Source organism: Vanacampus margaritifer, chromosome 2, assembly GCF_051991255.1.
Source record: "Vanacampus margaritifer isolate UIUO_Vmar chromosome 2, RoL_Vmar_1.0, whole genome shotgun sequence".
Classification (NCBI taxonomy): Eukaryota; Metazoa; Chordata; class Actinopteri; order Syngnathiformes; family Syngnathidae; genus Vanacampus; species Vanacampus margaritifer.
In genome coordinates, this window is record NC_135433.1 from 30670971 (window position 1) to 30815149 (window position 144179).

The window sequence follows — 144179 nt, forward strand, 5'->3', positions numbered from 1 at the left end:
AAGCCCCTTTGATTTTGAACAACATGATACACAGTATAGTCAAGTCAAGTTCCTATATTGCCTATTTTCCTTTACTGGAACTCTTCCTGTCATAATTTTCAAAAGTCCAGTACTCTTACACCGTTGAACAGACTCTGCTTAAAGTACTGATTCATGAAACACAAGTAAAGACTGAAAAGTACAAAAGTAAAAGCTAATTTGTACTGTCAATTATTTACAATTGGCTCCAGCACGGCAGCGACCCGATATACAAAATGGATGGATGGATGCATTTTGATAACTTGGTTCAAGGAAAATAAAAACTTAACTGCACACAAAATAGTTTCTTTCCTTTCTGAATTTGCGTACGTCTGTATTTACTCCTTTTATATATCTCATCATCCATTGGTGAAATATACCAACTATACAATAACAAAGTATCTGTAGTGACATTATTTACATGTTCTGCAGTCATACCTTTACTCCTTCCTCCAGTTGTCGTTTCAGATCTTCAAGTTGCTGGTTATAAGAATTATTTCCTCTTGTCAGCTGAGAAATTAGAGCGTCTTTCTCCTCTAGCTGTCTGGAAAACTCATCTAGAAAGGTTTTATGCATTTCTTAATTCTGTATCCAACATTTTTTTTTTATATCTCTTCCTTATATACAGTAGTTTTACTGACCGTTCTCAGCCTGAAGCTTTGCTTTCTGAGTGCTGAAGTCATTCAGGGATCGTTGATGTTCATAACACTTATTCCTGTATTTATTCATTTGATCCTCCAAAGTTCTGTTGGCCTTCTCCAAGCAAACCTATAAGAAGACCTTATCTTCAGATTCTGGCTAACAGTCAGCAGCCAAAATGACTTACCTTTGACTTCTCAATATGTTCCATATTGGATACAACATCATCCAGTTCCAGCCTGAGCTCGCTCTTCTCCTTCTCCAGTTTCTGCTTGACTCTCTGCAGATTGTCAATCTGCTCTCCCAGGTCAGCTACACTGTCAGCTTGTTTCTTTCTCAGTGTGGCTGCAGTGGCTTCATGAAGCAGAGTGGTCTTCGTAGTTTCTGGAACTCGGCCTCCCTCTTCTTCATCTCAATCTGGGCAGATGTTGCTCCACCAGCCTTTCACTGATCTCTTCCAGCTCCCTTGCCAGGTCTGCTCTCTGCTTCTCCACCTTGGCTCGGGAAGCTCGCTCTGCCTCAAGCTCTTCCTCCAGCTCCTCAATACGAGCCTGTTGGTTAAATTAGTTAGATATTTTAGATTAAATTTCAATACTTATTTGTTGTATCTAGCTGTGCAGTTTTTACCTGTAGCTCTTTCAGCTTCTTCTGTAGCTGTATTATTACTGCTTGCTGATCTTAAAATTTCCCATTCATCTGACTAATTTCAAAGTCTTTCCTGAAACACAAAGAAGGATTATTAAGGCTCCTAATGAGTGACATTAATCAGCCTCATGAGTGTCTACTTTTTCAAACGGTCATCCAGCTGTTGTTTATCATTTTCCAGGTCCATAAGAGTTTCTTGGGTCAACTTTAAGTCTCCCTCTAGCTTTCTCTTTGCTCTCTCAAGGTCTATTCGAACCTTCTTCTCTTGTTCAAGAGACCCTTCCAGCTAAAAACAACAAAATTAAAAAACTGTTTATTTGCAGCATAATAAAGGCATATCACAAAATTTGAAAGAAACACATACATCATCCACTTGCTGCTCTAGTTTTGACTTGGCCTTGGTCAGATTGTTGACTTTGTCTTCTTTACTCTGAAGGTCATCCAGTGCTGATGATCTTATTGTAAAGCTTTCTTCTCCTTGGTTAGCTTGGCGATGATTTCCTCCAAAGCTGCCATTTCTTCAACCAGGTTCTTTACCTGCATGGGAGAAATCAGAAATCTGTATTCAAACTTGACATGATTTGTGTACTTCTGGTTTGGATTGAATTTCAACTCTAAACTATAACACCTATGCACAAGGGAAAAAAAGTCTCCCCCGCTGTAATATGGAGCAGTATAAGGATCATGCTTCTCACACAAGAAAACAAACAAGAGGAAACTAAAACAAATAGCACGTACCTTGTTCTCAGTGGCAATGCTTCTCTTTCTCCACCTTGGCCAGAGTCAATGTCATCAATGTCCTTCTTCAGTTCAGAACACTCTTTCTCTAACTTCCTCTTCTTTGCTGTTTATTCAGCATTCAATTCTTCCTCATCTTCCAGACGTTCAGTTAACTCTTAAGATTTTATTTTTAATCGGCCCCTCACATCTTTCCTCAGCATCACAAAGATTATCTTGTTCCTGCCGAATGGTATTAGTTATTAACAACAACCTTTAGGAATGGACCGGTAATTATGTTATGTTTGCTGTACTGACTGCTTGAACTTGAAGCTGCAGGTCATTCTTCTCTTGGAGAAGAGAAACCATTTTCTCCTCCAATTCTTTTCGCCGTGCTTCTGACTTTGCATAAGCTTCTTTCAACTTCAGGAATTCTTCCTTCATGTTGGCCATTTCATTTTCTGCTTCAGCAGATCTCAAAAGAGGTTTGATCTTGAAGAACAGCTTCATCCAAGGCCAATTTTTGACTCCCATGAATGAACGGATATTCCACTGGATCACTAATAGTGCATCTCTGACATTTTTTTTTTCAAGCAGACATACCAGCTGTGTTAATACTATTAAAACACTGTAATAGTTCATAATGCATTATTACAAATGTAAATGTATATTGTGCCAATGTGAAATAGAAAATACCTGCGCTCCACCATCTTCTGATACCCAATACGAGACAAAAGACCACGAGATCTAGCTTGAATGGCAGTGATGATTTTGGAGACGTTAATCTCTCATTTCCTCAAGCAGACCCAACAGTCCAGCTTTAAAGAACACCTGTCAATGTCAGAATGCACATTAATTTCCTCCTGATATATAGGACTAATGTTTAATGATCCTTAAGAACCAGAAGAACAAAAAGTAGCACCTTAGTATGCCCAAACTTGTATTGGTTGTGATCAATATCAAGGAGCTTCTCGGCTCCCTTTCTGCTGTCAATGAACTGTCCCTCAGAGATGGCAGTAGGATTCAAAATGCGATACCTTTGAGATCAAATTAGACCCATTTTTAGTTATAAGTATTCATAACCAAAGTAAATTTTGTTTTTACATGTGTAAAGACTGTAACCCTTAGAGACCTTGCAATTGGCTTTTTTTGTGTGAAAATTAGACCACTTTACTGCAAACATATAACAATATAACTATTAAGGGGGGAAATGCTCATGAAATGTATTCCACTAGATATCCCCTGTTGTAAAATATAATATACTGTCTTGGTAGCATTAAGTTAAGTTGCTCAACAGAGATGTTGGGTTCCAGTGATGAAGTCCTCTGCTTAACCTAAACCTTACAATTTTTGTTAAAAAATTATGTATAACAGATTTCTGTCCATTTTAGATACCACTTATGCTTTTTTTTTTTTTTTCTTTTTCTGGGGAGAGCTCAGTATTGATCATTTGACATGTCATCATCATTATAAGATACCACTCATCCTGATTATAGGGTAGCAGGTGAGGTGGGGGCCTATCCCAGCTGACTTTGGGCGAGATGCGGGGTACACTTTGGACTGGTCGCGAGCGAATTGCAGGCAACCAGACAAATAAGCATTCACGCTCACATTCACACCTAAGAATAATTTGTTTTCAAAATGTGAGAAGAAACTGGAAACTGTACCCAGAATAAAACCACAGAAGCTGAGAAAGACCATGCAAACTCCACATGGCAAGACTATAGCCCAGATATGAAGCCCCCCAACCTCAGAAATGTGAAGGGGATGTTCTATCTGATTAGCCACCGCACTGTAGCAAACAATAAAACATTTGCATTTTGGCTCCGTTCTCAAAGCATAGTTTGTGTAGTGGTGTGATAAGGCTAAAATATGACAGAACTGAACCGCCATAGCACCTGATATTGTTTCATTCATTTGTGGTTGTAGTTGTTAGTTTCCTTCACTTATGCATACATCAGAATTATTGGTATGAAATGCAACACTGGCTGCTTTGGACTATAAAATGTGAATCCATGGTTTTTCAATGGTTTATGATTACATATAATATACTCCATATAGTATATAATACCTCTGTTTGAAATCCCCATAGAGGATCCTGTTCGGGAAGCCCTTCCTGCAGATTCTGATGCCTTCCAGCACACCATTACAGTGCAGCTGGTGCATCACCAGAGGGTTCTCCATGGCCCCAGGAGTCTTGGTCTCATTGGGGATGATGCAGCGTACAAAATGGGGGTGAGTAGATCTCAAGTTGGTCGTCAGCTTGTTCAGATTCTCCTATTAATGTGGATGAATCCATTATGAGTTACAGCAACAAGTAGTTTTCATGTAGAATGATGATTAAGAAGTAATCTGAAACATACCCTGTGAAGGGCAGAAACGGTCTGAAAAGATGAACCTTTTCTCTTCTTCTCCTTCTTGCCTTCAGTAGCTTCAGTCATAGCTTCCCAGGGCAAATTATGACACTATAAAAGAATCTTACAGTTTGGTAAATTCACAAAGCAAATCTAGTCACTGGTACCTGAATCTGCTCCAGCATTATTTACAAAGAGTATTGACAATAGTTTAAGATTAGACTTCTGGTAAAGTCCAACAACAGTCTCATTTAAAGGATCCTTGTTCTTCACCAACCAGTTGTTGATATTGTAATCAACAGTTCCGGCATAGTGCATCAGGGCAAAATGGGCTTCTGGTTTCCCTTTGACGATTCTGGGCTTCTGAAAGTTGCTGGATTTTCCTAGATGGTTGTCGTAGAGCTTAGCTTTAAAGGTGGTATCGCTGGCTTTGGGGAACATGCACTCCTCTTCAAGGATGGACATGATGCCCATGGGCTAGGGAGGAAGAAAGATTAGAAGTAATAAAACTTTCTTTGGGAAAGCGTTTTACAAAATGTTGTTATAATAACCAGTCTCACCTTTTAATCAGGTCAATACAGGCTTGCAAGTCCATACCAAAATCTATGAAGGTCCATTCAATGCCTTCCTTCTTGCTCCAGCACAAACATGTGATGGTTGAAAAACTGTTGCAGTTTTTCATTGGTGAAGTTGATACACAGCTGCTCAAAGGTGTTGAACTATAATAGAAAGTGGATAATCAGTTGTTCGTTTGAAAGTCTGCCCTTGTACACTCCCCTCCAAAATTACGAGTATTAAAACATTATAGGCTTTATGTTTGCTGCAGACTGAAAACATTCAGGATTTACATCAAAAGATGAATGAGACCATCAATATCTAGGCCTACTCTATATTCCCCTTCATTCAGATCTGATGTGCAACACCCTGCCAAAATAACAAACAGGTTAATCTGGAGCAGGAAATTTCAAAGTTTTAGACTGGCCAAATCAGTCTCCAGACCTAAACCCTAAAGAGCAAGCTTTTTATCTAATAAAGAGGAGACCAAGGCAAACAACATCCAAAATAGGCAGTGTTAAAAACCTGGAAACCTATCACAAAAAATAGTTGTCTCAGGCTTGATGTAGTTATAGCAAACAAAGTGCTGTAAATGAAAAGTTGGGTATGATCTAGATGTAAATACATGGGAATTAAAGTTTAAGCAAACGGAAACTGGCCTCACAGGGAACTGGCCTCAATTCATATTCTTGGAGTGTATGTACATATGGCCAGATTTGAAGCGCAAAAGTCCTTTTTGCTAGTAAGATAAAAAATAATAGAGCTCACATCAACGATCTCAAATCCAGCAATATCCAAAACACAGATGAAGTATTGGCGACGCTGCTTGGTCTCCAACGACTGGTTGATTCTGACAACCATCCACAGAAACATCTTCTCGTAAACAACCTTTGATAGAGCTCCGATAGCATAGTACACCTTTAAGACAGCAACAATAAACACAAATTGGCCACAATATTTTGATAACCAAAACAACAACTTGAATTTCTTCATTTCTCACCTGAGCAACATTTTGTCCCTTGGTGACCCACTCATTTCCCACTTTAACTCTTGGATGACAGAGACCTTTGATGAGGTCAGCAGAGTTCAGGCCCATCAGATAAACTGCTTTGTCAGACGAACATCAAATTCAGTCAAACGACCTACTTGTGCCAAATTACGTTAACGTGACACAGGATTGTCCTGACCTTCGGTGCCATCAGCCTCTGCCTGTTCCTCACGCTGCTTCTGCTTAAACTTCATGTTACCGTAGTGCATGATGGCACCTGTCAGCTTGTACACAGAGTTATTTTCCTCTTGTGTGAAGCCCAGCACATCAAATGCACTCTGTCAAACAGAAATACTGCATAACTATTTTATTGATAGCTGGCTATACGATGTGAGGTCGTACACAAGTAATAACATCATTGAAATTTAAAAAGAAAAGAGAAAAAGAAGAAGCCTGACATCTGTTGCCATCAGTTCATCTGCATCATCAATGGAGGCCACTTGTGTTTCCCCCTGAGAGATGAAGGCGTAGTCATAAGGATTGTTTGTGATCAACAGCATCTCTGAATGACAAGGAGTGTGAGACAAGGGCATAAGGATAAGACAGTTGGAAGGCAGACTGCATTGAAGCAAAACAAACACAGCAGTTGGCCTTTTAGTGTTCATTGCTCACACAAAACTGACCCAGAATTTATGGCTTCTTGTTGGACAGAATCTGGTAAAAGATGTGGTAATCGCGCTCAGCTTTAAGCTGGAAGGTGACTCTGGATTTTTCCAGAAGATCTGACAAGTTGAATAGGAGATCATTATTAAGAGGTAACATCATGTGTTTAACTTAGCAGGTTCTTTCTTCTTACATGTTTCAATATCAGCAGATGGTACCAAAGTGAATTTGGATGAATTTACCCTGATGGATGGAGTTGTTACACATGAAGACATATTCATGTCTGATAGCATATTGCTATATATTGTTACCACAACAAAAATGCAAAAAGTAACAACTTACAAATCTGGAGGAGTTGTCATTCCTAATGGTTTTGGCCTTTCCAAAAGCCTCCAGAGCAGGGTTAGCTTGAATGATTTGATCCTCCAAGGTCCCCTGTTGTAAAGGAATATTGGCTATGCTGAAAAAAAGGCACTTTCTGTCTATCAACAGTGGATCTAAAAATCTACACACACCTGCTCAAAATGAAATGTAATTAAAGTGTACACACCCTCTTTCTAACGGGGGATGTGGCCAAATAAATTCCTATTGATCTATTTGTCGATCCATCATACAGTATACTGTAGTACCTATAATGGGCTTCCCTTGACTAACGTATTCATCGTCTTATGTGATATTTTAATAGTAACATGTTAATATGTCTAGTTAGTAAATTCTGGCTGGGGAGCAACCATCTCACACCTTTGTCATCTCATCATTTGTGTACCTTCTCTTTGGCATTGGGATCTTTTTCCTAGTGCCTCCAGCTGCAATGCTGGCAAAATACTGGATGACTCGCTTTGTGTTCACTGTCTTTCCTGCACCAGATTCTCCGCTGGAATCACAAAGTTAGTTGTCAGTATAGCATACATAGCTTAAAAACTGAACATCCACATTATTGGGAACACATGCACAATCATATGAGATGAAATACCATGCTCAGTTTCGACTGACTTGATTTTCAACATGTAATGTTCTTGATAGAAGATAAGTAAAAAAATATATATAAAAATGTGTTCCATTGTTCTGCCCCTGTCATGTATGTACAGTATATAAAGTAATCAAAATACTATGGGGTAGATGCCATGGACTTCCGACTTCCGGGTTTCACACATCAGCGTCGTTTTGGCCGCGTTACAACCGTGTGCTCCTGCCCATCGTCTCAACTCTCTGAAATGCTTCGGACAACTGAGACAGACACACTAGTGCACTACACACTGGCACCCGTCGACGGGAACGCGCAACCGAGGGGCACAAAGGCGTAAGCGCAAGAACTGGGACGCGGCCCGCACGTCACAAACAGGAAACGGAAACAGAGCTGATTTGCGAAAACCAGAAAGTCGGCATATACCCCATTAGAGACAGTAGTGTTGATTTCCCCCTGAGTTTTTCCTCTTGTTCTTCGATCAGGGGATGTTGTTAATATTTGTCAACTGTGGGTATGTGAAGAAGCCCTTTGAGACTCTTGTGTGATTAAGGGCTATAGAAATAAGCCTGACTTGACTTGAGTTCTACACTAGTGCTGTAACGATTACAGCAATATTGTGACATTGCGATATTATAATTGCCACAATATCGTTGTTGTCATGTCACGATATTAAAAGCAGCACATCTGTTAAAAACGTGAGGTTCTATTCCATTTGTGCTGTTCTAGCACCCTCTGGTGTTTCGTTTATTAGTGCAGTTTAATTTTTATTAGGAATGTTTTGGTCAGTGCGGCAGGTATCACTCCTCCAAAGCAATCATAGCAGCAAATATTTTTTCAACATCTCCATCAAAAAACAACAACATGACTTTTGGCCCGCTTCAGCTGAACACAACGTTGATACTTTGCGCCACTGAGCCAGTAGGAGCACATGACAATGACATTACCAAGCCTATTTTTCAGTCACTGCTGTAATGTACAAAAACACAATATTTTCCACCACTCATACAAGTTTGTGTCACCAACCTCCCCACAATATTGTGATAATTATTGTGAGGTTCATATTTTTCATTTAACCAGGTTAGTCCCAATGAGATTTAAAAAACTCTTTGTCAAGAGAGATCTGGCCAAGACAGGCAGCAGCAAAAGAACACAAAGTTACAGACATACAGTACAGAGTGGGACAAGTTTAAAAAATAAAAAATAAAGTACAACATTTTAGAGTGATCAATAAAATTGTTCCAACAGCCAAGCTAAAAACATCGACACTGTATGGAAGCTGTTATCGCGATATTTATCGTATCATGGTGTTTATATATGGTTGCATACCAATTCTACAACATGCAAACTATTGTACAACTACACATGAATGCATCTCTGTGTCAATCAAAACTGTGAATTTTAAGTGTAGAAGTTTTGGTATAGCTTCTTCACTGGGTCAAAATCACAGAAATAATGTTGAGGTGAACACCTGCTGATACATCCTGTAGTTCTATGAAGTTCAATACTTACGTGATCAAAATTGACTGATTTTCACGATCTGCAAAACAGGGTTGGATTTTTTTTTTTTGTTATTGTTCAAATTTGGCCTACCTCCATGTTATTGCCTGAAGATTTATAGGCAGTTTGTACCTAGCGGCATGTACTGGTAAGCGTTGTCCGAGATGGAGAAAATGTGAGGAGGAGCTTCACTCCTCTTCGTTTCCCTGTAGGCAATCACCACCTCTTGGTTGTAGACTGGCAGCCACTTGTAAGGGTTGACAGTCACACAGAACAGCCCAGAGTAGGTCTGGCAATAATGAATAAATTAATTACATAAACAAAATGTAAATAAACTCTTTGACTGCCTTCATTTTGGAATACATACAGTATATCGCTGTCCTCATAACTTCTAACACTTAACGTTGCCATTGACAAGGTGTACTTGTTTATATGCTGCAGTTTTACTTACGTAGATCATCCATGCTGCGTAACGCTCTTTGAGATTAAACAGCACGGCGGGCTCGTGGAGGAAGGTCAACATTGCCATGTCCTCAATCTTGTCAAATTTGGGAGGATTTTGTTGCAGAACCTGAGAGTCTTTCACAGTCACCGTCTATTGAACATGAATGCAGATGACGTCAAAGGTGTCTCAGACGAAGACTTGAGTATGAAAACAAAGTCCTTCAGCTAAAAAAACAGCAAATTTCACATGTGAGATAAATCCAAATACTAAATGATATCAGATCATTATTTTGTAATGAGGCACAAGGCAGAAAAAGTGTAGCATGGATGAAATGCTGAAAATTGAGCAGACTTACAAGATCCAGGTGAGGAGGAAGCAGCTGTGCAACCTGCAGTGATCAAATTTATGAACCCTGATAACCCAGCCCTAATAGGCCACCACCCGAACTTGCAAACACACACGCGCGCGCGCGCGCCTCCCCATCACTTTCATCACTTGTGACATGGCTGTGTACAGCTTTCAACATGTTTGGCTGCCCACCCTGCCTGTTTGTCTGGACCCCTCACGCCCAAATAATTTGACTTTTTGGAAACGGCGCCAGGAACTTTCTCCTGCATAACTCATGTGAGTCATCCAAAGCACACACTCGCCACTATCTTTGTTTTGACCACGTTTGTCTGTCAACCGTTCTGAGAAATCATTTTTCCAAGTGAGGCTGAGAGAGAATGGAAATGCCGATGAAGATGTCTATCAAAACATACGCCACTGCACACACATGCACCCCCCCATATAAACATATATACACACACATGACACCCCTCCATCGCGGAAGTGTTCTAACCCCCAACAAGCCCCCGCAATAATAGAAATAATGAATACAAATTTTAAATAACTAAAAATAGCAATTTTGTGTGAGCCATCTGGAAATGCTTTTCCAGATACTTTGGCTTAAATTCAGGCCACTGAAGAACATTTTATTCCTTTTGTCTTCAGAGTCTTGAGTTTTTTCACATGAAAGAAAACTTTCCGAGTTTCCACTTGTACCCTTCATAACGCGTCAACCCTCTTAACACGGCTTTGTCAAAAATTTGGGTCAAAATTTGTCTTTTTGGGTCAACTTTCTGGGTTAGTTTGGACCCATCAGAGCCTATTATTTCGTAGAAAACAACCCTAAAAAAATTACTTATCCACTACTTGGGTCGGTTGGTCTAATTTTTTTACCCAGAAGTTCGGGGTGTATAGTTCCTAACTGTTGGGACCACAATGTAATAGGCAACATGTGAGTGAAGTGTAGGTGCTCCCCATTAAGCCATGTCATTAAAATGTAGCATTAACTGTTTACTCTTAAGACTGCTGGGCCAAAAATAACCCAATTTTGGTCAAAAGTTGGACCAACCCGCTATTTGAGTCAATTTGACCCAATTTTCTGCGTTAGTTTTATTTTTTTTACTTGTGAGACCTTTTTTTTTGTGTCCAAAACAACCTAAATTGTGTTGCTTTGATACAAAACACCCCCAAATCAAATTGACCTAAGAAGTAGGTAGGTTCAATTTTTGACCAATATTGGGTTGTTATTTTTTTTACCCATCACACCCAATATTTTTTGTAAAACAACTAAAAAAAATGGCTGCTTTGATACAAAACAACCTGAAGTTGGGTCGAATTTACCAAAGTATCAGAAGTTCCAATTTTTGACCACAATAGTTAGTCTTAAGGATGAGTTTTAAGGGTGCCTCAGTATGGTGTAGTGATGCTCTGTGTGGATAAACTACTGTACACCATTAAAAAAAAACAAAAAAAACATGCGACACATTTCTTAATTAATTAATTACTGAGGTTTAATTTTACTTTGTTTTTCACAGAATCTGAATTACAAAGACATTATTTTTATTATTATTATTGGTTAATGAGGTTGGCCCAAATCCGAAATGGGAACACGCCCTTTTATTGTACGCTCAGAGCAGGCATCCTTTCTTGTTACTGTTCACATTGGTCATCTGCTGACAGTTCTTCTGTCATCAAGCGTGAGGCCCCTCACACTGATGAAACAAATATAACACATGGACATACTTGAAAGGAATGAATCCTGAATGATACATGTTTTAATTCGTGCCGCTGTCGAATGTCAAACATATACTCAGCTGTTCAAGAACAGCTGAAAGGCAAAGTCAACCTCATTCGTGCAGCTACGCTACTCAAGTCATCTCAAGACAAAACACAGGTACTAAAATATAAATAGAATAAAACTCTGTGTTGATATGCTTTGTGAACACATTCCAAAAATATGTATGTTAGAAGAACTGAAAACTTTGAATTGTCCATAGTGTGAATGTGTGGAGGCTTGTTCGTCTACGTGTGTCCTGTGATTGGTTGGCGACCAGTCCAGGATGTAATCCACCTAAATCAAGTGGGGTGGGTTCCATCTCTCCCCCTTGACCCTAATGAGGACAAGCCCTGTGGAAAATCGGTATCTGAAGTGGTTTCTTAGAACATGGAGGAGAGTGATTTTTATCTGATTCGATTTTTTTTTTTGTACACCTACCGCAACCAGCCACGTGGGGGCACTCAAAGATCTTCTTGGAAAGAAGGAAACAGGAGCAGGTTTACAAATTGATTATTTATTTACAAGTCATCACGCTAAACGAAACGTGGAAACAAAAAAAACTTCCTTTTTTTAGCAAGATTTGGTTTTATTTGTGTGTGTGTATTTTTTTTTTGTTTTATTGAATATTTTTTTCTGACATAAAAAAATATATATTCAAATTTGTTTTATTTTATATAATTTTTTATTTTACCTCAGAACTCCAAGAGACTTGTTGCAGACTTGCTAATGGTGGACACTTTCCCACATGCAATACGCTTCTGTAGAAACTTAACTGTTGTAGCTTGTATGGAATTGTATTCACTTGGAAAAGAAAAAAAAATCATGGGTTTTAGTTATTTTCTTTCTTGGAGGGAGGGGAGCTTTGTTTTATATGTAATGTTTTTTAATGGTCTGTTTTTCAGATTTGTATTTCTGTTTTATTGATTTTTTTTCTGTTATGAAATTCTGAAAACATTTAGAAAATATTCAAAAAAACTGGAGGAAAAATTACAACAACAAAAACGGAAAAAAACAGACATAAAATATTCAGAAAAACAGGGGGGCGGGGGTGTAATTTAAAAAACAGAAGTAATTTTTCTTTTCGTTTTGTTTTTTTTACCTCTGAACTCCAAGTGACTCAGTAATGTTGCAGACTCGGTAATGCTGGACACTTTCCCGGATGCAATAAGCTATCGTAGAAACTTAACTCTTAGCTTACTAAAATCATGCAATGGATTGAGATGTTCGGATATTTACATGCTCCATAAGACGATATACCTATCTTACATTAGACTAATAGTATACAGTAAACAAAAAGCATAAACCATTACCAATACTGTATGTGTTACTAATTACGGTACATGCCTTACCTGAGGCAGTAAGTCATATAGTTGAAGGTACGTTTAAGGTATGCGAGAAAGTGTCCGCCATTAGTGAGTCTACAACAAGTCACTTGGAGTTCAGAGGTAAAAATAAAATTGAAAAAAATACTCCAAGAAACAAGCTGGTGTTGTTTTTCGGACTATTTTTCTGAGCAGTATTTCCTCCTGATTTTCTGAGTAGTTTTCTCAGTTTTTCTAAATATTGTTTTAATGACAGTAAAAATATTGCGAAAAATAAAAATTTAAAAACTTACACAAAAAATAAAGCTGCCCCCAAAAATAACAAGTGAATGCAATACGCTTCCGTAGCCTACTTGTTCCTCAATATACATTGCGTTATTTATTTATTTTTAGCCTTTTATTTGAATGTAGGTAAATTTAACAACAGTTTGGCAGTAGAACAGGACATTTCACTTCATTGTAGCTATGGGGAAATTTGTTTTGAAATGTGAAGCCGAGTAAGTGATGTGTTAATTCACACTTTCGATGTTCCACTGTACAAATGTTGACTTTAAAGGAGGGCTCGGTCCAAACAAAACAGAACGTCTTTCAGCATATTATTGTTCTTTTTATTTTTTGGTGTCGAGCAGTTATTAAATTATTTGTACAGCACATGTGATTGATATTTATAAACCTTTGATATCTTTCCTGACCACACTGTTGCATGACATACAGACACTCATCATGTGTATTTGAGAGCGTTCACTTATAAATGGCATTTACACCTGATAGCAACGGGGCAGATTTGATGTCAGTCCTCCAGTAGTTGAGCCAAACCATGCACAAAACCGGCATGGGCAGTGCAAAACAACAGCTGACTGACAGAACTGGCAACTATCCTCATCTTGTTACGCACACGTTTGTCTTTGTATCATCGTGGGGACATCTCATTGACATGATGCATTTCATATACTGTATATATATATATATATATATATATAAATGTAAACTACCTTATGGAACATATTTAGCAGGACAAGGCAGAGCCCATTTTGATTCAGTGGACAGCTGTCTGTTTTGTCAGCCAATGCTTTGGGTGGATTGGAGGTGAGATGAGAGTGATGACGGTTACTGTGACCGCACCACCGCCCACACAAGATCCTTAATGGATCTGAAGTGTGAGACATGTGCCTGAGAGTCCATATTTAAATAATGAATAAACAAAGGATTACGGCTCACAGTATAAATGAGGGAGAAAGTCTAACCTGGCAGTCGTCAGTGCTAGTTGTGTTTTGCACCTTGTAAGAAACAAATCCATAAAGGTGGTCGGCCTATAAAGGCCATACTATAAAATCTTTGCTATTGTTGAAATGTTAACATAATAAAGTTTTGATAAATGTTCTTTCTAGGCCCCAATTACATTTCTTTTTAGCAATGCTAGAAAAATAAAATGTCAATACTAAGACGATTGAATAACAGGTACACACAGAAGAATACCCAAATAAGTAATTCAATGAATAGGATTCTTTATTAACACGTATATGAACACAAAACGTCAAGTATAAAGTAAAACTCACCAATACCATGACATTAGTATTACGTTATCATACTGATACTTGGAGCCATGTAAGTGGCCATGCAGGCAGTGGATTGTCTGACAGGTGATAGAACAGATATCACCGGAGGGGGGGTAGCAGGCAAGTTATAAAAATAATCGAATAAGCAATCATTGCCAAGTAAAAAAATAAATAAATAAAAAAGAAGAAGAAAGATAAACTCACCCAAAATTAACATCAGGATGGACGTTGGATGCTAAAATAAAACAATGGGATATTTTTACAAGAATTCACTCACTCTGAAAACATGTTTTTAGACCACAGGTGCACTCGTTCCATAAAATTAAAATTGGGTCACTTAGTGTTTGAGAAAGAATTAAGCCAAAAATGCACAGGAACGTTGCACCCCAATTTGATGTGGTCTGAGTTCGACACTGGGGTGGTCTGAGTATGGCATGAATAACTCACAAGGGGGCACCACTGACCACATCCAAGCCTTTAGGAACTCACTGACGTGGACTCATCTCCTCCTTACTAGGAAATCTGTAATTAAATGGTCTGTGCTTTCCCCAGATGTCAATCTGATAGAGCACCATGTGAACTACGGACAAGTTCAAATCTTTAGTTAAACTAACATTCACTTTTTTGAAAACTAAGCCTCAGAACTGTGAGGTAGGCATGCTAACCAGTAGTCTGGGCATCTTCAAATGGCAGACCACAGTCTGGACCAAGTCAACGTCTCGTGCCATTAAATAACTATTATGTGCACCATTGCGCTGTATTTTTATTTATTTTCACAAACAGGCAGCTGTTATGGACAACCCTAACCCCAGAGGCCATATTCAGCATTACAGCAGTTTTTGTGCTGTGATAACGTGACCATAACTAACTAGTCAATCAAACCGTTTGTTTACTGGCTTCAATTATATGTTGATTTTCACCATTTGCGGGCGGAGCCTGTCCCAATCTCCTGCAAATAGCTGGGGACAACTGTACTCTCCAAGGATTTTTTTTTTACGCACAATACATTCATTTAAGAGAGAGAGAGAAGAGCAATGGATAAGAAAAAACTATTGTACAGTGTAAACAAGTACTGATTCCAGTGTTTAGAGTAAATGTGTTTTTTCCAAACTAACAAACCTAACATCCATCAAAAATCATGGCCAAAGATGCACATCACAAAATGAACCGGCAGCCATTTCTTTCTGTAGGCGTAAAACGCAGGATGGAAAAGGCTTAACATAATCTCTGTAATCTTGTCAGCAAAAATTAAACGATTTTGAAATATTTCCTGTTTTGTCTGCTTCTTTCAAATGTATACAGTGTGCTGCAACCTGGTGGCCGAAAATGGAAATGCATTCATGTAAGGTTAAGTGAAACAAAAAAAAATGTTTGTAGTTATGGATGTGAGTATGAATGATTGTTTGTATGTACTGTACCTTGCAATTGGCTGGTGACCAAAGTCAGCTGGATTCGACCCCAGCACACTTATGACCCTATTAAGACCGAGTGGTACAAAAAAATGATGGATGGGTCGGCTACGCAAATCAAAACGTTTTGAGGTCGGGAACTTTGACCTGAGAAGTCCCTTGCAACTGGACCCATCTGAATTTTAATTGAAGCTCCCTGCTCGAGTCCAAGTTTCTGCCACATAGTCTTCAACTTAATTTACAAAGATACATCAACTACAACAAGAAACAGATCAACTTCAAGATTTATACGGTTTTCATGAGTAAATGCTGAGTTCTGGCTGTGATCCCTGTAAATGTATTATTTATACAGTTGAGCAAAAATACCTTTCTTAAAATGTTATGTTGTGTTATAACAGCCGTCACATTTTACCCACCCACCTACACACAAGGAGAAGCAGATGGAGTGTCGCAGCTGTTGATCTTTAGCCTGGATTCAGTGTAAAGGTTAGTGCTATTATTACACACACACAAACACGTGCACACACTTCATTTTAATATACATAATTGGTATGCCATTTAATTCATGGCTTCTTATGCTTGTAGGTCAGGTGAGATAAAACCTACACACAATCACGTTACTTTCGGCCTTTCTGTGATTTTCAAACAACATGACGGATCCTGTTGGGCATTATTGTATACAGCATTGATGTGTTGTGGTTGGGGATCTTAAACAATGAACTGTCATCAGGTTGCAGTTTGCTGCAGTCTCTGCGGAGGGATTTGAGTCAGCCATTACACAGCAACTGACTGGTGAGAAATTGATGTACAAAGTCAAAGAAGACGGACGGCAGCTCACGTTTCTCCTGCAGTCGAAACTGCTCACAGACCCTCTCTCCGCAACTTAAGAATTTCACGGCTGGATTTAACAGCATGCTGTGCACATATTTGGAGCCTGAAATGCCACAAAGCAGTTGGCTGGTTCGACTTGCACAGAGGCAGCTAACGGATTGACGGCAGCTTCGGATCTGCGTTTGTTTGCTGTCAATGCAGCAAGGAAGCATCTCGCAGTCCTTCACCAGATTGTAGGTTACCTATTTTTACTATGTAAATGTTTTGTGTCTTACATCAAGGGAGTTCTAGCCTGGATTCAAATCTCGCGTGACTTGGCACATGCAGAACAGGACTGCGAAGGACATTATCCAGGACAGCAGCAGGCACTTTTCTGTGTCCCAGTGAGGGGTTTAGCTGTAGGTATAGCAATGATCCTCAACACGGTACTGGTGGTCCTAACGGACCTGGTCGCCCACCTGCTGGGAAACACTTTGTTCCGCCGTCACTTCCACCTTGCGCTGTCCGCCACGGTGATGTTTGGCCCAGTGCTGAGTCTTTGGGTGTCGCAGCACAGCGTCTTTGCCAAGAGAAGCCACTTCCTTTACAGGTAGGGCTACGTCTCGTCTGCCTTAATGTGAGAATGAATGCTGTGACTTTACAGCATGTCTAGCCGAAGTGCCCAAAGATATTCTTGTACCAGCTTCATGTACCGAGTTCATGAGAGATTTGAACCCCAAATCTTAGAACAGTGAAGCAGACATACCAACCTGTAGTCCACCGTCCAAACGAGTTTATCTTGGTTACTGATTGGTTCCTTGTGTTGCTCTTCCAGGATGTTTTTGCGATCTGGGTGGGGATGGACGTGCATCTTCGTCGGCTCCTTTGTTTTCCTTCTGTCCTTCTCCACCCGTCGTTCCCTCTCACTGTCGTTCCGTCATCTCTCCCGCCTTGGATTGGCCGGTGGACTGTGGTTCGTCTTCTGCAAACTTCTCGGCATTCTGGAAAATGCTACAGGAAACTGCTACGAGGCCCTAACGGGCAGCCCGGAGATCGGCGACAGTCAGCCTCTCTTGGTGTTGCGAGAAGGCGAGAGAAAGGCAGAATGCCTCAAAGCTGGGATGCTATGGAGAGGATACGAGGTTTCCGAGGACGTCTTCCTCTTGTGTCTCTGCTGTCTACTCCTCGCTGAAGAAACAGCAGTTTTTGGCCCTTACCTGAGCCTAGGTGGATTTTCTGATGCTCCACTTAGGATCCTCTTCCTGTTCTGTGTCCTCCTGCTCAGTCTCTGGCTCTTCCTGCTCCTCTGTCTCCTGGCCTACTTCCCCCAGTTCCCCACTCAGCTGCTAGGAGGGGCTCTTGGTTGTTTGAGTTGGAGAGGTTTGTATCAAGGGTGGTACTGTCAGGGTCCCTGTTGGTACTGCCCCGGAAGACCAGGACTTGGACTGCTCAAAAACCAACATTGATGTGGAACACAGAGATCTGAGTCGTTCCACATGGGCGCTTGGGTGATAGAGGAATGTGGGTTCCATTCTAGAGTTAACACCCTACTCCCAGTTGCTTCTGGTTCTACAAATTATCATTGTGTCATTAAACTTTCATGAACCATTGTGGGTGAAAGAGGGCGTGAAAGGATTAAGTTTAATGAATTTAGTCAAGCCTGTTTACCGCACTGTTAAAACCAATCAAGACTTTAATGCCCAATTGACCTTTTGCAAAAGCCCCGTCCCCATCAGTTGACATCCTTCTAGGCACTTACAATGTAATGAACATACCGGAGCATGTCAGTGAGTGTTTTTGGTGCAATACAAGCGCAATATCTTCCAGATCGAGGCAAGTTTGTTTATGACCTTATAATTTGACACTATTGCCAGTCATATATGCATTACAGAAACATAATAATAATGCATCGGATTTATATAGCGCTTTCCTAGACACTCAAAGACGCTTTACAAATGAATGGATACATTATTCATGCACTTAAAACATTCACAATGCGGTGGCGGTAAGCTACTTAAGTAGCCACTGGCTGACGGAAGCGTGGCTGCCAGTGAGCACCTACGGCCCCTCCGACCACCACCAAACACCTTCCATACACCAGTGTGTGTAGCACTGGAGGCAATGTGTGTGAAGGACACAACGACACATGACTCGGGGAATGCAGGGATCGAACAGCCGACCTTCTGGTTACTGAATAACCATCTCTACACCCTGAGCCACAGACGCCACTGTTGGTGCATTGCTGTCAGTTCTGTACTGATACGATGCATAAATAATAGAGTAATTGAAAAAAAAAAAAATTCGGCTGTAGCTAGTGTTGACATTTAACTTTTTCAATTTATATTTTTACTGTTTTTGAATTTAGTTATAGGTATATAGATGTGATATAACCATGTGTAGTTAAATGAATAACAATGTGATAATGATTTTGTGAACTTCATTTGAACCTCTTACTCCTCACCATCTCTTGAGATAAGAACGTTTATGTTTTAAAAGTTGTGAGAGTCTCTTGTTATTAGTCATTTGGTCGTAAAAACTGAAGGTCCCAAGGTCAAAGCCTGTCCACATCATTTCTACGAAGCTGGTGGGGAGCTGAGATGACCATGTCAGTATCTTGTGCCTGCTTATTTTCAACACTATCTCTCTGTCAAATGTAAGAGGCGGAGAGAACCTTTTCTACTAGTATAAAGACACCTGGGGGTTTCCATATTTTCTACACACACTGGGAGCTTATCATTACTTTTCGAATGTAAGCTTTCTTCCTGTCTCTTAAGAGCTCTTAATAAATCCTTGCAAGGAAAACTTCTTCATGAGATCTCAATTCTGATTTATTTGAACACGCAAAAGATTACACTTAATAAAGTAATCAAATAAAGCCTTCACTAGCGACAGCTAAAATATGTATTAAAGGGGGAAGTCAGCCCCCCCCCCCCCCCCCAAAAAAAAATTAATTCTTGTCCATATGTTCTATGCAGCCCCACTTGTTTTATATACGGTCTTGTGGTTAATATTACGTTAGTGGAATAGGAGTTAAGCAGCTAAATTCATCAGTTTTTATCAATATCCAACAAACCATTCACAGCTCAGCTTCAGAAAACAGCTGTGATTGGTCATTGCCCGAGCCCTGAGCAACTGTGATGTCATCTTCAGTTGAGAGGAAGTGGCAAAATGGCCGCCCCCCGAGATGGATAAAAATGGCTGCATTTTGCTTCATAACTCATATGCCACAAACGTAATTTTAATCAGAATGTCATGTTTAGACTAGTGAGGTCACATACAACACAAAGAAATGTTTAAGGTTGACTTCCCCTTTAAGTATTAAAATGAACATTTCAGGCTGCTGGTCCACCATTCAGGAGTTAGAAATAAATTACTTTGGTAGTGACCGTCATCATTTGTAATGTCACAAGAGATGCATAAACTCATGAATTATAATGAACTCTACAAATGTGAATGTTTTTTTGTTTTTGTTTAGTTTTGAACCATGTCACCCCTCAATTGTATGAGTGAGCAATACAATTAATTAGTAGCAATCTGACAATCATAAACCTGGAACAAATTCATTAGTTATGGACACTGAAGTACTGCAACGACATTGACTTTGGAAGCACCAGTAATAATAATCTACTTAAAGGCAATCACTTGTACAGTATTTTCATATTGTGCAGGTGAAAGAAATAAAGTGCCTATTTTGAGTTAATAACCTCTGTAAAGTAGTTTTGAGGGAGACAAAGGTTGTTGGATGTCAAATGTTTGAAATAAATCACATTTTGTACACTTCGCATCAATAGTGGATGTGACCTTATTTGCTGCGACAGCATTTTGCCTTGCAAATCCATACATGGTTCGCAACAAAAAGTTTTTTTTTTTGTGTGTGTGCTTCAGATCCTACAACTAAAAACAATTGATGTATGTTCTGCATCAATAACAAATCAACAAACGTTTCGCTATACAATATAGCAAAACGTCCTTTGAGGTCTCGTCACTATGAAGGGAATTTAAATTGGATTATGGGAGTCATCATTAGAGGCATCTGTTGTACTATTGTAAAGGGTCCTGATAATTGCTATCATGTTCTGTACATTTTAAACATCTGGTATATATCTTGAGAGAAGGCAAGAATTTTGAAACCTTTCGTGGAAATGAGAAGAAGAAAAAAAAAAAACAACCTCTAGCTAATATTTATCAGCATCATTTGACACATCTAATTTTGTGCCAGTTCCATGCTAAAAAACACACCAAACAAAGGTGCTAATTTGACAAGGGTAATAATACTTGGGCCGTAAAATGTACATCAACCCTACTGATCTACATTTTAAATGACCAGAACTAGAAACCCTTTAAAAGCGTTTTAATTGATCAAATAGTTTCAGAAAAGATAAATACGTATAAAATACTTATCCAATGCTGCTGTATTGACACAACAACCCTACTGAGTTACTTTAAAATCACAACCATCCATAGACCATCACCTCGTTTTGATCCTTACCTCATTAAGGGTTACCACAAAGTTCCTCCACACACACACACACACACACACACACACACACACACAAAAACTGAATCAGGAATAATCCAATGTACATACAAACAATATAAGTACGATCTGGAGTGAACATCCAAGGATCAATGGGATCAGTTTATATTTTCTATTTTCTGAGGTGACCATTAACCCGAATTCAATACAACTGCAATTGTACTTGGGCATTAGGTGTGCACTGCAACAATGGACGTTGAACATCACACAAGGTGACCTTAATGCTTGGTTCCCAAGCTACCAACACACACTGTGGCATAAGGGATCATGTCACTCCTTATGGTGAATCTTACCAACATGGTAAACAATAAAATCAAAGTATACTTGTACAATTAGGTGATGACATGTACAGTTGTATGTAGGGTTAGGATTTGACAAATACAGAGATCCTGAACACCAAATGAGGAGAAATTGCCGGTGAGGTTTGCGGAGGGAAACGAGGATGAACTGAATTGATCAAGACAGTAACGGTATATCAGAATCAAAGGAGTCCAGTGGTTCCCAGTGACAGTCCATCAAGGCATTAAAGACCTCCTCGCTGCGCTGCATAAAATCGGTATTCCACTGGTCCACATCACATTCTTGGAATGGCACTGGAAAACACCCAGAAAACAAGAAGCACCGTAGCAGAGCGTTAAGGACCGAAACGCAATTTTCAGTGAATACGAAATGTTACCCTAACAAGTAACACAATTGACAATGTCTAACAACCACTTATCTCATGTTAGCATTTCCTGTGAAGCAGCACAGTAAAAAAGATGAAACACATGCACAATTGTATTCATAAAAACAGTAATACATAAAGGGAGTAAAGATCAAAATCCAGATTGTTGGCTTCACATATGCATCTTCGGGAAATGCAGAGAATTGTGAAATGTAGTCAATCTGTATATGACAAATGTGGTTGAATAACATTTTTGCTAATGTTTGGTTGTTGTGTGCTTTTAGATTGTGTGTCTTGAGTTATCCTGTTTCAAGGCTCATGATCTGCCTTGAGTCCAAGCGTTCGGACTCTCTGGAATACCTCGATAATCTTGAGATTTTATTGTACCCTGAACAGATTCAAGAAACCCTGTGCCAGGTGCAGCAAGCAAGCCCAAGAACATAACCGAGCCTCCGACATGTTTCACAGAAGGGACAGCTTTCTTTTCTTGGCAGGCTTCATTTTTGCATCTGTGAACAGAGAGCTAATGTCCCCTTTTAAACTTTTCCCAGTAACATCATTTTGTCTAGGCTTGTTTCATGAGTTTGTTCTTAAATAATTCTTCGCAATTTAAAAACATCTGATTTTCATTAAAAGTTGATTAATTTTTACTTTTGTCAGATTTAAGTAATTTCCATGACCACTGTTGGATTTTCTCTTATTAACAGAAAGGTACCAACAATTTTGTCTATGTGTGTATTCGGTTGATTCTGCACCTAACGGATAACAATAAGCGAATTCCTTAGCTTTGAAGATTTTGTTAATACATTTTAGATCAAATGTTAATGTACCACATGACAATATTTGGTTGTAATCAAGTAATTTCAGTGAAAGGCTTTACGACAAAACCAATACCCATGATTCTGTCACTCTATTGATGTTAATTTTATAGATGAGTAATGTACGAACAGATTCATTTGAGGTCCCCTCATGTCTAATGTTTTTGCTTTCTTTAATTTTCCAAAAGCAAAAATGCATTAAAAGGGTTCCCTAAAGAAATTAGAATTGGAACTACAACTTACTCAACCCATATCACCAAAAGCTAAAGAAATACATTTCTTTCTATGACGAATGACTTTTGTGTTTTGTGACATTTTAAAACAAAAACCTTAGAGCATTCTGTTTTTGATTGCACGTTTACTGTACCAAAATGACTTTGGATAGCATTTCAACAACAGATATGCAAAAATGACAACCAAGCATCCAAACTGGAATACAACGACATTAAATGTGGGACAATAATACAAATCAGGACACGTGTGTAAATGTGTAACATGTAAAAGGACACAACAGCGGTGTTTCGCGGTTCACCTGCAAGAGCAAACTATTACATCGCACAGTAAAAGTGAGAAACGAAAGTTTGTTACCTTCTGCATTATCCTCACCGTCTCCAGCTTCTTCTTGACTCTGCCGAGGACCAATCAACATTCAGAATATGATGATGTTAAGTTATGAACATCATTAATGATGCAAAAGTCAAAGAGCAATGACGTTACTTGTAAGGTAGCTTCCACCCAATTTGACCAACTGGCTAAAAACATGCGATAATTAGGACATTCATTTAACAGTTTATAAAACAATTTGAACTTTTGTGCTGCTGGGAAATGAAAGAAGAAACTAAATTAACCGTGTAGACTGAATAATCAGTTATTGGAATTTTACTCTACCCAATTACCAGAATAGTTACCGGCCTAAAAAAAAAATCCATATCAGTCTGATACATACAGCTGAGTTGTATTTAACTTTTAGGGACAATTCATTTTCATTTATTTTTTTATAACATTTCTTTATGTACAACATGTTCAATTTGAATCATAAGTACATTTATTTCCCTATAATTCTACTTTTGATGAATACTGGGGCTGACCATGTTACTGTATTTTAATGTTGGTCATAATGATGGTAATTAGAGAATCATATTATTCATGTGACATGTGTTCACAAATCAGATCTTGACACAGAGCAGAAAGTGGAGGATAACTCATAAAGCATTATAAAGACAAATGCTACTGAATACTGTAGTTTTCTTTTCATAGCTAGAAACTCAAATACAGTAGTCATATTAGTGGTAGTAGTTGTCAGGTGGGTCCCACCCATGGGGGACGTCCTGCTGCCAATAAGCGAAGTGCGCATAACGTTTGTGCATGTGTGAAAATCAAAATAAAATTAAATAATGCCACCAAACAAAGCCGTCATTTGAATGGTGGCGAATGGAGTGCTGAAAGTGTTTGCGTAACTCCACACCTTAAAGCTTGCAAGCACGGTTTAAAACGGCTTTCAGCCTTAAGTGACAAAACAGGTGCACTTGGTGTCATTTTTAACTGTCCGAGTTTAAAGGGCAAACAAAAAAAAAACACCATTGCAAAGCTCAAGAAGACGGAAGTGTACGCTTGTAAACCTCCGTTCACTCTTCCCAATTTCCAGACAGAAAAAAAAAAAAGATCCAAACGGACGTAAAAGAGGCTAAAATGGAAAATTTCGTGAACACATTTATTTTGTCAAAATCCTGAAACTGAGGGAGCAGACGGAAGCAGCTCGAAGCTTGCTAGTGGACGTACGTGTAACCAAACTAATGGAGTGACGGTCAATTAAAAACCTGCTTCTAGCCCCCAATTGTCCCCTTCAGTGAAGAAAGATCCTATCTGTCTCTTGATCGCGTCCCGGTTTTGTGTCCTCGATACAACTCCGGGTCAAGTGCACACATTCAGCAATATCGGCTGGCTTGCAAAGGTGGCCAAAGTTTCAAGCCATGGACTTCCTCCAGCCACCCGTCACTTGTCTTCAAGGGGTCCGAAATTACTTTGTCTCCAACGATTAACAGTGACCTAGTCATTTTTCACAGCGTCTCTTTCTTCCTCTTTTGTCATTAAGACTGGTAGTTTTTGGATCGATGCAACATATGCAAGGGCAGCCAGTTCGTCTTTCCGTTTCTGTCTTGTTGCCGAACGCAGCCCTCGTAACAGCCAATCCACGGCGACTCCAAAAACGCTTCATTAAATCATCAACTTTCATGCGGTTGAAATCGTTAAGTCTCCATTGCTTTCCATTACTCTTGACTACTGTTTGGTAGCCGGGTAACGCCCCCCTACCCACAATGCACTGCGCAGTCCGAGATGTGCACTTCGCTTATAGGGTTGCAGGCTGTGTTATTTTTTACATTATTATTATATTATTATTTTATAATATATGCTGCGAATCGCTCGAAAAAGGATGGCGGGCTGCAAATGGCCCCTGGGCCATAGTTTGAACACTAATAGTTTATAGAAATATTAAAATAACTTAACATCAGTACCACTACCAGCTCAAACAATACTTAAGATCCTCAAGTAAACACAGCCTTAAAAAAAAAATTGTCATTCTTAAGTTTTGACGTCCTTAATGTAAACAAACACTATACAAATCCATTGAGGTCTTTTCATTTCAGCAGCAGCGTCAGTGAATCTCACATACCTGTACATCCCCTGTCACATCAGAAAACGGGGGCGGAAACCCAGTGGGAGGTGGAGGCATCATATGGCTGGGTGGTGGGTATCCATAGGGGCCATAGTTGTAGTTGTAGCCACTGTTATATCCGCTATTGTAGCCACTGTTGTAGCCGCCATTGTTGTAGCTACTGTATTGATCGTAGCTACCCCATTGAGAGTAGTAACCTTGACCCCCACCATTGGGGTTGCCAAAATAACTAGATGGTGGTTGGCTGTAGTTGGTCGGGTAATTCTGATTTGGGGCCAGCCAGGTGCTTGTCTTCTGACTACAGAACAAATGAAGACAAATTAATGAAATGTTAATTATAAGGAGACAAGTAAAAATGTTTCAAGGTGTATTATTTAAAAGTTTGACATTTTGCCATATGCCGCGATAGTTGACTTTTTGGTCCATCATGTTGATCTAATGTGAATGAGGGTCACATGCTGAGCCTAGTGGTTAGCACGTCTGCCTCATAGGGTTAGAATCTTGGCTCTTCCTGTGCCAAGTTTGCATGTTCTTCATATGCTTGTGTGGGTCTTTGTCCGGGTACTCTGGCGACCTCCAACATACCAAAAACATTCATGTTCGGTTCGTTGAATACTAAATTGTCCACGAGTGTGAATAGTTGGAACTTGTTTGCCCACAAATTTAGCTGTGATAGGTTCCAGCTCACCCGTGACCCTAATGGGAGGAAGTGCTTGAGAAAATTAATGGATAGGTAATATTCCAAACAAAACACCAGCCTCGATGAGGCGTGTTGAGAAGAACGTAAAACGCAAATGAAGATACTGCACAAAAAGTGAACGTGAACTCAAAATAAAAGCAGTAAGACTTGCGCAGCTCAACCAGATGTGTCGTCACTTCTAAAGGGTTAACTGCCGCGTGTTTGATGTTTTTTTGTTTTCCAGATGTGTGAATCTGTCTGATTATTTTTGCCATTCTTGCAGCCATTTACATTCACGTCTGCCATTTTATAGAGACATACTGAACTCCCATGAGGGAAATTTAATATACACTAACAGTACTGTATTTTTTATTGTATGCTACATACATAGCTGCTCCATTTCTATTCTGCTGTTATATTCAACTTTGTGGTTAGTAGGGTGGCAACAAATTGGGACTTTTGTGACGGGTTATAAATCCATCCAACCATTTTCTTAACCGCTAATTCCTCACAAGAGTCGCGAGGGTGCTGGAGCCTATCCCAGCCGGCTTCGGGCAGTAGGCGGGTACACCCTGAACTGGTTGCCAGCCAATCGCAGGGCACACAGAGATGAACAACCATCCACACTCACAATCACACCCAGGGACAATTTAGAGTGTCAAATAATGTCATTCCAAAAAGCAAAAATACTCCCAGCTTTAGCTCTTTCGATGTCATATGATGATGATGATATAAGTATCTTACGTCTTTGCCACAGCCAGACTGAGTCGGAGTGCCTTTGCCCCGAGCACAATGCCTTGGCATTCCTCAATTGCCTTCTTCTGCTCATTTTCATCGCCAAACTTGACGAAGCCGTAACCTCTGCAAGCAAACAGCAGTCAGAACTCGTCTCCATGGCTTGCTATATTTCAAACTTTTTATTGAAAAGCAACATATATTGAGAAAGGTATATAGATGGGTAAAATTGTGGTAGAACTGAAACTTGTGGTTTTACTTTTAACATGAAGTAGCATCACTTCAATTGTTTGTTGCTCTTGCTTAGCCTATATGGGGAAAACAATAGTTTTAGCATAAGACGTCAAGAAAACATTTTCTTCAGGCTTCTAGCGAAAATGGATGTAGCAAGTGATCAAGGTCCCTTGTGTTGTTATCCAGAAGCTACTAGACAACAGGAACAAACATACATTTGTAAATTACTGTGTACACTTTGCTTATAATACTGGTCGATTACATTAAAAACGTATACCAGTGATTCTCACAGTGTGTTGTTACACGCAATGGCCCTGTCCAACTGAGTGTGATTTATGACTGGCAGGGGGAGCCAATCAAATGAATTTCTAAATGTTAAATGAGTTATAATTTTATAGAATGAAATTACTGTTGAGATGTTAGAGGTGTGACGGAAGAAAAAATAACAGCATAAAGTCACTTCTTTAGCTTGTAATGTTTGTTTACACAATAAAAACCAAACAACTTTTCTCTGGATTTTGGGCAAAGCGGACGAACTTCTTAAATCTTACCCATGTTCTCCTGCTGATCACTAAAGAACGGAAAAGGGTAGAATCAAACTTTTGTCTGGTGAAAGAAGAGAGTCTATTGGCTGACAACTTTGACCCTCCTAGCTTGCTAGCTTCTAGTCACTGTAGCCACACAGCTCAAAGGGAGCGTGTCGTATTGACCTATTCATGGTCATAATGTAACGAGTACCGGTAATAATGATGCAATGAGTAGCGGAGCACAATGGCTGATATACTGAATAATTGGAAAGCTGAGATAATTCTCTTATTGAAAAAGCCAAATCACTGAAATACACTTTGCTATGCCGAGTCACAAATTAGAATTTATTTGGAGCAGGAAAGCTTAAGAGTTCAATCTGCAGTGTGTGGTTATTTGGCCAAGTGCTGAGCAATCAATGAATGAAATATTTGCATCTAGAATGGCATTTAATGCCAAAACAAAGAAGTTATGCAGACATCAGCAGATTTTCTTTTACACTAAATAAAAAGCACTTCTTTTTCAATTGCACATGAGTAAAATGTGGTTAAATTATATAATTGTCCCATCTTTAACACATTTTAATCATGTGCAACCGAAGTATACTCAACAAAAATATAAACAATACTCTTGTTTTTGCTGCCATCTTTTATGAGATGAACTCAAAGATTTAAAACTTCTTCCACACACACAATATCACCTTTTCTCTCAAATATTGTTCACAAACCAGTCTAAATCTGTGATAGTGAGCACTTCTCCTTTGCCGAGATAATCCATCTCACCTCACAGGTGTGCCATATCAAGACGTTGATTAGACACCATGATTGGTGCACAGGTGTGCCTTAGACTGCTCACAATAAAAGGCCACTCTGAAAGGTTCAGTTTCAGAGTCTGTGTCTGTTGTACTGACTGGTTTTCTGAGTCCCCCAAATGATGACATGTCTTTCTTTACAACATTAAATGTAGTTTTGTAAGGAATGAAACATATGCTTTTTTTCCCTTTTTTTTATGAACACCTCGGCCTACTAAACTACTGCATTTTGATATTGGTCATCATGTTGGTACTTGGACTGTTAAATTGTTTCGGGGTGGTACTTGGTGTAAAACGTATGAGAAGCACTGGTATACACCATATCCAAATACAAATTTCATCCAAATAGATTTTCTATTGGGTCCTGCTGTGAGCTGATGTACCTTGAGTAGCCATATTGGTCGGTGACTACTTTGGCTCCCTTGCAGGAGGGAAAGCTCTTAAAGACTTGCTGGAGCTGTTCGTCATTCACCTCTGAGGCCAAGTCACCAACAAACACTGAGAACTCTGGCCTAGTACAAGAAGAAGAAGAAGAAGAGAGAATCAAGTATTCTGATTTGTTATGTATTCACACATAGAGTATACTTTTAGTGACGAAAATGGCAAGGGCAATGCTTTTTTTTATTTTATTACAAGTTTGCTCTATATTATTTATTTGGTTGTTACCATAACTAAGAGATTCATTGTTCAAAAATCATTTCCAGTTTAATACATTTTGTGGAAACTTTATTTGGACGTACACGCCATTGTTATTACGCAACGCATTCAGTACTTAGTGATATAAAATGGCAGCTGGCTCTCTGCCAAGCAATGTGAAACGTGAATAAAGAAAGCAATGTAAGCCTCCGTAACGTTCCTAAAGGGACGATCAAAACTCTTCAATGCGTTTGTTGAATAACGAGAGCACAACGTGGGGGAGGGTTATGGGTTATGCAGCAAAATCCAGCCGTTTTTATCCATCGCAGGGGGCGGCCATTTTGCCACTGGCTGTGGACTGAAGATGACATCACAGTTGCTCAGGGCTCAGGTAATGACTTATCACAGCTCACGCATTTTCTGAAGGTGTGTTGTGATTGGTTGTTACCTGAGCAACTGTGATGTCATTTTCACTTGACAGCAAGTAGTAAAAAGAGCCGCCTTCTGATATTGATAATACCTGCTGCATTTTACTGCTTTACTTATATTCCACTGACGCAATATTAATCACAATACCGCTGTTAAATAATACACGCTGGCTTGAAGCCCCGCTACAAGTTTGATATCAGCCCACCATCTGTTGATTTCAGCAAGGGGTGTCTAAAAGACGCAAGTGTGGATTAGTTGAGTTTAAGCTATAACCGTCATTGTAGAGTGGCAACATTAACGCGGCGACTAGTGGGTTCAACCCCTTGAGAAATATTATTATTATATTATAAAATTGCAGCAACATAGAGTTGAGAGTATTGCTGGCATGAACTTATTCTGTATTGTATGTGAGCCGGGTTCTTTTTTTTTAATGGTGTAAAATATTTGTGGACATTTGAAAAGCATTCGAGTGATTTGAGATGTTTGCCTTTAAAAACTATTAATGCATTCAATGAACTACAGTTTTTCATTTTTTGTTTTTACTTACAGCTCTTGTGCTTCTGTGATATAGTTGAAAAATTTTTTGACTTGGAAACAGGGATGTGATTTGACCAAAGTGAAATTATCTGAAAATTTAGCCGGGGGTCTGGGGGCCGCTGGCACCCAGCTAGGTCCAGGACTGCCTTTGCTTTTAAAAACTATCACTGAGAATATCATCATATCTAACTAATGTGATTACTAAGTTAACACATAAATAATGTTGAAGAGTTCAAATTTCATGAACAAATAATTGTATCATGACCAAATGAAAAGTAACTCATATTAGAGCATAACACAAATGTCTTTGTTATAGCAGAAGATGTTATCTGTCGGAGTCATGTGCATACACAATGAACTACTAAAAAAAAAAAAAAAATATGAATTTTTTTTGGGGGGGGGGATAAAAAAAGCGGAATTCCGCGAATTAGCGGAAAAATCATATCCCTGTGGAAATCTTGACGGCACATCTGAACTCTTATCTATCTATTCTGAGTAGGAATTCTAACAGAAAATAAATCAGGATAGAAAAGAAGGACATAAGCGGTCCGACTCCTCAAACTTACCCTGCCTCCTGTCGTTTCCCGTAGGTGGCAAAGTTTAGCTTAAACTTCCGAGGCTGCAAATGAGAAGAGAGAACACACACTAAGCCAACCACAATCTCTTCAAAGTCCTGTAGTATAGCACTGATATTGCTGGGAATAAAGAGAGAGATTATTATGGTTATTTGTGTTTACATACCTCCTCCACCTAGACCATCCTTTAGCCCATTCCTCAGTTAGTTGCTACCAAGGACTCTATTCACCAGCTTCAAACAAAGTTCATTCATGTACTAGCAGCCTGTGAGCAGCAGGTACAGACCCGTGGACAGTGGAGCCCAGTATCTTGGCCAGCTCACAGGGCCAAGTCATTTGGCAGCAGTCATTTCATGCACCACTAGACACCAACTTTTCTCATACACAACTTAATCATTTGCACTCACTACTAGATGTCAGACATCTAAATGCATACATGCTACAAAAAGTGTTATATTTGCCTGTGAAAAGGAAATAACACACTACTAGGGCTGGACGATTAACTGAACTTTTATCGTGGTTTCGAGTTTGGCTTCTCTCCATCATTAAAATGTGATGATTGAACAAAAACGATTAACATGCAGAACCCTCCAAGTTTTCTACATTGAAAGGACCCCGAATGCGCCATGTAGCTAGCCTGGAGCAAATCAGTGTGATTCTGCCGTCCCTACGTGTCCTTTAAGCTGTTTAATGCCACTCTAGTTGGAGTTAACTGTAAACTAAACACACGATAAAGAGAATTATATACAGTGTGTATTTAAATACAAAACGTGCTTCGTTTTTAACACTTCACGAGCCTCGCGCTAATGTTGATGCAATTAAATGGAGGATCCCATTCAAATGCTAAAAAGAAGTTAGCATCAACTTCGGGAGTACTAGTCCTTCAAATAATAAATATTCACACACAAATGCTGTGGAAACAAATACCCAAAGGTAAGATAATACTATTCAAAGGCGCAAATTCTTCCCAATTTGTGAAAAACAAGTTATTTTAATAGAATTCAGTCGCAATTTTTTTCTGTTCTCATTGTAAACGTGTACATGGATGCACTGCACCACACTGCCCCTTAGAGGCCAAAACCCGCAGGAACACATTTGTTTCGCAATTACTGTTTTAGTATACAGTATTTTCATTTTAACTTTTTTTGTTTCGGCAAAATTCAAGGATACAAATATATCAAAGGACTTTTTTGGGGGACCATACCAACACACATTTCCTCATGACATAGTAAGAAACACAATCCCCGAGGTGCCCAGTTAGCCCACTCAGTCCCCAGACTTGTGAAAATGACATAAAATAAAATAAATATCATAAAGAGGGTAATGTAATGTTTAAGTTTTAAAATGAAGAATGAAAATGCAAGGTTATGTATACTTCAACGGGATGGGATGAATGGACATTAGGCAATGATCATAGTTTTGAGTAGTTGAAAAAACTATTAAGTTTTAAAATCAATGAATAATAGTTTTATTAATCATGATTTCAATCTCAATCAAAATAATCGTCCATCCCTACTTAATACTGTACCACAGGGTCCTAACTGATTTAAAGTGTTTTTACAAAGCAAAACCACAATACATAAATTTATCAACAAGTATTCTGTTTCTACTTGTACTATAACAAAGGGAGGGAATTTACTAAATGTGCTCCATGATCCACTCAGTAAGACGATGAAGTAATGCTAAAAACATACAGTCTACCACTGCAGAAAAAAGGAAGGTCAGTAGTATTCACATATACAATGGAGAAATTATAATATTCAGCATATATTAAAGAGTCAAAACTAAGCAACTAGCAATTCGGCCATACCGGGTTTGAGCCAGGAACCAGTTTTCCATTGAGCCGTTGAACACAACGATCGACGCTTGCTTCATCTGCCAGCTCCACAAAGCAGTATCCTGCAGATCCGCTGCACAACAGGACAAAAATGTTAGGGACAGGTGGAAGGAAAATGCCATCTGTTGGGGCAAATTAAATAAAACATATTGCGGAGGTGGTTGGTGCACATCTAGACTTCAACAGAGACAAATAGGCAACGTAAAAGGCCAGTGTTTTCTGTACTGTATGTGCGCCAAGGCTCCCTCTCATGAGATGTAAAAGAATCACTGGCGCCTAAAACCAGTTTAATAACTTTTACGTTCAATACTTGTGCATTATGATCTATTTGTTTTTAATCATTACACCAGGTACAATTTTTATTTAACTCTTTTGTGCAAAACATTAGATTTTTTTAAGGAAAACAAACCACCGTAATAAGTACCAGGGCACATTGCAGGGGGTACGTGGAAACATTTAGTAGTAATGTATTTTATTTTCAAGGTAAGTAAATTCACAACCATTTCATTGCTTGGCTCCTGACAATTAAAGTTTAAATGCCTGTTTCAAATGGGTTGCAATATTTTGTGTTAAATATAAGAATTCAAGTGTTATATGTAACAAAGGAAGGTTTATTATTTATTTATTTTATTTCTTATTTGTTTTTTTAATGTATTTATTTTGCAGATCACATTTATTTTAGTTTAATTTGAGAAGAGAATGTCTGAGTATTAAATGTTAGAATTAAGGAGACAAATCGAAATAATATTCAAGTAATCACCTACTTTCAGAGGTCATCATCAAGCCGTATGAGTGAGCAGGTACTCATGGTATTACGACAGGGTTTGGGTACAAAAGACAAAAAAAATAGGGAAGGAACACAGTAGCCTACCCTGTAATCCTGTGGGTGATTATTTTGACTCCAAGAGGTGATTCTCCCATAGCACTAAAGGCCTGTTTGACGAAGTTCTCATCCATGTATGGGTCCAACTAAACAAACAAATTGGAAGGGATGAGGGAATAGGTACAATTTATCCATCAATTTAAAAAATAAATCGTGATGTCATGCAAACAACTATTTTAGTTGACATTACAATGCATAGTAACCTTCAGAAATTTGATAGATCAAGTAAAGATACTAACGTCGTTTGCTCGAAGGCAGTAGTTATTTTTGCCATGACCGGTGTTACCGCAAAATAACCACTGCGTTTTAACAGCGATGCAGACAAGTAATCTATCGCCTTCACCCCACGGTACACCTAATAGCCATATACAGAATATGAAAACGTATCATTCAAAGCGGTTTTAAAAAATTACATTACAATTACATTTAACGCGATTATGTAGTGTAAAAGGTAAAAGGAACACATTCGCTCGTGTTACGTTCGAAACTAGCTAAAATATAACTAGGCTAACGCTATAAAGTGAAAGGACTTAAAGCATACATCACCCATCCAGAGACTCGTTTGTCTGTTGAACATCTTGTTAACTGAATTGAAGAAAAGTGGTCTTCCAAAATGCCAGCTTTTGTTCAAAAAGTAACTCGATAGGTAGTTTATCGATAGGTACTTTATGTTTCCGTATAAGGCAGCTATTTGCACTTCCGGTTGACCTTGTTTGTATCAATCGACGGATAAATGAGATACTGCCGCTTGTTGGACTGGAGCAGAACAGTTTGGCTTGAAAAATCTACTGTACATTTGCGAATAAAGCACAACAAAGTTTAAATTCTTATATTCACCAGGAACTAAATACATTTAAAAAATGCCTCCACCGTGATAAGTGACAGTTGTTTGAAATTTAAACGTTCACTTTTAAACTTTGGTCTCTATAATTGTTTGATGGGATAAATATCGGTTGATTGTGCACGGTTTTGGACAAATGTGGAAGGTTGGAAAACTCCCTTCCCTGAATTATTGAGTCGTACACAATCGTTTTCAAAACCAAGGTTCCACCGAGATTTGAACTCGGATCGCTGGATTCAGAGTCCAGAGTGCTAACCATTACACCATGGAACCACAACGGCTTTACAGATTCTGTTATAATCAAAAGTTTTTCAGTTTGTGGAACAGGCAGCAGGAGATTACAGAGATAAACAGGTCGCCTCCCCGTTCTAAAAATAATAATAATAAGTTAAACATCAGTGATGGTACATTGGCTTCCCAGGAAGTGAAGTTTGAAAATATAAACGCTTTTAAGATTTATAGAAATAAGTGTTGTATATTGGTAAACGATTAAAAAAGTACCATTATTATAATTCAAGGTAATTTGAGAAAATGTGTCAGAACCTAGTTTAGCTGCTCAGTGGTGTCAAACTCAGGGCCACTTCCAAATCTCAGATGTGCTGGACCAATATATCCGTGGCCTTAAAATGTAAATTATGACAGGTCAAAATACTTCATATTGTTGTTTTTTGGTGGTTAAAATAATTACACGTACAGACAAAGTAAGACAGGAATCTCCATGGACTATGATGTTTGCTGATGGCATCGTGATCTGTAGTGAGAGCAGGGAACAGGGTGTCGAGGCTCTCCCTTCGAGATAGGGTGAGAACCTCAGTCATTCGGGAGGGACTCAAGAGTCGAGCCGCTGCTCCTCCGTGTTGAGAGGAACCAGTTGAGGTGGCTCGGACATCTGGTTCGGATGCCTCCTGGACGCCTCCATGGAGAGGTGTTCCGGGGCATGTCCCACCGGCAGCAGCCTGTGGGTGACCCAGGATACGCTGGAGAGACTATGTCTCCCGGCTGGCCTGGGAACGCCTTGGGATCCCGCCGAAGGAGCTGGTTGAAGTGGCTGGGGACAGGGAAGTCTGGGCTCCCCTAAGGTGCTGCCCCCGCATCCTGACTATAGCACAATATGTAAAATATATAGCCTATATAGTATGTATGTTTGAATATATTCTCAGAAAACCAAACACATTTGTGGCAGGTTTATTTTGTTGAAGCAACTGTCATAAATTTCTCAAAAACACCAAACACAATGGTTTTATTTTGCTAAACTGTTTTGAGTGTTGTTGTTTTTTACTTAAAAATCTGACATTCTTTTTAACAAGAATAGAAAACAATTTGCGGACAAAAAGCACTTTTAGGTAGACACCAACAGAACTCTTATTCAAAGCATAGATATGCAAATTCAAGCCAAAATCCTGTCAATTTGTCATTTTCTGCAGCCTGGATGTTTGCTTAAGCTGAGACCATAACACAACTTTAAAGTCCCCCCCCCCCCCCCCCCCATGTGGTGTTCCAAGGGTGTGGTGTGCCTTGTGCCACCAGTGCATCGTGATAAAATTTACTCCAGTTTTAAAATCAAACTCCTTTTTAGACAGAAACTGTGAAAACGGCTCAGTCCAAATCAGCGGCAAGAAGAGTGTCAGTCATCAGTCAGTGTTCTTTGGATCCCAACAGTGTCGGGTTCGGGGGTGGAACGATTCAAGTAAAAATGTCACATGGTGGATACAATATCTTTGACAAAACAAGTGGGCAGATTAAAAACCATCAGAAAAAGTAACCAAGCCCTGCACAAAAAAGTGTGACTTGCCATCAGTGTTTCTGCAATGTGATAATAAACCCTTGAAGACATTTTTGCCAACGTGTCCATCGTCAAAGTAGGAGACAGACGGGAAGAGGAACATTCATGTTCATGCAAATTCACGGAGGAAAATTCCATCACTAAATCATGGGAAATACAAGAGAACAATGCAGCACTCCTGGTCTTCCAAGACAGAATTAACATAGCAGATATTAATGAACGGTTGCATCCCAATCGATGCACATAAACAGTAAATCATCCCATTTCATCACCATGTTGGCTGTGCTGTCCTGTCATTGAATTGTGGCTGGCAGAGGCTCGTCTGCTCATGAGGTCTGTAATGTTTGTAGTCAACTCCTTTCTAGAAAATTGCTGGCCGTACAAAAGTCTGACCAGTGAGCGTCATGCTTTCACTGCTTATCAGGGTCCCAGTTTGGCAGCCTGTTCAATATGGCCTGATGGTCAACACGTACAGTGGCCACCAGTCCTCCCGTGTTGAGTGCATTCCCACTGCAATCAATGTCGTCTCCCTTCAGAGTTGTCATGCGGCCTCCTACAAAACATGGTCAAATGTTAGTGTGGTGTAGTGTCATAACAAAATACAGCGCAAGATGTATTTTGTTGTTCAAATCTTATAAAAATAGTGTACACTAATTGGGAGATTTAATAGTTAAGAGATTACCGAGTGCAGACAGTAATGCTGCACCAGCACAGATGTCCCATTTCTTGATCATGGTGATGTGGACGTAAACATCTGCTTGGTCTACGGGCTCTTTATCGCTGGAAGGCATCTGCAAGAGTGACAGGACCTTATAACCTGAGGGGACAAAAAAACGACCATGGTTTCAGTAGGATACATCATATAATACCGCGTTCTAACTTCATAATCCTTGTTCACTTTTGGAGTCACTACATTTTTTATTATTGCATTTATATTCATTCATATCAATTGATATTCCTCAGGAAAGCCGATATTTATTCTTAAGACTAATACATGAACCAATGTTAGTCCCAGACATTTTCATTTAAATGCACGGCACTCAGATTCAATCTTAAGAGTGCATGCAGTAAGTATTCACCTTGAAGGACTCTCAGAACGTGACCTGCCAAAACCATAACAAGGGTGAAGTACAGTATAGTGAGAATTTGTGGTTTTAGATTTATAATGTAGCAAAACTTTTTCGTTTTGCCATTATATAGTGTGAATGTGATGTGTAGAATTTTGCAATTTTTCTTTGAATACTTATTTTAAGTTCTTTCTTACTATTCTATGAATACTTTCCAGATGTGCACTGTATGTTGAATTAGATTTTCTACATGGCCTGCCTGACATATCTCTCTCTCTATATGTATTTATCTATCTCTCTATCTATATATTAGGGGTGTGAATTGCCTAGTACATGGCGATTCGATTCATATCACAATTTGATACCGATTAATCCCGATACAAATTTAAAAATTGATTATTGCGATTTTTTTAAACTCAAATTTAGAAAATACTTATCAGTAAACTTGTACATGTACACAAATTCCAGCTTATAACTGAGCCACTGCCTTTAACAAACAGGTTGCAGTCCGTTTCATGTTTGAACAGCACTGAAATAAAAATATTAAGGCTTAATGTTTCATTATATATCGAATCGATTCGATAATTGCGTGCTGTAATATCGCGATATATTGCTGAATCGATTTTGCTTTGGTTCTACTCTATTTTTCCATTATTAATGCCACCATAAATCTAAACTACTGTCTTACTCACCTGCTCCTCCTGCTTCTATAATTGTGGTGCCGTTTCCAAAAGCATTGTGAATGAAGCTTTTGACCTCCCCCGAGTGGGAACGGGACACAATTACTTTAGGGGGGCTAATACTATAGGATGAGCGAGGAGTCATATTGGATCCCTGATTCACAAGTGCCCAGGCTGTGAGAGAGATGAGACAAGAAAAAAAGGAAGAAGAATGAGAATGTGGAATAATGATTAGCAAGTCTGCCTCACGGTTGCCATACTCTCCCCGTGCTTGTTTCCCCCCACATCCCTAAAACATGTCACCCGAAAACTCTAAATTTTCCAAAAATGTGAATATAAGTACGCCCTCCTGCGATTGACCGGCAACCCTAAAACGGCTAGTTCAAGCTGTAGCTCAACCACGGCCGTGAATGAGGACAAGCAAAAAATGTTGCAAACTATTTTTACAACTCTTAATTAATTTATTATTGCTTATCAGAGACTGTTTTGCCAATACATTAAAGTGACTGCACTGTACAGTGTCCACAACCCAAAGTCACCCAGAAGATATTACGTGACTGACTTCGTGCACATATAGGAGGGCGTATGTCCAGATCTCTGCTGCACTCTGTATTCAGAATTTCTTAACAATCCACACCATTTTTAATTTTGCAAGGTCTGTTTCTAGCTTCGCGGCCTAGCTTGTCCTTCTAAAATCTTACCACCTTATTGCATGTTATTGTTTTTGGTTCACAAAGAAATGCGAAAACATCCTACAGTAAGCCTTTGTTCGCATTTGCCGAAACATCTAGAACGGTGGATGATGATGTCGTGATGACAAGGTGCTCAAACCCAATTCACAAGCCTTCACAGATAGTGGGTGTCCACTGTACAGTGATATTATTGGGCAATATTTACATTTGCATATTCCTTATCTATATTTTCATTCACTGTATTTCATTCATGTTCCGTTTAAAGTGGAAGTCAACCTTAAACGTCGATGCCCCTAATTTTTTATAATATTTTTTCTTTTTTTAAATAAAACAAAATTTCAAGAAAAAAATATTTAAAATTAGGGGCGTCGGCCAATTACAATTTTTAAACGTCAGCAATCGCATTACTTCACTAGTTAACTCTCGATTAAATAAATAAATAAAAAATTAAGAAAAAAATATTACAAATTAGGGGAGTTGGGCGATTACAATTTTTAAACGTAATTAATCGCATGACTTCACTAGTTAACTCACGATTAATCACAAATTTTATATCTGTTCTAATACAAAAAAAACTCGGTTTGCATACTTTTGTTAACAAAAGTGGGGAAAAATGTAAAACTAATAGAAATAGTTCAAATGAATTTTTGACATCTATAGCTGTCAATGGCAGTGAATGAGTTAATATTACATTTGTGGAATATGAGTAATGAAGCAAATCCAGCCATTTGTATCCATCTTGTAATAACCAATCACAGCTCAGCTTCAGAAAACAGGTGAGCTGTGATTGGTCGTTGCCAGAGCCCTGCGCAACATTGATGTCACCTTCAGTCGACAGCAAGTGGCAAAATGGCCGCCCCCTGAGATGGATAAAAATGGCTGGATTTTGCTGCTTAACTCATATTCTACTAATACAATATCAACCAGAATACCATAGCGAGGCTAGTAGGGCTGCATAGAACATATTTTTGTCCAATATGGGTTTGTTTTTTTTTTGGGGGGGGGGGGGGGGGTGACTTTCAAATACTTTTACTCAAGTAATTATTTGTAAGATTAAATTTGCCTTTGTCATACATAGCATCCTAAAGTAACAGTACTATTACTTGAGTGCATTTTTTGTCCACTCTACCCACCTCTGGGTGTAGCCCACCTCCCGCCAAAGTCAACTGTGACAGTTTAAACAATACACTTACCAGTGAAGCCAGTGAATGGCTGGTGTATGACACCAATGATTGGTTTACTGCCAACAGCCACACATACCATTGTCGTCACATACTTGACCAAGGTCTCTGGGAAGTGGGGAAAAAAACAGATAAAGGGTGGTGGAGAAGATATTCAAACTGATGCTACAATATCAACCAAACTAAATGTGGAGCAAAAGAATAAAGAAGGTATTTTGTACAAGCTACAAGTTCCTTTAACCACATATTAAAGATGAACTTAATTGTCTCTCTGTACATTTACGCTGACATCATTTCAAATCAAACGAAGGCTCCAAATTTTTATTTATACAGCAGTTTTGCAAATCAATGACATCATTTGAGGAGCAGGTTTTTGATTTTTTTTTTTACAGGTTAATCCTAGAGACCTGAAGCAATGGTTTTATTAACTCATTCACTGCCATTGATGGCTTTAGACGTCGACAATCATTTTGACTATTTCTATTAGTTTAACATTTTTTCCCACTTTTGTTAACAAGAGTATGAAAACCTGGATTTTTTTTTTTATTCTATTGAACAGTTTTAAAATTTGTAATTAAAAATTGTAATCGCCTGACGCACTTAATTTGTAATAATCTTTTCTTTAAAAAAAAAAAAAGAAAAGAAAAAAATTAGAAAAAAAAAAAAAATTCTTTCTTCTTTCTTTTTTTAAGATTAAAAATTAGGGGCAGCAGGCGATTACAATTTGTAATTGTAAATATTCGCATGACTAGTTAACTCACGATTAATAACTAGTTTTATATCTGTTCTAAATGTACAAAAAAAATTATAGGTTTTCAAACTCTTGTTAACAGAAATGGAAAAAAATGTAAACTAATAGAAACTGTTCAAATTAATTTTTGACGTCTATTGCTGTCCATGGCATTGATTAAGTTCAACAATAAAAATAATTAACAATTGTTTTTTATTCATTAAAAAATATATATAGTCATTATTTTTTTTAATTCATATTGTGTATAACAGAAAACTATTTTCTTGTCTACAAAAAATTTCAATGGGGCAATTTCAAACACAAAAATAAATGGCAGTTTAAATGTAATAATTCTAAATGGGTCGTATGGTCTTTACTCTTTGAGCTATACAAGATCTACACTGTAATGCAATTTTGAAAATATTGCTCAAGTTCCATCAAGAAGTAATCAGGAGATCTAAGGCTATGGCTCGGCCTAATGTTTTATATGTCGCAAATTCCCAGGGTACAAGGACACCAATTTGAGAATCACTGCTCTAAAACATGAAGATACTGAACCTGTATATTCCTGCGTGGCATCTAAAGGATCAATCCACACAGTGATGCTCTCAGCAGGGACTTCCTTATGTCCATCAATCTTCTCTAATATGTCTGCTGGAATGTCCCGACTCCACAACGCAGTCTTGTCCACCAGGTTGTCACGTTCCTCACTGTTCACCTGGAATGGAAAAAACAAACAAACAAACACACAAAGCAAGTTTAGCAAGTTCTGTGAAAACGCAGCAAAATTCATACGGCTCCAGTGTTTTTAATCCAAGTTCAATCTATATCAATAAAATTGATAAGGCAACTATAGCTGACCAAAAGGTTTAGTTCAACAAGATAGCCATAAAAAAAAGATACTTTGTACATGTGCATGGTTAGGTATAAGTAACTAAGATTTTCACCCACCTGTCATAATTCAGTTATCTTTCTCTGTACATTTATTATAAAAGTTGTTAAACAAAACAACCCAGATCCAATTGAAGGTCAGCAACCTAAACTGAATTTTGAATGATAATCAATGATAATCTATAAGGGAAAAATATATTTGGCCCATATAGAGACCTCAAGTATGGTGGTAAACACAATTTGAGCGTGATTTATTTATTTAAAAAAAGAAAAGAAAAAGAGAGAAAAAAGATGCAGATATTGTGAACGCTCAGAATGAAAGTCGTGTGAATGCTCACCATGATATCGGGAAAGGTGTTCTTAATAAGGTTGTACATTTTTCTATGTGACAGCAAGTCCCCCATTGTCAGAAGCTCAACTGCCCCCTCCTTTGTCTTCCCTTTTGATTTCTCCATCAGACTGTTCTCATCACGCACCTTCTTTACCTTAGAAATAAAACACAAAAATCATTGTCATGTCATTGCGCTTATCGTTGTCATAAACAACACGTTACAGGTCCTTTTTTTTTAACCTCTTTGCCTCCAAGAACTGCAGCCTCCACTGACACAGCCAGAAGTTCTCTCAGATTCACATTCCTCTTCTGGCCGCTGCAAAGAAAAAAATATATTTTTTAAACAATTACTTTCCACTGCATAAAAGATGTTCAAACTAGACTGAGACAGCCCTCTAGTATAACTAAACAACTGCCAAGGGCTATTTGTGTGTTTTACTTCGTTTGCAGAAAATTAGTTACGCACACAAATGTGTTAGGTCTGGCTGGGAGTGGAACTAACATCCTGGAAAAGACACACCCATAAGGTGGAAAGAAGGATTCGATATAAACTTAAAAGTCCCTGAGCCTCGAAACAAACGTGTATTCTTGTTAATAGCACAGCTAGGCAGTCTAATCACTCAACCCACACTTCCTAATCCTAGGATAAAATGAGATCAACACAGGCCATCCAGCCACAGCAATTTACATTACGATGGTGGATAAAAAGACTCACCTGAAAGCAGCCAGTCTGCTGGAGAGTACCCCGGCGTAAAGGTGGTATAAGATGCCGAGTGCTAGAAGGCAAAACACGGCTACACCGAAAGGTGACAGGCGGATACCCATCGGAGCCATAATTGCCAATATCAGTGCTCTTTATTTAGTGATCGGTGAAAACCCAACAATCCTATTCAAGGGATGGCGTTCACACGGTAGGCTGTGACGTGGCTATTACGGCCGATGCAACGAAGGCTTCGTCACGGACGTACTAAAATTGGGGGGAAACAGATACGAAGTCGCCAAATACATACCATAGCATATTAAATATACTGTCAATGCAGGGCTGTCAAAAAAGACAAGCGCTTATATTCCATTCAAACGTTCCGCCGTCGAGCGCTATAAGCAAGATTTCACAGACTAATTTCTCCGAACTTGCGATCGTGTCATTTGCTAAAATCGTCATTCCATTTCATCAGACCCTTTCCTAGATCTGAAACACGAAGAAGCTAGCCACGGTTTCTCCAGTGTCGAACGTAGACCTGAACAATCCCGTCTCTGTTCACGCATCTTCCTTTTCAGCGAACATCAGGGTCGGCTGACGCGCACATCTCTTCCGGGTTGATAATGATGTCGTCATCATTGTGGGACTTGGATAGCTGAATCAGGTTTATTTTAAACGTTGTACTCGTCTTGAAAAAGTAATTCGAAGTCGTTGTACTGGCTTGAAATTACTTCTCCAATATTCAATAAAATTACTTCAAGTGCCCCATTCATTGGCAGACCAGAGATCATAAAACAATAAGATTAGCATCCTGCAGCATTGTAATACAAAAGTTCTCAAATTTCACTGAGTTTTTTGCGTTTTACCCTTACAAATAGGACTCAACAATTTCAAACTGAATTTGCAAAATTCGAGGCTCATTGGGCCTCTTACAAAAAGTATATTCTGCTCAGGAATGTAAATAAAATAACTGACACATGACATTTTTTATTGAAGGGCTTCCACAAATCCATATTACATGATTTTAGAGATTTATGGCTATAGTATAGTCTTTTCTATGTTATCGAATGTTTATCAGCATTCACCATTATCATCAGTTGTAGCCTACAATTTGTAGGGTTTAAAAAAAAAATCCCACTCCAGCCCCAATTCAATGTGTGTCAATTATAAATAGCAGGGGTCTACTGTATCAGTGTTCTTGTCATTCCATGATTTGTTTTGGTTATTTCAGCATCAAGATCACCATGATTTATTCCAGTTGTCTGTTCATCATCTGTTGTCTTTGTGATCAAAAAGAGTGCGAACGGTCCTTTCTTTTTGAGTGCCCATCTATCTATCTTTGTTCTACACATCCACACTTCCCATCTTATTCTCCTCCTGTCTCTGCTGGCAACTTGACTGAAATATGGTAGGACTTCAGCTCCTCCTCTGACACAAAGTCTGGGGCGCCACTCATAAGGTCGTGACCGCGGAATGACTTCGGGAAGGCTATGACATCACGTATGCTGAAAGCACCCACCATGATGGAAACCAACCGGTCCAAACCTACAAGAATGCATGTATTGTATTTTTAGTTGCATTTCAGTTGTAATACAATGCATCTCTCCTAACCTGTGGATTCCGTCCATCTACGTGTACAGTATGTAATGTTAAAAGAGAATTTGACAGTTGGGGGTGCTGATCAAAAACATTTACAATACTTTTTTTCTCTCGGCATTTCTTATTTTGATAGAAACAATGTTTATACATATATAATGTAGAAGCAACAAAAAAGTAAACAAAAAACACTTAAATATTTCAATACAAATAATAATCCAATTAGATAGTCATATTTGGTTCTAATCTACTATTGAAGAAACAGGATTAAATGACATATTTTCAACTATCTGCATTGTGCTAATATCGTATAGTTTTTCTTTGATTAACTAAATAATTACCTTCAATTGCTTTTACAATCAGTTATGTTCGTTTACTGGGACATTTTACTTTTTATTAGGGTTCAGAAAATGGATGGATCAAATAGCGTTCCTTCGCCAGTTTCATCCACTAAACAAATAACCAATTTTTCAATTGTCATGGACAAAAATAAAAAGAATAAAAAAATATATAATAATAAAAAAACTCAACCATGCACAGAATCTTACCAAGCGCAATACCACCATGTGGTGGCGCACCAGAGTCCAGAGCCTCCAGCAAGTGTGAAAGAACAGTGGGATCCTCCTAAGAAGAAAAATGTCACAACTATGAGTTTTCTTCTTAACAAAGTGGATTTTTGCACAACTTATCAGTTATAAAACACACAACAAGCACGAGACATATCGCAACATTTTATAACTGTGCCAATAAAAAAGAGCAGGTTTTCACCTTGAGGATATTCTTTAAAATGTGAAGTTGCTCTGAAGCCTTGTGAATGCGAATTGAACCTCCTCCAATCTCACAGCCGTTCAACACAAGGTCATAGTGCTGACCGCGAACCTGGAACGGCAAAAAAAGAAAAGTCACAAAATGATTTCATCCATCATTCATTCATGAAATCAAATACATCAGCAACGTACTTTTTCTGGCTCTGTGTAGAGTAACTGTGTGTCCTCTGGCACTGGAGCGGTGAATGGATGATGGGCTGACTCCAGCTGCTCGGGCTCATCTTCTTTAGGCAAGAAGAGAGGAAAATCCACGACCCAGAGAAAATGAAAGGCCAAAGGGTCACGGACTGTCAAGCCATGAGACTCCAGGAGTTGGGCACACTGTAAACGAAGACTACCTAGCATTGGGCGCTGACAAAAAAGCAGATACATTAGTTGGTTAATACAAAATGCTTCAGTTTGTATATGAGGAGCCACATTTCCTACCAGAACGTCATAGGGACCGGCAGCTATCAGTAGCAGGTCTCCTGGTTCGGCAGCAGTCTTCCTGAGTACAGCATCGGTGGCAGAGGCTGACAACAGGTTCTTCAGAGGAGACTTCAGCGTTCCATCTGCTTTGACCTGCACCACACTCACTTCCTTGAGACGGCAGGAAAAAACATTTCATCATGGGCGTGACATTGCTATTACCTCATTCACTGCCCCCAAAAAAAGACTGTGGGCCATAGTTTGGACACCCTGCTGTACATAAATGTTTTAAAACAGAAGGTATGATGTAAAATACCATAAAAAAAATGAACCAAATAACTGCCAAAGGCGTATATTTAAGATTTATAAAAAACATATTGTCAAATGTGTTTATGTCTTCTAATTCTCTTTTAACTCACTCACTGCCATTGACGGCTATAGACGTCAAAAATTCATTTGAACTATTTCTATTAGTTTAAAATGTTTTCCCACTTTTGTCAACAAGAGCATGAAAACCTCGGAATTTTTTTTTTATTGTACATTTACAACATAAATAAAATTTGTGATTAATCGTGAGTTAACTATAGAATTCATGCAGTTAATTACCAACAAAAAATTAAATCGCCTGAAACGATTAAAAAAAAAAAGAATTATTAAAAATTAGGGACGTCAGGCGATTTTTTAATCGGAATTAATCACATGACTTCACTTGTTAACTCCCTATTAATCACAAATTTTATATCTGTTCTAAATGTACAATAAAAATAATTCTAGGTTTTCATGATCTTGTTAACAAAAGTGGGAAAATGTTAAACTAATAGAAATAGTTCAAATGATTTTTTTACGGCTATAGCCGTTAATGGTAGTGAATGAGTTAACCTGGGATAATTGGATTTATGTGCGTACTCAATAAATAAAGTACAATTTACTTTTTAAGATCTCAATGGTAAACAATGTGTTCATTAATACTTTGATAAAAATAATCAAATGCTAAAAAACAAAAAAAAATAAAACTGTTTTAGAGTCATATTTTTTTTTTCCTGGTGTAAGCAACACAGCTAAAACGTTCATAAACATGATCATTTTTATTGTAGCCATTTGAGCAATAGAAAGAAAAAGAAAAAAAGTGCAACCATCCGGTTTTCCTCTTACCTGGTTAAAATGAGCCTTGGATGATTGTTTCAGTTTGTCTAAATCTTTCCCAGTAAAAAGTTTCTGAAAATAATTAGAGGGGGGAGAATGAAAATTGCAAAAACAACAAAAGTAAGTTATCACATTCTGCCAAAAGAAAGAGGTTGGCTCTTACTGCTCCACTGGGGACACAGATGGACAAAACAGAGCTTTCTGGTTTGCTAACAGCTGATTTGAAGAAACCGATATCTGTGGACAGGAAAACATCTCTGAGGTCCATCAGCTGAACACAAAGGTATGACAGAGACCCAGTGTTAGTTGTGCAAACATTTTTGAAATCTCATTTGACAAAAACATCTTTTATTCTGGTCACTTGAGGACATACTCCAAAGCCTGGACAGGTTTTAGTGAATGAGGAGTTGAGAAAAAAAAAATATATATATATTTGTGGTATGCAAGGAGCTGTCAGTATGACCTATAGCGGCTGTTCAAAAGTTAATTTCCATTACTATGTAGACAAACTGCAACAAAGGGAGAAAATGTGAATTTCGTCCACTCCAAAATAAAAATCTAACACGGAGCAACTTCCATAATCCAAGTATAGAAATGTGTATGTAAACACAGTTCGTCTTTGTGATGAACAATCATCTCAAAGGGAAAGCAAGGGAACTACTGCAAAGTATTTCTCCTATCCAGTAGTTTGATTACTTTAGCAAAAGTGAAAATGTGTCAAATGGAGCCAATTTTAAAACCAGACAACTAAATCAACAAAAAACAAGTTGTGTAGTTAACAAAACATTCAAACAATGACATACTGGGTCAAAAGTCTACAGTTACCTAGTCAAAACAACAAACTCAAAAGATTTTGTCTAAAGACCAGAAAGTCCAGTTGAACATTCTTGGCATGCATTCAATCATGTCATCCAGTAGATAAAAATACCGCACCTTCATGCCAAATCTGGTATCAGGTTTGTCCACCCCATAGTCCCTCATGGCCTCTTCATATGTCAAGGTTTGGAAAGGAAGTGGGAGGGGACCTTTCCCTGCAGGCCACGAGTATTTCAACAAACCCTCCACCAGGGTCATGATGCCTGCCTGATCCACAAAAGACATTTCGATGTCCACCTGTGGAGTAAAATTCACAATCAGGCTGGGGGAGGGGGGGGGGGGGCACATCAAGATATTCTTTCCAGACACGAAAATCACAATTCTGGAGACTGATGGAGAAGGCGAGACCTTACCTGAGTGAACTCGGGCTGCCGATCGGGCTTGGAACCTTCATCTCGATAACACCGAGCAACTTGGAAGTACCTACGACAGTAATGATAGCCACTTTACTTGAGTTGACTTGCACATGAGCGACTATCAGAACAAAACAAAAAAATGTAGGTGACAAATGTTTTAAACAATTTCTCCCACCGGTAAACATAAGATGAGCGATTGCATCGTCCCACCTGTCAATACCAGCCACCATTAAAAGCTGCTTGAACTGCTGAGGACTCTGAGGGAGGGAATAGAAACGACCCGGGTCTCTGGATGGAACCACAAACTCTTTGGCTCCCTGATACAAGCAGAAACATAATCGAGGTTTGCAGGATCGCAAATCTAGCAAAATTGCAAGATTACTATTGCATTTGGCCATTCTGCAAGTAAATCAGCATCTGTTCAGTAAGGCTGACAGCTCAATTTACATTAGAGGCTTGTCAATGAAAGGGTGTTGTTTTGATTGGGTTCGATATGCTGGTTGGCTGTCAAGCTTGCATTATGTGAGCTTATGCTCTACTTCTTTTAAGAAAGCTCGATAACAGAAGCGCGGTCATCCAAATCCATCTGGTTTGTCAGGTTCTGGGCTATATGACGTTCATGTCATTTCTGTAAAGTCGTTCAAATAATGTGCAGTCACTATACTTGTTGGCTTCATAATAAAGATCCAAATAAATTGGAGTTGGCGCACCAAATACAGTACATACAGAGTCTGTGATTTTTTTTTGGGCTGTATTTTAAATTCTTCAATAGTGCAGCACTGAGCGGTCGTGGGTGGTTTACACATATGCAAATATCAAACCCATTTTACAGAAAAATAATGGTTTTGCTTTCACTATTCCTATTAGGGGTGTTAGAAAAAAATCGATTCGGCAATATATCGCGATATTACAGCGCGCAATTCTCGAATCGATTCGATATGCGGCCACATCGATTTTTAAACATCAAATTTTTAAGGGAAATATTCAACAAAGCGTCTTACTTAGGGTTAGGATTCACACATTAAGCATGGAAGAATGTTATATTAATGGAACATTAAGCCTTAATATTTGATTTCAATGCTGTTCAAACATGAAACAGACTGCATGCAACCTGTTTGTTAAATGCAGTGGCTCGGTTATAAGCCGGAATTTTCAGATCAATAAATACATTTTCATACAAATCTTACAGTGTACATGTACAAGTTTACTGATGAGTATTTTCTAAATTTGAATAAAAAAATTTTAATCACAATAATCAATTTATAGATTTGTATTGGGATTAATCGGTATCGAATCGTGACCTATGAATCGTGATACGAATTCAATCGCCAGGTACTGGGCAATTCACTCCCCAAATTCCTATATTGACAGGAATGTAGTTTATGTCTATTTCAATGAAAATACTTACCCCTGGTGTTCTTTTAAACAACGTTGGTGTCTCTACATCAACAAAACCTACAAAGTGGAAGAGAAACAAAAACAGAATGTAAACTCAGTAGCGGTTCAGAGGATGGACGGATGGATGGGACATGAAAATGTATAATCGTCTGACTTCGGTGCAGGAAGCCCGGCCACAGTTCCCACTCAGTGATAGTGTGAAAACTGTGGATGTTTTTATATGTGCCCTGTTCGTTACAACCAATTCAGGGTTGAGTCCACCTCTCACCCAAAGCCATCTGGGATGGGCTCCAGCTTTCTGCTTTCTGTCTCAACAGCATAGGCAGTAGTGAAAATGGATGGACGGCTGGATGTAAAGAAAATAGCAGTAAATCTCCATACCGTGTATATTACAGAGATTTTCTCTCATCTTCATCACTAGTTGGGACCTCAGTCGGAGGTTCTTCTGCAAGTAAGAAGACCTCAGGTCCAGGTAGCGAAACTGCATCCGTAAAGACTCTGATTTCTGGGCAACAGAAAACATCATTATGATTTACGGGAAATCATTAAGTGTGAGGAGGATCATGTAGCTACTTACTTTGACAAAGTCTTTAATTTCAAATGGCAACTGCCGGCACACATTGAAAACTTCCACATGCTCAGCAAGGACTTCAATGTTTCCTGTTGGCATCTCCTGTCATGAACACAACATGATTACTAGAGCCTCTCATAAAACAATTACAATTCGACAACACACACAACAGTTATATAAACTGCTGAATTGTTATTTTAGGTTTTTGAGAGGAGGCTGTAGAATCAAAAATATGAGTATTAATTTCCCCATGGGAATGACTTTATAAAAAAAAAATGCAGATCACTAAATAATACAGTACATTTAACACACCTTGTTTTCCTGCCCGGCTGGCCGTTGCCTAACTGTCCCAGAAACCTTGATGACAGACTCAGCTGTGAGATTACACAGTGCTTCTTTGACATGGCGTGCAGTCTGCAAACAAGAGAAGACTTGCTTTAAACCCAATTCTCATCATTCTGAGTCTAGATTTGCTTTTCAAGTGAAAGATAGCAGGAATCCAACACCTATTGCCACACAATGAAGACAATACCAAATATGATCATGCGGAATGCTTACATCCTGCTGAGGTACAAGAACTTGGGTCAGGCCACTGAAGTCTCGTAGAATAACAAACAGGTCGTGTCTATTTAGGACACACACACAAATGTCTCAATATGAAAAAAATAAATTAAATTCCATGCATTTTTTTGTGCTAGTTTACGCAGATTAATGAAATGGACTAATACATTTGCTTCATTCAGTGATAAAAAAACAAAAACACACACACACCTCAGGTATTGGACCCATCCACACAATGTGACCTTCTCTCCAACATGCTCAGATCTCAGTTGTCCACAGGTGTGACTCCTAAAAGACAAAGAGCTGCTTCCTGAGGACAAAAAAGTAGTTAACACTCATTTTATTATATTTCGGCAAAGCACAAAATACTGCATGTTGGTTTATCCCCAAAAAAGCTATCATGCCTCTTTGCCGTTCTCTTTGACACATATACAAATACAGTAAACAAATCATAAAAAAAAAAAAAAGTGTGACAGACATTTTGCTGTTGATGTACTACAGCTAAATCTGATTGGGTGTACTAACAAGAAAAGGCTTCACACGTAATTCTGCACCCTGATGTACCTGTGATAGGAGAGTTGGATAAATAGGAAGTGTCAGGGCAGCTTAGGTGTCTGACTTGTGGTCTCCGAATGAGACGTCCTTGACTTGAAGTCAAAATTAAGTGCCGGTAAGAAACTCCAAGTGAACAGAGTGTTCTCTGCACCATGTATCTGCATGCTGTTGCCATTATGCATTTATTTAATCGTACTATATGAAGATCATTTTCTGCGCGTGAGATGTGCCTCGGTGCTGGAACAGCCTGGGTCAAGTCCTGAAAAAATGTTGGACAAACCTGTTCGCTACTACAAATGTATCAATTTCTGATTAAATCAAACCAGTCGTCCCGTCTTTCCATTATAATGTACATAAATTATAAAGGACGACGGTGGACGGAATAAAGACCGGTCGGTCTAATTACTTCCTATCTCGTGCTGGACCGGTCGTTATTTGATCACAATCTTAGTAAAGATACAGTTAAAATTCAATAGCCTTAAAAAAAAATACCGGAGCCACGTTTTCCAGCGCTCCAGTCAAATACAGTACTATCAATTGAAAACACCATGTTGTGCAGGGTTGCGGACCCCCATCCTTAGAAACATGGTTTCGCCCAATGTCTTCTTCCCTAGCGTGTTTCCGCAAATACAACCGAGAGCGCCTCCAAATGGTTTGCCATTAGACCGTACATTTAAAGAGATTAAACAGTGATATAAACTTAGCAGAATGTTTTTGTTGTTTCCGTGCCAGGTCGATTTCGGTTCGTCACATAGTAGATAAAAGTTCTGTATACAGACAGCTGTTTGGTTGTCGTTACCAAGATGCCACGATGCAGTTTTTGTCCATAGGGTGGCGCTAATATGTACACGAAATGTTTGAGATTCTCATCTAGCCCAAGAGAAGAAAAAACGATACGCCCAAAAGGTAAACACGACAGCGCCTCTATTAAAAGTGGTAGTAGTACAGTATGTCGGGGTTCAAACTGATGAAGGCAATCCGAGTGAGTGAGTTCGGAGCTCCATCCGTCCTTAAACTGTGTGCCGATGTGAAAGTTCCACAGCCTGCAAGCGGACAAGTGAGTCTACACAATTTGCTGCAGCCAGACTGAGGCTCTTGCAACTTTTGTTGTGAACATATGTGAACCTCCAACAAGGAGGTTCACATATGTTTAACCATCTCATGTGAGGTGCACACTAAATGCATACAAATGTGCTGTACTAACTATACTTATTATATATTTGCAAGCTACAATTTCACACTCTTTCATCAGGTTATGCAAAACATGAAACTTTGAGCTCAAACAGCCTCAAGTGTCTACAATAAATAAAATAAGGCTGCAACATATGTTTGACCTCAGCCCGGCTCCGTTTAACATACCTTGGTATTAATGATAAATTTAACATTGTGAAATAAGGACCATACAATCTCTTAAAATAATATCAACTTTTCGTACAATTTAAAGCTAAACTACAAAACTGTGATGCAACTGACATTTTTAAATGTGCACTATTTTGACGGAAATTAAGATTTGTGTTTTATAATCTATCTATCTAGATAGATAGCACACAAAAATTGTTAAAATAAATACAATAAAATAAGAATAGGCCTATGTGATATAAACCTGTTGTGTATATGAATCCAAGTCATAAATACAAAAAATATTATTATTCTTTTTTTTCCATTCACGGCATGATCATAACAATTCAAACAGTTTAAAAACTTTTTTTTAGCACCTGAATGTGGATTCTGGTTAGAAATAATTTTCTTGGAGTTTTACACGCTCCTGTGCCTTGGTGTAGGTGTTAATCCGTGTCCACGCATGTGGAGTGAACCCTGTGGAAACCTACATCCGAGCTGGGACCTCCAGCCGGAAGCCCTCTCTTCCATACACACCTGGTACCGACGTAGCTGGCGTGGTGGAAAGAGTCGGCGAGGGCGTCACAGCAGTGAAGGTTGGTGAACACATGAAAAACTTGTAGTTGTGTCACTTATTTCTTTACATGATAGCACAGCATGCTAACAAAGACAAATATGGCAGCATGTGTGCTGCTTATGTTAGCTTTTTTTGTTCACCAGCTATTATGGCTAGGATTTCTCAGAGTTACTCGCGACACCAGCCATAAACAAAACACAATTTTAACATGTTTGTGAATAATCCACTTGTTTCATCTATCTCAGCGGAGTGCTATATAACATTCAAGTCATCATCACAGTGCTATTAAATGAAAATTTGGATGTACTGTAAATGTTTTCCCGTATGTTTGCTTTCCAGGCAGGGGACCGTGTTTTCACCACATCCACCCAGTCTGGAGGTTATGCAGAATTTGCTATAGCCACAGATGAGGGCGTTCACAAGCTACCTGATACTTTAGACTTCAGCCAGGGAGCGGCCATCGGCATTCCATACTTCACTGCCTACCGAGCTCTGGTTCACAAGTAAGACACAGCAACAACATTGATGCTGGATTCTGCAGGCTTCAATCTCTTTATAAAATGTAATATTTACGGTGTCAAGTCCATTTCATTTGTACAAATCCCTGTGATTGGCTGGCACCCAGTGTGTATCCCGCCTCTTAACCAAAGTCAGCTGGGGTAGGCCACAGCTCACCTGTGACCCCAAATAATGACAAGTACTATAGAAAATGTATTTTTACTTTTAATCCAGTTGACACATTTATTGAGTGGTATTTTTGTTGTGTTGCAGGGCCCATGTAAAGGCTGGAGAGACTGTCCTCATCCATGGAGCCAGTGGAGGGGTGCGAGTTCACTTTTTAACATGTATGTTTAAAAACATTTTTTTTAAATGACAATAGATCGGAATTTGTGTGCATAGGTTGGTGTGGCAGCATGTCAGCTCTCCCGTATGTTGGGCCTCAGGGTGATGGGGACTGCCGGGACCAAAGAGGGAATGGAGCTTGCGGCCAAAAATGGAGCTCACCTCATGTTTAATCACAGAGAGGAGGATTATATTGGTAAAATAATGGTACGGTCACGCACACGCCTACTTCCTGTCATCCCATAACCTTAACAACAGCCTATACTTGCTCTCCACGCTGAGATTTTTCTTATATTCTAACATTGCCTCTATGTAAACTTTATTGTTAAAAAGCAGCACAATTTTTGATACATATTCTCTATTGGATCTCATTATCTTATGCTTTTTCTTTTCAGGATGCCACAGAAGGCCAGGGAGTAGATGTGATTGTGGAGATGTTGTCTAACGTCAACCTCAACAAAGATCTGAAAATGATGACATTTGGAGGACGTGTTGTGGTCAGTGTCATAAATCATGGAACAGTTCTTGTCCTTGAGTTGTTCCTTTATATTATTTTATGTACATTTGTCTTCCCATTCAGCGACATGTACAAATGTTTTCTCACGTTCTCCTCTTTAGATTGTAGGCTCCAGAGGCTCCATAGAAATGAACCCCAGAGACACAATGTCCAAAGAGAGCAGCATCATAGGTGTTGCCCTCTACTCTGCCACACCGGTAAACTTTTAATCACGTGTAACCTCAACTGACATAAACATCAAATGCAATAATGTCTATCATAATACTAAAAAAAAAAAATATTTACTGTTTACTTTGTGGTGGTCAACTGCCTGTACATCCCACCAGAATAGATCCGCCCCTGCTCATCTCCACCTGCCGCGCGCTGCAAAAAAAAAAATGACTGTGGGCCATAAAATACCATAAAAAAGTGAACCAAATAACTGCCAAAGGTGTATATTTAAGATTTATATAAAACATGTTGTCAAATGTGTTTATGTCTTCTAATTCTCTTTTAACTCATTCACTGCCATTGACGGCTATAGACGTCAAAAATTAATTTGTACTATTTCTATTAGTTAAAAAAAAAATCCACTTTTGTTAACAAGAGTATGAAAACCTAGAAAACATTGTTATTGTACATTTACAACAGATATAGAATTTGTGTTTAATCGTGAGTTAACTATTGAAGTCATGCAGTTAATTACCATCAAAAATTGAAATCGCCTGGTAAAAGATTATTAAAAATTAGGGATGTCACGCGATTAAATTTTTTAATCGTAATTAATCGCACGGCTTCACTAGTTAACTCACTATTAATCACAAATTTTATATCTGTTCTAAATGTACAATAAAAAAAAATCTAGGTTTTCATGCTCTTGTTAACAAAAGTGGAAAAAATGTTCAAATGAATTTTTTACATCTATAGTCGTCAATGATTTAATAGCAATCTACTCAATTGCATTGACAAAAAAAAAAAAGAGTTTACTGATTGGTTTTAAAAACAACTTCCATCAACTAAACTGCAATCAAATGCTTGCTACTTTTCTATTAGGCACATCAATAAAGAGTATATATAATTTCTTAAACGTTTCTGTACATTTGACATTTGCTTGTTGTCAGGCTGACCTCAATGGGTATGTTTTGAGCCCTAGACCTGAATTAATTGCTCAATTGGCGGCATCGTTGGCAACTTATGTTCCAAGTATAAGTACAAGAATACAAAATGCATCTTTTTTTACTAATTTATTTCACATGGTTATGAGACGTCGTCGTAGCGTAAATTGGGATTGTCCAATGTTGAGCTGGCGTCCATTATTATTACATAATAATTGAGCAGTCCAGTAAGTCGAATTTTGTCCTCGCTCAGGCGGAGAGGAAGGAGTGTGCAGCCTTGCTCTTTGCTGGGATGGAAGCTGGTTGGCTGCGTCCAGTTGTCGGCGACCAGTATGGACTGGACAAGGCTGCTCAGGCCCACCATGACATCATCGAATCTCGAGGGGCCACTGGGAAGATTGTGCTGACCATGTAATGGAATTATACAAGTGGATTGTAATGGCCAAACAAATCTGCTCATAGTTGATGTCATTTTCGTATGTTAAAATTCTCCCGTACTTTTGCACAAAATGAGATTCATATTTTAAGGTCTTAAATTTGGATGTAATTGCGCGCATTGTTGTTGTTCTGTAATAGAAATGTCAGTCAACAAAGGTTTTATAGTCCAACCTGATTTGATTTTATTTTTTAAGTATCGAACTGCCATTTTAAAAGTTTTTCACATGCAATGATAAATAAATCAAACATGAGATAACCTTTTGTGGTCATTGTCTTCATCTTCAATACATTTTAATAGCATTTTTGTAATTTTTTTTGTATCTGTGTCAGACGCAACACCCTCTCCTCGGATGACATCTGGTGCTACTAAGCGTGCGCCACAGTAACTTCGGTAACCTAAGCTACACATACACAGTGACAGCACATATTAGAGTAGATGGCGCTCACTTTTCTTTACTGATCTTTAGCCATATGTCTCCTAGTTCTTGCTAATTGTGTGGTTCGTTTCATCATTAGGTGAGTTTCCATCCTTGCTCATCAACACAGTATTATTTTAGGAAATGCTTTTGTGTTTAGAGAATAAAACAGCAGATCAATTTAATAGATGTACCTTTCATCATATTAGAGTCTCTTTTTGATAATAATTGAGTATTGATCTGCTGCCTTAAAAGAAGTCAAATTTACAATATATATATATATATATATAGAAAGAGGCAATAGTGGTATGTGTCTGTCATCGCGCTAATACCAGCAGTGAGGGATGCCCTCAAGATGAAGGAGTCCGATTGGCCCTTTTTTGCCTGTGGGACTCCGGATTCAGTTGATTGGTACTGGGTGACCATCACATCACATCAATTGACTTATAACATCTTTGGTTGTTGTTATTATTAAATGGCTCATTATTTTTATGAATGCTAACTCCGATAAGAGTCGCCATCATCAGGCAGGCAGTCAGAGGAGTTGATCATCAGATTTTTCTGTAGCTTCTGAAGGCTTAATTTATAAATTATAAACTTTTGTGTGTTCAAACAAATCAAAGATGAGATTCATGTGAAGAGGATCCTTGCAAGGATTGATTTATTACAGAGATCTCTGGTCACACAATTGAATATCACCAAAGTAGTGTCATCCAAGAATGTGTGTCCCTCCCCCCAGGAGACACAGCCCTTTATTACAATCAGTTTGTACAGAAAAACGCCTCTTCTCCTCCCATCAAATACGAAAATCAGATTACATTCTCACAGTATGCTATGTTGATCTTTCACATTTAGACAAAACAGGTTCTCAGTATGCCAGCTTGCACTTTGTTCCCAAAACAGAATCTCAATATGTCAGCTTGCACTTTCTCAAGCAGGACAAAGGAAAGGGAATTTAGACGAAACAAGATAACAGATAGGTTAAGGTCGAGTTACATTGAATTTAACATTATTTCACCTGCTCTACACATCTATAACTAAATTCAACATAGTTAAAATATAAAATAAAGAATTAAAAATGTTAACACTACATATTGACATTTTGTGCAATAATGGCAGAAGCAATTCTCTAATGCAGTAGCCTATTAAAGAAAGTGCATTTCATGAAGGGCTGTCATTCTGCTTTTCCAGCAACAGTAACTAGAAAAGTGATGTAGGCGAGAGAGAAACACAATCTTAATGGGTGCATTTACTGCTTGCAGTGTCGAAATCATGCCGATGCTATTCATTGCAATCAGAATTCATTCTGTTCAATGTTGTCCCTACTTATTCCGCTTCAGCCTTCCTGAGAGCTGGACTGAACAATTTTAAAGACCAAAGAAAGGTGATGCTGATGGAAAGCATGTCATGATGTTGACAATAATGACACTGTATTAGTCTGCAGCCTGATTGGTCGAGATGTTACCTTATCACCTCCTAGCATCCACTGCAATGCAACATGTCAAGTAAGTGAAATTGAAATGTTTTGCAAACCACTTTGTGTTGCTGCGGTCTATCGGTTTACTATTCAATTTTCAGAAGGCAATCTCCCAAACAATTGAAATCAAATATTTCCAGGTATCGTGCTGATGTTGCTGTTATTACTCATCATTGTCCAGCGACACTTCCCTGCATCATCATGCCCTGCTTCGTGTATGGTTTGTTCTGACAATGCTGTCATCTGTCACAGACTGGCTTATATTATAGGTAACATACTGTACACGCAGCTGCGGCTTACTTTCTGTCCAGGTGTTCTTTGAGCTAAGATAGAAAAAACTAGTGCATCATTCAGTTGTTTATGCTACTGTATAACGATATACAGTAAACTGAATTTTTTTCTGACTGTAAATGAACTGATCCACTTAAAAAAATAAATAAAGACAATATAGTATTTGTGTGGCAGTCCCATTCAAATGTAGCCCACCCCTGCCCCCACAAAATTTTTTTTTACATGTTGCACATATATTAGTACATACTGTACATATGGAGCCCTGTAATGACAAGTGTATTTTTGTGCATGTGACCAGATGCTCCAAACACGACAGAGGCGCTACTTCTCACCCAGGGTTCTATCGCCACTGTCCAGTCTGCCTCATTGTCTGTCCTTAGCAACATCACTGTCATAGGTAATTTACTGCTGATCATTTCACTTGTGTTAAATATTCCAAAATTTAGAATGGAAATACACAGTATTTCACCAGATTTTAACTCATTCACTGCCATAGACGTAAAAAATTCATTTGAACTATTTCTATTAGTTGAACATTTTTTCCCACTTTTGTTAACAAGAGTATTAAAACCTAGACATTTTTTTGTTGTACATTTAGAACAGATATAAAATGTGTGAATAATCAAAAGTTAACTAGTGAATTCATGCGATTATTTATGATTTAAAAAATTAATCGCATGACGCCCCAATTTGTAATATTTTCTTTTTTGAAAAAAAAATTTGGGACATAATTTTTTCCGTAATTAATCACACATTTTATACATCTGTTCTAAATGTACAATTTTTTTTCTAGGTTTTCATACAAAAGTCGTAAAAAATGTTAAACTAATTGAAATAGAATTTTTTTTTTGACATCTATAGCCGTCAATGGCAGTGAATGAGTTAATGTCATAAACTAGATATTTGCAGCATGGTAAGCCTACTCAGTTTGTCTTGAGCAGCCCAGAGCAGATTGAATCAATGCCCTGAGAAAGCTAGAAATTACCTGGATGAATGAGAATAACCACAAGGCTGTTACTAATTATACTTTTGCTTAAAAGCACATCATAGTGAAAAATCCACTTTGATCATACGAGTATAAGGTATAATGCACTGCATTAGCACAGCACTTTACACCATATAGGCCTATCTTATGCAAAGCACTTTACCAAGCCTCATATTCACCTTTCTTTCTTTCTCATACCAGCTAGCTAGCTAGCGCTAAGCTAACCTGGGAGGGTTCACAGTTCACCTCTCCAGTCCAATGTCCAAGTTTGTAAACTGCTTTCATTCTAGGATGGCCAACAGCGAAATAACAAGTGCGTTAATACACTGCCTAGATTGACTGATTGCTTAACAGTTTAATATAATGCTCATTAGCTGGCTAAACATTCTCATACTCTAGTACACACGACAATATGTTATGATTAATTCTCACTTAAACCAAAAATTCAGATTCACCATTCGTTTTTAACGAGTTACCATCGATGTATCATATTTCAAGTTTTGAATAGTTACACAAATTCTCAGCTAATCTTACAGAGGAAAAGTATAGTAAGTATATTGGAAACCTTTTGTCCTTTTGCAACTGTGGTCCGTCATCTGAAAGAGGAATTAAACTATTTTGTCCTCTTTGCGTGTTCCAAAAATGAAGATAGATTTAATGTAAGAAAAATACACCTTTGCAAAAATGATTTTTAATCAGTCAGAGATCTCTGGACAGATAACAGCCTCTAATTCATCACTTAAACAGGTGGGATTCAGAGCGTCAAATGTAGTTCTTCCGCATGTACAATGGTTTCTTATAGTTAAAAGACCTCCTCTCTTTCATTTGTAGACAAAACATACTCTCTGGGTATTTTCCATGAGCGATGGCGAAAACAGAGTCAGGTGTGGGTGTTCAAAACAGATTCTGTTCTCAAGGACCAAATGTGTTTTCGCACAAAACGCTGAGAAGGAACTTTTTTAGACTAAATAGTATGTCCCAGTTTAAGGTCAGATTACACCGAAATGAACACCACCCGCTCCGCACAGGACACAAAACATTTCGACAAGGTCAATACTGAAGAATTAAAATATTAATAATGTGTAACAATGGTTAATATATGAAATGAAGTATTAAAAATGTTACAATATCTATCACATCCAACAGGTCTGAGCCATAATCGCATTTCTGTGATGGAGGAACTATCCTTCAGAAATCTCCCCTTCCTGCACACATTACTGCTGGACCACAACCTCCTCACCAGTCAGGCCTTGCAGGATGAGGCTCTGTCCAATCTTTCCCATCTCCAAGTGCTGGCATTGGGCCACAACCTTATCAGTCAGGTGAGTCCTCCAAGTGATCCTTTAAGAACACCAAAATGCAAACACCCCTAGCTACTACTGTATTGGGACTGAACCAGTTAAGCCTGAGAATTGATTTGCAGATCCAAGCTAACTGGCTTAAAGGTACCACAACACTTCGAAGCCTAAACCTGGAGGGAAACAGGATCACCAATTTAGACCCTGGTTCTCTCCCTCTCAAAGATCTCGGATATCTGGAGAATCTGGATTTGTCTGATAACCTAATAAGGAGCTTGGACACAAACAGGTTAGTGCATATTATCTAGAGGCTCCAAATAAATTGCACTGACAAAGTCATTTTCTGTGCAATATGTTGTTGTGCTGTAGCTTCCAAGGTCTGGTGCGCCTTCGCAACTTGGACATGTCCAGAAACCGTCTAAGTTCAGCTCCTGCTCAGTCTTTTTCCTACCTCAACTGGTTGACCAACCTCAACCTCGAACTCAACTCTTGGAATTGTTCTTGTCAACTGCTGGATTTGGCAGCCTTCCTTTCAGCCTTCATACAACAACCTGACAAGGCAGGAATCTGCAATCTGGTCCACACTGCTTGCTCAACTTTTAACGCAAACCTCTCCTGCAGACGCTGTATAATGGACGGAGGCTGGTGTGTGTGAGCACAGACAATCCGGCCGTAACTACAGTGCTGGAGCTGACTGAAGCCAACTGCATTCCGTCTAATCACAACATCACAGTGCAGATAGAGACAAGAGATAGTGTGACACCTCAAGTATATGCTCGGGATTTGGCCATTGCAGCGGTTCTCTGTTTTGTTGGTGAGCATGTACTTTGTCACGTCACAATAGAGAAGGTATAAGAGCTTTAATTAAGATTGTAGATTTATAATACAGCAGCGTTATGTTTCTATAATGATGACCAGTGACGTGCAGTGAGCTCTAGGTTTGGGTAGGCAGGCGGTCGCAAATTTAGACAAATTTGTGTGTCGGCAGGTAAGTGTACAACGTATCCTAGGATAACTATATTTGTATTTCCAATAAAAGAGAATGCTCAGCCTGACCTCGAGATACTGGATACTCAGATACAAGAAGCCATACATTCAAACTATTTAAAAATATGGCTCCTCCATACAGGTTGAAAATAAAACAAAAAAACATTACTCTCTTTTAAAGCCGTACATTTTTTTGCTCCGCAATCTTTTTATTTTTTACTTCAAGCAGGGTTCGTGCCCATCGCCTCCGGTGTGGCAGCTCAATATTTGCCACTCAGCTAAAGTTCTGGGCCACCAAGAAGATCCGGTAGCTAAAGCGTTGCTCTCCCATCCTTCAAAAGATGGTGTTTTCCCTGCACTAAGTGTGTTTTGAATTCAGGAATACACTGTACGAACGTACGTTCGCATAGGAATAATACAGCGACGTAAAAGGCTGCGTAATGATCTGCCAATTTGTGTAAAGGACTTTTCTACTGGGAAACTGACTACGCATGCGCAAACACACATCGCTACACGGACAGGGCTGGGCAAAGCACAGTAGCGGTGTGTCTTCAGGAGGATAATTTTTGCAGCATTTTTGCCTGCAGGCCAGACGAAGTAATGAGTCATTTTTAATTGAGGTATGAAAATCACCAAATGTTGTCACTTTTAAAGCTATAGGTAGTGTATGCTTTCTAAAAAAGAAAGAAATAATTAAAATAAAGAGTAAAAGCCAAGCGGTTTCAACTTTCATTTCAGCCTGGGGCAGGCAGTGCCTACCTTGCCTATCCTGACGTCACTGATGATGACATAACCTATAATTAAGCGGAATGCACAGCAGTCAGTATCATTAAATTGTGCTAATGGAGTAGCAAAGTCAGAATATTTGTACCAAAAAGCATTTCTAGGTCACTGACACTGACTGAGCTTGTCTTCTCATGCCACAGCTTATTCTTACATCACAGGAGAAACAGTCATGGAAATAATTATTAGACCTCTTTTTTTTCTCTTCAATGTTATGTTCATTTTAATACCCAATAACATGAAAAGTGTGCTATGTCTCTAACAGACAGAATATAAACATGACATGCATAAAAGCACTGTTTTTAGCAGTACAATGCCATGTCTATTGATTTAAGAACTCCAGAAGTGTTGTTGGATCTCATTTTCTCCCCAAAACTTTCTATTTTAAGTATAGCCATGGCCCCAAAAACGTATTTATACGTTTTAATGTTGTTGTTTTTTTATGCTACAGCCTATAGAAAGCTTTGTTTGATGCAGCCTCTAAACCTGTAGAGGTTTGCTTAAAGCAATGGTAGTTATTACAAAAAAAGCCAGCAGGTGGCAGCTGAGTATAAGAGATCAAACAGGGCAATGTTGCAAAAACCTCTTTCCCCCAATGTTTTCAACATGTTTGTGAATAATAAGGAAACTTAGCTATATTCTAATGCTAAATTGCTGCAAAACAGCAACAGGTTATATGTTTTTTAGCAATAGAACACAATATACTGTGGGCCTTGCAAAATCAGTCAAAATCCAGTAAAACAGCCAGGAGTGAAGGGGATTGCTTCAGTGAAAATGGCTGGGAGTGAATGAGTTAGTGGTAAGCATCAAGAAAGGCATAGAAAATAGCTTGAACTCGCGTGAGCTATTTTTGTTGTCACCATATTTGTCCAAACAAATGTAGCTTTAGTTGTACCAGTCATTTAAAATGAACAAGAAATTAGGCTGGTCTAATTTCCCCCATGACTGCAGTTCACTACATGCCACCCATTACTTGTATGTAAAATGTTGTTGAGAACCTCTGGTATACTGAAGCTTTCAAGGTCAAACACAATTTTAGTTAATCACTGCAATATTTAATGACACAATGATATAGTGAGTTCAGTGACTGTCAAGTGTAAAACTAATTTTGCTGTTTGTCAGGTGGCATTGGCTTGACACTGCTGGTAGTCCTGATCTGCTATCAAGTTTCCCGCCGAAAGAAAGCGTCAGAAAGTCAAAAACAGAAGGACACGGAAAAAGGCAGCGGACCAATGACCAACTATCTTACTAATCACCGTGATGTTGCTGAGAAGAAGAGGGAACTCTTTTTGCAAGCTCATCAGCTATTGGATAGTGAAAGCATGCCATGGGACTCGAGGACAGAGAAATATGGAAGCCAATTTCATGTTCGAGCTGAAGAAGACGATGCGTGTTTTAATTGTTCCGATTGCAATGCCAAGGGATCAAAGCTAAATCAGAGGGACAACAGAATTGATGATGCAATGGAGAGAGCACATGAGGGAGACAGAAGGAGACTGAAGATGTTGATAATGGAGGAGGAGGACAGGAAGAAACTTGAAAGCCAACAAGACGCGTTGGGAAGAGACGTTCCTCACAACTTTCTCTCTCATGGTCATTCCAGAGCTTCATCTCGTGAATGGAAGAACAATATCAGTCATACGCCAGATACCCTGGCTGCTTGTCATGCAAACAATGAGATAAATACAAGGTCTGATTTGAGGGTTCAGAGTTCACGACCTGCAATGCTCCATTGTAATAGTTGCCACAGGACGTATGGGAATTCGGCTCACAATATGAAAGAAAGCAGCATTTATTCCAACGTGAGAGACTCAATCTCTCAAATCAGCGGTAGAGGGAGGATTGCCGACTACAGCCACTTCGACACCATGAAAAACATAAAAATGAGAAAGCAAAGAAGAAACGTGATATGCAATATTGAGAGGAGGGATCAAGGAAGGCCAAGAAGGACTGAAGGAGTGACGATGTCCAGAAACATGGAGAGTGGAGTAGAGAAGAACTTCAAAGGAAAAGTACAATCCAGCAGCTTGCCGAATTCGAAATTGAACTTGAAACCGTTTCGGAAGACAAAAGTCCATCCGAAAAGGAAAAGTGAGCAGGAGAGGTTTCACTCCAAGAAGAAGAAAGACAGAAGGGAGAGCGAAAAACAAATAGATACGTTTCAAGCCAAAGAAAGCTCAGGTCAGCAACCAAAGGAGCGCAGTAAGAAAGGGAAGAAAGCATCAGAGATTGACGATGAGGCTGAGAATGATGTAGACAAAGATCCGAAAGTCAAGGCATCATCGAAAAGTGTGCACAATATCCAGAGTAATGCAGAAGGTGACCAAGGAGAGACACAAAAAGGAATGGCCCAACTCACAGCAATTCCTACATCTAGCACCATAGACCCCTCTCACCCCATCCAAGCAGACGAGGCCTCCATTACTGGGCAGAGTCTGACCATTCCACATCAGGGATCCGAGATGGTTGTTGGAAGTCCTCAGCCTTCCTCTCAGCAACCATCTCTCTTCTCTGCTACTGATGTAATCCATTCAACAAGCCATCTCCTGCAAGGATCAGCACATTCACTGCTCATGGGCAGCAACATCTCTCTCCAGGAAGGAACTCTCAACCAAACGCTCTCCCAAAGCCAACTGGATCTTGACAGCTCTTCTCTTGAACCAAGACTGAAGTCAGACCCAAGCCTGGATCAAGGTCTTCGGTCTGGGGGTAGACCATCTCCTCTGGCCTCTGAATCTCAACCTCCGAGCTTCTTTGCCCCGATCAAGGCATCTCAAAGTTTAGATCTTCCCAAAGCAGTGAACATTGTTGAGAAGAAAGAGAATGAGGTTTTGAAAAACACCACAAGGCCTGAAACTGAAGTTCAAGCCGCGTCTGACGAAAACATGCCGGGTACAGACGTCTTTGCGCAAGGCGGATCTACACAGAGCTCCTCCTCTTCAGGTACTGCAATGGCCGCCTCACCTCTGCTACATCAGGAGTATTTTTTGGATGAAAGTGGCTCCTCCTCAAGGAGGAAACTGAAGCTGGTGCTCCCTGAGAAGACTTCCAACCGAGAACCTACAGCGCTGGAAAAGAAGATCCGTTAGTTGCTCGAACCTCAGGACGTCATTCAAAACAGTGCATGGACGCTAATGGTCAGAAGGAACATTTGTCATTTAAAATCAAGTTTATATGTAAATATTGTACGAGGTGTTTACAAAAGAAACATTGGGCACCCCGTGACTGCATGGGTTTTCTTCAGCATCATGCATGCTCCACCAATGCCCAGATGAGTACGAAGAGCCCTGAATGCACCTATCAGCTTATATCTTCCCTTTATAGAGTGTGCGGACCCTGCACACTCCACAGTTAATTTGGGGAGGGGAGGGGTGGAGTTTTTCTGACCTCATTTGAACTCTTGTCTTCGTTTGCCAACCGTGGCTGTCGCTTTAAAGGATAACTCAACGCCCTAGATGATTTGGTGCCCTAGGCGAAAGTGTAGATTGTAGGTCAATGACGGACGCCCATTTTGTTAACAATTGACGGGAAACTTCTTCTTGCTGAAAATTAACGCTATTTTGAAGTTTATTTTTATTGACAGTTCTGTCCCCGGGCCCGTTTTTCCTCCTCCACCTTTCACCGCTTTCTTAATGCAGTACCTGAGGGCTTGGACCTTTTCATTGTAAAGGTTTTTAATGTATAGACAACAACATAAGCGAGCCATCCATCTATCAATAGCGCTAACACTGTGAGATGATGCGCGACCTCTCCCCCTACTTTTCACTGTAAACAGCAGCAGCAGGTCAGATTCAGGGTGCCAGGTCATAATCTTATATTTATTTGGACTAGAAGTCATAAAAAAAAATCATTATTATATAAAATATATATGCGGTATAATATAACATGTATAAATAATGTAATGTAATCATGTAAAATAAATAAAATATATATGCTCTATAACATTTTGTAGCATCCTCGGTTGAAATAAAAGTGGTCTCTCCAACTGATGGTTCAAATTTTTTATTAAACCTTCCTTTGTGTGAACACACTGTAAGAGCTCCAATACAAATAAACAAAAATTGCCATTAATAACTCAAACGGTATGTTTTGTGTATCCTTTTGCCGTATTTAACTCTTTGACTGCCAAAAACGTTAAATAACGTTTAGTAAAATCCTATGGAGGAGTGCCAAAGACGTTAAAAGACGTTTTTTTTTCAAAACAGGTGAAACTAACCATTTTCTATTGTTGATTACTCAAAAATGGAATAAGGTAGAAACAAACTTTTTTTTCTGATGGAAGATGAGAGTCCAATCTTTTTTTGGCAGTATGTGCGTTTCCATAGTCCAAACACATAATTTTCTATGGACCTTGAAAGATCAGTCAAAATGCTTAAAATCGGCTGGCACCCACGGCATCCCTTTTCTGAAAACGTCTGGCAGTCAAAGAGTTAAGCCATATACTAGGGTGACCATATTCCCATTTCCAAAAAAGAGAACACTAGCCCCGGCCTTGAAATTGTGGTACCAGTCTCAGTTACACAGTGTACTTCACCTCCTATTAGTCACGCAATGCCAACCGGACATTTTCATGAATTTATAAAAACCCCGGACGCCCCAACAGGACGTAAGAAAATGGTCTGTCATCCCAAAAGAGGACTCATTTGGTCCTCCTACCATATGCTATAAATGAATTGCCTTAAATTATTACCTTTTATAGCCTTGACAATCTCTTGAGTACAATTTATATTGTAAATAAACATTTTTAACCTTGCCTGTTGCCTTTATAAATACCTTCAAACAAAAATAAACCATACAGAAATACAGATTTTTAGTCAATAAAACAGAATCTTGAGCAATAGCATTGCTAACTATTTAGCAAGCAGCGTTAGCATACTCGAGTGGACGAAAACGGTAACGTTTTACTATGCAGTAAATTAGACAATGAACATGAAATCTAGCAACATTAGTTAAACAATGAAACATTGCTCCAATACGAACCTCGATCCCTTCTCAACCAGGTGCTAAAGAATCGTTCACTGAATTAGTTGTAAACTTCAGTTTTCTCTGATTTCCTGCGGCACTTAAAAGACGGTTACTCACGTCAGTTCCTACCGGTTTATGAGACCTTTTCCTGTATCCTTCAAAATAAAAGTATCAACTATATTATAATAGCACAATAAAACAACGCAATTCTGTAATATAAAAATGCAAAAAACACAAATAATAGCAGGGTCATTTACATATTTTATTTTAGAAAACCTGAGGGGGGTGGGGGGTGGTAATTTTTATCTTTTGTTTTGTTTTGTTTTTTTTGCCCTGCAATTTGGCACCCCCTCCACCAGATGGCGCCCAAGGCGACCGCCTAGTTTGCCTATGCGCTGCTCAACACCAAATCAACTTTTTTTTTTTTTTTGCTGATTAACTGTATAAACTGGTGTCTACAAATGCTGTCTACATGTCCTGGTCATTACTTTGACATTTTAGTGCATGTCTGTTTAAAGCTTGAATTTGGGGCAAAAAAAGGTGTGTTCGGCGCCATCTTCAGGTAACACACTGGGATAAACTCAATTTGGCCGTTTGTTCTCTCATAACACGAGACGATGTCGTCACTACCACTACATCACTACCACTACCACTACGTCACTTGTTCCACATGAGGTAGTCCTCAAAGGTCCTTTAAGTTTTTTGTTGTTGGTTTTGTGGGGCAGGCGTGCATTCAGATATATGTGCACTGTGCTGACCAATCTAGGGCGTATACCCCCCGCTCCCCATCCTCCTTCCCAAGTCATCTGGAATAGGCTCTTCAATGAGGACTAGTATAAATGAATGGATGTATGAATTCAGATAGTGATACAGATCCCCATGTATAAATTTAATTCCATGAAGTAGTTGCAGTGTCTACTTTTTGCCACTAGAAGGAGGTGTGTACCTCTTTCTACATGAGCTGCAACTCTGGATGGATGGTTTCTCTTGGAGCTCTCACGTCAGGAATAAGAATACGTTGTACAAAATTTGCTGGATAGAGCTGTGAGTTGTCATCAACATGTTTTTTCCCCACGTTGACAAATCAAATGCAAATATATTTTATTTAATATTTTACAACAGCAATGATCATTCAACTATCAAATGTAGTCAATGAGCACGTCAGAGAGTATTTAGTATTAATACATGTGTGATTGTGTTTAATAATTGTTGTATTTAGGGTATCTCACTTGTGGTTGGGTTGTTTGTACTTTCTTATCTAAGATATAATTTTTAGTGTACAGTACTTACCTTGACAAACATTCACGAATACAATAACGTCCAAATATGCATCGTAATCACTTTTTTTATTTATTTATCTTGCCAATAAGCTGTGTTGAACGTAACGACCAATGTAGCATGTTAAAGATTAAGGTATAAACATCCAATTTTTTTCCATTGGAGCAACAGATTTAAATGTCAATTAATATAGTCCAAATATGAACATAACGTTTTATATGAAGAGTGACATGATAATGAACAGCACTAACATTCAAATTTGCTCATGGTTTCCTGCCAACTGGGGCTGCATAATTCTCCCATGATCACAATTCTCATTGTAGCTACTGTATTTATCAAACCTACATTATGTGAGTTCTTTGATTCTGTGTGAGAATCATTTCTCACAATGTTGCAGAAAAGGTCATTCCATAATTGGAGGATTTTGTACTTATAAGGTAGATTTCCCAACTGGCGTCCATCATTCGTCATTCGCCATGCGGCCCTTCCGCCATTGTCACTCCGTCAGTCTAGTTTCAGAAGTGGATTTTTGTTTAAAATACTACCTTGTGTTTTTCCAAATGTTTTATTTTCAGTCATTCTGGTGGGCATTGGATCTCAAAATCAACACAACCCTGTTACTCATTATAAAAAGACATCAAAATCAAAGTTATTATTTTATTTTTAAATAATTGTAGCTAAGTTTGTTCTTGACCACTTAGCATAGAAGCTAACACACTTAGCATGTGAGCAACACTAACATGATATAAGTGTTGATTTTCCAACCCTGTTAGAATAATAACAGCAACACATTTAGGGTCATTATCTTAAATTAATTGTCAATGAAGTACCTCACAAAAAGTGCACTATTGATGATTGAGTTGGACAAATAAAATTATATTGAGGGTTTACAAATTTTTTCGTTCAAGCATATAATGTGAACTAAATGGTGTGTTTTCCAAAAATGTGCCTAATTTTTTACACGACTGGTACTGTATCATCATTATCATATATAAGAAATAAACAACATCAAAAGTTGGGAGTAATGACTGCACATCAATGCAGCACCGACTTTATTCTCAAACACATTTTTAGAATCTAAAAATAAGAAAATCTTCATGGTTGTTGCCCAGAGTCCTTTCATCTGCCAAAAAACACATAAAATACAAAAAAAGATACAAGGTGAGCGAGACTGTGTCTCTCTCCTCATCATTAACACTAAAACATACCTTGATTAAAAACATTTAAACACAGCCAACAAAGCAATAGTTATAGGTTCATAAATAGCCTCTGTGCACAGAGAAGTCGAGATGACAAAAGAGACCATGCAGCTCTATCAACCACTCCACTTTCTCGTCAACACGCACATTCACTCACTAACGCGCACGCACACACATTTTGGGTCCAAATGAATTTAGGAAACGGACAGACATATACAGTACATGGAGGAGGAGCTGTCATCATATAAACCTTTTGTAATGATTTGACATTTCATCATGACTAAATATACACTGGACGTGTGCCCAACAGATGTGAGAGAACAACATGGGCTTGTGTGTGCTGTGCTCTTTTTGACTTTGGCTGCAGCAGTATACTACGGAGGTCAAGAATTTTTATTTTTTTTCCACTGGATTGAAAAGGGGCAGCCTCAACAATTACATTACACTATTTTACAGGTGCTCTTCAAAGCTTTTTAGAACTGGCAGTTCAGTCCATCTATACAAAAAGAAAAACAAAAGCAGATTAAAAAAAAAAAAAAAGATCTTTTTTTTCTTTTTCCTTTAGGGCTGATGGGAGTTTACCGGTAAGAATTTTATGAGCATTAGGGCCACACAGAAAAAGAAAACTCTTATTACAAAAAGTGTCAGTTAAGAGAACAAGGTTGGAATTTAACAAGGCAAAGTAGTATATTATGATGGGAAAAAAATACCACTCTCTTCTACTATTATAACATTTGATGTCATTGTTCAGCCTTAATATATTTTTTGGAGTGTGACCCTAATACTCCTTTGTAGCAGTTGGCAAGAATAATCCCTTTGTGAGGGCTCCTGTATTACATTATATACATCAACCTTCACTCTTCCGAGCGGAAAAACCTCTCCTTTGTGGAACATCCTTTCAGTTCAAATCAATATACGGTTAAGTAGTAGATAAAATTCAACCAGTCCAACTAATCTATGTAAGCCGTCCTGTTTTGACCCGTCCTCTCTTCACTCTCAAGGACACAGCTATACCTATGCCTCGTTTAGCTTCTCTCATTTGCTGTCAGCTGTACTGTTTATCATTCTGAGTAAACACATATTTCGTCTTGTGGGGGTTCCGCTGCAAGTCCACTTGAGGCTCTGGCTCTCGTAGTGGTTTTGGATGAGGTCCCACGCTGTGGCAGAAGCAGGATGGGAATGACCTTTGGTGTCACTTTGTTCTGAAATTAACTCAGGTACAAAGTTTTATCTCGCTGAGGACCTCTAGAGGACAGAAGACAGAATTGCCAAAAACAGTTAGGAATTGCATTAAAAGTTGTTGTACTTTAGAGAGTGCGTTTTAGATTCTTCGATGAAACTAAAAGGGAATGTGGGAGGAAGACGAATAGCCGGGGAAAATCCATTCAAGCATGGGAGAACATGTCAACTGACGATGACATCAATGTTGCTCAGGGTTCGGGCAAGGACCAATCACAGCTCACCTGTTTTCTGAAGCTGAGCTGTGATTGCTTGTTACCTGAGACCTGAGCAACGTTGATGTCATCTTCAGTTGACAGCAAATGGCGAAATGGCTGCCCCCTGAGAAGGATAAAAATGGCTGCAACTAACACAATTTTAACCAGAATACCATATTTAGACTAGTGGGGCTGCATAGAAGATATTATTGACAAAAAACTGTTGGGGGGGTTGACTTTCCCTTTACCCGCTGCATCTAGACTGTAATATACCCCGCTATCCACTTCCACATGTGCAAGTACTTGAATCGTTATGTTTTTCTTTCTCATCTGAGAAATCGGGGGGCACTGCTTTTGGTGACCTGTCAGGCTTCCCATTCTGTCTCCCTCTGTTGACGTTGGTCATTGTTTTTTAGGTCTCTTGGACAGGTTGTAACTCTTAAGTGAATTCCGTGACGTACAATGACAATAAATTCAATTCCATTCCATCTCATGATTCCAAACTAAATTCCTTTTCATTCCATTGAAAAGGAAAAAGTAGTGCCTTTACTCCATATCTTTGTTGTTGAAAGTGTTAGGGACCAAAAACATAAATCATGTTATTGATATATATATTTCTGAATCCATCTGTTGATGAATTTTTTCTTGGCCGAATAACTGAATCAACATCGGCCTCAAAAAACCCGCATCAGTCGGGCTGTACTTTATATCTTACTTTCCAGCAGTGTGGAACGCAACAATAGATAGACACACACATGAAGAAAGCATGGCACACTTCCCGGTTCCCTGATCACTTACCCGTTGCCATGGTAATCACCGCCCCAGTCGAGGGATGGGTGATGGTTGGGCATGTGTCGACTCAGCTGGTGGTAGTCCACTGATGATGACATTACAGCGCCGCTATTCATCAGACCTCCTCCGATTGGCTGATACTCCGGCTGGAGGGAGTAGGCCTGGAATCAAATACAATAAAAGAGGGGAGTGAACGTCCAGTTTCATATTCCGAAGGCTGTTACAGAGTTGACTGAGTGCATGCATAATGGCAGTCGGTAGATTTGTAGGCGTAGAATAGCAGCCATCAAGTTGATCAATTACACAGTTTGGAGGGTCTTGCTGACTGCAGGATGAGGACGACGAGGAGATAAGAGAGGGAGAGGGAGGTGAACAGGAGCTCACGTCTCATATGGCAAGATACTTGAAGAGTAAAATCAGTGAAGTATATGCGTGTGCATGAGTGTGTGTGTGCACGCGCGCAGAGAAAGGAGGCTGAAAGGGAAGTTAATCGGAGTGTTGTGTGTGAAAGAAGAGGACAGCAGGTGGTTGGGTTCTCCCCCTCTCCTTCTCTACCTCACCTATTCATCCTTTGTTGAGCAAATTCTTCTCCTTCACTCCTTCACAAAGACCCCATCTGCCTCTTTTGTCTCTCCGTCTTTCCTTCCCCCCCGACACACAACCCACTCAGAGGAGAAGAAAAAGTTTGGAGCGCTCGAACATTGTTTTCTTCCTCTTTTTTTTTGGTGACAATACACACACACATGTATGTATGTATGTATGTATGTATGTATGTATATATATATATATATATATATATATATATATATATATATATATGTATATATATATGTATATACTACTTTTGGTTTACGGGCATGTCCTCTGAAATTTTCCTCAATGCAGAATGTCTTGCATTTTTTTTTTTAAATAATACAGTAGCCACTTGAAGTCCTGGACCTTGAAAACATTTTGACATGGTCTTGTCGCTCTTTCCACACTTGTGAGCAGCCACAGTGCGCAAAGGCAGACCCTCAGTGTGCTCCTGTGGCCTGGACCATGATTGATGGACCTGCTGCAGAGAGCTTCTCATTTTCACCTGTTGAGTTTGGCTTTTCCTAATCAATCAGGATGATTTGGATGCTTTAGAACAGTTTGGACGAATTGAAATAGTTTAAAACTTTGGATTTTCCCAAAGAATTCGACAGTTTACAAAGGGTATGAATAATTTTGGTCGTGCCACTTTTTGTTCAAATGCAAACAAGAGCTGAGGAATATTTTTCCCCCACAGTGATGCCTCTTGTACAACATCCTGTTATCTTCTGGGAGACACCTGTGCCATTTCCAATCCAGGAAAAAATTGCTGGTTGAATACAAGCAACTTGGAATCAAAATTTGCTGGGGGTATGAATAATTATGGCTTTGACTGTATATGTTCATATACACTGTTGCTCATAAAGCTAGAAAGAGTCTGTCTAGTCTTTTATAATGTCAAGCAAATGTCATACATGAATTCAGTTCACCCGGTCAAAAGAGGTTACTGAGGCATTTAAATGAATAATAAACTGAGGATTGTGTCTGAAAACATAATTATTTATACATTTTTGTCAACAAGTGTAGATTGTGCTTTAACCGGTATGCAGACTGATACATAATTGAGGGGCAGCAGATGCCCTGACTGAGCCATCAGTGTTTGTTCACAGTAGCCTACTGCAATTTTCAAATGTAACAAGGTCATAGAGCAGTTATTTGAGCCAAATTGGAAGTTGGAACATCACAAAATGTATCCTTTGCATTACAATTCTGTCCCAAATATTTCAGCAAAGCCAGCAGGCATAGCTTTTGAACAGGTGCCTGACATTTTGAAAAATACATGACTAATATTGAAGTTGTTACATTACATGCGCGTGTAAAAAACAATTTAATTATAATCTGCTTAAAAAAGACACTTTAGAACCTGTTTTATTATACTATGGCTTGATCAGGATGACACAGAAATGCAGATGGATAATAACGCCATGCTTAAATTATGCAATGTTACAGTTCTAGTGCATAAAATTAAATAAAAATGATCTGACTTCAGATCAGTTTTACTCAGTGGATTTCTACACTCTGCTGAAGTCCACAAGTAAATTGAGTTATCGTTAATTTTCACATCCAATTCCCAGTGTGTGTGTGTGTGTTATTCTCCCTCCATTCACATGAAGAAGACTGTAAAGACTGTGTTTGTACCGGTGTAACATGAATCCTAAATCTATACTAAACAGATAAAGACATACAAATAATTGTGCCTTACTTGAGCACCTGACCGACCCCCTTCCAATCAAAGATGATCTTGGCTGATTATTCTGTGTTGTGGCTTGCTACGATTTACGCACCGTCATGCGAGATACACACTATGGGTGGAGCAACCTTATATTGTGGGCGTTCCTTATATTCCCAACTGAGACACTGAACGAAAAAAATTAAGTTGATCAATGAGGCGCTGTGAGTCGGCAATTACAGTTGTGATATTTATTGGCAGAGAATATTGCTGCCAGTGTACTTTTTTTGTCCGTTTGTTTTTGATGCTCACCTTCAAGTGCAAGGAGTGATTCTGCTTAAAACATTGTGCCCGCTGCCATTAAAAGACAAGGTTTTGGAGTTTTTTTGTTTTTTAAGATGGGACTGGCTTATTAAAGAGAACAAGCAAAGGGCAGCAGTACTACTTTCATTGTAACCGGAGTTGTATAATAAATGAAAAAAAATAGCTAACTGCTGATCTAACATTTAAGGCCCTTTTTATTTATAGACTTCTAACATTTATTTAGTCAGAAGCATAGTGTTTTGATTAAATTATCTTTACTACTTTTTCCCCCAAAGAATGCAGACCTCCGCCAAGGCTGAACGATTTTACACATGCTGAAAAAAAATTAACTTTTTACATTCAACAAAACATACTACTGCAGAGTATATATGCAGTCATTCACATATTAAAAATGTGACTTATTTTCACATGGCCATAACTTTAATAAGATATCAAAATAGTTGTTGAAAACACAAAAGCAGACATCTCCACGTTTTGTAAAATTGTAAAGCTAATAATCTTTACTTTAAGTTAATATGAATTAAGCAATTGAGAGACTAATATTTGAAAAAAAAAAAATCCACCAGTGACTAATTGAAAACATCTTTCAAAGAGCTTCTTTTGATGTTGAAGAAGCTATATTAGAAGCGAGCTAACAAGAATCCTCGGGTGCCGACATGTTTGAGGGCGTAAGTGACAAATGGCGAGCATATGATAACATGAATGCGTACGGGCTCGTGTTTGGCTTTAAAGGAGATGATGCTAGCTGAAGTAAAATGTGTATAGCACTTGTCGGTTCCTGAAATATAAGAGATTTATAACGGAACGGTTTGGTTTTAGCGACGATGTGATGGGCAGTCTGCTTAAGGCAGTCCAAATAGCCCCTTGTCTGCTTTTGCATATGAATTCGTCGTACATTTGGATGATCTTTTGTTGACAAAGAAGGTCCAAATTTTGAATACGGTTACATTGACGTTAATAGAGTCTGACCTGCGTGATGGCTGGCGAGTGTGTCATTCCCAGTGAGTGAGCGCTGAGCTGCTGCTGGTGCTGCTGATGCGGACTGTGCAGCCCCCCCAGGTGAGCCTGGCCGTGAAGCGGGGGGCTGACCTGGTGAGGCGGGGTGGAGGCTTGCACCACGCCGCCCAGGGACAGAGCTCCCTGGTGAGGCAAACTGGGCCGTGGCACGGTCCCTCTGGAGGACAGGGCATGCAGCTGGGGATGGATCTGAGCGTGAGGCGGGTGCAGGTGAGGGTGTCCGAGGCCGGAGTTGGAGGGATGGTGGTTGAGGTTGGACGGGTGATGGTACGACATGTAAATGCCTGGGTGCGGGTGGGCGAGCGAGCCGGAGGAAGGGTGCTGGCCCGCGTAGACAGACGGCTTGGATGTGTACATTGAGGCGGAGGAGGAAGATGATGAGGAAGAGTTGGGCGGCTTCATCTCGGATGGATCGTTGTAACTCTGAAGAACGAAGAAGACAATCAGTTCATTGTCATGTCCGGAAGGCATCGCAATGTGCATGAATGTGTGTGCGCACGTGTGTGTGCTATACCTGAGAGACCAGACTGGCCCTGTAGGCAGCCAATTGTTTCAGATACTCCTTCTTTGCGGTCTCTGTCTTCTTCTTATATTCCTTCAGGCACAAACATAACATTTCATTTTGACACCACCTTACCACTACTTACACTCCAATCATTTTATGCACGTAATTGAACTAATAAGCACGTTGCATAAACTATTGTACAATGACAGAAATCATCGTAGCCATTTACACAATATCCTAAACTGTGATTATACATTATAATCCATGCTGCTGTTGACTTTTTTTTTTCTTGGTTTTTAAAAATGTATTTAGGGCCCTATTTTCGTGCTCAGTGTAAGTCTGTGTGCATATGTGTCTTCTTTCCTTTGGTATTTTCTTGGACTAGCGCATGTAAAAGTGGACGTTTGCGCTGTTGTGGGAGGGAACCCAGCCGACGCCTGGCGGCTCCCCTCATTCCCTTTGATTTCAGTGCAGGGAGAGAAGCGCGTGGCCTACATGGCATGTGGATGCGAGGAACGCCTTCTGCCCTTGTTTGTGTGTGCATGTTTTTACACTAGCCTGGTTTACATGGAGCCATGTATTCCGATTAGAATGAATCTAAATGGCCAAACGGAAGGAAAATATTTGCTCCATATAAACACCTCAATCGGAATGAAAAGGCTGAATACGAATGGAATTTCATTCGGAATCACAAGGGTGGTATATTCCTTTCGTCAATCCGAACGAGCGTCATGTATACACTTCATTCGGAATGGCGAGGCTGCGTCCGGCATGCGCATGCTCTGTCTTGACGTAAATGCGTCTTCACGTCATTGTTTCCACCCACTAAAATGTCTGCGAGGGGAGAACTTGTTTTTAACTACTTGAAACTTTTTTTTTTTTTAAATCAAGATGTTGCTTCAATAAAAGTGTTAACACAATCACAACTACTGTGCTAAATGACGAATGAACTCCATCTTTATAAATCTTGTGATCGATGTCCATGCGGCTACCACGGGCTGATCTGATTAAACAAGGGAGCATATAAACGGCAGATCGGAATGGATGGCATCACGTGTAAAGAGGTAATCTTCATTCGGAATGACTAAAAAGTCTCCATGTAAACCCGGCTACTAAGTGCATGGACGCATGCCTACGAAAATAGGGTCCATACACTTTAACACTCTTTCCAACTGTGTGTGGTTGACTTAGCGAAAATGATTCACATGCATATTTTTATATTATACATATTTGTTTTAACATGGGCAACGTAAGAAAATCTGAAATAACAACTACTGTGTACCTGTTTCTGTTCCTCTCCCAGGCCGTCCCACATGGAGGCCACAATCTTTGACACCTCCCCAAAGGTGGCGTTGGGGTTCTGGGCCTTAATGTTGGCTTGTGTGTCTCTAAAGAACAAGGCATAGGCAGACACCGGCTTCACTGGCTCATTGGGGTCCTTTCGCTTCTTCTTCTTTGGCGTCTTGGGTTTCTTGGAGATGTCAAACATTGCTGGCCGTTTCTCACCTCCATTGCCCTGTAAAACAAAAGATGAAGATATGAGCAATATATGATTATATGATATGAAATGGTGGCAAATGGTTCTGTTTAATACACACCCTGAAATTTTGGATTTGGCTGGCTTTATATGATAAATCCCCTGGGAGCACTTTTTATGCTATGCTATACAAATGTGCCTTTAGTTTAATTACCAATTTGAGTGTTCATACACAGGTGTCACAAAACAGCCACTTTTTCTGTTCAGGTTTGAGGAGAGTATATTATAGTATTTTTTTCCTTCCTACTCATTACAGTAACCACATCAAGAAAACAGCATACCGTATTATGTTGGTCAGGGAAAACAATCCCCTATGCTGTACTTGCAACACTAAACTTTGTTGTTTTATTTAAACTACCATTCATCAGTTGCACTTTCTCAGTATATCTAGTACATGCATTTTGAAATGTTCAATTACAAGGTGCAACAAATGCGTTAAACCAAAAACTCATAATTAAAATGTGAGCAAATAATACCCACTGGCTATTGTGCATGTTACTCCCCATTAATAACTTCATGTAAGCAGCCACCTTTTTAAATGCGTGGGGAAAAAAAGAAGAAAAAAAGAAGAAGTAATTTTCCACCTTGCCTTAAGTCAATATTATATTTCCCATAACACACTGGGAGAACAGAGAAAAAAGCTAGTAAATATTATTCCACAGAACTGTAATTGTTTCATTTCCTCAGAATATCAGCAATAACACTTTTCTTTCAGTGTGAGTCACCCAAAAGGGAGGGAGCTGATTTACATTTATTTCATGTGCAGGGGAAATGTGTGTATTATCTGACGCATGTATGTACGCATGCACACGCACACAAAAGTTTCCATAAAAGGAGCTATATGTGTTTTTTTACCCTGAACCCATCATCATTGTCGTCCTCATGCGCTGAGCTGGACGGAGATGGTGTAGCCGATTTACTTCCAGGAGGAGATGGAGAATTGTGGGTAACAGAGTTCCCGCTGAGTCCCAGCTGGGTTTGGTTGATAGTGGACAACTGACTCTGTTGGTTCATGCCTGATGGGTTTTTGGGTCCGAGCGCCGCTTCAATGGGCTGCTGGCTGCTAGTAAACCGAGAATCAGAGTTGACCATCTGCTGCATCTGTGGAAGACAACAAGTTACAGAGGCAAACTTCAAGTTTCCATTTTGGCATTGTGGTGTTTTTACATTAACTCAGAAAATTACAGCAACTCTAAAAAATTACAAAAACTATTTATGATTCATTATAAAGCTTCATAACTGTTAATAAAGATAAGCATAAATCATAACTACATTTAAAATGTCATACTCCAGCCCCACCCAATATAAAATGCCAAACAAGTGGGATGATGTCATGCTCCTGGACAGAGGGCCAATAGAAACAGGAAGTCAGTCAAACAGCAAGATCCACGAATGACATTATACTGATGAAACGACAAATTGTAAATATATGTTGCCCTTTCATGAACTAAATCAAATCTGAAAATAAACAGCGCCATCTGGTTGAGCACAGCTCCTAATGCAGATTCACTACTGGTCTGTAGTACTTGAAATGAATGTCATTTAAAGGGGAAGTCAACCACCCATTTTTTTTTTTTTTTTTTTTTTTTTTTACAATAATATGTTCTATGCAGCCCCATTAGTCTAAATATTGTATTCTGGTTAATATTGTGTTAGTGGACTATGAGTTAAGCAGCAAAATCCAGCCGTTTTTATCCATCTCAAGGGCGGCCATTTTGCCACCTGCTGTCGACTGAAGATGACATCAATGTTGCTCAGGGCTCAGGTAACAACCAATCACAGCTCAGCTTCAGAAAACAGATGAGCTGTGATTGATCGTCGCCTGACCTGAGCAACTGTGATGTCATCTTCAGTCGACAGCAAGTGGCAAAATGGATAAAAGAAAAAAAAAAGAAGCTGGATTTTGCATCATAACTTTTATTCTATAAATGCAATATTATTTAGAATGTCATGTTTAGACTAGTGAGGTCCCACATAACATATTATTGTCAAGAAATGTTTAAGGTTGACTTTGACTATGATTTAAGATGAAATCAAATGGCCATTGGGTCCATGCTGTTGTCTCCTTTTGCCTGAGCCCCAACGGTCGTGTTCTCCCATCACTGCTTCAGTCCTTTTTAACTTGCACACTTTTCATTTATATGGATTCTCCCGTCCAGACTTCTGACACACCCAACACTTTAACCTATGAATGAACGTAGAAGTCCTGGAACTCGTACTTGAAATCCGCGAAGAAAAAAAAAAAGAACTATAATACTTAAGTCAACAGGTGGAACACGTGGAAGACCAGACCATTTAAAAGGGAATGCCCACATTTTAGGGTTTAGGGACTTTTTAGGTGGATGGAAGAACCTGCCCACAGTTGTGCTGCTTTTCCTTCAGCGTAAGTGACCCCAAATGAGCAAACACTTCATATACATAACGACTAGATCATGAAAGAAATCCCATGCCTATGATTTAAAGCTGGGATAATTTACATGCAATCCAGTAATGGATTGAACTGCTGATGTGACTTGTAAGAAAGAAAAGCCTCCTAGTTCCTTCATATAAAAAATTGTCAAATACAAATACATTGACAAAGTGCAACATATACTGTATGTATACTGAATTGAAAGGTTGACAAAATACTATCAAAGCCACATCAAATGTGGCACATCCTGACCTCTCAAACAGAAACTAATGACATTTGATGTAACCATGGCAACAGGCAAAGCAAGTGAGGAAAATAAGCTATCTAAAGTAATTTGTTTCATCAGTTAATAGTCATGCGCAAGTACATCAATGTCGGTTTATTACCCTCCGGAGAAGAAGCTATAATTACTCCCTATGCAATGAATCCAGGTCCTTTATAATTTGTTTGAATGCTATTTACATGGCTTAATACACTTTTACTGCCCCACCTGTGTCAAGACAGTAATGTTTTACTGCGCAGTGTTGTCTTTCAAACCAACCGTCTCCCCAGAGACAATGAATCTAATAATAAATATTGACAACAAAGGAATACAATGTCAGCACGTCTGAACTCATTTATACAAAACACATCATTTTCACACCACAGCCATTTTGACGATACGCGGAAAGAAAAGGTTTCGATAAAAGGTAATAATGATATTAATCAGTCCACATTGAAATAACTAAGTGGTGGCCTAGCACTGTAGTTAGATCACTGTGTCATAACAGTTGAGTCAAATGCATGACATTTCATGCTCATTTCTGTGGAAACCAAAAGTGTTGGTAGCTAACGTCCAGCGAAAGCGTTGACACCTCACGTCGCATGTGGGTCGATGCGTTCGTTCGTTCACGGTCTCCTCTTATTAAGCATCACCTAAAAGCGGATGCGGTCTGGTGTGCTGTGCCCCGCTTGGGAACACATTATCAGAACTTGATTACCAACTGCATGCGGTCTGTGAATACAGATGTGGTATTTCGATGGAACGGCAAGTGTCACTGCTGCAACGAGAGAGAAGGCGTCGCGATGATGCATTTCAGAGCCAAAACGAAGACAAAATATTAGCTGTGGTTTGGTGACATTTGGTGGGTTGACACTCAAACTTTGCCCAAACACACATTGAATGCTCAATTTATTCCATTATGATGATTAGTGTCATTTTGTCAAACTCACACAAAATACTGTCAAACATAATCCAAATCTACTGTATTTGTGCGATGTGAGTTTTTTTTTTTTTCACTTATCCATCAACAAATGCATTTTGAAATAGTTATAATGGTACCATTTAAAGATTCAGGGGCACATAGCAAGTCTTTTGGAAATAACTGAACAGCAGATGAAAATTTTTGAATTTGTTACTAGGCTACACTCTATTCACTGCCTGAACAAGAAGCAACAAAACACTGTTTTTTGTTTGTTTTGAATTCATTAGGAAAAGTTCAGCAGGTTCATCTTAATGATCAGATTATGTGCAAGAATATTTTGTGTGTGAGGAGTTACTGTAGTTGGGAAATGTGTTTCATTCATTACAAAAAATATATGGACACAGTACAGCCGTGTATTGTGCGAATTTAATTCATTCAGTGACCAGGTTGGGAACTCAAAACGCAAATCACCTTTCCCCATTAAAATGAATGGGAATATCATTAATACATTCCATCTTACTCCCCCAAAACAGAAAATATAACTCCATAATATTGTACTGTTTATTTTTTGTAAATATACATTAATAACATGAATAAATGTAGTACAAAGAATTAAACAACTTGTGCATCGTTACTCATTCAGTGAGGTTTCCTCACGTGTGCACAATGTGGCCAGCGGTAATATTTGTCTTGCAGACAAACAGAGTTCTATACCACTAAAACTCTATAATCTGCAGGAATATTGGTCTTTTTTTGCAGAGGATAAAGAATATATGCCTGTGGTTATTGTTATATTATTGGTCTACTGTACTTGTGTTGCTGCACTTTTTGTGCTCAAATAGCCGTTCCTTTAAGTGACAGCTATATAATCACCACCGCATAGATCAGGGATAGGCAAGTGGTGCCCCCTGGGACCCATGCAGACACTTGCCCTTGATTTTTTTTTTTTTAACATACAGTGTAGGTGTCTGTAGGGTGTGTGGATGTGCTGCAGCCAAGCAGAGTTTAGTAAACCAGAGGAGAATAATTTTTTTTTTTTTAACATGAAACGTTCATTCTTTAAAATGAAGAGGTTAAGGAATGTACGACCATGGCCTGTCTCTGTTTCCATGGGTGAAGACACGACAGAATATTGTTTGTCTTTTTACTGTTAATTTTAGGAGGGTGGTTGGTGAAATTGCTGAGGGATAACATGAGGATTTATGGCTGTTCGACAGCTAGCATTAGCATTAGCTTTTCAGACAGGTGTACATATTGTAAATAGCACTGCTTTTCTGATATTTCAAGATAGACTAGGAATATATTGCAATTGTCGAATTTTTACTCAAATATTGCCACACACTTGAGGTACAACTGCTAGTTTGCTACGCTGTTGATTTTAGCAACGCGTCCGTGTATAAAACATTGAAGTGGTAATTAGCCGGCCTTAAACTATTATTGTCATTGCACAGCGGCAAAGTCAATGTGGCGACTAGTCAGTTAAAACCACTTAATGTCTACAAATGTGATGTGACAAAATGCAACTATACATTTATAGGAATCCCAATTTGTAATGGCACTGGCTGAGTCATTTCCCTAAATCCTTGATGGAAACGGCAAAATAAGCTCAACTGGGTTGCAATATAATCTTTTCTTTCTTCATTTATTTTAACTGCATTTCAGTGCCACTAATCTGTTAAGTGTGCAAATTTGTTATTTTATTGGCCTGAAACTTTTTTCCAAGACTGTTTTAAGTCCCTTCCCTTTTCTGTCGTTCTCATTTCTTGCTTTTATATCCCCATGCTACTATACATTTACTGCCAGTCCATGATTTATGGTTGCCTAGCAACTATGCTTGCCTCAGCCTAATCGGGGTGGAGAGAGCTGTATAGAGATTTGTGTGTGTGTGCGCGCGTGTGTGTATAGGTGTGTTTCTAATAGAGCCAAGGCAAGCCAGTTCATATTGAGATTCCAGTTGCTCTTTTTAAGGTTTTTGGCATATTCAGAGATAATTGTGTTGTGAACTGCAAAGCACTTCACCAAATTGCCTCACATTCACACTCACATACAGTAATCTATGGCAGCAGAGCACCGGTGCAAGATGCTGACCTGCAAATTGGGAGGAATTCAAGGGCATTTTGATACATGGACAGAAAGAGGGAGGGCGAACCATCAACCTGAACATTAGTTTCTGGTCACTCTCATCCTTACTACCCTTTTTCATTGGTAGTAAACAAGTTCAAACGTAATGCAGAAATTAAGATTCAAAACTAAAAACCTTAACCCTAAAGAGTACACTCATGTAAATACTTGTAAAAGTGATCGGTCAATCCAACCCCAGAAAACGTTTATATTTATTGCCTTCTGTTAATAATCTGTTAATAATCTGTTTCAGAGCAATGACGACTCAAAAGTTAACTTTTCTTTTACTGTATTAAATATCGTGTTTTCACTCAAGTTATCAAATATGGTTACATGCCTTATAAAGGGCTCGAGCACAAACATTAGAAGCAGTGCAAACTCAGGTCAGGAACTTAAAACCCGAAACGTTCATAAACCGATGTAATATTTCCCATTGAAATGAATGGAAATGCAATTAATCCGTTCCAGGCGCAAAACTGTTACACTTATATATTTTTTACATTAGTGTGCCATTAAAAATAAATATAGTGTGTGTATAGTTTTTTTCCCCCATTTGTCTAATAAAGAGCAAAACAACAACAGAGATACAGCACCAGTAGCCTACGTTGCCTTGCGTGATGCAAAGAACCGGTTACACAACACAAGAATAGCCACAAAATACATATTTCTGCTCATCTACGACATAGGTGTCAAACTCCGGTCCTGGAGGGCCGCAGTCCTGCAGGTTTTGGATGTTTCAGTTCTCCAACACAGATGATATATGATCAGCCCATCAGCAAGCTCTGCATAAGCCGGATAACGATCCTGCTGATTGGAATCAGCTTGTGTTGGAAGAGGGAAACATCCAAAACCTGCAGGACTGCGGCCTTTGAGGAGCGGAGTTTGACACCTATGATCTATGACAAGCACTTCCTTAACACTTTCCTGAGCAGTTTCCCTTTTCTTAAGAGTCATTATGACTGTTAAATGTTTTGCCTGTTTGTTTGCTTAGCAAAAGTTGAACACGTTTATGTAACAGATGCCATCTTGAGCTGCATAATTGTACGTAAAAAAACAAAAAACAAAAAATGTACTTTCCCGGGCGCATAATTATACTATTAATGTCAACTTACTGGGCACTTAACCATATTATACTGAGCAGCCAGGGCAGAGAGGTGTTTACCACTTTTGCTCTCGACCATCACTGCTACCCGTCTCCCAATATTGAGATGACATCACACACAAATAAATAAACAAATTAATTAATTAATAAATAGAAAGCAATGAGGCGTTCTTAGACACTCACTTTGCTGAAGTCTCATAAGATTTCTGATATATTAAGGTCTCGGCCGAACGTTATTGTCATGAAATATAGAGACGATATAAAACGCACAATGATAACAGGATTCTGCCCATATCCCCTACTTCTATTTCATTTATTGGTACATTTAATATGGAGACTGAGAAAGCAAGCAGCAAGCAGACGGAAAGTTTAAGAGTGACAGGTGAGAAAGTTTCCTTTTTGCTAAGATGGGAGAAATCTTTTACAGACCCCCACACATGACATATCATCCCAAAACCCCCAGTTTCAGTGACATCCAAACGACTTGTTTCACATATCTCACAGTCACAGTGAAAAACAACTTTTTCACTTCACTGTCAATTTTAAAATGCATGTTGTTAAAACTCAATAGAAACTTTTCTTCCTATGAGTGTGGTGAGAAAGATGATGTAGCACCCTAAAAATATTTTGTTTAGTAGCATAACTTCTCAAACTTACAGTTTGTTATTAGCAGCAACATCCATCGCCGACTTAATGAATTAGCTACTAATTTTAAGACTAAATAATAATAAGAAGAAGAAGAAGAAGAAGAAGAAAAATAAGATATACTGTAGTTTCAAATTATGCATCATCCATCCATTTTGCTAATAATTTTAAGACTAAATAATAATAATAAGAAGAAGAAGCAGCAAGAAGAAGAAAAATAAGATATACTGTAGTTTCAAATTATGCATCATCCATCCATTTTGCATACTGCCTTTCCTTTTCAGCTTAATGGGAGTTTTTAACCAAACAACAAAATAAAAATGTAAACAACAATGTCATTTTTAATCGTGAATTATTTGGTCCCACTCACCACTGATAGAGTACTGGTCATGGCTGACCCATCTGGGCTGAATGTACCCCGATCTTGGTTGAGCATAGGCGCTCCATCCTGACTGGCAGGCATTCCGGCCAAATTCATACCCTGCAGCTGGTAGGGGTGTTGTGGAGCTGAGCTTCTGTTGCTATCCAGAGGGGGATAGGGTCCAGTAGAGGAATCGTGGGGCAGATGAGGGGGCAGCATGTGGTCTGGCAGTGTAGGGGGAGTGATGGGTGGAATGTTGAAGTCTTCATCACCCAAACTGCTCATTGAGTATGACTGAAGAAAAGAGATTTGAGAGAATATACATCATTAAAATCTGTCAGCTAAACACTACAAATATGGTATTTTTTTTTAATCTAAGATTTTTACAATCAAGTTTCCACAACCTCAACCAACAAATATGGATTAAGCTGTAATATACATGCCAGTCCTGTAGTTGGCAGTGTAGCTATGTAAAACTGCAAAGTTCAAAAATCCTTTTTTAATGACATAAATACAAATAATTTTAGCAGTGATGCATCAACAATTCAGGGAATTGCTCATGCATGTGTATTTAGCTGAATACAATTACAAACATATGTGAAGTTGATCCCATGTGGCTGCGCAGTTACAACGTACAAATATCGATGTATGAAAATGTTTACCGCATCCAGAATTGTAAAATAAATCTACTAATTTATGAAGTGGATTTCCAGTGATTTCTTGAGAAAGAACAGCAGCATTACCATTTATTTCGAGTCATTATATGTATTAATTGAAACTCGAGGAGGAGGGGGAATCACCACCTTATTCATTACCCGCGGCCATATGCTTTTGTCAGCTGGGGAATGAAACCACGACCCTTCAGTCACAAAAATTCCTAACCATAGCAGAAATAACAATATGGCTTCAATCTATTGCTTGATATTAAAGCCATGTGTCTTTTTTTATTTAATTTTGTTTCTAAATGAACATTTCCAATGGATTCTCATGATAGTATTATTTCCTTTTTTAAAACCAGCATCAATAGCGCTTGTAGATGACTGGAAGGTCAACTTGGTGCATCGTTTTTTTTGGGGGGTTAATATCATGAGCGAATTGAAAATTTGTAAGACAGACTAGAAATTGCATATACGAGGAGAGGCTACAGTGTCATGAAATATTACTGTCAGAAACAATGACTAGCGGGATGTAAACACTGCCCATTGTGATTATAACAACGTGTACTATACTGTATCTTTGTGCTTTGTCTTGGATTTGTTTTCTTTCTCTTGAGAATAATCACTAATGATATTAGCGCCTTTAAAACAAAGACAAACAAAACAATCACACTAATTTATATATATATATAAAACTCAGTTCCTCCCGAGGGAATAGCTTGTGTATCAAAATAAAATACATTCGAGTTTTGACACGCTGAAGGAGAACTATAGATGCTTAATTATTCCGTGAGCTCCGACACAAGTGAAATGGAGTGAGAGAATTGTGCAAGAGAAGAGTGAGAGACACGAGGGTTAAAAGAAAGAGGCAGCGTTCGAGAAGCCCTCTCATACTAATCTGACAGAGGAGATCTTTTATAGAGACTGACAGCTTTTCTGCTTGGCTAGCCACACCAGTCTCTCCCTCTCGTACTCTTTTGCTCCTCATCTCTCACCATCCTTCTCCTTCCACCCCTCGTTGGCTCTCTTGCTCTTCTAATCTCATCCATGATTTCTCTTTCATCTCTCTCACGCTTTCGCCAAACCAAATGCAATGTTGACTGCGGAGTTGCATGACTTGTGAGTTGTCAGTTGAATGATGGATACGCTTACTGTGTAATAAATGGTCACAGTGGTGTGACGATATTTCACATTTTACAACGATAACTGAAAGATACACAGTAAAGAAAGAAAATAAATATAAAATGTTGATAGTGGAGCCCTGTATGGGGAAAACCACGTTTAGTAAATTTAGTGCTATTCATAAAGAACACAGGCAACCTCATTACAAGGAAGGCGAACTGTGTGATTTCTCCCAGGCAATCAATGCACTAAAATAACAATGAGTGCAACTTCTGAAGCCAAACACAATGGGGTTGTTCTGTTCCAGGATGCTGGTTGATGTCAGATTGTTTTATGCATAAAACATTTATTAATTATAGGGACATTATTAATTAACATTCTTTAAGGTAGAATTGACACTTAAAAAAGCAAACACCTTTGTATATTTTAAACTGTATGACCTAACAGTAGAATATTAATTAAAGATACATTGCGGAGTTTGTCACTTTTTAACTCATGACTTCTACCTCTGGCCTAAAACGTAACTGCAGCCTCTGTGTCAAGCTCATGCATGGCGCGCATGCGACTACATGCACACGAATAAACTCTTTATTTTTTCACTTTTGTTGGAGTCTGAGCTGTAGTTTGGGCTGTGCTCGAAGTCTTCGAAATCTTCTTGCTTTTTTTTTTTTTTTCCGTTTACATCCCAAATGTGTCGTATGTTAGCTAACACAACACTTCATGTCCGTGGGGACAAGAAACTGCGGAGTGGTCACCCCAAACACACGGAAAGGAAGATACAAGATGATAGTCAGGGCTCTTTGTACTCATCTGGGCATTGGTGGAGCATGCATGATGTAGATAAAGCTTTAAGATTAACATTTTAAACTCCGCAATGTACCTTTAAATTATCCTTTAAAAATCTTATCTCTCTTAGCAACAAAAGTTAAAAAGGAGTTGGACTGCCCTCGAGAAAAATCAACGGTAATTTTTTTTATTTTATTTAGAGTGAGCGAGCGACTAATAAGAGCAGTTAGCAAGAACTAGCTGGTGAGGCTAGGAAGGGCAGCTAGCGGGAGAAGCTAGCAAAAGCAAAGCAGACGGAGACAAATGGCGGAAGCCCGATTGACGGGACTTAGGGACGACCACTTGCCGGCCCCAGCTGTGGAAGGTAAGCAAAGGTAAACCAGTGACATTTCATGTTTGGCAACTTTCAACATTAATACGCCATGCTATCCACATAGCAGTCTTGCTAATGTCAGCTTTGGTGAGGGGCACTTTAGCCAGCAACACGAGTGGGGGCAGTAAAGTCAGGCTACATTAAAAGATACCTTGCACATTGAACTGTCATAAAAATATAAAATAAGTAAAGCAATATTAATATAAAAAAACACACACATACTATAAAACAGTACTTTTACTTCAGTAAAAAGTTATGATTCAATACTAAAGTATTGAGAGAGACAGTTGCCAAACTGAGGTTTGTTGACATTTTTGCAAGTTTTGGGCAAATTTTTCTCACATTTTCTCCCAAAATGTTCTCCACCTTGTGGTGAATTCAAAGTTAAAAAAGTCGGTGCAATTTAGGTAAAATATTTTACAGAGCAGTGTGTCCATATTTTTGGCTTCAGGTATTTTCATCAAAGTCTATGAAAACCGGAAAGACCATAATGGAGGTGGAATAGTAAAAACATTTGTCCGTTAGTTCCAACCATGTTATGATTCATTGAAGATAACGTGAGACTCCACTGAGGTGGACGGTGCTTTGACAACATAACCTTCCTTTTGTAAATAGGAGTGTACAACTTATACGGGGCTGTTGGTGTGACCGGTGTGAAGGAAATAGGGCTGTTACTTCAACGTATGTCAAAGCATCACTAATGCAGTGACACGTCCATCCTTCTGGCGTGGTGATGGTTACGGTTTTGATGCTCACATATGAATCTTTCCGAAACTTGTCAGCCTGGTCACTTGTCAGTTCAACTATATTTCCTTTTTTCATTCTCCTTCCTCCTTTCTATGTCATATTTGAGCTTGAAAGCCCTGTGATGTGGGTCGGGTCCTTAGAGACCAACAAATCTAGCTGTAATGTACTTTAAAAAACTATTGGAGCTCAGAGAGTCGCATAAATCACACTTTTTGTCTGTCTGTCGCATTTGTTCGATCACTTCTTCATGTTCTGCATAAATTACTGCCCCTTGTGTCTCTCCTTTTCCATTCAGTCTAACACAAAAGCCTGCGCTGGGAGCTTCTACAAAGACTAATGTAGTCAGGATTAAGTCCTTTTGCTTATGTTGTGTCCCCATTATTTGCACATTTCCCACAACTCCATGTTATCAGCACTCGAATGCATTTGCAAATACGGCATTTCTACCGCTTTGACCAGCTGCACAAAACGGCAGCGTTCACACAGTTTTAGATCAGATCATATAAATGTGGATGTTGAAAAGAGTCAAATAAAAATTGTCCATCCGCTTTTGTCAGTGCGTCTCGTCGTCGAGGGAATATACCGTGCTTTATTTTAAACTGATGGTAAAGGCTGATTAGCCTCAGGGTGGACCTCAAAGTGTTCTTTGAAGCTCAACAAAATTGTTTGTGCATAGAGACGCTGTGCGTTTGATGAAAGCCTGATTGACATTTCTTTCATTCTATTGTCAACACCATTCTCTGCCGTCAAATAATTTGTTTGAGGTAAACTACAGGCTACAAACAGAAAAGGCTCGAGAGCTCACATAAGGAAAGAATAGAAAAAAAAGATTTCTTGCAAGCATGTGGCAAAAACTAGGGATGGACAAAAAAAAAACATAAATAAATTGTTTGCCGAGTTGAATTGTGACACGTGCGGACTGTGTTGACTAATTGCGTCTTGAAGTAACTGAGGCAAAATGGACTGCCCTTCGTGCCCTGCAGGTTTCGCTATGTTTTCTCATCCCTTGATTACAACCCTACACACGCAAGGTGGAACTTGAAAACAGTGTTCACTTAGGCAAATTAGAAATCACTATCTCTGTGTTTATATTTTATGGCGTTCTGCACCTAAAAAAAATAGACAACCTTTCTGTCGAGTGCAGGCTTTCCCAGAGTGGCCCAGTAGACTCACACAACAAACCCCCCCACCCCACCCCACCCAAAGCCCCCTCCCACCACACTGCAAGACTAAGCTCCCCCCAAAATAATAATTTTGAACTTGTGCGCACTGACTTCCCCCGTCAATGAGCGACGAATACTAATCGCTGGATGTTTTTCGCCACATCCCACTTCGTCTAATATGCCAATTTTGGGCTTTGAAATGCAAGCAAAAAAATTTTTTATATGAGATATGAGCTTAAATCAACTCACCACCCAACAAACAACAGTTTGGCACACCCTTAAAACATTTGGGTAAAAAATAACCCAACCAAGGGTCAAAATTGAACCGATCCTCTACTTGGGTCGATTTGACCCAACTTTGAGTCAAGAAATGGGTCTCATAAATATTGGTCAGATCCTTTACTCGGGTTAAAAAAAATAAAATAAAAAAGGGAGCATTTTGTATAAAACAATCCAGAAAGTTGGGTCAAATTGATCATAAAGTGGATCGGTCCATTTTTTATCCATAATAGGGTTACTTTTGACCCAACTGGTTTCAGAGTGTAAACAATTCTTCAAAAAAGAGGCTTCAAGCTGTTTATTGCCACTCCCATTAGGGACATTTACTGTCAAAATAAACATTTTACAGAAACAAAAGAAACTTAAACATTGTGTTTTTAAAACAACCACATTATTGGAATGTGGTATGGAATGAATACAGTCAAGGCATCAAGTATGAGAAGCATGTCACACCTACTGTGCATTAGTTCCTAATATAGACAAAAAAAAAAAAAAAACATTCCAGGCTTTCGGCTTACATCAAGTGGTTTATGTTAATAGAGGCTTACTTTCATTGTTCAATTACTTTATTTGGTATTTCGGTCATTTGTAAGTGTTGTGTAGGCTGAAAGGATAACATATCTGTATGTACTGAAATTATTACTTTTTTTAAATATATATATATATATATATATATATATATATATATATATATATATATATATATGTATTTGGATTTCATTTTAGCACCTATTGTATATAGACTATCATGAACGCATGTCTAAATACAAGTTCATCACAGAATATTATGATACTGGGTTGTGTGTGTGTGTGTGTGCAATCACCCAAGGCAGACGGTGTGTGTCGGGCATGTGCGCATCTCTCCGCCAGTGCTGCGAGGTAGGGGTGGGAGGTGTCACCTTGCTCAGGGGCTGAGGGGGCTGCGGCACACGAAACTGTGGGAGTCACAAAGACAAAAAATAAATAAAAGGTTCAGATGGGCCAAGAAGAGGGTCAAAGGTCAAATAAAAATGCCAAGAAGGATAGCAAGGATGAAGCGAACAAGAGAGAGAGAGAGAAAGATGGACGCTCAATTTGCCCTCATTCCATTCGACACACAGGCTTTACGTTTGGTTGGGAAATGCATGAGATACTCTCTTGGAGCATATTTACACTTGTATGTATACTGTACTCATTTAACGACATGGATGCTTAACATAGTTTTGGAAGGAGAAATCCAATGTTTTAGGACATAGGTTGGCTAATATGAATGATGGCAAAATCCTCTTAAACTGTGTTTATTGAACAAATATCATATGTCGTTACCTTTGACAGTGCAGGTCACACAGAAACACAATGAGTATATTATTCCTAGACAATATTTTTTATGAGTTCTTCTGATGTTTGCACCATGAGTAATATGAAATTCCATGAGAATTTCTTATAAGGTGGAAATAAAAAGTCTACACACCCTGGACAGTTCAGAAGCCAGTTATTTTCTAATATACAAAATGAAACCAAGGCAAATCGTTTTCCACCATTAATATGTATAATCTGTACAACTTAATTGAAAGTAAAACTGAAATATTTGAGGGAAGTAAAAATGAACCACTGAACTGGGCGTCCTTTCAAAATGTATGAAAAAAAAATGAGAGGCAGGTCAGGGAGGCTGCCAAGAGGCGAACAGCAACATTTAAGAAGTTGGGGAAATTTCTAACAAGTACAGGCTGTTGAAGACACGTGACAACAATCTTCCGTCTTCATCTTGTGTCAGGGCTATGGGATAGTGGCAGGATACGTTGCTCCAAGGGTGTACCTTAAAATTCAAGTTTGAATTTTGGTTTTAAGGTGCCACCCTCTAAAAATGTTCCAAATAATGAAAAATGAAAAAAATGTTTGACAATATTTTATAGCAGTACTATTAGTTTAGCGGTGCCAGCTTAGCGGTATCCTAACGAAGGTGGTGGGCATGCTGGAGACGTCTCAGCCGTCTACGGGCAGTAAGCGGGATACACCCTGAACTGATGTGCAATTGTGAGTTGCCAACTGTTTTTACTTCTTTTTCCCCCCCCCCCCGTGACAGGTGACAGTCGCTCGGTGTGCGGTGGGCCTCTGCGAAATTAAACATTTGGTCCGTTGTTCTTTGCTGAACTATTTTAAAGCACTTTTATTGAAGGTTTTTGAGCATGAACTGCTCGTTTAAGGTCACACCACAGCATCTCAATTGGATGTAAGTCCGGACTTTGACTTGGCCACTCCAAAACCTTAATTCTAGGTTCTTTTGAGCTATTCAGAGATGGACTTGCTGGTATTTTTCAGCTGGGTATGGGAGGGCACAAACTGATGGTTGATCATAGGCGAGGGGACTGAACAACTTCTTTTATGAAACAAAATGCTTTGGTAGTACTAAGTATTGAACTGTGACTCATCATTTGGTGCCAAGTTTCAGGATCCAAAGGTCTACTAATGCTGCCAGTGATTGGTTGTAATGTTACAGGTGGTTGCCACATGCAGGAAAAATCTATACTGGGTACGGCTATAGACAGGTTTCACGTAATGTGAACTGTGTCGTTGCTGTAGTTGAGTGTTGTGTGTGTGTGTGTGTGTGTGGGGGGGGGTCCACCAAGGTCAAAATTGCACACCATTGATTTAGTAGCATAAAGTTGACTCATGCTAAACTGACCCCAAAAACGGGTGTATTGATAAGCTCCACGCTTTTCTTGACGGTTTTCCTCAAATTAATTTTAAATTGGTATAGGCAATATGAACGTTATTTTCCACCTTCTACCTCTCTTTGTTCACCTAAGATATATTTCATCCCACTGCAGCGTCATGCACGAAAGGCACCTGCGGCTCCTTCCTGTACTGCAAATTGCGATCCGAAAATGAGAAACGCTTGGCTGAAAAAAGGAAAAACTAAACACTGAAAGCAATTATGCCTCCTTTTAGTATGATAGCTTTTGTTTTTAGCATTTATGGCTACAACTATACCGAACTAAAGTAGTAAGTGCTGCATGTGAGGAACGTGGGAAGTCAGATTTGCCCCACTTGGATGTCCCAATTCCGACATCAAAGCGTTTGAGGCAAATGTGGACAACAAAGATGGCTAATTCTGTAAATTGTTTGTTGTTTGTCGCATCCATTACAAATCAAGTTGTGTTACGTGACCATATGTCGAATAACTAAATTAAAGTAACAATAAATCCAGATAAATAAACATCTGTTTAAATCTTGTAAATGTTTTGCCATTCGCAATCTCTCTCTCTCTCCATTGTTGAGTGATGTCAGATTGAAGCTGGTCATTGAAGTCGAGTTTTTTTTTTCTTTCCGACTTCGCAACAGGATCTCCGACTTCAAACTGAGGGTTATTCCCGTGTACACTTCCTGATATGAAGTCTGAAAAACCCGACTTCCCACTTTCCTCGAATGCAATTCAAGTGTTGTGCCAAAGTACTTAAACCTTGTATACCCTAACCACGGGTACAACGCATGTTTTTCAATAGACACATGAAAAACACGTGTTTTAGAAGCAAGGTTTCGTAACAAGAAAAAAGCATTTATCGCGGAGAAGCAAAAGAAAAGCAAGCGTTCTGGAGATCAAATCTCAGATATGGCTAAAAAAAAGCTGAGACGAGTGAATGTTATTGTTTTTCGATTTTGTTCCGGATGTTTGAAGTTTAAATACCTGTTAACAAGGAACCTTTTCGAAGAATCTCCGCTTTTCTGTGGTAAAAAAATTATAAGATCCCGTAGCAAGGGATACCATTTTTTACGGGGGTAAGTACTTTGGCGCAATATTGGGACTGAATGGTGCACAAATAAGTTCAAGTCGGCATACCGTACATGGTAAATGTATATACTTGTTTACAGCCGCTGAGTAAGTAGCCAAGGTAGCATTACCTAGTGTTAGTGTTAGCATTAGGGTAGTGTTAGCATTAGCACAACAACTGGCCACCTGATTGCCACTGAAAAAATGGAAAGGCTTGAGGGACACGTACCTCAAAGAAAAAGCAAGGCCCTACCTACGGGAGATAAACAGCGGCTCAGCCGTGGCCCCGGGAGAAAAGTGGAATTACTCAGCCACCCCGTCTGGTACAAACTCTCGCAATGAAACGCCAGCGAGTAGCGAGGCGGAACGCTCACCCCGCGTTTAATTCAGACAAACGCTTGCTCGCCGCGGTTTTTGCTTACGCCACCACAACATCCTGTTTCGGGCATTTTGTTTCGATTTTAATTGTCTATCTGCCCGAAACAGAAAATGCATTGTTTTGTCATTTTCGGACGGAAATTTTCAATGGCCGAAATTTCGGTGCAACCCTAGTAGTATCACATAAAAATTTACATTGTGCCGTATAACTCAATATTTTGTAATGTTATTATGGCGAGTCAGCAAACAAAAAGTTGTGAGAAATACAACTGCCCTCCCCATTGGGACTGCCACATTATTTTGCATGTCATGTAATCACCAACAGTAGACACGAATATTCGACTAATTGGATCATATGTAAATCACAGCATATCGCACCAACAAGCAGCTGCTCTTTCAATAACCATCATTAACTAACAGCTTGAATTCTTTAAGGAATGTACAAATTAATAATAAACCTGGCAGCTTTTACCAGCACTCCTGACATGTTTATAAATAATGGTGCAACTTAAATTGAAGGCGACACAGTAGCTTTAAATGTTTTTGCTGTAAAAATGTAGTTCAATTAAAAAGCAACCAAAAACTATACACAATGCAAACTATACAGTATACTATGAATACTTGAAGCTGTCTATAAGAAAAGTAATCATTCTAAACATATTTCACTCTTCTCATGTATTAAGCATTTTGTTTAAATGAATAAGGTAGTAAAATCAGGTGAGTAAAATTAGGGAAATGCAATGTGCTAAAAAATAAAAATAAAAATAAAAACTTTTCTTTCTTTCTTTGCTTCACTAGTATGTTTAATTCAATATCTAAATCAGGTAAACAACTCCAACTGAAAATAGGCAACTCATTTTAAAATGGGGAAAATCATATTTCAATATTAAACATACATTCTGATTCCACAAACCACTCCTCTTCCAATGACACAACCTGTTATGAATAAAACATTAAATCACACATTCCTACACCGCATTGTTTAAATAATGTATTTTATATTGTTTGTCTTAGCTACTGTATATAAAACTGTAAGATTGAAATGCATTGATATGATGCAGTCCTAACTGCTGCTTAATAAAAACGGATCCTCACAGAGGTTCTAATGAAACTCTGATGATATCACAGCATAGCTGAGCGTACACGATTGACGCAACTTAAGTGCATTCATTTGCTCAAGTTCTCATCGCAATCTCAGACACAAGTAACTTGAAAATAAATGCTGATCATAATCATTGTACCATTATGCATACTAAGACCGCTGGGGACTTCTCACAGTTACATGGATTAGGGCAGCTTTCCCTTCTGTTATACACAGCAAGGCTTGCCAATCATTATTTTCCAAGTATGACTACAGTGAAGACCTCAACATACTTTAAGTTTCCGCCAACAAGTGACTGGCCGAAACCTTGTACCTCCAAAACTGTCCACTTTTCAGAAGACCCTAAAAACGACATGTTTGTTCAACAATTAACTTTGCATCATCAAAGAGAGCAAGCTATTTTTAGCACATACTCTTCGCCAGTGATATTCAGATTTTTTTACTCTCAAAACCTGACCTCATTCTAATGTTTACAGGCAAAGTTCCTAGCGTAAAGTTCCATCCTTTCTTTGAGAAAAATACACCCTTAATGTCACATAAAACCTGGAAATCAGCCATATCTGGAAACACCTTAGCAAGTCTTGTAAAACTTCTGTATATTTGGACTTATTTAACTTGAATAAAGTGAATCAATCGCATTAACTCCACAGGAGTGCGTAGCTTTTTCTTTCCTTTTTTTCTTTTTTATTCATGCCAGCACAGAGGGGAACTAGAAAGACAGAAATCAACGAGAGTATACTGTCTGTTACGACGTCAGACTGGACAATGATACAGTAAAAAAAAATATATAAATCAAAAACCCTACTATGCACTTCTTGCATATGAGAAATTGCACATAGCAGTGACCACAATAAATTTGTGGCGGCCGTAGAGGGTGTAGAGACGGTCGTTCAGTAACCAGAAGGTCGGCTGTTCGATCCCCGCTCTCCCAGAGTCATGTGTCGTTGTGTCCTTGGGCAAGGCACTTCACACACATTGTCTCCAGGGCTACTCATACTGGTGTATGGAAGATGCGAATGTTTGGTGGTGGTCGGAGGTGCCGTAGACGCACACTGGCAGCCACGCCTCAGTCAGCCTGCCCCAGGGCAGCTGTCGCTACTTAAGTAGCTTACCGCCACCATAGTGTGAGCGCATGAATAATGTTTCCATTCCAACATGAAACAGACTGCAACCTGTTTGTTAAATGCAGGCTCAGTTATAAGCCTGAATTTTCAGATAAATAAATACATTTTCATACAAATCTTACAATGTACATGTGCAAGTTTACTGATTTGTATTTTCTAAATTTGAGTTAAAAAAAAATCACAATAATCAATTTATAGATTTGTATCGGGATTAATCGGTATCGAATCGAATCGTGGCCTATGAATTGTGATACGAATCGAATCGCCAGGTACTGGGCAATTCACACCCCTAATGATGACATGTCGAATCGGTAAGATTACCGAATGAACAATATTGAGCTCTTTGATTAAAAAAAAAGAGAAAAAAGTAAAGAGTCTTTGAGTGTCTAGAAAAGCGCTATATAAATCCGATAAATAAATAACAAAAATCAATGCATTCAAGACCATCAAATGATAGTGACATATTTAACTAACAGCAAAAAAACAAAATTCAAACGTCAACATCAAATAATTGTATGTGTTATTATTTTGTGGATTTACAATGAAATAGCAATACTATTCAAACAAAACTGGAAAACAGTAAGTAGACAAGAAATAGCTTCGCTTTGGTCTTTGTCTCTCCACTTCTTTCTTTTTTTTAGAGGATATAAACTCTTTAGTATGGTCCAACCAGTTAATAGCTTTATATTTACACAAATACAGAACTAGGATGGGATTACTTCTGAATAAAACCAAAAAAACAATAAGTATCGTAAAACTAACCTGGTTGTTTGAAACATAGTCAAGGCTCGTTTCTTGCATATTCAGGAACACGGTGTCTCCTTCCAACTGGAGAGAAGAGAAAAGAAAAGCAAGAATGTCAGTGATGACAAAAACCATCACACAGGGTATTATTGATGTGGCTAAATGAAAACCAACAACAACAAAAATACAGATACAGGCAGCTAAAGCGTTGCAACTGTTTTCATTTTGAAAAACAAAACACTTTTTGCATATTGTAGATGAGGAACAACCTAAATAAACATTATTGCATGCAAGGTGCCACAAAATGTACTTAGAAATTACTATGACGATATGCTGACTTTTTCCTGCACCCTTCATATATAGGGAAATTGTTATTTTCTTGTCCTCATAAAAACATAAAACCCTCACACATTTCTTCAGGCCTTCTTTGTGGATTATAATGCCATCATTTGTTCTGAATTTCGTGTTTTGAACAACCCATAGCTTCTTTGCCATCTAAGTCACTTCTTCTTCTTGTCCTATAGTTTGCATGTTATTCTTTCTCCATCCCCCCCCCCCCTTGCAATCGCAGTTTACACCAGATGGGAGAAGCCAAAAGACTACTACTCTAGAGACACTAAATACCGAAGTAACATTAATAACCATTCTTTTGTTTTGTTTTTCCATTAGTCATTTATAGAGATCATCCATGTTTGTTCAAATTACACAAACCACATATAATTGTGAATTGAGGCTGTATGATATTGCACCCATCAAATTTTGATGCTATTGAAGGATTATAACATATTTTGTAATCTTTTGCGTGTTCAAATAAATCAAAGATGAGATTCTTGTGAAGAGGGACCTTGCAAGGATGGATTTATTACAGAGATCTCTGGTCACACAATTGAATATGTTTCTGTGGCAGTATCTGATTGCTCCCTTCCTGAGCCTGCAATGCAGTCAAACTTTGATGTAACTACGTATGTGTCACAACCACTAATCTCCCATATTACTTGCACTGCCATTACTTGCAGTTACATGGATTAGGGATACTTTCCCTTCTGTTATACACAACAAGGAAGACATTAAAATGTGACTTGAAAATGACTTGTACAGTTAAGTTTCAAAGAACAACACAAAAGAGAATTGAATTAAATTGTCATCCGGCTATATAACAGCATTTTAAAAAACATTAAAACTCAAATACTTGATGGTTTCTTGGGTACATAATTATTGTTTTTGGTTGTCACGCAGACATGTGGATCCTAGTTTGAACAGGTGGGGAGAAGTAACTCACATGCACACACAAACACAGGTGTAACTGCCCCATCCATTTGCCAGCTGCCAGGTATTATGCAAATGGGGTGTCGGTTTACAGAGCCAACAGAAAGCCAAAACTGTATTGTGATGAGGCTTACGCAAAAAAGAAATGTGCACGTTACATAAAAAAAAATAAATACTGTAACATATGACTTGGCTAAATAACTATCACGGTAAAACAGCGGAGAGACAAAGAGTTGACTATTTAAAATGTATTTCGGTCACTGCTGATAAGAGTTGCAGATGAAACACAGTACTGTAGAGTAGTAAACAAAGTTAGTGAATCGATTTCTGCATTCCTACAATTTGAGTAATTTCAGGAGCAGGTGTTCTCAACTGCTGGATGACTGTCAACAGATTGCATTCAAACGTTAACAATCCTAATGTTGACATGCTTGTATTTTTGAACAAAGTGTCAGTTGGATGTAGTGACTACTTTGTTTTCTTATGGTTGGCTTGTGCACTTGAATGTCAAGTAAAGATGTTTAGCTCAAAGTCAAATTTGACGGGAGCTGCATTGGTGCTTGTTTTGTTTAAAAAATAATAATAATAAGCAGTTAATATTCAAAGTATTACTGGAATATAATTTGCAATTTCAACAAAGATTGAATTGCTAGTATGTTAATACTAAGTATTGTCAGCAAAATTAGAAACAACAAAAAATATCGTCATGTGGCCTTTTTGTGTCATTTTTATATTTTATTTTTATTGTTATTTTTTTAATGGACGAGAGTTGTGCCACGATAAATTTCTGTGTGGATGTAGCTCCTTCTACATAAAGTAGATCAAATATTTGAGACTGAATCAACAGCACCTCTACTGGTTGCAACCACGTACAGCGTACCTTCACTATTCGTTGGGACTCGAGACAGAGCCCTGCTGCGAATAGCGAAAATCCGAGAATTATTGTCGCTCCCCTAAAAGAGTTTGCAATTGCTTACAGATGACACAAGGTAACGGCAAAGGACTACTTTTGTCTAAATTAAATGCCTAAACTCTAAAATGATTGTTGAATGATGCTTTGGCATACAGGTTATCAACACTTATCATGCAAATTTTAAGAAAACACCACTAGTAGGACTGTAGTACAGAAAAAACACACATCAGCCGTCCACAAGCTTTTTTTAGTGGGTATGGATATCAGCGGCTGCAGCGTAGTTAATAAAGCTGTGCTTTCACAACTGACAGCTGCATTTTTATGCGATCGGTGATAAGATGGAGCCGCTTATCTGCCTGAACATTGCTGTCTGGGGGCCCGATTTACGAAGATCCCCAAAAGTGGCAACTAATTGCGTGGTCACTCAAAGAGAGTGTGTGTGCTATTAGCAACAGGTGTACAAAAGGACAGAAAAACTCAACAGTGGAAAGGCGAGACAAGAGTCAACAACTGTAATCTTCTAGACAAACCACATCAGCACATGTTTTTTATTAAAAAAATTTAACTCCTTTCATGGTGAGTTCAAGTAGCACTTCAGAAAAGCATTTAGTTCTCCTGGGATGACCGGGCCGTTTGTAACAGCAAGGCAAGCGGAATTGCACGTGAGGAGGGCATGGTGATGTTTGCTTACAAGGAACATCCCGACTGTTCGTATCCCAGTCGTTGTGTTGGGCTACCGCCTAACATTAGACGATATGTAACATGGAAAACAAGTACATAGAACAAAAAGTCATTTTTTTCTTAAAGCTTTAAATAATACAGTATAAAGATAAATAGAAAATATTTGATATCATGAATGGAGCTAGTCTCAATTCTAACAGGGCCACCACAAGTTGGCTCACGGTGGCTAGGGTTGGGCAATTGAAACAATAATGATTATTTTAGGCGGTAGAGTCAAACACATTTGTATGTTTTTTCTCTTCTTTTCATCAATATACTAAAATGAACATTTGACAGGGCCTTTTGTCGTTTTCTGCATTGTAATACAGTAGTACTTAACTTTCTACACTGGGTGGGGCAACCACTCACCACCAACCACTCACACAACCTTTGGGCGATAATAATAATAATAATAAGCATGGCCCTTTTCTCCTTCTCCTGACACCCGTGGAATAAGTAGAGAAAGCAACCAGTTATTTTTGAATGAAATAATTTGAACTTTGATAAACAAATTGCAAGTCTACTAACTTATTATGAACCTTGCTATTAATTTCTCACAGGGTTATTTTTAATCAGATATCGATCCTCTGAAGTTATCAATGAAGTATAGGTTACACAATTTTTTTTTTTGTAAATGAGTGCACACATGCTCCCGCTGATGATCTCGTCTGCTGTACAGAATAAATAAATGCAGAGTTTAGCAGAAGGTATCGTATGAACTCGAAAAATATTGTTGTGGGAAATGATCATATACAGTATCTGTCTTTTCATGCAATGTGACTAGTGTGTATTGCTGCAGATGAGAACACACCAAACAACACAATACACATGTTAATGTTAGCTGGTTACTTGCATTTGTGTTGACCCACCACTGAGTTGGTTGGACATATTTTGTTGTTTAACTCATCCGATTAAGACTTCAGTGAAGTTTAGTACAGGGCAGGCCGATTGAGGCTTGCAGTGTCTCCCACTGCAAGCCTCAATCGGCTTGTCAAACACAGCGCTGTTTTCATTTTTCAACGTTTGGGAGAGCAGTGATGGAATTGGAAGTATAAGTATAAGAGGCAACAACTACATTATGGAGTTCCTGAAAATAAATAAAAATTGAAAAATCCAGGAAGCCATGCTTTATTTGATTTAGCCTTCCCTGAGTGCAAAGCACTCCTTTCACACAGTCATGTGCCCATTCTGCACAACACAACACGGTACACTCAGAAAACTGCTCTGGGCGAGACCAATTGTCCACCATGCGCTAAAATGAGGAAGCTGCAATGCATAGCTGAAAGGAGTTTTGTCATGGGCAATATGTAATGACTCCTGACTGTGACTAACTCCAAATTATTCAAAACTCCAAAATTGTATGACTGAATCGAGGGTATGTTGCCATTGTTTTTGTTGGCGCTTAAAAAATGTTTACATGAGTGGAAAAGTTCTCCACACGCCTCTCATTTTGCCTACGCTACGCTGGCACGGCTCTGCATACTGGTTGCAGCTGCCTTTCACAAGCGCTATTTAAAGATGCAAAATCAGCCAGCGCAATTTGTCTCCATTTAATAAATTACATCATGTTTGCTAAATTTCCATATCATCACTATCTTATCAGAAAACTTTTATATCCAAATGTGGTCAATTTCATATTATTAAAAATAAATAAATACATCAATTGGCAAAAATCTACACCAAAGGACCAATTTTTTTATTTTCACTGGGTAAATAACAGCCGATTTAATCGGTCAGGCACTATTTACTACCGACCGGAGTAGGTGTAATCATTGTAACTCCAAAATCAGCAGTTTTCAGAAGACCCCAAAAACGGTATGTTTGTTTACCCATTAACATTGCATGGGCAAACAGAACAAGCCATTTTTAATACTTGAGATCAGTGCTTCTCAACCTTTTTTGAGCCACAACGCTTTTTTCATTGACAAAATCTCACCACCCATTGGAAAAAAAACCCTAACTAAACTAAAATTTCATTTGTTAACGCTTATATTATACCTATTATATATCATTGGGCAACAAGTTCACATAGCTTGAAAAAGCAAATAATATCTTAAAATCAAAAGTGCAAATATTCTTACAGGTGCATTATGTATAACCAAACTATATAAAAGATAATGCCAATGCTATGAAATATACAGTGCTTAATTCTATCATGGCCAACATTGCTATAACTACTACTCCATTTCCTCCTCAAAATCATCAGCTTCCACTTGATCTCTCTGAAAAAACATACTTTTGGACACTTTCAATTAAGAGAGTATGGTGATCAGTTTATTATTCTACGCATTAAAAGACATGTTTAATGATTGATTTGTGTCAGAAAACTGTCTGACGCCATGCTTGCATCATGCACACTGTTTCTCACTTTAATTCGTTCGGTGCTCAATTCCATCCCCTCCGTCAGTGATTTGCCAAGACTGCATATTTCTTTCAACACCTTCTACGTGTTTAGCACCCGTGAAATCAGAGAAATACAATTGTCGGTGCTATTAATTGCACAAGGCGTAGTAGGCGAGTGTGTCGCTAAGACTTAGCGGTATCTTTTCTTTGTTGCTGTTATGGTGCTTGTGTAGTCGCGATGTTAATAGTTCTTGGTGGAACAGAATTGTCAGCTAATCGCTCCTCGCGGCGGCCGTTTTTTGGGCAAATTGATCAAAGTCATTCTTGTCAAAGTTGTCAAAGTTGTCAAACCCGCAATTGAAGGCGAGGTACGTGGACTCTTAGCTAAAATGCCAAGGAAGGAATGTTGTGACACGTTTCCCGCAGCACCTCCAAAATAAAAGTCACTACACAGTTCAGCTGTCAAGACACTTTTATTGTGACGAGGTCCGACAACAACAGTGCTTCTAACTGTGCGCAACTGACATTTTTTTGAGCCAGTCACCACGCAAGTAAGCTTACCTCAAGCCTTGAAACTAATAAATAAATTGTAACGCAACGCATTTCACATACAATAACGGCGTTTCAAATATGGGCAGAATAATTAGTTAGATTAGTCCGTTTATGAAAAAAGAACTGAGTTACTTTAACCACCGTTATTCCCAACACTGGTTGTTACCAATTAGGTAGAATTGGACAATTTCGCACGGCACACCAGACAGTATCACACGACACACTAGTGTGGTTGAGAAACACTGCTTAAGATAATACTTTGGTCAATAATTTGTAAAAACAACATCCACACATGTGGACTGAGAAATAATTGTGGAAAAAATACTACATTTACCAAATTGTAACATAGGAGGTTTTGGCCCTATTATTTGAATTTCCAAGACATGAAAATACAGTAGAGGACTATTAATTTCATTCACACCAGGTCTTTATCGTATACTGCCATTAAATAAAAGGCGTACGATTTTGTCCTCTACCTGTAGTTTGAATGCATTAATGCAATCACATTAGAAAGTCAAAAAATATTTTTTCGCAAAGCTTCAGCAGCGTTCCTTTCTTTTACTGAAACATGACAGAGGAAAGGATGTCGGTTTGTGTGTCTCTCTCTGCCTTCATGCCAGCCTCTCCTCATCTGTGTGCACATTTGTGTGTGTGTGCGTGTATGTGTGTGGGAAAGCAAAGGTTTGAATAACAAGCAGCCAGTTAAGTGGGTCAGGGTCGGAGTTAAGGGGGAGAAAAGGGGGAGAAAGGTGGAGAGAGACTATTAGGATGACAGAGAAGGACAATGGGAAAGAGAGAAACGGGGGAAGGTTTCGACACATGAAACATACACTTGATAAAGGGTTGGATGGGGAAAGCTGTGCAAAATACTAGTTTGGAGTCAAGCGGCAAAAAGAACATTCATCAAACTGTCTCAACTGTTTTTTACTCTAATTAGGTTTTAACCTTGTCCTTTCAAAAAGATGTAAATATAGTCAGAAATGTTCACCCATCAACCATAATCTTGTTGTTGTACTAAAGCTGGGTCCTGAAATACCAGTGTGAGACATGTAAATAGCCCGAGACCATGTTTAACCCTCAAGGGTTTGTCTGAATTTATTTGGCTGGTCTGGATTTCATAGATTTAAGTTTACTCTAAAGTGCATTAGAGAGCATAAATCAACTTAGCACAGGCAGAGATGGCTGACCGTGTGTGTGTGTGTGTGTGTGTGTGCATGCGCGTGTGCATGTGTGTGAGTGAAAGGGAGAGAGAGAGAGAGAGAGAGAGAGAGAGAGAGAGAGAGAGAGAGAGAGAGAGAGAGAGAGAGAGAGGATTCACACAGCTGTGATAGGTCAACTCAACATTTTATGTTTATCTGTCTTGTCACCATGGCAACAATATAAACACCTTTTTATTTGCTAAACCCAATCCACTGTTACTTTGAGTGTAGTGTGTGACGTGTGTGCAATTTAGATGTGCTCTTCGGATATCACTTCAGTGTTTATCCTTTAATGTGTGCAAATGGAAAATGGACAAATCCCGAAACAGCTGTTTATTCATGGCCCTTACACAGCCATTGCGATTATTCCTTTGATAAATTCAGCTGCCATTTTCAGAGATCCGTGATTTTTTACATTTTCATTTCGTTCTTACCTCATTTGCTCCCAAAAACGTGTAAATATGTTCTATTTTAAATGTTTTAAATGTCACAAAGACGTATTTATACGTTAAAAAAAAATAAAATGTTAATGCTAGATTAGTGGTTCTCAACCGCGGTCCTCTAGAACCCCTCCCTATTCAGCCTGTTTTCCACATCTCCCACAGCAACACAAACGATTAGCTAATCAGCGAGCTTGCATGAAGCCAGATAACGATCCTCAGGTGTGTTGGCTGAGAGAGACATGGAAAACAGGCTGGATAGGGGTACTCAAGAACCGGGGCTGAGAAACAGTGTGCTAGAGCATACAGAAGGCTTTGATGCAGCCTCTGAACTGCAGAGAATGATGAAACTTAGCTATATTCTAATGCTAATTGTCGCAAACAGATAGAAATATATATATGTTTTCCTAATGAAAGAAGAGACTCTAATCTTTCTTTTGGTAGGTTCCATGTTTTTATAGCAATATTCTGTGGGCTTTGCCAAATCTGTCAAAATCCAGTAAAACAGTTGAGAGCGAAGGGGGTTGCTTCAGTGAAAATGGCCGGACTAGTTTCTCAGGAAATGATCCAAAGTTCTCCAACTACAATTTAACTGATGCAAGTTATTATCCCTAATACTACACACACATGCTATACACACACTCACACACAACAATGCACCGATGATTGCATTACATGATTTGATTGCAATATGTTTGTTTTGCAAATTAAATTCTCATAATTAGTCTCTTCTGGCAGCGCTCTGTCTCCATCCATCTGTTCCCTTTGGCATACCTCCTCCAACTATAAGACCCTCATCTCTGCATCCGTGCTCCAACTAAATGAAACATTTTTAGCCACACCCGTGAACAAGCAAAAGGGCTTGGAGTCACCCAGTCATCAATGAACATTTGTAGTGTGGGTGGGGGTTTGGGGACGGGTTCTTGCCGTTATGCTGCAGAACCAAAATCCCAGCCAACATGGACAGACGGGTTGTAATTTAGCTTGGACTATGAGAGTTTGTGATAACGGCAAAAATATTATGTGGTACTGGCATTTAGGGTAAGGTCACTGCATCAACAGCTGCAACTGAACTACCCCATTTCCTCAAAAAGTGGATTCCATTTTAATAAATGTTATGCCCACATTTGTTGTCTACTTGAACAGATGGCACTGGACTGAACATAGACACTTCCTTTTTACCCCGATTAAAACAAACAAACAGGCGACTCCATTATATACTTGATTTTTGTGATGACGCAAACCTTGATGCACTGCCTCGTTTCATCTCTCTGCGCCATGCTGAGCACTATGGCATACTAAGGGCATTTGCTTTGACATGCGGCTAGCACACCTGACAATTTGGTGTTTGCAAGAAGGCTTACCTTTATGCCTGCGGTGCGGGTAGTGTAACGCGATTTTGGTGAATTTGATCGAGGTACAGGCAAACAGATTCTGAGTTTCACAGACATGCGGTGGATTGCATTTCATTTATAAACATCACAACAGCGTGGATCACACCTTATGAATTACTATAAACATCAATCCACATTTTTATTATTAGCAACTTATATATTACAAGGACACATACGATCAGGGTCATCATAGGGGGACTGCACTTGCTGCTGCTATCTCTTTGCTAGGGACGCTCTGGTTGTTGTATGGTCAACAGTTCTGGTCGCTCGCTATATACGTCACAAGTACGTATGTGTCGTGATGGTTACGTTTTGCGCGGCGACTACTCGCCGCTGCTGCGCGCATGTGCGGCCAACCGTACCGGTCTCTGGCCCACCTCTCCCAATCGGGCTAAACTGGGGATCAGAACCGAACTCAGGCGCGGATCGAATTGCGCTCACACGTGCTTGGGCAAGGTACACTGGCCCTGGTGTGAATGCGCCCTAAGTGGCCACTTTACAGATCTGTGAGCTCCCTGGCTAACTTTACATTATCCACCCATGGAGGTCTTCTTGCAGTTCTTTACAAACTTTACACACTTTACAGTCCAGCAAGTCAGCTTCTACTTCCCCTATATCAAGGACTGTGCACCTCTCATGCGCAAATTTAAAAGGGAGTGAGAGGAGCCATTGGCTATTGGCGGTGAAACAAGTACAAGCCCAAAACACCACAAACCCCCCGTTTTAGACTGCGCCAAGCTGCGTGCATCTACAAAAACACCAAAACCTAGTCTCGCCCACCCCTGCGTAGATTAACGTTGTGCCTCGCGACAGAATTGGGCTGTTTACGAAAAGAAAGCCCGATGTGTTCCATTGTTATCTTGATAACCGATATCGTGCTGACATTATGGGGCAGTGTGAACATTTTTGGGTTTGACGTCAAAGGATGAATATAAAAACATCAACATTTTAGATTATATTTCCTGGTATTTACAGCTAATGCAATTTACCTTTTGTTTGAATCTACACAATCATCATGTATCGAAACGTGACTAACAAGTGTGTTTTATACCAGTGTGTCATACTGTCCTATAACAATAGTTAGTGACCCAGCTTCTGAGTTTTTCAGCTTTGTTTATTTTTTGCTTTGACTTTTGAGCAAAAATTTGAGATAAGAGCACTGTATGACAGTAGTGAACTCACCTCAGCTCACTTCACAACAAGCAGCAGTTTGGTAGATAGAGAACAATAGAGAACAAAAGGTGGCTAAGTCACACAGAACTGAATTGAAGCAAAATATGGTGAAGCAAATGTTTAATTCTTTTTATTGCCACATGTTTTTATATAGTACTGATATACTTTAAAGTGCAATTTTTTTAAATATATTTTTTTAAATGCTGTTTTTTTTAGGGGATGGATGGCATTTCATTCCTTTAAATGGGGAAAGGTGATACGAGTGGTTTGAGTTATCGAATTAACTCATAAATCATGTCACCACCGTAAATTGATTGTTCAAAAAAACAATAAATAGTGCTAAATGTCCATATTCAGTTTGTTTGTTTTGCCTGCGAACGTTATATTTAGAGTTGTCTGTACAAGGGAAAAGCAATCCATAGTGAAGCTGTTACACAAGCATTTGCCATAACCAGTACAACCATTTGGACAGAGAAAGAAACCACTAGTGTACTAGTGTAAGTAAATACAATCTGAAACGTTGGTGTTTTGATGTCAAACCCAAATGTCTTCAGTCCACAGCAAAAATAAGGACATGGGCCTCAGTGTTTCAATACTTTTAGAATGGATTGAAAAATAGAATAAATAAAACATGGAGCAGAAATGTGAAAAGCCAATGCCCAATTTGTCTTAAAACAGTCTCTCTTTTTTGCAACACATTTAGTTGACACAAAGCCTGTCAGTTTTCATAGTCCTATTTAAACTCTGGCTACTCGCCATCTCCTAATATACAGTAAATTCACACCGCCAAGTCCTGTAAAGCATTATCTATGATTACATGAACAGAGTGTTATACCCCACAGTAGAATTAGTCTGCAAATGGGTGATGGAGTAGATACAGAGGTTGTTTTAAAGATACATAGAATAGTCACATGGCTGTAGAAAGAACTAGGTCAGATTCTGCAAGCATTCATTAGAGTGAGGGTTATTTTGATTTCCATGCAGAAAAACAAAATTAAATACTTGAGCTATATTCATGTTTATCACTACACCATGTCAGGTCATTTGTTTGTGATTCAGCAGAGAGTGTAGAAGTTGAACAAATATCAATTGGCTAGCCAGACGCATAGAGCATATCTATAGTGTGTACAGTATGACCCTGGACATTACAGAGATACTTTATGATGCATAATAATTATTCCAATTATTGTACCACACCCCAGTTAAAGCCAAATAGGGAGACCCAAGCCAATTATGTTGTCACAAAATGCACAGTTGAGTTTCAAGTTTTAGTGAAGTGGAAAATCGCATGTAATTCCTGAGGAGTATGAGTCAATCAAAAAAATGTCAAAAGCTGTTGTATTTCATGGACTCATAGACGCGTGTTCTACGATGTGTATTCGGTCTCATTTTCAGAAAACGCTATTTTATATCTATATCTATATCTATATCTATATCTATATATATATATATATATATATATATATATATATATATATATATATTAATATCTACAGTTACAGTATATCTAATTGGAAACATTCATTGTTGATTTTGAAACGCGCACTACGGTGTCTTTGAGAGACCTAGTTTTGCAAGTCTATAAATCCTGTGACTAAGATGCGTAGCCTATAAAAAATATGAAAAATGGGATTTTACCGTATTTAGAGTTAGTGAGCGAGCAAGCAGCCCGTGGAGCAGGAGCTAGCCGCGAGCATGAGTGGCTAACAAAAACTAGATGGAGCTACGAACAAGAGCAGCTAACGGGAGAAGCTAGCGATAGCTAGTGAGCGCAAAGCAGAGGGAGACAAGCAGAGGATCACAGGACTCAGCGACCCCCTGCAGGCCCCAGCTGTGGAGCGGCGGTCGACCCATTGGGTCCGACACTAGCTGCAAGCATCACCAGAGGCTATCTACATTTGCAAAGTTATTTTCCTTCGGTTTCCCATAGCAGAAAGATGGTGGCGAAACAGTATGTAGTTTTTAAATGTACGTTGATGTTTTTCCATATTATTGACATTAATAGTGGGTTTTTTAAATTTTTAAATTAAAGAAACAACTTCACAATTATTATAATATTGCACTGAATGACTGAAACATGTCTAATGATATTTTGATTTTGCAGGTCTGCCTATAAGTTTGTCATTCTATATTTGCTGTCCACGTTGTTGTTAATTTTTAGTTACTGACTTTCTGACCTTTATTCGATATCTTCCTTTTCTTTAAACAGGTCGACTTTTCTCTGAGTTGTTTTTTCTTTAGAAATCCATTACCAAGGTTTCAGTCTCCCTGCTTACATTGTAGCTTCTCTCTTTTTCTATCCCTTCTACACCCTGTCTCACTTGATTTACCTTTCACAAAGGTTTTATTCATACAGTATTTGTTTGTTTACACTGAGCTGCCACACTACAGATGACTTCTAAAATTGCAGTATTTTAATTTATCACGCTAACTGATTCTCTTTGTGTTAGCTCTTTCGTCCAATCACAGCTCAATGTGGTTCACTTGCTTCTGTTGGTGCCGCTGGTCCTCTGAATGACGAAAATGCACACAAGCACACTGAGTTGGCTGCTGGCCACATAGACAACTGCTCTCGTCCTTCTTTTTTTTTTATCTAAATTTCTTGTGTTTACAACTATGGTAACAGATGCGTAGCAAAGAGGAAGGCAATCTGTTATCCTGGACACTATTGCTACACTAAAAAAAAAAAAAAAAGCACTGGCATTGTCAGTCAGAATTATTATGTCTGTGTTATTATATGGTCTGAATCTATAAAGTATTCAAAGTGCAATAACCGTCACTTATCAAATACACTCCCATCTGTAAGAATTAAAACAGTGAGGGCAATTCTTTTTTTTACAGTAGACTAAAAGCATTTGTGTCTGGCATCAAATGAATATGAGACAAGAGATCATCATTTCAGCTTTAATTTCCTGGTGCAGGTTGTTTACATCTACAACTGATAGAGCACTTAGAAGATGGATTATTAATTGTAATGAAACATTACATTTTTTAGGTGAGTTAAACTATTGGGAGTGTTAAATAAGGGGTTGAATTCTGGAGAATGAACTTCTTTCCCCTGATTATTGATTAACTCCGTGTTTTGGCAGTGCGTGTTGGGTCATTATTGTGTCGCACGATGAAACTCCCAAACAATTTGGTTACAAATGTTTCTGTAGATTTCTGAGCTCATTTTGCTGCTGCCGCCATCTTGAGTTACATCAATGAAGATTAATGAGCCTATCCCAGAAGAAGAAATGTGAGCCCAAACCACGTCATTACCTTTACAGTGGATTTAGTCTTCCCATCTTTTTGGTAAAAGTTCATCTTTGTCTCATCAGTCCATTAATCTTGTCCCAGATTATTTTTTTTAAATGTGCCTGTGTACTTTTTATTCTGGAGGTAGGTGGGTCGTTGGTGGGTTTGGGAAACAATTCAGCCCGGCCTACTTATGCTTCTTGCTTGGAAGGTGTTTGTATCTTCTCGTGTATAGTCTCTGCAATTTTGCACATCAAATCCAGATGAAAATAAAAGCAGAAACGTTGATTTATTGTCACGTCAAACCCAAATGTTTTCAGTTTCACAGCAAAAATCGAAGTGACCGAACTGTTCCAAAGTTTTGAAGAAGAGTGCATGACAAAAAAATGAATTCATTGTGATTTTAAATGTTATAAATGGTGTTTATTAATGTTTCACTGATAAGTCCTGAAGAGGGCTTATTTTGCAATGTTAAACATAAACAGCAGCAAAAATTCCTGGAGCTGCTCCAAAAAAGTAATGGGTTCTTCTTTGGCTCACGCCTCCCATCATATTTCATGCTACGAAAGAATCGGAAATACTGCAGTCTGGCACACATGTAAACCAAGCCTGGTTCTGGCAAAGACAGTTAGTTAGTTAGTTCGGCAACATTAACATAAATACATAAATTCTTAGGTTATCACACACACAAAAGGAAAACATATTTACATTTCATTTCTCCTCTGAACTCACTGAAAACTATTCCAATGAAAATATTTCCTTTGCTCACACAGCTAAAGACGAAATGTTATTCAAATGGTTCTAGTGTGAATATCCCACAACACTCCACACATTGTGATTCTTTGCGCAAAGAAATATAATGAGACTCTGTAAGTGCACCAAGATAACACTATGCAGGTTTTAAGTAGATGCTTATCTCAGGTTCAATACCCTGTAATAATCTAATGTGTAACCTTCGAAGAATGCTATTAATGTAAAGCCATCTCAGGAAGTCCAAACAATGTCCGGAGAAACAGGACCAGAGTTGCCCTTTCACACATGAAGCACACAGGAAATTGCCTCTATCAGATGTGTTCTCATGTATTGGAACTACTCTTTAGTTTATGGGGAAGGGCAAAAAGGAGACTGTGATACAAAAAAAAGTCAAATTCAGTAAGAAGAAATAAAATTTAAAAAAAAAAAAGCATTTTAGCTGATGCACAATACATATGTCTGCAAAAGATGACTTTCTTGAAGCGAAGAAAAAATTATACAGTGGCATCACATTGTTCTGGATTCAAATCTGTGTCAAAAACGAAAATGAATGTTAATGTTTAATTAACGCAAGTTCAGTGGATTTCCAAACCATTTTCCCAATGGGAAATAATGAACTCGAGCTGCCAACATAAAATTGGACTGTAGAGACAATTTTAAGCACGCCTCCTCCCACTTTTCTCTGAGCATGCATTGAACAGACGTACAAACAGGTGAGAAATAATACATTTGGATATTATTAATCAATTAGCAAATTAAACTCTTGTGCAAACACAGTAGGCCCATTGCTGAGTTAAATGGCTACTAGAGTAACGTCTGACTGTGACACTGTGAGTCTTACTGTTTTGAATAATAGTTTGCTTACATATCTTCTGTTGTATACTATTTTTTTTTGTGTCCTAATGTTCTTCTTCTCAACACGCCTTGTTGAGGCTTCTTCTTCATTTGGAATATGTGTTGCAATAAACACAAATCCCAATAAAAAGCATGAGGCAAATGTTTTGTCATTTGATGCTGACTGTGGGCTGCAAAATGCTGACATCACGCAAAATTTGTTTTAGGGTTGGGCAAATGAAATGTAATCGTGATTTCAATTTTGGCTTCTCACGATCATAAAAACGCATCGCATCATCATTTACATTTTGTGCCACATCTTGCTCACATCCCCTCCAAGCGGGTTGTAGGCGAGGCAAGCTCGGTGATATGCACCAGCTAGCTAAGTGAAGACGAAACATAACTAACAGAAGATGGAGAAACCGTGTAATTGCTCGGCTAACGTAAGATTGATTGTTTAACACCGGAATTATGGGCTTGGGTGATTGAATACACTTTTCACAGAAGTCTGTCTGGCTGGAAATGTGTTAAAGCAGAGCGTATCCAACTGTGAACAGCAAAATAGAGGGCAATTTAGAAAGTGTCTGAATTATATACAGTAACGCTAAATAGGACTAGAAGTACTGTAAATTAATTACGTTAGGTTAGCTCTTACTTCTTTTTTTTATTTATCAATTTAGCTTTGCTAAAATATCATACAACCCAGTTTGAACTGAAATTTATATCTGTGTTTGAAACTGCCCCACTGAAAATGTTTCTTATTATTCTTAAGAAAATACAGTTTACTGCTATTCGCAATAAAGAATTAAGAAATAAAAATGACTGCTTATATAAAACTGGAATATCACTTCTTCTTCAATCTTTATATTTTTATTGTTAAAGAAAACCCTTTCTTTAGGTCCGTGGGATTAATCTGCAAAATAAAAAAAATGTGAAAGTTGCTCCTCAAATGATGTCAATGATTTACAAAATTGCTCCTCAAACAAACAAACAAAAGTTGTTTTGAGCCAATGTGCATTTGCAAGTTCCTATGTTTTTAAAGCACCCTGAAGACACTGGCTCTGTTTGCATGAAATAAATATTTGTGTTAAGGTTAAAATTCCAGTTTCTGATGAGCAGACTTCCGTATACATACCCCGATCTAAACAGTGACACTCGGACGACGTCATTACGCAAATAAATATCACGTCCTCTTTTAACTTTAACTCTACGGTCACTAAAAGAAAATCCTCATGTCACTCACGGTGCCACACTAATAAAGTACCCGTAGTCGGTTTTCTCCTCACACCAAGTGTGGTCGTGTACTGCGTTGTTATATTTCCCCATTTTTGTTTACCTCTGCTTGTGTATTTCTGGTGGTTGTGCACCAGACGCACTGACTTGTATACACTAGGGTTGCACCGAAATGAAAATGTTTGGCCGAAACCGAAAATGAAAAATGCTTGGCCGAAAACAGAAAACAAAAAATTATACCAATTTTTACTATCATTGCATTTATTATAACTAATTAAAATTATAGTATTATTTTAAAATATTTATTTAGCACTGGCATTTTAACAAAGTACAATATAAATTGAAATGTGCCCACACAGCATGTTGGCTAATGGTACATTAAACGCCAAACGAGGGTTGAGCATTTTCTGGCGTTGCGATTGCACCTTATAGTCATTGTAGTTCGCACAGGCGGGCACGGATTGTGCGGCGGGACAAGGTGTGGCGCACTTAAAATCGGCACGTTCACATATTCATCAAAGTTGAAAAATAAATAAATACATTTGTTCACACCAGCTAATCGGCTTCGGGAACAAACTGCAAAGTCTCACACAGCGTCCTGTACAGGTCTGTCGCCACTCGGAGATAGCGGTAAGTGTTTCCGTGTTTAAAACTGTTGATAGCAATAGTGCTAGCATTAGCTAAAGTATTTAGTACGGCCACTGGGATGTTGGTGAAAAAGTGGAAGCATTCGAGGGGCTCATAAAAAAAAAAGGGGGGAGGGGAGGCGTTGCAGGAGAAAGAGCAGCTCACCTGTATTGCAGTACACGGCAGTTCTGTCTTTTTTCGCCACAACCTATTTCGGCTTTAATTTTATTTTGGCTATTTTTGCCATTTTCTGCCGAAAATCTTCGGCGGCCGAATATTCGGTGCATCACTAGTGTACACTCATGTATGTGTGTATAGATACACACAGTGGCATTTTTGCCATAAAGACACACAATAATGTGAAAACGCTGCTGAGAAATCAATGGACAAGTTAGACTCGTTTAGCGAGTGGCAACGTAAGATGGCTGCTGCCCATACAAATAGTTCCTGTGCTCAAATGACCAAGATTCCTTGCGAATAGAGCACGCACAGAACACAAAACAAAGTTCCGCTCAAATTAGGTATTTCGATCGGCTTTTGGCACGTATTTACATTGCCTTACAGACCCGAATATACTGGTATTGGCCGCCATCACGAGTACTGATACCTGGTATCGGTACTCGCTCATTCTTAATTATTTTACTTTGTTATTAATTTATTTTCTGGTTGTTCTTTCAAGTTATATTTAAAGTTGAGTTTTGGTAGTTGAATAAATAAAAAATAAGTTATGAAACACATGAATAATCATGTTTATTAATCGGCATTTCAATACCAGTTTAAAGAAAAACAACTTTTTTTTTTGTCCAGCACTAGTTTGCGCAACTTTAGTTTTCACAAAAATGTCGGTTGGGAGACGACACTATACCAGCTGAGTCAAGCCTGGTATAACACGTCAAGTTGCTTTTTTTTTGTCTGAAACTTTAGTGGCTGAATGCAGAAGAGGAATGGAAAGTCTGCTCTGTCCACACGTTACTTTGACATTACACAGACTTGCGCATGGCACCTGACAAAGTAAAATCTGCTTCATGTCCAGTTGGTTCAGACATTTGTGTTGACATATTCATCCCGTCATATAAATGATAAGTTTAAGGTTGCAGTGCATGTGCAGCCTCAGCTTCAGATTGGTTGTCATGGTTAATAATCACATGCATGATACGGAGTGGACTCTTGTAATTGTGCTGAGGATTGTCTCCACTCAAATGAAATGGAAAATCTGTCTCTGCATTAACACATCTGCCACTCTGTTCTACAACCTTCTTTTTCAGTTGTTCTCTGATTTTGTTTCTTATTCTTCCGACTTTCCCTCTCTTCCTGTCTCGCTGCTTCTGTGCCTGGCTGTGCTTTTCCTGTCTCTCTCCCTCCTCTATATTCTCTCGCTCTCTGTTCCCCCACACAGTAATATGATCTCGTCTATCAGACCGACAGAGCCATGAATCAAAAGACACAGAGAGAAATATAGTACAAACCTTAGTGGCCCCACCCCCACTACAACCACACTCATCTGCAACATCCCTACCCCCAACAACTAGCTCTCTCTCTCTCTCTCTCAATCGCTCTCCTCTCTCTCTATTTCTCTTTCTCTCCATTCCCTACCCCCAACCACACAGCCCGCTCTCTATCCACAGCCTCTATCTTCCATCTCTATCTTTTCTTAAACAAACACTCACTGACAACAACACTGGGCACGGTGGCATACCTTTGTGCATGCATGTCCGCTTCCCAGAAGAAGAGCAGCAAGTTGCAAGGCTTTAAAGTGTCAATAAAGTGTATTGCTGACCACCTAACAACAATAACGTGGCATTCTGTGAATGCCCACATCTCGAGGCCAGAGTTCAAGACCGGCTAATGTACAGTTGCCCTGCCCAATCAAGAACGGCAGCCACCAGTTTGTCATTGCATAGCCTTCATTCCGCCATGCCTCTCTTGAGGGCCGTACATATAAGTTACACATGTAAGAATGTAATAATACAACATGAACAGAATCTCCACTTGGAGCATGCAGCAGAAACCTTAGTGGGGGCACCTCACAAGACGCTTGCCTGCAATCTCGGAACAAAACTTACTCCTTTTTTCATGTTTGAGAGCAAAGTAAAGTCACTTTATAACTGGGAGTTATCTGTGAAGCCAGAAATAAAACACTGCAGCTCAGTTGAGCTTCCTCAATCCCAAAGTGACTTGTGATAACGGATTATCATAAATTATATCCTGATAAATTTATTACAGGGACATTACAACATGGTGTTTGTTTTCCTCTTGTACTGCTGTTTCTTGTTTAAAGAAGCAGTGTGTAATCTTTAGCGCCATCTAGTAGTAAACTAACAATTAATTCAATTAAAAAACACACTATTGATTTCAATAATATGCAAAAAAAAAAAATTATATCACATCAATGTACATTTTTTAAATAGAAATGTAGGTCTAGTGATCACTAATTATATTACATGGCTGGAGTTTCACCTTACAAGAGGCTGACATGTTTCACCGCCATCTTCCTGCTACAGACAAGGACAACTTCACAAACGAAGTTAGCCCTGGTGGTGCTTGCATCTATAGTGTTGGACTTAGTGAGGCAACCGCTGCTCACCTTCCATAGTTCTGGCCTGCAGGTGGTCGTCGCTGAGTCCCGTGATTTGTGATATTCTGCTTTGCTCTCTCAAGCTTTTACAAGCTTTTTATTTATTTTTTACTAGCTTCTCTCGCTATCCAGTCTTGTTAGCCACTCCAGCCTATGGCTCCGACTAACTCCCGCTAGACCCTCTTGTTAGCTGCTCCGGGTAAATCCGGCTCGCTTAGTCTTTTGGCGACGCTCGCCGGGCTTCACACCAGTTGCTATGTCGCCATCGCTTGCTGAGCTGCTCGTTCACTCACGCAAAATAAGAATTGGTGCTAGGCTTACAAATTGTGGTCTCTCTGAGCCACCGTAGTGTGTGTATTTCGAAATGCATGCGCTTCGGCTGCATTCTATGTTATAGCGATATCAAGTGGTCAACTATTACACACTGTCACTTTAAAGGAAATAGCTTGATTTGTCTTTCGTAAAACCACCACTGTATTTATCTAGGAAATGAAGCACAAACTAGAATCAAGGTTGATATGACTTATTTTGATTGTTGGTAGTTAGTTGGATATGTTTATGCATGCATTCATGTACATGTATTCTTCAGCCTTTAAAACATTCACAAGAATCTCCTGCTAAATAACAAAATGAACATGTCCCAATTTGTTGCATTAACTGAAACTTTGACTGAAAGTTATACTCTAGTAGCTGTATTCTTCTACTATGTAAAGCATAATCACAGTTAACTCTTTGACTGCCAAAAACGTTAAATAACGTTTAGTAAAATCCTATGGAGGAGTGCCAAAGACGTTAAAAGACGTTTGTTTCAAAACAGAGGTGAAACTAACCATTTTCTATTGTTGATTACTCAAAAACAGAATAAGGTAGAAACAAACTTTTTTTTCTGGTGAAAGATGAGAGTCCAATGTTTCGTTTAGTAGTATGTGTGTTTCCATAGTCCAAACACATCATTTTCTGTGGACCTTGAAAGATCAGTCAAAAGATCAGTCAAAATGCTTAAATCGGCTGGCACCCACGGCATCCCGTCTGAAAACGTCTGGCAGCCAAAGAGTTAAACACAGTCGATTGAGAGGACATCGCACAGCATACAGGCAGCCAATCAGACAGACAGACATCGGAACTTAGTCAGTCACAGGTTTCTGACCATGATCCGTCACCTTGCCCAAAAGAGATTCAGAAGAGAGCTTCTCTACTGTTTCAGGCAAGACAACACCAACCGAGACAAGCCCAAGATTGCATATACAGTATCAAAGAAAAATCCCCCCCAAAATACAAAACAAAATGACCAGTATATATTTTTTTTCCCGACAAAAACAAATCCTGCTATGTTGTTTTTAAAACAGTACAAAGAAACAAATCTCAGCTCTATGGGGCATGCCATGGCATTCAAGGCGACACTGGGAATGTAGCGCAGCACCTGCATTCAGCGTTTCTCACTGATCACAGTAGCACCGGCCTGGACTCAACCGGTATTAATCAAAATTCCCAAGTCCTCCCTGTCCAAGACTGAGTAAAAATGCATTTGATTCCGAGACAAGACCGAGACCCTTAAAAAGTGGTCTTGAGACTGGTTTCGATACCAAGACCGATCTCGAGAACTTACAACACTAAGCTTCTCTTCAAGTTAACCAAGTATCAAGAAATGCCCAAAACACTTTCATTTACCATTTTGTAGTGCTTTTTAAAGCAACATTACCTTAAAATTACATTGGTGAAAGTCTAATAAAATCCTAGTTCATCATCAATAGACAATGGTAGCAGTAGCTGCTTTAATTAACTTCAAGCTAATAAAGCAATTAATTACCATTTAATTGGCAGGGCAAGACAGATGAATACCCCCACAGTTAATTAAAGTGAGGGGCAACACAAAGGTGACTTTCATCTGCCAGACAATGAGCAACACAAGAAGGTTTCTGCTCTGTGTCACCTACCTTGTTGGTCCCGAAGGCCGGGTCAGGATAGGAGAGCTGCCCCAGTCTGCTGTGCTCTGGCGCGGCCAGAGGCTGAGGAGGTGGTGGGTAAACTGTCACATCCATGGCCCAATATACATCCGCTTCTCCCGCTGTTCTATTCTTCTGCTTTCTTTCTTCCTTCCTTTCAACAAAATCAACTAATGATTGTTTCGCTGTGTTGTTTTACAAACTTGCAGGTCCCTGAGCAACCGTAAGGAGAAACATCCACGAGCCTCTTCGGGAAACAAACGCCACTCTCGGTGATATTTAGGAGGGAGAAGTGAAGCTGAAAAGTAGGCTTTAAATGATCCCGCAAGTTTTGGAACAAGCTCTTCTCTCCACGCCAGGTTTCATGCTCCAATAATTCCCCGAACTTCCAGGTCTACGCAATTGTTCATTGACAATTCATTCATTCATAAACTATTTCAGCCAGAATAACTCACTGTAAGACGCGTCTCCACCTGTTTCCTTGATAGTCGCGATCACGATGTTTTGTCCATTCAGGATGAGATGCGACTTGTAGTGTAACTGTTTCAATGCTCTGTCCCGCTGCTTGCTGTACTACTACACTGACTGCTGTACTGCTGTGCTGCTGCCAACTGCTGCTGCTGCTGGCGCGCGTTGCTTGGAGCTACTCTACTTTGCAGAGCACTCACAAAGAGAGCTCCGTCATCAAGCTAGCACTGGTTAGCATACACGGATGCGGAAACAATTTTGTTTTTACCAAAATAAGAGCGTCTTGTCAGCGTGGTTTCTGCTAGCAAACTTTTTGCAATTCGAACAGTATTAATACAGGTTGGATTCACAAAAGATGGACCACCTGTAAATTAAACTGAACCCACAAAAACAATGCAGTAATAGTAGCTGTGGAAAACAATACTATCAGAAACACACGTAGGCCTTCATTTATTCTCTGAACCGCTACATAAATTATAGTATTCGTTTCATGAAATGTAATTTATTTATTCCCAACAGATTATTTTCTTCATGTCGGCCCACGCTCCCAAAAATCTACCGGCCGTCTGGAATACACAATGGTCCCCCAGTTTTTAACAACAAAAACATTGTTTAATGCCATTATTACTTTGGATATATTTAGCATTAGTTACATATGCTGTGGCGCTACTGTGCATTAGAGAATGTTTTTTATTTGTCTATGTTGTGGTATCTGTCTGTTTTCAAATAAACATGAAAAATGCAGGTGTATTGCTAAAATTCCAATTGGAAGAAAACTGTATGTTAAAAGTCTCATTACTCTGTCCTCGAGGGTCGGAGTCCTGCAGGTTTTGGATGTTTCCCTTCTCCAACACAGCTGGTATATGATCAGCTCATCAGCAAGTTCTGCGCAAGCCTGATAACGATCCTGTTGAGTGGAACCGTAGCAGCACAAATTAACGAAACGAACGATTATTTCCCCCACATTTTATGTGTGGTAACAGTTAGGATCTGCTGATTTAGCCACCATATACAAAGTGCAACATTGGCTACGCATTGGTTCCACTTTTGGTATCCTGGAGCATGCTTGATCCTTTTATTTTCCTCTTCTCCTTGTGGCAGTGGGTCCACAACAGCTGTCAATCATGTTTTAAGTGTGGTGTTTGCCGTTTACTCAAATTGGCAAATGTGTTTTCTATACTGCCAAAATCGGCCATTTTGGGACGCGTGATGTCAACATCAGGATCTCTATGTGACATTTTAACTGGTTCTGTATAGTTAGCCTTAGCCTAGCCAAATTATAGCGACTTTACAGGCTTTTACCTTGTAGTAAACAGGAATGCTTATCTTGGAGAGATTTAGCTGGGGGTGAGGCCTTCCACACTGTTTAATCCATTGAAGAAATCGCTCCATTTTGGTTTTGGCTTTGGTAATGGCAAGAATATGACTCCACTTGACAAACCCTTGGGATTCCTCATGTCTGATTTACACAATCAATGTACACATCCCTTCATCATGTCCACAGCTTGTTGGAACTTTGTTTGGTATGGTTCTTAGAATTGGACAAGTCCGTTAGTCGTCAATTCCCGTCGTTGACGATGCCCACCTTTCGGCGCGCGCTTCCGCTTTTTCAGCAAAAGCTTTATAACGCAAAGGCTCTCAAAAATACATGGAATGAGAGTGACCGTAAGAACTCACCCGATTGACGAACGTAAATGTGCTTCAGTTGGTGCTCAGTCCATGTCCAGCCTTTGTGTCATTGTACACTTACCGCAAGGTGGGCATCGTCATAGACGGCAATTGCCTATTAACAGACTTGCCCAGCTCTGATGGTTTTATTGAAGCTGACAAAAGTTTTGTGGATCGATTTTACAATGGATTTCAATGGAGCGGATACAGACATTGTCCGTTTGGTCGCGTGGTTTGCAAAAGATCAATTTCGCTCCCTGTCATTCAAATTCAATGAATTGCGCTGAATCCTGAATTTTTAACAGCCCTATTGAGTAGATTTACACATTTATTAGCCAACAATTTTGACAAACTGTGATATAAATTATGACCTGATTAACTTTGTTGTAGTTATCTATCTATCTATCTATCTATCTATCTATCTATCTATCTATCTATCTATCTATCTATCTATCTATCTATCTATCTATCTATCTATCTATCTATCTGTGAGGTGTGGTTGCTTTCAGTGACAGTTCAAAAACCAGCATATGGCTAATCAATCAATCAATCAATCGTTCAATCAATCAATCAATCAATCAATCAATAGCCTACAGTACATGCTTTTTAATTACACAAGGATTTTTGCTATTTGTAGGCTGCCCGGGAATATATATTGTGGTGATATTTATTTTTATTTTGTCTTCATGAGCATACTCAATGTTGGAGTAATCCAAATGTAATGCAGTTACATTTCTTTACTATTATGGTACTCGGATTACATTACTAACTATTTTTTAGCAGGTAACTTGTAACTGTAATGGATTACTTTTTAAAAGTAACCGTCCCAACCCTGTAGAGTTGTAATCTACTCGATGAGCAGTAAAGGTCAAGCCTCAAGGCTCCCCAACAGGTTCATCCAGACACAGCTAATTATGGTCTATGCTTGTTGGTGTGTGATATCTCAATATCTGCAGTATGCCTTTCGAGCATCTGTTTTCGTCTCAGATATTTAGATATTTAGACAATCTCCCTTACATTTTGTACAGTTTACCAAATAATTTTCAAATATGGGATCCGTGTTGCTTTTATGGACACCAGGTCAGTCTGCTTGGTGTATTATCAATGTATAGTTTGTTCATCATCTCCATTAGGGGAATGACCAGATGAATGAACTTTACACGTCATGTCTTTAATCATCAAAATGATGGAAGATGGTGATTTGTGCTGTGGGAGCTTAGAACATGATCTTGTGTTGGACAATTCCGTTTTTGTCTGCGTTCAACCTGTTTGACTGACCTACAGGCATCCACTATGAGGAGACTGTGCTACGAGGGCAACTTTTCCCTGACCCTCTGTTGCCTCTGCTAATCAATGGGAAGCTTGTACACTCTGTTCTCCACATTCTGTAGTCAGTGTGTGTGCGTATGTGCATGTGAGCGTGCATGTTCAGCTATTAGTGGAGAGTGAAAGGATTACCAAGCACAACAGTGTGTCTGGGTATCTACACTCTTGAGCAGACCCTTTCATTGGAGTCCATGCTGGTACTACTGTAGACTGTAATAGGCCGAATAGTTTAGTTTAAAACTACTAAAAGCTGCCCCACGTCAGTGCTTTGTTGCAATGTTGAATTTCTGAAATCATAAAATTCATAATTACATTTCTTGGGGGAGAGGAGACAACCTGATTTGAGGTCACATGCACAGAACACCTAAAACACTTACACTTACTTCAGGTTCTAATTTCATGACCAACACAAGTCTGGCGCCAGACTTTGTCTTGGTAATTTCACAGACGCACGCAAGTTGGGGCAATTTTAAAAGTTTTTTCTAAGTTTTCATATTTTTGTCCACATAAAAGTGGAAAAGAATGTTAAACTAATAGAAATATGGCTGCATATTTTAGTCATTGATACAGCAATTTCATAATAATTCTTAAAATTGCGTTAAAATTAGTGCTGTCCAGCATTAACTCATAGACTAATCGCAAAAAAATTATTGCATTAATCATGTATTTACAGATTAAACGCACTATTAATTTTGACCACAGATTATCCTTTAGTTTGACACTGGATGGTTATGTTAAAGGTAGCACAGGTTGTTTGAGCATTAAAGTAAAGCATTTAATAAATGTTTGCATGTGACATTCAGAATATTTGTTCATGTCAAACTACTAGGGTCTTTTTTTATTATTATTATTATGCAAGTAATTAACTGATTAGAAAAAGAGGAGAATGAGAGCGTGCAGTGGATCAAAAAATGTTGAAGACGTCCTCTTATTAAATGTCGAAAGAATTAACATTCAACAATTAACGGCTCTTCAAATTTGGCCAACAAAAAATATGGCTAAAGAGCCTTTTTAATTAAGTGATTAATCGTGATTAAACAAAATTCGAAGATGTGATTAATCTAATTTAAAAATGTAATCGTTTGACGGCTCTAGTTAAAATTAAGAATATGTAGTGTACTATAAAAAAGTGTGATATTGATTTGTGTTGAGATCATTTTTCTGCCATTAGATGGCATAATTGCGTTTGTAAGACGTTGGTGACAGCTCAGTGCATTTTTATTTTCATAAAAAAAGCTATCTAATCTTTAACCTGAAGTAACTTGTGAATTACAACTTGACCCCAGTTTCCACAAATATATGCATTATTATTACATTTATTACTGCTAAATTTTGATTTAGACATGTCTGCTGCGTTGCGACTGGAATTCCCCCAGTACAACCTTTCCAAGTAAGGGGCGGTCATTACATATACAAAATAAATTGTGGCGTTAAGGAACTTAAAGCATTAATTTCGAGGCAGTGATTTCCCAAACAGTGATTTCTCAAACAACTACTGATGATTTGAAAATGTATGGTTTTGAAAGTACCATCAATCCATCCATCTCCCCCCAATGCAAAACACTGGGAAGTATGCATGGTGATTTCTTCACATTATTCTAATGTTTTGACATCCTGTTGTAGTGAGTTTTATGAGCTGGAAGCCCAAATAATATAAAAATAAACAAATAAATACTTGAAATCACTTAAGTTGTGATATTCTATGAAAGTTTGACTTTTTGAATGGAATTACAAAATTATTCAACTTTTTGAGAATATTCTATTTTTTTGATGAGCACCTGCATATATATATATATATATATATATATATATATATATATATATATATATATATAAAGGGTGTGCCTCTCTCTACAAAGACCGCTTTTTTCCCCTATACATGGGAATTAACAGGATTTTTATGTATGATTCTCCAAATGAGAGTAGAAAACAAGAGAATCAGTAAATTACAGTATGAAAAAAAAAGAAAAACAGGCACCATTCAGTCCAAGCTAGCATCGAGGGTTAGTGCCTGACACAGTTAAACAGATGGTCAAACACGCACATAAAATACAAATCTACTTCTCTCACACAGAATTATGCTGCATTGGAACAGAGCTTCATAGCATATGTGTACAATATATGCACCCACACACACACACATACATCAACACACGCACGTAAAAAATAGCAGCTCATGCATATTAGTGTTTATTGCCTACACCCATTTAGGTATCATTAAAATGCATGCTTTTAGACTTTCAATCTCTCCCCATATATAACTCACTCACTCACTCACTCACTCACTCACTCACTCACTCATTTGTTCGCTCGCCACACACGCACACACACACACACACACACACACACACTCACACACACACACTTAGTGAACATACATACATGGTGCTGCCCATCCCCCACATATACGCATACATATATGCACCCCTCCCCTCTGTAAAAAGGCATAATTCACTTCCACATTCTCCACCCCCACACACACTTCCTCTATATAAAATGGCACACACACCAAAGCACATACACACAAAGCCGATCAAATACACATGTGCATTCAAATGCTTGGACACACAGTAGACACCATAAACTCATGCACACTCAATACACCATGTTTGTGCTGCACCTATGCTAATGCATGTCAATGCACAAAAGCACGTTCCCAAGGAAAGAAGTGCACGTGCACACACACGCACACAAATACACACACACCGTCCTCACACTTACACTCTCTCTTTACCTCATATAGTTCTCAGATTTCAATGTATGAGCTTTCCAACATATCTGATGGGTTGAAAATGTAATGCACTGTAACATTTGAATGATGGGTGTCTCCTCATGTTGGGGAATTACATTATAGATTCATAGCAGAGCAATCCACTCTAGGGTAAAAACACTCCGTCCTCCAGGAATAAAACAGCCCTATTGCTACTATCTCCAGTGTGACAGAAGATTAAAGAAATGGCTGGGTCGAAAAAGAAGCCATAGTCTTTAATTCCAAAATCTTCTGCCGTTTTCCTAAAAGAAACATTCATTCCACATAGCTTCAGCGTTGCTCGGTCAATATCAAAATGCATGCTGTACTGTAAATGACAAGAATTCTAAAACTGGATGGAAGAGAAAAATAATCTGGAGTGGTTCTGAAATGTTTACACTGAGTACCACATCAAAAAGTACCGGTACTTGCCACCATCATGACCAACACATTTTACAGTAGCTTAATAGACACAAAGCAGATGTTGAGGGTTTTTTTTGTGTTCCAAAAGTATGTTTATTAATATTATTGTAAGCCATTATAACGTACTATCCAATTCTGTTGTTCCACTTTGATCTCATAGACGGTGATGACAAATTCATTGAGAGGCACCTTTATCAAATGAAATACACTCAAATGTCTTGTCCACCACCCCAAGTGTGTTTTACTTTTCATATTATTCTAATAGCTATAACTAGCATATAACTCAAAAGAGCAGACATTAACTCTTGCCAAAAGTGGAAAAAATGTGTGACCAAACTGGCAAGCAGCAGTTTCTGCCATCAACAGTCTACACTTTGAACGTAGCCGTTTTTCATGAGAGCAACAGTACTGAAGCAAGCCCGCGTTTGTATGCTTACACTCATTTTCAGATTTGAGTTTAGTCTCTGAATGATAGACGTGTAAACAACATGGGAACCAGAGAGCTGTCAATGGGTTGAAAAACATGTGAACAACTGCACATTTTGAGAGAAATATATGCAATTAGATTCCTTTAGCATGCACAATGTAGTTTATCAAACCAGAGACCAATTGTGATGGCTGACATGGCTAACCCTAACCCTAACCCTAACCCTAACCCACTATTTGTGGGCTATTTAGTAGGGACTAAACATGCGGAGTAACTAGTGGAACCTCGGAGTTTGAACTTCTCGGAACTCGTACAATTCGGACTTCAACCAAAAAATCTGGGTAAAAAATGTCTCGGAGTTTGAACACCCAAGCAAAGCAAGCTAAGCCGAACATACCTTGAAAACGGGTAAACGAGTGAAGCCGAGCGAAGCCAAGCAATGCCGAATGCTCACATTGCGGTAGTTGAGACGATGCACTGCTCATTTCCAGTCAGATCGTGAATACTCCCGGAAGTTTATTTACCGTATTTTCCGCACTATAAGGCGCACCTAAAGGCCTTTAATTCTCTCAAAAACCGACAGTGAACTTAATAATCCGATGCGCCTTATATGTGGTCGATATTGGTTAAGTACTGCCACCGTAGTCAGGGGGCGTCGCTGAAGCAACAGCGGCTAGAACGGTAGCCCCACACCTGAACAAGGCTGGCAGATATTGTAAATATGGATATTAACATTTGAACAATGTTGAGTTATTGAGTTATTATTATGTTGTTAATACAGAACCATATTGTGTCTACACTACCAGTAACTTGTTTTGGGAGTGAACAGAGTTGTCAGAACACTGGTTTGTATGGGGTAGATGCCACAGACCAATCGACTTCCGGGTTTCACACATCAGCGTTGTTTCCGGCCACTGATGGCCGCATTCCAACACTCGCATCCCCACCCTTGCGCCCCCCAAACGTGCCGAAATGCTTCGGACAACTGAGACAGACACACTACACACTCGCACCCGTCAACGGGAACGCGCAACCAAGGGACACAAAGGCGCAAGAACTGGGACAGCACCCACACGTTGCAAACAGGAAACGGAAACAAAGCTGATGTGTGAAGACCAGGAAGTTGTAAGTCCCGCCTCCTCCGTGGCATATACCCCATTGTATTACCGGTAATAAATATTGACTGATAGACTCATCTGACTGTTGTTTTGTTGACATTCCCTTTAGCACAGCTCCATCTAGTGCGGTAGTGGGCAAACTCGGTCCTCGAGGGCCGGAGTCCTGCAGGTTTTGGATGTTTCCCTGCTCCAACGCAGCTGATTCCAATCAACAGGATTGTTATCAGGCTTATGCAGAACTTGCTGAGGAGCGGATCATATATCAGCTGTGTTGGAGAAAGGAAACATCCAAAACCTGCAGGACTCCAGCCCTTGAGGACCGAGTGTGCCCACCCCTGATCTAGTGGATACATTACATTTCTAGTGGGGACATTTCCTAGACCCTTACCCTAACCTTAACCATCACAACTGACTGCCTTACCCTAACCATTACCCGAACCCCAACCAAAACCCAATTCAAACCTAAACTCTAAAACAAAGTTTTGACCCTCCAAAAGAGGTTTGGACTCATGGGACCACCAAAATGTCCCCACAAGGACACATGGTCCCCACAATAATAGTAAAAACCCAGAAAATGGTCACCATGATGAAAAGAGAGAGAGCAATGATGATGACATGTTGACTCGGGAAGGCTGCCGAGTGAATAATACTGAGCTCTCTCTCTCAAAAAAAAAAAGCAGTTCTAGTAATATTTTTAGTGTGCATTTGAAAAGAGAGTTGGGTCGAATATAAAGCCGGGATTTTTTATTCAGTCACTTTTGTTTAGAGAGTTGTTCGTAAACAGATGCCGATGACGAGTAGTCTAGTAAAGATGTTTGCGCCCCACCAAGAAGACGAGACCGAAGACGACATTTTCATCCGTTGTCGTGATTGTTTAAACAAACGTGCACAATGCCGTATCGTCCAATCAGCTCGAAGTATTGTACAGAATGTCCCGCCTTTCCCGCGCAAATCGCTGTGGAGCAGTCCCAGATTGATAATGTGAAGAACTCCCTTGAGTGAATCACAATTATCAATCTGGCTATATTGCCAGATTATAAAACTGTACAATACTTTGACCCTGTCTCAATATATTATTACGTTTTTAAATGTGTTTGTATTATTTTAAAAGAGTGTTTAAAGACTTTACAAACAAGTGCCATAAATGCTATAAAAGCATGCATAGGGGGTACTTGAAAATAAAAAATGTCTGTGATGGAGAGGGTTTTACTGTATATGTGTGTAGACGTCTGTTTGTGTGGTCTTGTTCCTTCATGAGGTCATAATGCTTCAAAGTAGTTGCTAAGGCAGGACACAACGTTCTATTCGTCAGGTACAGTATTTTCAATGTGTGCATTCGAAACATGAAACATGTCTTTGTAGCACCTTTGATGTGGCGTGTAGCACTAATGCATCTCGGCCTTTTCCACATTGTCATAGCAGTCCACCCCCACACATTTCAATAATTGATGTGTTTCTTTAAAATAAAACCTTTCAGAGCTTCAGGTCTATTATACATATTTTAAGATTCAGGCTTTTGTTTTTACTTCTTCCTTGTACTTCACACTGGTTGAGGAGCTGCTAGGCCACGAGTGCACGTTGCAGACTTCAACTGTGGAGTCAAAGGGCAACTTGGTTTGTAATGTTGTCTTTAGGTGGTTTATTTCATGAGAAGGCCTAAGAACTGCTGCTTCTGAAGCCATGGAATTGCAAATAAAAACATTGGTTAAAAAATGAAATCAGCAAATATTAAACTTTCGGAAGACACATTTTCAGTCTAGAATTGTTGGGTTTGATTGATTTTACGTCCTTGGAGCTCCACCCTGTTGTCTACACCATCTTTCCTCACTCAAAATGTTGTTATTAAAAAAAATGCAACACTTTATTATTTCCTCCCACTTACTCCCAATTCCATTGTATTTTTATTTTGTATATGCAAACAAGCTAATTTACCTTCCACTTAAATTGTGAACCAAATTTGAGGAGTGAACTAGTGGATTTGGTGCTCTTGATTGTAATGCAGTTATACAGTACCCCATATAAATTCATTTGAAGTCAAGTTTACATCAGGAAAGTAAAGGATGCACACACACACACACATAGTCGCAGTTCTCTGTTGTGGCAGTATGATATTCAGTGAATGGCAGCACCATTGAATTCATTTGCACATTTTTAGCTGAGGGTTGATGCATCATTCAGGGCTATTTTTCCCCGCTGTCACAGTTTTACACCCAGTCTCATCATTATTTCATACTGGGCTATTTATTATGCTACTGTGATGCATACACACGAGCACACACATGCACACATGCACACATTAAATGCTAAGTCTTTTCTTGGAGAAAAAAAAAAATCAATGCACGCTTATAAACAAGTAGGCGTGTATTTATAATCTTTTGTGCTCTAGTTTTTTTTGCATGGCAGTTGGTCATTTTGTGGAAGGATTCAGTGGATAATAACCAATATTATCAATATTTTTTTTTGAAAGAAAAGAAAGAAATGCTAATGTGTAATACTTTTTGTTGTCGTCACTTGCCAGTAAATGACTAGCAACTACTGTATGTTAACCACCCCTGTTTTCCTGATAAATGTGTTCCGTTTAATGAGCTAATTTTGACACCCCTAACATATATATACCTAGTTTTTGTGCGCGCGCGCATGTGTGTACGTGTGTGACAGAGAGAATGGGAGAGAAAGAAGAGACAGCATTGCTGACAAGCTGTCAGTTTGCATTGACTACAGTATGACAATAAACTGTACACTGTCTTGACAAGTAGCTCCACACACGCATGCGCATTCACGTACACTGTTTATACCGACTTTCCTCAGGACTCTAATCCTTGACCCCAATATCAGCGTTATGCCGAGTTAAGTGTTTCTTTGGTCAGAAATAATCCACGCAGTAGGTAAACAACTGAGAGTAATTTCTTGTTGACAATGTGACAGACAGCTGAAGCAATGATCTCTTCTTGTGGCAGAATGGTCATTTTCAAATGACTGTCAGAAGATTATGACCACATGTACAATATAAAATTATGCAACACAAACGTTTGATTGATACATAAACCTGAGCATTGCTATTGTTTTCAAGGCATTGTATTGTATCTCATTGGCTTGTTTTGGTTTGTCTGCGTACTTGGAAGGTGGCACAACATTTACAGGGCCAACGTTATCTTCCAAACTGACACTCAGGATGCATTAGCGCTTGAAGCCGGGAGCCTGACTGCAATAAAAAGGTACTACATGCACAGTCCTTTATGGAGATTTGAGAAGGGGTCTGCGGTGCTTATGGCCACTTCCTGCCTGATTGGAATTGTGCAACTCCACTACTAAGTGAAATAACTGTAGGTAATGCCAAGGGATAGACCGGCCAATCCATTGCCAATTATCGGCACCGATATTGGGCATTTTGATGAATATCGGTATCAGCCTTTTTTTTTCTAAATAAATCTGACGGCCATATAAAATAAGTCTAAAGCCGTTTTAATCTCAGGGAACTTTTGATTTAAATTTTCAGTTAACTTTATAAGAAATGCTGCTGTCTCTGGTAACCTTCTGAACTATTTGTTTTTGTTTGACGTTACCAAAGAAATGTGAAAGTTTAAGATTTAAGGTATTTTTAAATTTTGGGAAAAAATATTTACTGTAAAAAACTATTGAGAGCTATGGTATTTACTTATTTAAATTTCTATTTAACTTTTTAAGACATACTACAAACCTTGGGAGCTCCCCCTCAGTATTTTGTTAAAAATTTAAAAGGATGTCTAAGATGAAAATAAAAAATAAAAAAAACATTTTGAAAAGTTTGAAATATTGTTCACTAAATATGTTTTAAGACATTACAACAGGGTCCAGATTGCCATTTTTTTTTAAATTGCCGCCAATATTATAACCCCCCAATTAATGAAAATGAATATGAGCTCTAAATATCGGTTATCGGCCTCCTTGACCACTAATAATTGGCATCGGTATCGGCCCTGCAAAAAAATATTGTTCTATCTCTTGTAATGTCCAAGGTAGAGTTCCAAGACTTTGGTTTGTTGTTTCTGTCATTCACCCAAGTTATGTTCAACTAAGCTTATCCTTTTCTGGCCCCTCTCAAGGCCTACATGAAAACGTCAGTTCTCGATATGCTCCTTGTGAGATATTGTAAATGATGCATATTATTATATCATATATTATGGTTGCAGTATATGAAAGTGATAAAGAACTTTTTTATTTAGAATGTACTGTACTGTATATCTAAGCGTGTAATTTATTACCAATGATTGGGTTGACCAGTGTTTTACTTGCTTTTGAGGTTTTTTGTACATTTGTGTGAATTGTCTTTTTTTCTCTCACAAATCTACGTACAATAAGTTTGTTCCTTCATATGATATATGTTTAAAATAAACACAAAAAAAATAGATTACAAAAATATAATATCACATCAGCTCCAACATATAGCAAAAATAAAAAAGGACAGAAGACTGTGAAATATGTTGAGGATTGAGAGAAACTTTATCTGTATTGTTGTAAAATGTCTAATTCATCTGTAAAGTTGCCACCCTGCCCTAACTTGCCAGTAAATGATTTTGCCAATGAATCATGTTAACCCATAGTAAACTTGAGATGACACTTAACTTTTCATCCAAATGGAGTGTGGGAGTCAAATTGTTATAATAGCTTCAGCAATTCTAAAGTGCAAGTAATGCTACAGGAGGTGAACACTAAAAGGTTTGCATTATTTAGTACTGTCTACTACAAAACTACACTACATAAAAAAAATAAAAATACAAATAAAATAAACACTGTTGTCTAAATATGCACTCCACTGTCTCCAGGTAGCATTAAGGCTTTTGTTGGTCAGATTTTACTATGTGAAATAAAAAACACACCTCAATCTAAAATGTTATTGTTTGTTCCATGCTCCTTGCAAAAACACTCCACAAAGTGCTGTGGTTGAGCAGCTGGTGAACCTTTTTTTCATTCAATATCCTAAATGGTGATGTGAATGTATCATTCACATTTTCAACTAAAGTATTTATTCATTTACCGCACATGTATTGTCAATTTTCCACAAATGCAAAGTCTTGTTGTTGTTATTAACATACATAGACGTTATGTGTATGTCTGCTTCATTCAAGATTTTAGAACTTACAGTATTTAGTATACTAAAGTATTCTGTATAGTGCTGTAACACAGATCTGGCTGACTTTATTGGTCCCTGGACGCACCACAGCCCATCTGGGAAAATGTTGTGGCCACATGAAACAAAAATCTTTTTTTGCAATGCACACAAGTTTTGTTTTGTTTGTAGCAACAAAACCAACATTTATGCGGGATCCAGCTAGGACAAGGCCAGTACAACACAATGGGGATGGTTTAAACATTAAAACAAAGAGGGAAAAAACATCCAGAGTTTTGCTGTTGGCTAGGGTACGTCGCAGGATCTTGGAGATTAAAGTAAGTTATTTTAAACATATATACTGTGTCAACCAATGGCGGAGACGGGTGGTGGCCAGGGGTGGCCACGGCCACGGGCCACCCCGCTCCCCGGCCACCCCACAGCCCCCTCCCCCCTGGATCCTGGAAATTCAACAATATTATCAATGCCTACTAAATAATTGATATCTCAGCTCCTGAAGCAGATAGAAATATAATTCCAAAAACATTTCAGAGTTTAGGCAGCACGGTGGCTGACTGGTTAGCACGTCCGCCTCCCAGTGCAGAGGACGTGAGATCGAGTCCGGGCTTCGGCCTTCCTGGGTGGAGTTTGCATGTTCTCCCCGTGCTTGCGTGGGTTTTCACCGGGTACTCCGGTTTCCTCCCACATTCCAAAAACATGCATGGCAGGTTAATTGAACACTCCAAATTGTCCCTAGGTGTGAATGTGAGTGTGGTTGTTCGTCTCTGTGTGCCCTGCGATTGGCTGGCAACCAGTTCAGGGTGTACCCCGCCTACTGCCCGAAGCCAGCTGGGATAGGCTCCAGCACCCCCGCGACCCTAGTGAGGAAAAGCGGCCAAGAAAATGGATGGATGGATGGATGGATTTCAGAGTTTACACATGTGGCGTTCACACAAACCTAAGTTTATTATTCTAAACCTTCAATATATATGTATATATTTTTTTTAATCAACAAACAACTGTGTCGCATCTGCGGGTGTTTTTTTTGGACACAGTTGTCACGTTGCCTGAATGTCAGCCTATGTTAGTCCATAAAAAGGCATCATTTAATTGTTTTTGTTATTTATTCGAATGATGTTTAATGTTCAGTGTTTTGAACAAATAAATGTGTGTAAAATCAACATTGTTTTTTTTTTTAAATACTTAGACATAAATTTTGCTGTTCGGTTTCCTTTTCTACTTATTGTGTACAGGTCAGTAACTGACATTTGCCTTATTGGCGGCAAGTGCAAGAAAACTCTATTGTAACTGAGCAACTCATTGATAATTATAACAGATCCAATGAATTCATAACATATGCTATGAAATTATTTTATGCAGCCCGCTAGTTGGTGCTCGCAGCCCAAGGTCGGCATGTGAACGTTATGGCTGCATGGTTAAGAACCACTTATTTAGAGATTTCAGGTATGAACTTATATGAGTGATGGTTTCACCCTGGCCACCCCAATGAAAAATATCTGGCTACGCCCCTAATGTCAACAATCTAATACGTTTGAATGGGAAACGTGAATGTGGCTTTGTACATGTATGACGAAGATAAAATACACTCCATTTACAATTTAAGATTTTCATAAAATTTGATCTTTCTTTTGTTGAACTATGATGTGTTTTTTTTCTGATAAGTGCAAGAAGTGAAAAAAAAAACTCAGTTTAACTCAGTTTTATTTACTTCCTGTTATGACCTATAACCTGCAGCCAAATGTAGCCACTTTCACGGAAATTGACAATCACGGACTATAGATAGTTTTACATTCAGTTTTACTTGAAATCTCTAGTAATTTGTGCACTTTACAAAGCCAAATTCAAACAGCATATTAGTTGTACGTCTTTGGCGTATCATCTCAGAGCAAAATATGAGTGCTCAATTCCCTTCACGGGGTCTGTCATATCAACCCTTCTCAACTAAACCTGGAATCGAGAAGTTCTGAGAATTGTTTCTATGAGAACAAAGATGATCGTTTTGTTTAACAGTGACATGAAAAGTTTTCTATTTAAGGATCAAAGGACTCTATGAGAACAGTCTTTTATTCTAAATACAGTATATTTTCTATTTGATGATTTTACATTTTACTTATAACTTACAACTTCTACTTATTAATGTGTTACAAGCTTTGAAAAAAAAAAAGTAGAAGCAGATGTAGAAAAATGTGATTGATCGCGATTCATTACAAAAAAAAAAGTGTGATTGTGCATCCGGTGTGGCCTTCAATTTATTTAATTCATTTTTTTAAATAAAACTTTTTACCATTGCTGAGCAATTTTAAGTTGTAAGAATAGTGTTCTTAACTAAATGGCCGACATCACTTACCTGCACCTCCAACCCCAAGACTGTCCTTGTGCATCAGAGAAGAAGAGAAGAGAGAGCGGAGCTGCCAAAAAGGAGCACCAAGACCAGTCATCACTGCAAGAGCCCAAACAACAGCGTTTTTGTTGTTTTCCACAAGAACCGTTGACAGTTCATTTGAAGTTCCTAAATTTGTACCCTCCTTAAAATATGGGTTTAGCCGAAGTGTTACAAATGCTTTTATGCATGGGTTAGACACCAACCATGTAGAGGGGGGGTCTTGGCTTTGTAGGCCTTCTACAAAAAAAAAGGAAAAGAGTGAACTTTAGTGCTCTATTCAACACTTTTCTAGAGTTGAAAGAATAGAAAGTAAGTGTGCCGCTCTATGTGGCCCCCCCAGTAGTGCTGGCAATAAATTGTGGCCCCCTCCATCGTTTAAGTTGCCTGTCCCTGGTCTATTATGCGTCATGCCGTATTATCCCCTATTTTAAATTCTAATCTGATGATATTAATAGAATATTAGTATGGGGGAAAACAACCATGTGCAAACTGACCATTTGTCTTTCCAGCAGGATTTCTATTAACATCTGTGTTTGTGCTTGTTTGTTTTTGCGTGCTGAAATATTGGCACCAACACAGGAGAGAGAAAAAATAGGGCATGATGACTTAAAACAGACAGACAGGGAGAGAAAGCAAGACACCGAAAGACAGACAGACAGACAGACAGACATGGAGAAAAAAGAGACAGACAGAGAGTCCAAACGAGAAGAAATGGAGCGCAGCACATCAATCATTAGGATGATTATTATGGCAGTTGGCATGGCAACAACGTCCCATCCCCCTGCTCCTCTCCTCTCCCCTGCTATCGTTCTCGATTTTTCTTTCTCAAATCAGTTCAAATGCACTTAAATGCCATGGTAGGCACAGAAAAAGGAAATTGTGAGAGTGTCGATTAGAATGAACAACAAAGGAAGCAGGACAACATGAAAGCACATCGCAGTAAAATAGTTGCACCAAAGCAACAGCATTAGTCATTTCATTATGTTAATTTCACATGCCAGATGTTGGAGCTTCTCTAAATCCTTATTGTCTTGTGATCATCGTAAAAGGGCTGTCTGAGGAATTTATCAGCTGTATGAGTACATTACTGTAACAAGGTTACTGTTCTCTCACAGCTACTAAAGCTACAATGTTGCTAGTTTTTTTCTTTTCTGCTGGTAACAGATGGTGGAAGGACTGCGGATGAGAAGTACGTAAGAAGCACCAGCAGATGTAACACGAGAGCACGAGAAGAGACTAAAATCATCAGCTTCTATCTTTCTGTCTTGATTATTTCCACTTGACATTTGGACCCGGCTGCAACAACTTGCCACGGAACCACAACGACATTAGTGAGATTTAACGCTGATATATGTTGTTTATCATCTCAAAAGCATAACATTTTCTCTTCACAGTATCTTTGCAAAATCATGCAATTACAGTTGGCCCTTCAAGGGTCACATATCGTGTCGTTTTACATCAAGACATAATGGAAATATAAAAAATGGATGCAGTTGCAGCTATAAAATACTTAATAACTGTACAGGCAATTTCAAACACAGTCTTGACTGTTTGTGTCTAAGGGCCCTGTTTTTGTGACTGGCACAAATCGGGCGGGGCGAGCACCATAAAACTGTGTTGAGGCGGGTTAGACCGGGTGTTTGTAATTTCTCAGACAAACACAAGCCAGCGTATTAAAAAAAAAAAAAGGGGTTATTTCCACCATTGTGAGTGTGAACACAGCTGACTTCAACCGCCACCAATCAAAACACTACCTCTCATTCTGATGCATACCAGTGCGGAAAAGGACACAGCGAACCATGTGTGATCAGAGCATTGTCACTGGTCTTGGCGTGTGTGGCGGCAAATAACATAAACGGGTTTCTTTATGAAATACAGAATGAGCTGCTAGTAGCCGCTGGTGACCGCAAATTGCATTTATCTACCCCTACCCCCACTCGTTTGTGTGCACCCCCTCCTTCAATAGCTGTATGCCAATCAGAATAGGGATAATTTAAAAACTATAATAATAATAATTATAATTATTATTATTATTATTATGTGTTTAATCAACTGATTTCTACAATGATCTAGTAGATTTAATGCCTGCTGTTGTCAACTTGTCAAATTCCGGAAGCGGGGCGAGGGAGAAAGAGAAGATTCGGCCAGTGAGCAGTGAATCGGTGCTGCAGAGGGTGCATTTCAGGCGGCCATTAGTGCGCCGACGGCCTGCTAATGGAACCAAGGACCGTTGCGTCGCGCTGGCATGTCGAACATCTCACTGACTGCAGTATCAACATTCCATCAACAGAGGGCGCTAATTGACTGAAAAGGTCATGAGTAACTAAAAGTACAATGCACATTTATATTGCCTGGAAATGTCTGTGGAAGGCGTACAAAGGTGCCGGTAATGCCTCAAGGGCAAATAAATTTGCGTCGACCTATTTTTGTGATCAACTTGGTCAACTTTTTCCCCCCAGGCCTAAAACAATAGATAGAGTATAGTTGAGGGGGAAATAGATGCTCATAATTAAAATGGTTGCCCAATAGTATACTGTTTTTAGCGCCCAATGAAACGTTGACAAGACTAGATGTTAAGTAAAAAAGATAAGTAAAGTAACTAAGTTACTTTTGAATTCAAGTAACCTGTAAAGTAATTAAGTTACTTTTTCAAGATAACCCTTCAAACACTGGTGCTGAGAAGGAAAAAAAAGTAACAATTGGCATAATCACACCTAAAATAGCTGACGGTGGAGGAATCGATTTCATGTCGAAAAAAGAAACTTTTCAAGGAAAACTGGACATTGTTGGCCAACAAGATAAATGTCTGGCTTGTTTAGACAGGGATTCATGTGGCACTTCCAGAACAGCATGTATGAGCACAACTAGCTAAAAGGCTTAGAGGAGCAAAGAAAGGACAGTAGGTTTTAATAATAATTAGAATCTCTGCTGAGTATGATGGATTCCATTGAAAGTTTTGTCATGCTATTAGTCAAGTCATCTAGCGCTTTCAAACAGCCGTAGCTGTCACAAAGCGCTTTACAGAAACACATAACATAAGCATAACGTAAAAAATTAATATAGGCAAATATTGACTTTGAACTTCTGCAAATGACAATGTAGTGTGGAGGTTAGAAGTAGTTTGGAGGAAGGTAAAAGGTCTCCTTGTTTTAGTGTCTTGCTACACGGGTCCTCCACTGAAGGATAGGCTACAGCTCGATAGAGACTGTAATTTATTCACATACTGTAGGTGGATGAATGGATGGATGGATGGACAGACGGATTTCATCAACCTAATTCATTACATGAGTCAGAAAGCCTCATTGGCGTAATGTAGAAAGTAGTCAGGTATCTGCAAATCACTAAATGATTACTGGCGTTTGCATTAATCAGATAAAAGCTTCATTTGGATGTGAGCAAATGGGTGGTGTTATTAGTCACAAGCAGCTGCAGCCTCAACGATGGACCATGTGAAGCAGGTGGGAGGCTGATGAGTCAAACAGAAATGTTCTATGTGCACCAGACTGAAGCAGCAAATAATAAAATATCTTTATGGATGACATTTAGCTAAGTTCAGGGTGATGTGTGGAACTCTGCCCCTCTTTCTCTTCCTGTCTCTATCTATCTGTCTGTCTCTCTGTATTTTCTGGGTCTTTGCTCTGACACAATTACACTTCAGCTCCTATCAGCTCGCTGGATGCTCCACTGCACCCCAGGAATGGATGGATGCACATATACACTCACATGCACGCACACTTTTGGATGCAACTCGAATTTGTGATTATGATTGTTGATGAGTACAGTGTACTCTTTGTTCCAGGTTAGGGTAACTAAATCAGAAAGAGACATAATGATAATAATAATAATAATAATAATAATAATAATAATAATAATAATAATAGTAATAATAATAATAATAATGTTCGTCTGAGAAATAAGATGTTCTAAGTACACAAGGCAAGACAAGGAAGAGTGGCAGCATTTGGTGGCATCAATAATAAGACATTGAACACTGCAATTTATAAAACTAATAAACTGCATCACAGTCTGAAATGCATTTCAGTATTCTTCAATTGTAGATGAGTCATTACCAATGATATGGGGGAAAGGTCGCTCTTAATTGTGTAGTTCAATGGTGCATGGAGTCAACTAGACAATGCAAAACATATATAAAGTCCAAATAATTCATATTTCAACACATTGATGACTTTATTCTCACAGCATACTGTATATTCACTGTTATCATGTATAATTTCCAGATGGCTGAGTCATTTCTGAGACAGAACCAGTGAAGCTGTTCTTGTCTCAGAGTGCTATTTGCACCTTAAGAGGCAATGTTGAGTCACTGTGGAGCCAAGGAGATGTTACTATCCTCAAAAAGGGTGGGAATCCGACGATATATAAGCCCTGCGACGTTACAGACCAGCCATATTGTGGGGAAACCCACAGTTCATTCTTTCTGTTATTACCCAAAAGGTCAGCATCATGTGAGAGCACATCAACTGACTGTAGCTTATACAGCGAAGGCTGGATAAATTAACATTTGGTTCCTTGCAGAAGAATGAACTGGTAATATGCCATGTGGATACTGCCACAGATTCCAAAATGTTACACTTTATATTACATTACATTGACACATTCTTGTATGACTTAGCTTAGGCTCTAACAAAACACAGTTGCAACATAGTCTATTTGTGCTTTGGTTGCTAAAGTAAATAAGCATAAGTCTTGAATTTTTAAGGGAGAACTGGAAAATTAAAAAGATAAAGTTATAAAGATACAGAATATGTTGAGATCCTCAAATTAACACAAAGCCAAAATTCTGCCACTACTGCTAACGGCCTGTAATCACGCCCTTGTGTTTAATGACAGGCTGTAGTTAATTACTTCCCCACATCTCTAGCTTTCCCTCTTCCTCTTTCTTTCTATGTGTGACACGTATCATTACAAAAGCGTGTTAGTGACAAGTAGAAGGCCTGCAGTATATCAAGTTAACAAGCAACATAAAACTTGACATGTTAATGCCACATGTGCAAATGAATTGATTATGGCCTCAATAGGGATCGATAAACACAGGCTAGCCAATAGCCGTTAGCTTAGCCTTAATGATAGCAGGCACGTGTATCAGCTGAGCTGAGCAATAGTAATAGCAGTAGTTATTTAAAGGGTGCCATCATACACATGACAACTGAAAAGGTTGAAATAACTACAAAAGATGCCCACCTCATCTACGCTCTAACATTGTTAAACTCCTGTTCAGTGGGAAAGTAATCTATGTATATAGCAAACAGATAAGATGCAAAGCAGTTACCAGTTCTTGCAGAAATATGATGATGACAACCATTGAATTGGAAACTTAATGCAATGGTTAAAAATGTTCATCTTGTCTTCGAATTGTTAGTCATGTGGGAAAGCAGTGCACACAGACACACACGCATGAGCGCGAGCGCACACACACACACTTCTGTCCTGGCTTCTCACATCAAAACTGTGTGGCTCAAGTGACATTGAATCAACTTTATTAATAAGAGAAGAAGAGAATGCACGATTCACGTCAACTCTGTATCGTGTTGTTAATGTGAAGAGATTGGCCACCCAGGCAAACAGCAATCCTCTCTATACGTTTGTCACCATGACACACATCTGCCAAACATAATCACAGTTAATGGTGACAACATTATTTATGTTTGTTTTATTGTGCAGTGGTTAAATTATTTATACTGTACACCTACAATATATGACAGTTAAATGTTAACAAATAGCAGTGTTTTTATTTGACTAACCCATGTTCGCCCTGTTCGACCATGTGTCATTTGTTTTGTGAGTAATTTACCTATTTTTACTTTTATCGAGTCTTACTTCTGTGGTTAACCAATTTTTACACATGTATATATAGTGTTGTAGTTCTCGAGATTAGTCTTGGTCTCAAGACCACTTTATAAGGGTCTCGGTCTCATTTTGGAATCAAAAGCATTTTTTTTTACACGGTCTTGTCTCGGTCTCGGTCAGGGCCGACTGGATTTTTTATCCAGACCGGTCGAGACCAGGCCAGTAGCCTACTACTAGTCTGAGGCAGTGCTCCCAAAAAAGTAGACAAAATGTCGACAAACTCTTTAGTAATTAACTCATTCACTCCCAGCCATTTTTACTGAAGTAAATCCCTTAATTCCCGGCTGTTTTACTGTATTTTGATTGATTTTGCAAGGCCCACAGAAAATTGTCTTCTATTGCTATGTAGAAAGATTAGCGTCTCTTCTTTCATCAGAGAAAAAAAGTTCATTTGTATCTGTTTACCTTTTGTAGCAATTACCATTAGAATATAGCTAATTTTCATCATTATTCACAAACCTGTTGAAAACACTGGGGAAAAGAGCTTGTTGCAACATGGCCCTGGTTGATCTCTTATACTCTGCTGCCACCTGCTGGCCACTTTTTGTATTAACTACCATTGCTTTAAGGGACCTCTTCAGGTCAAATCCTTCTGTATGCTCTAGGATAAAATAAAATAAAATAAAAAAGTATAAATACGTTTTTGGGACCATGGCAATATTTAAAATAGAACGTATTCATACGTTTTTTGGGAGCAAATTAGTTAAGTTGGTGGTTGTTAACAAGTACTGTACATTCTTAGGAAGACCATACTTATCCATCCATCTATTTTCTTAACCGCTTATTCCTCACAAGGGTCGCAGGGGTGCTGGAGTCTATCACAGCTGGCTTCGGGCAGTAGGCCCGGAACTGGTTGCCAGCTAATTGACCTTACCGTGGCACGCCCCTCCCCGCCCACCAAATGCGACGAGCAGCACCCTCCGACATTTACCAGTCAAGTGCTTCCACAGTTCTTTGTGATGTCTCAGTTAGGTATCTTCAGGATGCCGATATTTCTCTTCAAAGCAAGCAGAGGGGCTTTAAATTTTTAGTGAAGGGTATCTTCACTCCCTCACCATGCAATTTTGCTCAAATACAAAGAAAACACACGCCTACTGCCACAGAATTCAGAAAACGGCAGCGTCGCCTCACTTACTTCGACCGATTGTCAGCAAAACCGAAGTTCTTGGACATTGTTCCTGTCAAGGAGGGTACGAATGAATTTATATTACCTCATAGTTTCAATGTTTTGTTGGCATTAATAGTAAATAGAAAGTCATCAAACGTTAGCGTGGAGGGTTAGCTACCCGGAGCTATCGTTAGTCTTTGGCTAAAAACAACAATGAAGAACATTACCTTAGTGCAGACATATTTTATGGTAATTTTGGAGGGATTCAACTGGTCATGTGCTCTTCCACAAAGTTTGATCCAGCGCAGACATTCTTCGTAGTTGTTTGAGAGTTTAGGGAAGGGAATAAACCGGACAATGTCTGGCGGACACCTCTTTCCAGTCGATCGGGATAACGGTTATCTCTCTTACACAAGCCGTGACTACAGGGTTTAATGCACCACCGGGAGCCGGATTGCTTTGTTTGTCCTCAGCAAAACACGCGTGCCAACTCAGACATGATGTCTTACGTCTTGATTGGTTTACTAGGTCATGTGGGCGTGGTTTACGGTAAGGTCAATCGCAGGGCACACAACCATCCAGACTCAAAATCACACATAGGGACAATTCGGAGTGGTCAATTCACCTGTCATGAATGTCTTTGGAATGTGGGAGGAGACCAGAACACCCGGAGAAAACCCACGCAGGCACGGGCAGAGCACGACAACTCCACCCAGGAAGGCCGAAGCCCAGATTCGATCTCATACCCTCAGCACTGCGAGGGGATGTGCTAACCAGTCAGCCCGCATATGGTCGTTACAAAAAAAGAAGAAGAAGACGACGCTTAATGCCACTTGCAAGCAATGGGCAGTGCATAACAGTAAACAATGTCACAATTATTTGACGTCAAAAACTACACGCGCTGGGCGATGCCTTCGTTTAACATTGTTGCTAACCAACCCTAACCCTAACCTACAGTATCAGATGGCTCAATAATATGGCTGAATAATGCCAGATCGGATTTGAACATTTGCTAAAAAAGTGTGGAAAGTGAGCCTTGGAATCAGATCTACCTGCAGTCTGAATAGGTTATGCATATCATAATATACATACATATACAGTACTCACAATGAAAGAATAAAAATACTAATCCCGGTGGTTAGTAGGTGATGTCTGGTCGGTGCTGGATTTCACTTTCCTTTCTTTTCTTTGATCCTTCCTCAGGTCTCCTGACAACCTCACGACTCGAGCTGAATTCTGAAGTATTCGGTTTAGGTGAACAGTATGAGATTTTTAATAGGTTTTAGGTGAATTAATGAGTACACGCTCACACGCACGGACACATGCAAACACACACCCGCACATGCACATACTCACGCACATACAAAAAAAAGAGAAAGCAAAAAAAAAGAGAGAGAGAGAGAGAGAGCAATGATGATGACATGTTGAATGAAAATACTAGTACTGATGCTGATACTATTTTGTTGTTGTTTTTAGATTTTTCTTTGATATATATGGTCTTGGTCTTGTCTCGGTCTCAACACTCTAGGCTCGATAATGCCTTCGTGTCAGTCTTGACTATGTATGACAGTCAATAATGAAAAAAAATAGTATTCCATTTTTACTTGTCATACTGTGCACAGTCGTACACATATGTGCATGGAAATTTATTGGAATTTTAACTAACTGGAAATGGACTAGCGTTACGGATTGAATTGTTTTCCACTTTCAAAGTTTGACCGCAGAATGGAACAACTGTGTTTTTTGCTCCTCATTTTACCTGCCAGCTGTGAAGTGTAATTTACTACTGAGATTAATACAATTTGAGAGCAGTAACAATACATTTGCAAAGACATGGTTGGAAGACCAAGAAGCCAATTATTATATATTGAACAAACAAACAATAATGAAGTTAATCACATTGGTACAATGTCAATGAATGTGTTTTTCTGGAGCTGATATATCATTATTTTGTGAATTCATAATATGTATTCTGTCAAACAGTTGCAAGGTGGCTCACATACACAGTATTTCCGTTTCCAGTTCTACTGTAAAATAATTGCTGAAGATGGCAGCATCACACAAAGAAGAAGCCCAGGCAAGAATATTTTCTCCATTATGGTGATGAGTGCTCTCTTTTCTTCTCTCCCCATGCACAGCAGAGCGTGAAAACAGTTGTTCAGCACTTGCATTTCATTCGCGTCATCACAGAGCTCCCTGCTGGCCAACAGCGATACTGTCACTTTCTGCATCAACCATCCATCCATTTTCCACACTGCTGGCCTGGGAGCTGGCGTTTACCCTGGTTGACTCCTGGTGAAAGGCGGACTACACTGTTGACTGGTCGCCCGTCAGTCTTGGGGCACCTTTGTACCACTTTGAACAATCAGTGACTGGAACAAGAACACTGCAGTGATTCTATTTCTGATCATCAGGAAGAAGGTTTTTTGTTTATTTTCTCTTTCTACATGCACAGTTCCTCCCCAAATGCAAAAAAAAATCAAAAATTTGTCTGCAAGGGTTACAAATTTACAATAGTTCTGGATTAAGCAATAAAATAAGAACGGCTTCAATAACTCAACACGACAATCTATCAAATCTTTTCTAAGCAGAGTATGTACATTTATCACCTGTACACACGTCATGAAAAAGTATTTGCCATCTTCTTATTTATTTTTTGTGTGTGCAAAGTTTCACCATAGTTTCTGGTCACTCAAATTTTTCACTTTATACTAATGGCACAAGGTCATTAATGGCTCCAATTGATTATATATGTATTAGGGGTGTGCCAAAAAATCGATTCTCATAAGAATCGCAATTCTCATTTAATATGATTCAGAATTGATTTTAAATGTCCCAAAATCGATTTTATTTCAATTATTTTATACTGTCTTGCCCTTGTTTGTGTGTGCCTTTATTGGGAGCACTGTTCATGTTGTACATGATTTGGCCACTTAGGGGCAGTGTGATTTGGCGTGTTCTGATACACTGTTAAGTTGTAGCCACATAGAAGCAAAAAGTCATGATCAAGTTATTCCAGTAAAAGTTTTTTTTTTTTTTTTTGCAGTGTAAGAAGAGCATATGTCGACCACTTATGTTAAGATGATTGATGATGATCTGTATTTCATTCCTGAAGCGTTTTGTATGAATAGTCGTTCTTTTGAGAGATAAAAGTGCCATGAGTGGCGCGCTAATTAGCATTAGTGAGTCAGACTGGAGTAGATCATGACAATTTTTTGCATATCTATAAATTGAAGCAGAAATCATTGTCAATCAAGTCATTTTGAATCTAAAATCGTTCTGAATCAAATATAGATTAATTATTATTATAATTATTATTATACTATATTTCACCAAAACATGAAAAAACACAACTAATCAGAACAATAATTTCCTAGATATGCATTGATTCATATCAAACAAAAACATGATTAGCCAGACCTTTATTTGCTCCACAGATGGATAACTTTGTCAGTTGCTCCTTTATCTAATTTAATGTTGCACTTTGGTATCTGGCAC

At 38.9% G+C, this 144179-nt stretch overlaps 6 protein-coding genes, 1 long non-coding RNA gene, 1 other non-coding gene and 1 pseudogene across 12 annotated transcripts in view; 2 read left to right on the forward strand and 7 right to left on the reverse strand.

Moving 5' to 3' along the window:
* LOC144042878 (myosin-6-like) overlaps nucleotides 1-6684 on the reverse strand; it is a 10005-nt pseudogene extending 3321 nt beyond the window's left edge. The window contains exons 1-19 of the transcript XR_013291000.1: nucleotides 6600-6684; nucleotides 6375-6478; nucleotides 6117-6254; nucleotides 5929-6048; nucleotides 5697-5846; nucleotides 4935-5092; nucleotides 4541-4852; nucleotides 4383-4462; nucleotides 4091-4296; nucleotides 2942-3056; nucleotides 2716-2850; nucleotides 2338-2593; nucleotides 2041-2262; nucleotides 1667-1839; nucleotides 1443-1588; nucleotides 1285-1375; nucleotides 845-1208; nucleotides 660-786; nucleotides 457-575 (exon numbers count right to left, since the gene is read on the reverse strand). The product of XR_013291000.1 is annotated as a myosin-6-like (transcript). The remainder of the gene's footprint in view (nucleotides 1-456; nucleotides 576-659; nucleotides 787-844; nucleotides 1209-1284; nucleotides 1376-1442; nucleotides 1589-1666; nucleotides 1840-2040; nucleotides 2263-2337; nucleotides 2594-2715; nucleotides 2851-2941; nucleotides 3057-4090; nucleotides 4297-4382; nucleotides 4463-4540; nucleotides 4853-4934; nucleotides 5093-5696; nucleotides 5847-5928; nucleotides 6049-6116; nucleotides 6255-6374; nucleotides 6479-6599) is intronic.
* Nucleotides 6685-16193: 9509 nt separating this feature from the next.
* fitm1l (fat storage inducing transmembrane protein 1, like) lies at nucleotides 16194-19619 on the forward strand. 2 transcript variants are annotated; one of them, XM_077555918.1, is made up of 3 exons: nucleotides 16194-16365; nucleotides 16610-17299; nucleotides 17525-19619. In XM_077555918.1, the coding sequence occupies exons 2-3, from the start codon at nucleotides 17121-17123 to the stop codon at nucleotides 18153-18155; spliced, it is 810 nt and encodes a 269-aa protein (XP_077412044.1). In that variant the 5' UTR covers nucleotides 16194-16365; nucleotides 16610-17120; the 3' UTR covers nucleotides 18156-19619. The 2 variants fall into 2 exon arrangements, with proteins under 2 accessions (XP_077412044.1, XP_077412043.1); XM_077555917.1 differs by having other exon boundaries at nucleotides 16194-17299.
* Nucleotides 19620-21024: 1405 nt separating this feature from the next.
* trnau1apb (tRNA selenocysteine 1 associated protein 1b) lies at nucleotides 21025-33965 on the reverse strand. 2 transcript variants are annotated; one of them, XM_077558311.1, is made up of 9 exons: nucleotides 33805-33965; nucleotides 33252-33349; nucleotides 32354-32453; nucleotides 30535-30587; nucleotides 28750-28878; nucleotides 26806-26922; nucleotides 25380-25680; nucleotides 23297-23336; nucleotides 21025-21819 (listed from the first exon to the last, which is right to left on the reverse strand). In XM_077558311.1, exons 1-9 carry the CDS (start codon nucleotides 33838-33840, stop codon nucleotides 21683-21685), a joined length of 1011 nt encoding a protein of 336 aa, XP_077414437.1. In that variant the 5' UTR covers nucleotides 33841-33965; the 3' UTR covers nucleotides 21025-21682. The 2 variants fall into 2 exon arrangements, with proteins under 2 accessions (XP_077414437.1, XP_077414438.1); XM_077558312.1 differs by having other exon boundaries at nucleotides 33810-33961.
* A 340-nt stretch (nucleotides 33966-34305) lies between these two features.
* Nucleotides 34306-34377, reverse strand: trnaq-cug (transfer RNA glutamine (anticodon CUG)). Its single transcript has one exon. It is a non-coding gene; the product is annotated as a tRNA-Gln (tRNA).
* Nucleotides 34378-35273: 896 nt separating this feature from the next.
* bpnt2 (3'(2'), 5'-bisphosphate nucleotidase 2) lies at nucleotides 35274-42785 on the reverse strand. Its single transcript, XM_077559279.1, has 8 exons — nucleotides 42175-42785; nucleotides 41700-41775; nucleotides 41467-41613; nucleotides 40796-40955; nucleotides 39520-39615; nucleotides 37647-37808; nucleotides 36570-36704; nucleotides 35274-36440 (listed from the first exon to the last, which is right to left on the reverse strand). The coding sequence occupies exons 1-8, from the start codon at nucleotides 42291-42293 to the stop codon at nucleotides 36298-36300; spliced, it is 1038 nt and encodes a 345-aa protein (XP_077415405.1). The 5' UTR covers nucleotides 42294-42785; the 3' UTR covers nucleotides 35274-36297.
* A 341-nt stretch (nucleotides 42786-43126) lies between these two features.
* Nucleotides 43127-51318, reverse strand: dars2 (aspartyl-tRNA synthetase 2, mitochondrial). Of its 2 annotated transcripts, none has more exons than XM_077558398.1 (17): nucleotides 50943-51318; nucleotides 50106-50205; nucleotides 49893-49959; nucleotides 49647-49748; nucleotides 49341-49436; nucleotides 49145-49268; nucleotides 48774-48820; nucleotides 47576-47682; nucleotides 47363-47432; nucleotides 47067-47246; nucleotides 46297-46404; nucleotides 46143-46205; nucleotides 45009-45161; nucleotides 44715-44933; nucleotides 44524-44634; nucleotides 44304-44379; nucleotides 43127-43704 (listed from the first exon to the last, which is right to left on the reverse strand). In XM_077558398.1, the coding sequence occupies exons 1-17, from the start codon at nucleotides 50998-51000 to the stop codon at nucleotides 43526-43528; spliced, it is 1860 nt and encodes a 619-aa protein (XP_077414524.1). In that variant the 5' UTR covers nucleotides 51001-51318; the 3' UTR covers nucleotides 43127-43525. The 2 variants fall into 2 exon arrangements, with proteins under 2 accessions (XP_077414524.1, XP_077414523.1); XM_077558397.1 differs by having other exon boundaries at nucleotides 50460-51313.
* Nucleotides 51319-51332: 14 nt separating this feature from the next.
* Nucleotides 51333-55513, forward strand: cryz (crystallin, zeta (quinone reductase)). Its single transcript, XM_077558399.1, has 8 exons — nucleotides 51333-51507; nucleotides 52232-52384; nucleotides 52705-52868; nucleotides 53137-53188; nucleotides 53266-53415; nucleotides 53604-53705; nucleotides 53827-53922; nucleotides 55073-55513. The coding sequence occupies exons 1-8, from the start codon at nucleotides 51400-51402 to the stop codon at nucleotides 55232-55234; spliced, it is 987 nt and encodes a 328-aa protein (XP_077414525.1). The 5' UTR covers nucleotides 51333-51399; the 3' UTR covers nucleotides 55235-55513.
* On the reverse strand, nucleotides 53745-66555 carry LOC144044166 (uncharacterized). Its single transcript, XR_013291199.1, has 3 exons — nucleotides 66475-66555; nucleotides 64459-64562; nucleotides 53745-54088 (listed from the first exon to the last, which is right to left on the reverse strand). It is a non-coding gene; the product is annotated as an uncharacterized LOC144044166 (long non-coding RNA).
* A 2197-nt stretch (nucleotides 66556-68752) lies between these two features.
* tox (thymocyte selection-associated high mobility group box) lies at nucleotides 68753-118687 on the reverse strand. Its single transcript, XM_077559323.1, has 10 exons — nucleotides 118028-118687; nucleotides 96853-96918; nucleotides 90563-90673; nucleotides 84622-84906; nucleotides 77645-77890; nucleotides 76535-76768; nucleotides 75262-75342; nucleotides 74700-75170; nucleotides 71171-71325; nucleotides 68753-70181 (listed from the first exon to the last, which is right to left on the reverse strand). The coding sequence occupies exons 1-10, from the start codon at nucleotides 118130-118132 to the stop codon at nucleotides 70145-70147; spliced, it is 1791 nt and encodes a 596-aa protein (XP_077415449.1). The 5' UTR covers nucleotides 118133-118687; the 3' UTR covers nucleotides 68753-70144.
* Between the last annotated feature and the right edge of the window lie 25492 nt (nucleotides 118688-144179).

Coding starts and splice junctions, on each gene's coding strand:
- fitm1l (XM_077555917.1), top strand. CDS start 17,121: ATGATCCTCAACACGGTACTGGTGGTCCTAACGGACCTGGTCGCCCAC. Junction 17,300..17,524: donor AGAAGCCACTTCCTTTACAG/GTAGGGCTACGT, acceptor TTGCTCTTCCAG/GATGTTTTTGCGATCTGGGT.
- trnau1apb (XM_077558311.1), bottom strand. CDS start 33,840: ATGTTCAACAGACAAACGAGTCTCTGGATGGGTGAT. Junction 32,454..33,251: donor ATCACCCACAGGATTACAGG/GTAGGCTACTGT, acceptor CCTGTTGTGCAG/CGGATCTGCAGGATACTGCT. Junction 28,879..30,534: donor GGGAAACGACAGGAGGCAGG/GTAAGTTTGAGG, acceptor TTCTTGTACTAG/GCCAGAGTTCTCAGTGTTTG.
- bpnt2 (XM_077559279.1), bottom strand. CDS start 42,293: ATGGCTCCGATGGGTATCCGCCTGTCACCTTTCGGTGTAGCCGTGTTT. Junction 36,705..37,646: donor TATAGAAGCAGGAGGAGCAG/GTGAGTAAGACA, acceptor TTGTCCCCTCAG/GTTATAAGGTCCTGTCACTC. Junction 36,441..36,569: donor AGCATTACTGTCTGCACTCG/GTAATCTCTTAA, acceptor CATGTTTTGTAG/GAGGCCGCATGACAACTCTG.
- dars2 (XM_077558397.1), bottom strand. CDS start 50,625: ATGGCAACAGCATGCAGATACATGGTGCAGAGAACACTCTGTTCACTT. Junction 47,683..48,773: donor TGTTTAAAAGAACACCAGGG/GTAAGTATTTTC, acceptor TGCTTGTATCAG/GGAGCCAAAGAGTTTGTGGT. Junction 47,433..47,575: donor ATGGTGGCTGGTATTGACAG/GTGGGACGATGC, acceptor TTACTGTCGTAG/GTACTTCCAAGTTGCTCGGT.
- cryz (XM_077558399.1), top strand. CDS start 51,400: ATGTCGGGGTTCAAACTGATGAAGGCAATCCGAGTGAGTGAGTTCGGA. Junction 51,508..52,231: donor CACAGCCTGCAAGCGGACAA/GTGAGTCTACAC, acceptor GCCTTGGTGTAG/GTGTTAATCCGTGTCCACGC. Junction 52,385..52,704: donor AGGGCGTCACAGCAGTGAAG/GTTGGTGAACAC, acceptor TTTGCTTTCCAG/GCAGGGGACCGTGTTTTCAC.
- tox (XM_077559323.1), bottom strand. CDS start 118,132: ATGGATGTGACAGTTTACCCACCACCTCCTCAGCCTCTGGCCGCGCCA. Junction 96,919..118,027: donor CGGCCTTCGGGACCAACAAG/GTAGGTGACACA, acceptor TCTTCTCTCCAG/TTGGAAGGAGACACCGTGTT. Junction 75,171..75,261: donor GGGCCAGTCTGGTCTCTCAG/GTATAGCACACA, acceptor TTCGTTCTTCAG/AGTTACAACGATCCATCCGA.